Here is a 144,179-nt window from a genome sequence, read left to right on the forward strand (position 1 = left end):
CCAACACAGGCTTTCTGTCCCTAATATATCCAATCCAGGCTCTCTCCTGCTCCCACTTGCTGCAAACAGATCAATGCACTTTGAGCTATATTTTTTTAAATTACTCATTCAAGAGTGAGTGGCAACACACTGTTCACAAATGGTAGATGAATACTTGAAACCACCAATCAAAAACTAAATCTGATAAATGAAATTGCAGTCATCTGAAATGCTATCTGCCAACCATCCTATTTAAGAGGGATAAACAATTTTTATGTCATTATTATCTGTTTTTATGTCTATGCTATGCTGTTTCAAACTTTTGTATATAATGTGCAGCTGCCTGGTACTAGGTGATGTATCAGAGTAAATAGCCAATGTGGCCAGACAAGGGGCTGTTAGCAATGTGTGCTGGTGTTCCCAAAGTGAACTACAGAATAGCTTGAAAGTATCATTGGAAAAATCATCAACAAGTGATAAATAGTGAAGGGAGCTGGAGAAGAGCTTATTGGCCACTGTGGGAGGTAGGAAAGTTAGTAAATCAATCCCACTGGCCAAGCAAATTTGATGGATGAGTCACCTGCATGTGTGGGAGGTCGGAATCAATGTCCATGCAGGCCAGAGGCAGAATAGATTGATAGAAAAAGGGTGCTCAAGGGAATAGGACTGGGGAGAGGCGTGTGAGCGGGAAGTTGAGACCAGAGGAAAGTTAACTAGAAGGAAAGGTGGGGTCATGACTTTTCCTACGTAATCTTTACTTGTAACTCAGGGGAGCTTTTTCTGCCTGCCTAGTGAGGTTTGTGGTAGTCTTTGACTTTGGTATGAAGTGTTGTGATTTATTTCCATTGATCCTATTTCTCTTTTCCATGAAAGTAAACTTTGGTTTATTTAAGCTAGAATGGTGTTATTGGCTGTATGCAGTAATTGCTGAGAGCCACCCTGAGAGGAGGCTTTGACCTCTGAAGACAGGCAAAATGAGTGTGGAGGTCTGAGGTGGGAGTTCGCAGCCTAGGGCTCAGACCAGCAGATCTTGTATCATAAGGTGATGATGGTGCTCTGGCTGATGTCAGACCAAAACATGAGAAAGGACCAAAGACAAAGTGGGAGATTGTAGAGCTTAGGGGCATAGGTGACTGATGTGTTTAATGACTAAGCTCTGCATAACAAATAATGACTCATGATTGACTCATGATCTTTGACTGCCACCCAAAAGTGTGCATGGTTGGTGCTGCACCATGGTCCTTTCCCCACTTTCTTACTGCCTACTTATCTGGGTCCAGCACGGTGGGGAGGGAGACTGTGTGCTGCAGTTATTGCCGCTGCTTGGTGTACTCCCCAGCAGCTCTGGAGGTAGCTGAAGCACATAGGTTCTCTGCTGACGGAATGTCTCCAGTTGTTGTCTTTGGTGCAGTACCTCTCGGCCTCCCCCAAGCTTGGCAGTGGTTTCTACAGGCACAATATGATTGCAACTCATTTGCTGACTTTTAGTTTCTATGTTCACTGCTTCAGTACCTTGAAAAGCAAGGCGTTAAAAGAGGACCTCACCTTCTTTCCCCAATTACTCCTGTTACCCTGGAAAGAGCACATTGTGCTAGGAGCGTTCTGTGCTGCAGTTCTTGGACAGGTAGAGGAGCTCTGAATGGAGTGAAAGCATAATCCTTCGTTTCCTTTTGTTTCTGTGGGGTTTAAAAATCACTTTATTTATTTTTAACAATCTTTGTGTGAATTTACTGCTTGTGGGAGGCACCAGGCTAGTATCCCTAGAGGTGGCAGCTCTGTACTTATCTACAGATCAGAGGCAACAGTGCAAACTGCCCCACTTTCTCCACTAGGCCTCAATTTTGCTCTGCTCTGACCATTTCTAGGGTTGAAAGGGTCAGTCTCTCTTTTCTAAAGGATGCTAATAAATACAATGCCAGTTGTGGTGGTGTGTGTGCTATGCGCACCTGTCCACTAATAAATGGATCCTAACAACTTACTTCATATGGGCCACATAAGGGTGATAGTAAATTCTGGTCTCTACTCCAGATGCTAGATTTGAACCTGAGACCTGAGACGACAAGCTTTATATACTTTCATCTGGGCTGACAGTATTTTTCCATGTCAACTTTTAGCCTGCAGCAGAATTGTTCGCAAGCTAGTTAGTGGGACTACTCATGACGGTCAGCACTACATCCATTATTATTTTTATTTATTATTTGTGTCACTGTAGGAGCTAGGAGCCCCAGTCAAGGACCAGGGCCCCATATGACGGGGTGTTTACCTCACACCAGCCCGGAAGGGATTAAGGTAGTCTAGACAGGCCAATTAACGAGATAGGCTCAGTAACTCTTAATTAAGGATGATGCTAACCTGGACAGGAACAGGCAGGGTTTCTATAAAGCTAAGAGGCTGATACCAGAAGTGGGCTGCAAGGGGAAGTAGTCTGCACTCAGTCCCTGACAGGAGGGAGGTGTGTTGGAGATTACTGGGTCTGGCGAGAAGCCATAGGGGGAAGTAGCCCTGGGAAGTGGAGATAGCTTGGACAGCTGGTAAACCCAGAGGAGTCAGAGGATAGAAGGAGGGAATAGAACAGAGCCCAGAGAAGTAGCAAACAGGTCTGGGAGTAAGTAGCCCATAGTTGCGGCACATGGGGTCCTTGCGCTGGAACCCCGGAGTAGAGGCTGGGCCTGGGTTCTCCTACCAGCCACTGGGGAAGTGGCACAGCCTTGGACATACAATGGAGGACTTCCTGGAACAGCAGAGGGGCATCTTGTCCAGAGAGACTTTGACAGACTCCAAAAGGGGAGGACTATAGTGACTGTCCAGAGGGCCAAGTCATGAAGAGAGATCAGCCAAGTCACAAAGATTACTCAGAGTTCTGGAAGGTGAGATTGAGATGACGGGTTGAATGGCCACAGGAAGAGGGATCCAACCAGTGATGAGCTAATCCTCAAATAAGCCACAAGGAGGTGCACCGGCGGTAAAATCTGTTATACCTCATTGTGCTAGGTGCTGTGCAAATATAAAACAAAAAGACATCTCTGTCCCCAGGAAGCTTACAAATTTAATTAGAAGTGTTTACAGATATGTCCTAGTTGATGTAGAGATACCAATGGACAGTGCTGTTATTTAATACAACTATGTTTATACATGCAGTTGGAAGAAAAAAAACCCAAACAGATTCAAAAGGTTAACTTTATTATAATACCCCTGGAAAAATTATCCAACATGCAAGCCACATTATCTTGTGCAATTTATTTAATATGTAATTTACATGCATATTTTGAGGACTTTACCATTTTAAAACAATGTTATCATTCATCCCACTGATGATTAGTCAGTATAAGCTTCAAACACTGTTTACACTGTGGTATCTCTATTTTTGTAAGTGAGAAGTGGACCAACGTGACTACATTTTGATGTAACAATCAACCAGGAAAGACAAGGTGTTCTAGGATTTTTTTTTAAATCTTACATTATTTACAAAAATGTATACCATTTCTTACAGAAATCATGCAGTGTTCTTATAATTATTCACCCATTCACAATCAATCATTGTTGAAAGCATCACTTAGAACCATGGTTTTAAAAATACATTCACCTCAGTTATTTGTTACACAGATAAGGAAACTACAGGCAAAATGCTCTGATTTTTGAACCAGAGCATGAGTCAGTATAGTGGTACAAAAATACCAAAAAAGCAAGATGCACTTCTAAAACATATCCATTTCTCAGTTCTCTTGGAGATGACCAACTTGATGTAAATCTATTACAGAATTTCCCTTTCACAGATCGAACACATTTTGAAGTGCTTTATCATAAGATAAAGAATGGGGAGTACTTGTGGCACCTTAGAGACTAACACATTTATTTGGGCATAAGCTTGGGTTTTAGCCCAAGAAAGCTTATGCCCAAATACATTTATTATCTCTAAGGTGCCACAAGTACTCCTCGTTCTTTTTGCTGATGCAGACTAATACGGCTACCCCTCTGAAACCTGTTATCATAGGATGTTTGCACTAAACCCCCATGAGATTCTCATACATTCTGAAAATGTACTTTGCGATATTTGCAAAAACTCAGAATTTTTGAATATGGACACTTACTTTTCTAACTGTTACCCACAAACACACATGCAGTAGTGGGGCAATGTTGATCTCATTTACTGATCTAAATGTGGAATAACTCAATTGAATAGTTATTCCTGATTTACACCAGTGTAACAGAAATCAGAATCTGGCCCTGTGCCTTTATGCTCTTTGTTTTCTCTGTAAGAGAATATTGAAATCTTTTTATTATAGGATTTAAATCTCCAGAATGTCAAGGGATTAGTGTGTGTTTTATATATCCTGTTGGTTTTCAAACAAAACTTTGTAATTTAGTCATTTGGTTATCTTTTATACTGATAATTCTCTCACTTTTTAAAAAAAATGTGCTCCAGTGAATTCATTGAGCCTGGCCCATTAAAGAGCAACGGGGAACTTTGAACAATAGATGCTTGTTTCACAGCCACTGCAAATGCTTAAAAAGCCCTAAATTGCCTTTTATACTCAACAGCCTGATAACGAAGGCTGATTTTCTTCCCACCCCCCCCCCCCCAATTGATTTGATGGTTCACTTGAGTTTTAAAAACACATTACATAAATCTTTACAGCTATTACAGAAGTCTTTTGTCAAGTTTAATTTGATTTTTTTTCATGCTGTAATCATTTATCCTTAAATTAACCATACCAAACCAATCCAAAATGTGCTTTACTCTGGGTTTGTGTGCTCATTAATTTTTAGAGGTTTATTTTATATGGGAAGGACCCTAATCTTTCCACAGGAGTTCATTCTGACAATGTGCTGAGCCCCTCCTTTGAGGTAAAGATGACTGCCCTCTACTCCCATCAGCATCATGAGGAGTTAAGGGTACTTAGGGTCCTTGCAGGACCAAACCCTAAATGTCTCTTTTCTAGATATGGTGGGTTTTTTACAATGAAAACATTTAAAAAATAAAATTATGTAAAGATGTGTAACTAACATTTTGAAATGCATGTAGCTCCCCCATATTTAACATCAAGCAGTACAGCAGCAAAATATTTTAACAACTAAGCGAAATTAATCTTCTGAAATAAATAAAGTAGCTATTGGTTTAGGGCCAGATTCTACCATTTTATGTTGACTAGAACCTAACTCTAACTATAGTGTCAAAGTAAAATTGGCACAATCAGCTTCTTAGTTGGGATTTGCTACTTCTGCCTCCCTGTTTTTGTTCAGGTTTACCTTAATATCTTGGGACTTTAACCTCCGAGATGAATTGCCTTCAAGTGTATGTCTGCACTGGAGCTGAAGGTATAATTTCCAGCTGGGGTTAACATATCCTGCTGGCTCTGATCAACCTAGAGCACTAAAACTAGTAGCATCCTGTGGCTACAGGGGCAGCAGGATGGGCTATCTGTTCTGAATTCAATCCTATCTGAGACCCTAAGTATGCACTCAGCTAGCCCATTCCACTGCCCATTTAGCCATGACTATTTTGGCATGCTAGATCGATCAGTCATATCTACCCAAACTGGAATTTACGCCTTTCAGCTCCAGTGTAGACATGACACCGCAAGAGTCTATCCCTATCTAACTTTACCAATACAACTTAAGACTGGGTTTGAGGTCCCTGTGATGAAATATTCATTTTGTATAATTTTTGGTGGTCCTCCTGTCATCCTTGTTGTGTGAGAGATGGCTTTGAATGTCAAACCTGGATATCTCCTATGAGCTCCTCCTCTCACTACTATAGCACTGGCTACAGGATAAAAAGTCTTTTGAAAGTCCACCAGTATAAACCTGTCTCCCTGCTGCAGAAAGCACCTTCTGAAGGGAAAAGAGCCATATGTATTGCATGATCCATTGCTTGAATGGGAATCACTTAAAACCATGCTCTTCCCTGATGCTGCTGGTAGAAAAGCAATAGATGCTGAAAACTTTCAAGAGTTCAGCTGATGTACCGGACCAGTGAGAACTTGTGGTGTTGTTTTGCTACTTCTTCCGGAAAGAGACACAAACCAGTTGTGTTCCAAACTGTTTTATTATACTTGTCACTGGCATATTTTGATTTATGGCTAAGGCCTTCTGCAGCATGGTTACATCTCATTTCTTCACTTGTGCACTTCGAATTTATTGTGTTTCTATTTTTCTCTTCCACCTTCTTTGTTGAGTGCATGTGATTGAGAAGTACAAATGCTATTCCATAGAGTTAGAAGGGCCAGGCCTTCCTGTTAGTTATACAGGTATTCAGATACCCCACTGATGGGTGCAGAATAAGATTCTAGCCATTCTGACAGTGACACGTCATCAGAGCTAATTGCCATTAAATAATTTCAGATTTTGAGTGTCTCCGCATGGGAGGGATGGACTAGCTGACCTCTTGAGGTCCCTTCCAGCCTTACATTTCTATGATAGACAGAAACCTGGTAGAATTTTGGCAAACGGAAATGAGTTTTCACCTTGAAAATCTATAGTCAAGACTCAGTAAGCTGGGCCTCAATTAGAAAGGCCCTGTATTCTGCAGCAGACTGGAAATTCAGTGGCCATTTCATTTAGATGTAACTGGGAGGTTTTTAATGAATTAAGTAGAAAATGAAGATTGCAATTAGCACAATAGTCCCCGTGTTGTTTATTCTGATATGGAATGCAATTTATTTTCTGCCATCCTTCTGCTTTCAGTTGTCAACATCATGGAGGTTTTTGCATTGACAGTGCATGCCAGCATCACAAAACTTGTTTGGGGCTTTTGCCACAGTGGGGCTTTTTGGGGCTAAAACATATTTGGCTGGATTTTTCTGCTAAAATGATCAGCAGTGAAACAGTTAATATTTAAATTGTCATCTTTTGGTTTCAGAGTTGCTGTCCTATTTAGAAGAACAGAACAGTTCATATCTCCCAAAGCTACTGAATCAGTAGACACTCGAGTCACATTTTCAAGGTTTTTTCTCAAGCTTAAGGGCTAAAAATATTCTGTTTTTTTTTTCTTAATGAATCTTAGGTTCCGAGGTAAAAATATGGGTAGCAAATTTGGTGGCCTTAGAATTGTGAAATAAATGGCGCCCTCTGTATAGGCAGGTGGTACGTTAAATTTAAAAATCACCAATGGGCTCTTCTAATAAACTGCCACATAGATGACCTGAGTTCAGGTTTGGCCTCATTGTGGAACTCTCACTCTCTGCTTGCTCTCAAACTCATTCAAATCCATGGTAAAACTCTTCTGACTTGAATGGGTGCAGGAATGGCCTCTGTCTTGGACGGTTGAGAAACAACAAATCCTGCATCTTGGCAGAGGATTAGACTAGATGATCCTTGTGGTCCCTTCTAACCCTAGGTTTCTATGGTTCTATGAGCTGAGGGGAGTGATGTTCTTAAGGGAGAAGGAGAGACAAAGTGTGGGGAAAGAAGGATGTTATGGTTCTTGAATGCTCCCATGCCTACTTTTTCTTAGGGTTGTGCTTATTGTAGCAGAGTGGAGAGAGGCTGTTTATTCCTGTTTAAAGGAATGGGGCAGTGTACACCATGCATGTAACTGCTTCGTGAGGAGAGGGCAGGGCTGTAGCAGAGATAAAGAAATAATCCAGAATAAAACAATCAGTAAAATTACAAAGGCCTATATCCAGTCTTGAGCCCCTAACCATGCAGAGGTGAAAGCATCTCCTTAGTTAGATATGGTAGTATAAGGGGAATTCATTCTCTATCTCCTGGAGTAACTTTCTCACTCACGTTCACAATGGGCTACATTCTGCTCTCATTGACACTGCTGTATATACTCACAACAGTGTAAATGAAAGCAATATTTGGTTTTGTATTTGTTATAACCACTGTGATTTATCCCTTGTGTAACTTGAGGGATGAATTTGTGTGAATAGGTGCAATTTACCCAGACAGTATTCTGTTACTGAAGCCATTATTCAAATAAAGAATTCTAAAATAAAAAAAAAAATCAAGTTACTGGTCACACTGACCAATATTGTTTTGGGGCCAGAGTAACGAGATCTTTATGCAAACAATAAAAGTAGAATTAATGCAAGCACACAGCTGCTCCACTGGAATAACTGTGCCAAACTGGCATTATTTTTTAACATACACTCCACTCTGGACCAGGATCCATTGTTTGATAGTGGCTGTATTCCTGCAATATTGCACATGATGTTGTAAACATCGACCGATCTGATTGGAGGCGCCCTGAAGTTAGATTTGAAATCTGAAACAAAGAAATGCAAAGAGATGTTTTAGTCTCTGAATGGCAGGCAGGATTTAACGTTGGATAATTTCTTTTGCTTGAGGTTTTGAATTGCAGGAGCATCCAATAAACAAGGAATTAGGTGGGATGGGGACCTAATGTCTTTCCAGAGACTAATAGAAAGTCTTGTGAGTAGGACACAAAATTATCTGTTAAAATTAATTGGGCAAATAAGAAAAGAGAATGGAACTATTAAACATAGGAGCTATTTAAATGTTTACATGTTTGTGCATTTAAACATCGCTCTGCTGCCTTTTCAGCAGACAGTTTTGCTTTGCAATGATTGTGTGAAAGATTCTGAATCTATTTTTTCCCCTCATCTGTGAAGAGCATGCACTAGTCGATATTTAAAGGGTCTGACAAACTGGGACTCAGAAATTCTCTATGTAATGATGCAGCAGGTGTATGATATAAGTAATAACCACATGGTTATCAAAGGAGCTACTCTGTCTTGATGAGCCCTTTGCCAAGACTAAAAAAGAATACCTATATTTCATGTAGATTTAAAAGAGCTCAAGCCTAGCTGAGAACAGCAAGGTTCAATGGATTGGAAACTGTTTTGGGAATTAGGAGACTTCCTGTTTAGCCCTGGGCAAATCACTTGATGTCTCTGTGCTTAGTTTCCCCATCTGTAAAATGGGGATAATGGTACACACCTACAGAGTGTGTTCAGATCTGATGATGAAATCCTGTGCACCCTGTATATTAGTAGTAGTATAGAAATAGCATAATATACACAGAGATCAGGATCTGAGACTCCACGTCATCCCAGATAATTACTGGTTGATTGGGAAATCTACGATAGTGTGCATGTCATGGAAGTGTACATAGCAATACATCGAGAGTTGCCAGGGCCTGGAATAGAAGTGCCAATGTGCCAAAGATCACTGAAGGATTTAAACAATTGAGGATCTCAAACAATACAGGACCTATTGATGGACCCATGTGCGAGCCTTGGAGTACATTAACAGGAAGGGATACTCAATGCTGATCCGAGGCTTGGGTGATCATAGTGGTAGGTTCCTGCACACTTACCATCAGGTGGCCATACAAAGTGCATGATGTCTGAAGGGCAAAGCAAATGTAATCATTGGTTTCTCCCCTAGTTTCACATAAGATATAGAGGCTAAAAGGAGAACAACCTTGCTCTACTTTCGTATGGGCTGTGATGGAAAGGCTCCATGTCCAGAATTAACTTCTACATCAACGCTCCACCCAAAACACTGCAGCACTGTGGATCTGCCTTTTCTCTGAAGCTATTGTAGAGGCGAGGCGGGGTGGGGTGGGGAGTTTGTGATTATCTGATCATTCATTTGGCCTACCTGGCCCATATGCGAGGAAGAATCCCCTCATGTTCATGAGCTCATTGTCATATCCATGCCACCCATTCTGCCAGGCCTCCTTTTTCCCTGTGCCATTCTCCCAAAATGGAAGTTTCTCTTTACTCTGGGGGAAGAGAAACAAAACACAGGTTAACATATAAATGCCATAAGAGGGAGCCTTTAAATAATGAAGGAACTGGGTAATTAATAATGTATCGTAACCTTTATTTTGTAATGGAGTTTATGTTCTGTCTCCATAGTCATAGGATCGTAGTAGTCAGAGATGGAAAAGACTTATTAGATCATCAAGTCCAACCCCCTGAAAGGGCAGGATATAGTCACCAATAGGGGACATAGCAAGTATATTGAAACGGCACTTGATTCATTACAATAGAATTCAAACGTAAAAGGAAGGCACATGAGAATGTCCTTATATTGTTATTACCTTCAATGGTATACAATGCCACATCTTCAGGCCCTGAGCCTGAGGGCAGCTAACGGGGAAGATAACCTTTTCAATTTGTATTCCCCTCTTCTCTGAATGTTTCTGGTCGGTGAATATAGATACAGAGCTAGTCCATATCAATGAGTTCTTCTATGGCTGCTTCCTAGCAATGCCACTTTCTGACCAATTTCTGTTGTTCAATTCAGTGGAATAATTTACATGTAATTTTGTCCTTTGCCCTCATTACCAATGTCATAAAAGCCAGAAAAGGAAAAGACCTGTTAAAAAAGTTGGTCCATTTCATCCAGTCAATCCAATCAGCACAGGACTCTTCCCTACAACAAATTCTCAAATGTTTTGTCCTGTTTGCTTGCTTTATTATTGAAGCAATGAGGCTTCCTTTAGGAAGCTATTCCTAAATCAGGTCTGTGGAAGTTTTTGCTGAGGACATTCACCCTATGTTTTCTTTTGCTTAGTTTCATACCATTGCTCCTAATTATACCCATGTAGACCACTCCAACAATTCTTTTCCTTCCTTAGTGTCTGCATTCTTCAGATACTTGTACACAGTCATTGTATCTCCAGTTTGTTTTCACTTAACCATGTTACACAGAAATAGTACTTTTAAACATTTCTCCGGAATCAGTCTCTCCAGCTCCATAGTAACAACTACTTAACAAAAATTCATTAGTACTTTTCATCCAGGAGGCTCCTAGAGGTCTTAACAACTGACATACAAGCAATAATGGAGAGTTATTTCCTCCATCACTGGATTGCATCCTCCCTGGAATGAAATGTTTCAGCTGTTGAACAGCACACAATGCCACACAAATATTTTAGGGCATGAAGTAAAGAAGACAACGTAGTTATTTGAAACTGCAGAGGGAATTTATGAAGACCATAATGTAATTATCAAAGTTAGAATTTTGCCAGAACCCTGGAGTTAACACACCTACTGTTTTTAAAAGGGCCATGAGTCCTGAATGAACACAAGTGGTCAGGAATCAGGATCTCACTTTTACATCTCATCCAAAAAATGGCATGTTTAGCAGTGCCTACTAACCAGGGAGAAATAATTGTAATCTCTTCAGTGACTTCTAAATAATATTTCACTTCATCAATTAATGATATGTTAAAATTCTCCTGACTGATGAGTAACAGTGGCACTGAGTGGCCAGGCCCAAGACTAGAGAGATAGTGTGTGCACCTTGTTTCCATAGCTCCAGTAAACTCGAACCAGTGATGAGACAGACTGATTTAAGATTCATTTCCATTTTATTTATGTTTATTATCTGATTTTATTCTCTCTTCTTCCCCCTCCCAAACAATTGACCATGGATAGAAACTGTGGGATCTATATAAAAAAAAAAGTATTGTAAAGTGTAGATCTTTAGGCTGCTAACTGCAGGAACCCCTTGAGTATCCATGCATTTCTTTGTATATAACAGTCAGCAGATGTACAAGATAATTGAACAGTTCTAGTTGACAAATTAAATCTGTTGCCTTGTCTCCATTGATTTCACTGACAGCACTCAGAGCAAGCTGAAGAGAAAATGGACTCAGTCTGCTTTTTTGTATAATCTTCTACTATAGTGCCTGCCTACACCACTATTCTGCTTAATGGAGTTCCAGGAAACTAATTGGCTGCTCACTATAGGACAAGTTGTATAGCATTTGTTGGCATCCACTCAAGTCATGCCAAGTCTTATCTAAGTTGCAAAGTTTCTTTGGAGATATCATGACATGGCTGAAATTAAACCTTTTAAAAGCACTGTCAGATGTTATGGACTCAGCTGTTTCCCTAGGAATGCCAAACTCAGGAAATAGAATGCCTTTCGATCACCAGCCCAAGAGTACAAGGAGAATAGTACCTTACTGTAGCTGTGAAATGCAGTCAGAAACATAGCAACTTTTTGCTGGTATTTGGGTGAGAAAACATGTTACTTTCTTTTACATTGGCAAATGGTTGCATAGGGTCATTAATAGCACTGGCTTCAGGCAAACATAGTATGGGCAGGTGCTATGCCACGTTCCCAACATAGTGTTCCCAGGACACCACACTCCGTCCTAACTTGCAATAACTCCCCTTGCTAACCCAGTCCTGCTTCTGTTGAGAAGAGAGTACCAGTAGCTCAGAACTGTGCCAGCATGTGCAGTGATTTTGTGATTTGCACAAATGGGAGCTAGGATGAGATTTGACAAACCTATTTCTCCTATCTAACTTAAACCAAGACTGAACGTTGATCTCTAACAGTGAAATGCTAATGTACAAGGCCACGCAATTCCCTAACCCTCCCGACATTCTAAGGTTCTCCTACATACTTATGTTTGTTTGTAAGTACAAATTCAGCTTGTTTCAACTGCAGAAAGTACAGCAGTAGAGGTACGTAACATAGACAGGCCAGCAAGCAAAGCATTAAGTATTGAGATACTGAAACACAAATACATTATATTGAAAATTATATTGGAGTAAAGAATGAGTAATGGTTCAGGAGGAACAAAATAGTATCAACACTGAAACCAACAGAACTTATAAAAAAAAAAAAAAGGGCCAGCAGGGAGTATTGAGCTTTGGATAGTGAAATACAAAAGTGAAGTCTGGAACGTATGGAGAGGGTAGAATTCCAGAGACATTCCCCCTTTCTGCTCAATAATAATGTGAGTAGTGCTCAGAGAGTACTAATAACAATGGAAAGTTTTAAAAAAATTTAAAAGGTGAACACAATAGGAAAGAGCTTGACAAACTCTTTTCAGTGGTTTGGGCAGAAAAATAATTGAAATCTCAATTATTACTTTAAAAATATGACACACAACTTCTTTTTCAAATCTGAGTCTCAGATAATGAAAATACACCCAGAGTGAGGAAGAATTGACTGAATGAATGAGAGGGCATTCTTGAAAATCAGAAACAATAGGGAGGAATGGGCAGAAAGACAGAAATAATTTTGTAGTAAGCAATGTTTGCTCTACTGTTGTTAAGGGTTTGTCAAATTTCCATTATTTAAATTTTTTTCAGTATTCATAAGTGTTCTGAATGTTAAGCTGGTACTGAACAAAAGGTTTTAAAAATGTTTTTTAAAAATCAATTAAAGAAAATGGTTTCAGATACTTTTTTTATATATTCTTGAAACTCATCAGTGGTATTTAGATTTTTAAACTAAAAATGTGCAGCTCACAATCCATATTCACAAATGATTTTTTTAAAGGAGGCATTTAGGTAAGTTTGTGAAACTCAGCATCACAAACTAGAGGTGTTATGTTGAAAATGTGGCAGTCAGATAACTATATGACAGGCATAAAAGGAGCTGTTCTGTTTAGCTATGTTAATTTGTGAGGCAAATGTGGTATAGTTATTAGAGAGAGAGACTGGGAGCCAGTATTCCTAGGTTCTATTTCCAACTCTGTTACTGACTTATGTCACCACTAAGTGACTTTGGACAAATTACTTAACATAGTGGTGCCTTCATTTACCTGTCTATAAAATGTGTATAACCATAGTTACCTAACTTCAAGATTGTGAGGCTTAAGTAACATTTGTTGTTAAAGCTGCTCGAGAATTTTTTGAGGAAATGTTTTTCACCAAAAAGTTATTTGTCAGATCAGAAATTATTTGTGGGAAAGAGTTTTGATGAATTTCCCAACTTAAAAAAAAAGTTGGAAAAGAAGTTTTGAAATGGTTGAAATGTCACCTTTTGACATTTTTGAAACAAAAAAGTTATGGGCTTTTGGTTCAAAACTCTTTTAGTTTCCTTTTTTTTTTTTCAAGATTTTGATTTTTTTTTTTTTGGTCCCAATTTGAGATGGAAAAACTATTTCCTGCTCAACCCTAAATGCAATGCACTTTGAAAGACTTGCATGAAATATCAAATACTAAATAATAGTAGTAATATTTTATAATAATGAAGAACTGTTATGAAAGTCTCTATATATACAAGAGTAACAAATTCCACTTTAAAAAAACAAGTGCTTAGATATTAAACTCTGTATACGGGGTTCTGTAATATTTAATTACAGTTTGCCTACTAAAATTCATCCTTGCAGTTTCAATTAGATAAGGTATTCTTCATTTCCTGTCTTCGGACTGTGGTTGCTACTGTATGCACTGCAAGAGGGTCTGATCCTGCAAGATGAGTGCCTCCCGGGAGCATTTAGCACCTTTCTGGAAGGCACTCTGAAATAGCCATTGTATTTCACCCCAGAAGTGATTGCATTTCAGTGGTAGTTAAACTGAGTCCTATGCATAGAAATCAGTGCTCTCTCGATTATGTATTCCTTCCAAAACCTGAGTTAAATAGGAGTTTTGGATATATAAGGAATGGAAGATTGTGAAATACTTTGTGAAGTGCTTTACATCTGTGAAGTGCTTTGGTTTCCTTTTGGATAAAACAGCCTACACGTGTATGTCAATTACATTTTTGATTTAAAAAAATTTTTTTTTTCCAAAATAATTACACATAACTACCTGTGTGTGTGTGTGTGTGTGTGTGTACGTACACACACACACACACACACACACACACACACACACACACACACACACACACTTCATTAACATAGTTGTGCTTATGGCAGATAACAAAATGCCCATCTTCAGCCACTTGTAAGCATTCACTTACATACACCTAAAACAGTTACTTTCTTGCGTAAATGCTGATTTTTTTATCACCTTTGGGCATGGATTCCTTATAAATAAGTTTTTATCTATAACAAAAAAAATCCATCCCCTTTGAATTACATAGAGGGTGGGGAAATTACCAGAAGCAAAGGAATTATTGAAAATTGTAGTAATGTAGAGCTTAGTGGTAGGGAGATGGTAGCAAATAATTGGAAATGGGGGGAAGTCAAGAGAGTAGATAGTATTTTTAAGGGACAGTGTGATGTCAGAAGAGTACCTGGGGAACCAAGTCAAGGGTACTCTGGTGGAGGAAATATTGTCATACATTAGGATAATCTTAGGTAGCAAAAGAAAGTAATCCCTGAACCTAACCAGAGGAAGGTTGAAAGGAAAAGGTAAACTGGATGAAGAGGAAAAATAATTATATGCAAAAGGGAATAAGTTTCAGCTCTTATTATACCACGACTGGACAAAGGACCAATCTTAACTTAGATTTGATGTAGTTATCACACTGTTTGTTTCATTTAAAATACATTTCTAGTATTTAAATGTGGGGCAGTAGTATTTATCCCAGCTAAACTCCGAGTCAGTAGTATAACTCACCATTAATCTTATAATTTTACATCTTTTTTATTAATCATTTTATATATTATATTTTTTAACCAGACTGGTAAATCAATAATTTGTTCATACACATTACCTCTGCTATGAACCATCCTTCCTCAGCCACAAGAGTTAAAGGAGACACAAATTTCCCTTTTTTGTAATAGAATCTATCTGGAATTTCCTCTATGCTATAAACATTCATGTGTTGCACAGCTTTCAGTTTATTATGCACCTGTAAAGGAAACAAAAGTTATAAAACCATCTGCCTGTAAAAATTGCACATGTATCTGTTGGTGAGGGAAAACTTCTGCATTTTTAAACCAGATAGCTTATCTTCATAAGTGTCCAGTTCTGTGCACCAATACTCATTAATGCATACAAAAATGAGACTTTGCAGGTGCAAATGGGTGTTTATGCAAATTTGGTAGATGTGTTTTAGGAGGCTCCTTTGAAAATTTGCCCCCTACACACACCCAATTTGTGTGTATACATGTGCACACATGCACATGCACACTGAGCTACAGCACTGGAAACAATTATGGAGATACTGAGGGTATGTCTACACTACCCGCCGGATCAGCGGGCAGCGATCGATCCAGCGGGGATTGATTTATCGTGTCTAGTCTAGACGCGATAAATTGACCCCCAAGTGCTCTCCCATCAACTGCTGTAATCCAGCGCCGTGAGAGGTGCAGGCAGAGTCGATGGGGGTGTGGCAGCAGTCGACTCACCGCGGTGGAGACACCACGATAAGTCGATCTAAGTATGTTAACTTCAGCTACGTTATTCACATAGCTGACGTTCCGTAACATAGATTGATTCCCCCCCCCCTCCCCGCTCCAGTGTAGACCAGGGCTGAGTTAAACAGTGAAAACAAGTGTGCTCTAGTAGGCAGGACCACCTGGGGCTGGGGTGGGGAGGGAGAGGATTTGAAGGGCAGTTGCCCTGGGCCCCTGTTTGAGATAATAGCTCTCATCTATCTCATAAGGATGCCGTGAGATTAATTCATCAATGTTTTATTGGAGCTCTGAAGACGCTTAGCCCTATGTCTAGAATGTCAGCATACAAATTTAACCCAAATTATTCAGCAGAAATACTCAGAGAACATATGGTGGAGATGTGTCATTATTTAACTTGAGGGTATAAATCTCTCTCCTCCACACTTTTCATTGTTATAACCTACATGGAAGGATAGATGCATTAATTGTGAGGTAAAGTTCACAGCCTTTAAGTAAAGTTAGGCCAATGGCCTGAATATTTAAGTGATGGTTTCAGATGAGTGCAGGGTGGATTTGCTTTGTTTCACTTCCCCTGCCAAATATACACCTCACATGGAAACTCTCCACAATTACAGCCACCATCAAGAAACAATGCACCAGTGTCTAATAACTGGACTCACTGGGTCAAATCCTGCCATTCTTATGTTGAGCTGAACCTTAATTCGTGAATAGTCCTATTGTTTTAAAATTGAATTGAACTGCTTAAAAGTATTGTACTGGTAGTACTTGACATGAGTTAAGAATGGGAGAGTCTGGCTTGCAAGAAAAAAGGCTGTACTTACTGAACTTATTACAGTCTGTCCACTAGCTTTGAGATGGTTACTTCTGGTGCTGTTAAAGTAACTGACTCCTAGGCTATGTCTACACTTAAAACGCTACAGCGGCACAGCTACAGTACTGCAGGTGCACCTCTGTAGAGCTTCAGTGTGGATACTCACTACAGAGACAGGAGGAGGAGTTCTCCCATCACTCTAGGTAATCCTACAGATAGTAGCTAGGTTGATGGAAGAATTCCACTGAATTCTACACTGGGGGTTAGGTCAGTTTAACTACGTCTCTCGGGGGGATGGGGGGATTTCCACACCCCCTGAGAAACATAGCTTTTCTAATGTAACTTTTCAATATAGGCTAGCCCAGGGATTCTCAAACTGGGGGTCAGGACCCTCAGGGGGATCACAAGGTTATTACATGGGAGGTCGCAAGCTGTCAACCTCCACCCCAAACCCCACTTTGCCTCCAGCAGTTATAATGGTGTTAAATGTATTAAAAAGTGTTTTGAATTTATAAGGGGGGGTCGCACTCAGAGGCTTGCTATGTGAAAGGGGTCACCAGTAAAAAAGTTTGAGAGCCACTGGGCTAGCCCTAAATGATCAGCTGCAAACTCAAATGCACTCTGTAGATAATGGGAAAGTTAGGGAGGATGGCCCACTCTGGGCAGTAGCATTCCTAGGAAAAGATGATAAATTTAATTTCCTTTAAAAAACAAAAACAAAAACCAAAACTCCCATTAGGGAAATGGAAGGTACTCTTGATTACTCTGTGCTCTGGAGTCGTGAAGAAAACTCCTTCAGAAAAAAATCCCCATGCAGCAACACCCTGCATTCCGTCACTACCCCGGGACATAGAGCCATTTAATGGAACTTAAGCAGGTGCTTTGTTGAACTGAGCATGAGCTCTGTCAATGTGATAGCAAGCATTACGGTGGCTGGTTTGCAGATCCAGCCAAAAAATATAAAGGCCTCTGACATGAGACTGAGGCAGGTCAGCCTCCAGAGAGAGGGCATTATGAGTATTTTAATAACCTGTGTGAGCCCTACATGAAAGCTCTGGCACTCCTTTGAGACCACTTTAAACCCTGGCACTAGCTTCAGATGGTCAGACCATCAAGTCAGTACAATACCAGCTCTATTTCCTGAAGTGGCTGTTTTTGTGCAGAAATCTACAACCTTTGCCCTCTCTTATAATCATTTAATCTACAGTGTACAAGTGAGTTATGAAACTGCATCCACTAGAAGATGAATTGTAGGAAACAATCTTGCACCGGTCGGTACCTGGACTAGATCACTTAATATGTCTACTTTCTCTGATTCTATGGAAAACAGTAATAGTTTTTCAAGAGTATGTTTTTTACTTAACTATCAATGGGACATTCTTATTTGTTAGCCATATTGCGCTTTCAGAAAGTTAGTCTAGAACTTCACTTGGTTTCCATAATTTTATTTTCAACAGTCTCAAGAACAGCAGTTTGGGGCTTTTGTCATTTAGAGATTGTCATTGTTGTAAAAAAAAAAAAAAAAAAGCCAGAATTTTCAAATGAGCCTAATTAAGTTAGATGCCCAAATGCCATGGAAATTCAGTGGAATTAGGGCACTTAACTCCCTTAAACTCCTTTGAAAATCCCAGCCTGGATGCTGAAAGTTAGGGTTCTATATAGGTGCCTAAAAATGGACATAGAACTGACTTGATTTTGAGACATGCTGCACTCCTCTTGAGCTCAATGAAAGCTGAGGGTGCTTAGGTCCCCTTGAACATTTATTTATGGATTAATGTTAGTCTAATTAAGTCTAGTGTCAGGCACCAGGTTAGAAAATGTTGGCAGTGTTTTATAGTATTAAACTAAAAAATTAGAAAACAAGTCTACCTCTCTGCCTAAAGCAAATAGATGTTGCTAATATTCGATGGGTGTTTGTGTGTGTGTATTTGCATAAAGAATATAATTCAGAGAAAGATTATAGTTTTTGATTTGCATGATGTGAATTTTACTCAAAAATGGTTTGCACTTTATCATCCATCATTAGGTGAAACCTGAATCACAGGTCCAAATTCTGCCTTCTGATATGCAACTCCAATTGACTTCGGTAGGACCCGTACATGCATATCTGAGGGCAGAACTGGACTCCCAAGATTTAAACTAAAGCTGAGAAATGATTGATATAAAACAGAAGAAATAACGAAATGCTTCTTTTGCTTGCCTCAGTCTGCTTCTCCTTAGTTGGCCACAGGCTCACAACAGGGCCTCGGTCCTTTACTTGGATAATATCATTCATATTGATATAGTTCTTCAACTCAATCACTTTGTCCACCCAGGAAATGTCAGTCATCCCATGATCCGAGAACAAAATGACATTCAGGTCATTCTGAAGGCCCTTGTCCTGTCAAATTAGTGAAGATAGCAATTACAGTTTGAAAAGAATACAGTGTGTTCCTAAGTCAAAGTTTTGTGATAGGTGGCTGAATTCATTCTTGCCTAAATTCCACTGCAATCAGTGGAGTTACAGTGGGGATGGGTTTTGCCTGGGATACTTTACAGTAAATTACAACAACAACAACAACAGAAAGTCTAGTCTTGGTCTGTTCAGACAGATCTCATGAGATTTTCTATCATTTTGGCCTGAGATTTTTCAAATGCTGATCAAAAGAATTTGGCACTATCTCAGTTGAATCCAAATCTTACTATTGGTTCAAATTTAAACCTGACCATCAAACCCTATCTTGATTCTAATCCCCATCTGGATAACTGCCATCAAACTTCCTGGCACTATCTCTAGTTAAAGGTAGTATTTCATTCCTATGCATTTGTTGTTAATGAACATTTCATACAAACTGCTATGCACCAATCCCAATCTCATCAAAGTGAATGGGAGTTCACTGGGACCAGGATCTGACCTAATCTCTTTTTCTCTTTAGTCCAAACAGACTGAGAAAAACTTTCCCATGTCCATCTGCGTGGGTAGGTCATTTCCCTCAAATATAAAACTTTAATTCTGTTCTGGTGCTCTTATAGTTTATTGAGATTGAAATAGTTTTCACCCCTTTCCTCATATTACTTATTGCTGAGGAAATTAATACCTCAAGGTTTATTTGCCATTATGGACAGGTATCCATAGCACTTCATGCTTCCTGGTGGCAGAGACATTCACAGAACTGGCTTTTACCCAGCAGCCTGATGTGCTCATTCCCCACTATAAAATCAGCTGGATAATTTTTAAAGCGAAGTTGCAAGATATAGAGTTATGAATAACACCATAAATCTGCCATAAAAGGTAATTGTCTGATTCTACAGCCCTTATAAAAATGCGTAATCTTTACTCATCTCCCTAGTGTAAATTCCAGTTAACAACTATGTTTCTGAAAAGAGCAATGTCCCTGCTGGTTTACAGCTTCCTGGGGCTAGTGATATTATCATGCAAACCACTAGAGACCAATACAGAGCGTCTATTGAAATTAAATTAAGGGCAGCAGTATCATGCCTTAAGTTCCCAGCAAAATCAATAACCTCTGTTATTGCAGAAATTCAACCTTAACTGCCGTTACATGGGTATGAACAGAACTTGAATTCTCAAAAAGAGTAATTCCCAGAGCCCTTCTGGGAGGCACTGGGGTTTGGGGCATCAGCCCTGTGGATTTAAAAATATTTACCAGAGCTCCGCTCTGTACAGCTCCGGCTGACTTTAACCCCTGAGTATGAATATGCATAACATTCTCCATAATGTCCTGCAGAGCCATTTTTTAACCTCTTCAAACAACATTGTTTTATAGTCTCAGTTAAATACTGTTTCAGAAATACCTCTTTAGCAACACTTGTTGCAACAGTAGAATTATTTTAAGGTAGAAGGGGTAATTCATTATAACATTGAACTGACTCATTCAGCTAAGTACTATGTTCAAGAAAGAAGGCAAATCACAACTATAAACACCATGTATAACAAGGAACCTTTCACTACCAAGCAGTTGTCTAATACAGGAAAGAAAATTTACAAAGGGAAAGGTACTAAGAGCTTGGCACCTTTGAAATGCCACATGCTTATTAACCAGCGAATTATTGCAAAGGAGCTATAATGGTAATAAGGATCAAAGTAGACAGAAAAATGAAGCATACCAAAGCACATATTCTCTTGTCACATCACTGACCTTGATTAGTTTGGTCATGTTGTTCAATACTTTGTCCACTGCCTTCAAAGCGTTCTTCCTCTGAACAGATGAAGGACCGAAATGGTGACCTTCCACATCGATGCGTTCGTAGTACACTGCTGCCATTTCTGCACTGCCATTTCTGGGGTTGCAACATAGCAAAAGAGTCAGATGCCAACATGTACATTGTTTTACTTTTTCAGGGGCCAATACCACTCATTCTTATTCAGGTGAACATTGAATTAACCTTAACTTGCCTACTATATATCAAGGATATGTTATCAACAGTATATACCATCATTTGCATTAGGATCACTGCAACAAGATTTTGTGAGTGTTTCTTAGACCTGGTTTCCTTTATTAAAATAGTATTCTACAGTAATGGTCCAAAGCACAGCAGTTTACATTAATGCTAATACAATGTTTTGAGCCATTAATGTTGAATACTGTATTTATTTTAATTAGTTTTCCTTTTTACTCATTGGCTTCAGCAACTTTTGGAGAGAGATCCCAAGATAATCTGAAATTCACGTCTTCTGTTGGGCACACTAGTCAAAAAAAAAAAGGGGGTGGGACGGAGGAAATCATGGAAGTTAGAGATTGGAAGAGTGTGTTAGGTCAGGGATTCTCAACCTGTGAGTTGTGAACAGGTGTTGGGGTTGCGACCACCTAGTCCTTCCAATATTGTTAAATGGGAGAGATGGTCTTAGCTGGATGAGAGGGAGATCCCAGTACAGAAAATGAGGTCCTGGCATGGAAAAGGTTGAGAACCATTGTGTTAGGCAATCTAGCCTATCTCTGGTACTTATTCAGTACAAAACATTTTCTCATTCTTTGTCTACTCTAATTTAAAATATTTGAAGTGAAGGTGCCTTTATTTCGTTCCTCTGGAGACTATCCACGGTTTAACAGATCTCATTGACAACAATATTTCCCCACTATTCAGTCTAAATTAATTTTTCTTAAATTCAACTGATTACTTCTACTATATATATACCTTTTGAACCTCTCTCTGAATAGTTCTCTTCCTCTTCGATGTTTACAGCCTTCAAATACTTTTATCTGAGGTGTGTTTTCCCTCCTCACCCATTCCCAAATCATCATTTAGTTCTATATAAAAGCCGTATAAGATCTAAGTATTACTTATTCTTGATTGTATGAGATGAATGGACTTATTTAGACTGAGATGTGAAATTTCTTAGTAAGGGCTCAGTCCTGTCGGATAAATGCTTAACTTCAAGCATGTGACTTTTATGGGACAAATAACATGCCTAAAATTAAGCACATGCATAAGAGGTTTGCAGGATCCAAGCAGGAGTGGCCGGAATCTTACAAGACTGAGCTCTTATTAGCTATCATTTTTACCATAAAGAATGCTGAAGAGAGCAGGGTGTATGGTATAACCAAGAAATGCTTTACCTTTTCAAAGCACTGCACAAACATTACCTTATCTTCATGACACCATTTTACAGCTGGGGAAAATGAGACAGAGATTTTGGTCTAACTTTTCAAATGTGTATATGTAAAATTTGGCTTCTAAATATGGACATGGGAGCTTAACTTTGGGCATGTAGTTTTAAAAATGTTGGCTAAAGTGACTTTCTCAAGGGGCTTGATTCAAAGAAATGGGAAATCTCCTGAAACAATCTTTCCTTTGACATCAACAGGAGTTGGACTGGGCCCATAGCCAGTAGACACTCCAGATGAGAAATCTTGTCTCCACTGAAGTCAGTGACAAAACTCCCTTCAATGGAGCCAGGATTTCACTACAAGATTAGACTCAGGCGTTCCTGTTTCCAGACCCAAGACTTATCCCTACACCATGCCAGAACTCATAAAAGGCCCTATCCTGCTTTCACTGAAGTTAGTTCAGATTTTGCTGTTGACTTTAGTGAGAGCAGGAGCAGACCCAATTCATTAACTTCTAATGACTGCCTCATAGCTAAAATGCACATTTGGGGGATTTTAATTTGAGGCTTTTCTAACTGCAGCTTCAAATATTAACCAACTGACTGACAACCTGGTGTGTAACACTTGGCATTCTTGTCTTTATGTGGGAGAAAGACCTTGCCACGGACCATTTTCCCACATGTAGTTCGTTTCAGCCATAGGTTAGTTGGTTTAAAACGTATTTGTGTGTGGAAAGGAGGCATTTTACAATTGGGAATGGATCTATTTATCTGCCTTTTACAGTGCCAAGAATCAGAAGCTCTACCGGCCATGTGTAATAATAATGGAAATGACTAATGGAAGTGTCTTTTCTACTGAGATTGAGGGCACAAATTTACACCTCTAAAATAACTATATTTCCAGAGTACTCCTTCCAGCCTTATGTCTAGCACAACAGTACAGTAAAACAGTCCATTCTTTCTTAAAGTAGTGAAAATGGATGATGGGGATAGAAAAAAAGAAATGAGAGAGAAAATGAGGAATAAGAGGAAGATAGTTTATAAATCTTAATCCCCTCTTCTCTCCTTGCTTTCTTCTTCCTTCCCTATTCCCCCTTTCTGTAAGTAGCTATCATATTAATACTTAAGACTGATTTTATTTTCAATCACTCTCACTCTCCATCATTCTTCCCTTGCTGCGTCTATGCAAATAGGTAGCAGCTACATGGATGCGGGTTTAAAGAAATGGAACTCAGTCCCTCCGGCTGAAGTTCAAGAGGGAGTCAGAGAGGAACTTCTTGAAATGAAAATAGGAAATTAGAGGTGGTTGTAGCTCTCCAGGTCCAGCTGTACCTGCAGTGTTTTGGCTCCTCACATGGCTGCAGGTGGTGTTTACTGTAGATATTACAGTACCACCAATTTGCTCTGTTAATTGAAAATGCCAGCTCTCTCCCCTTGTGAGCTGTGAAACTGACTCTCTCATGTTCTTGTCCAATTTTTTTTTTTAACTGAAGGCAGCAGCTAGCAGCCTGGTGTGTCTGAGGGAATTAGCAATGGAAATCTTTTCAATGGGCTTCAGCTTTCCAAAAGAACAGCTTGAGGGACTAGATCTTTCACAGCTCAGCCATTACTTCATCAAACTTCAATAAAGTTCAAAATCTGCCAAGTCCAAGACTAGACTCTCTCCAAACCCTCTTACGCCCTTTGCCTCACAGAAACCAACCAGGAAGCAACAAACATGCCCACTCCCAGCCCGATACACTATCCCTACAATGAGGATTTCAATTACCATTTTCAGTTCTTTCTCATCACTCAATAAAGTGAATGCTGATGATTAAGGAATTCTTAACAAATGAAGTCTAGCAGGCGAATTGCTTCACATCTGTCCATCCATCTATCCATCCCTCCATCCACCCAAAAATCATACAAACAGGGAAACCATTTAATATCAGGTTTCCAGTCACCTCATAAACAGCATGAGTAAGAAGAAGCCCTGCACTAAATTATTGGATTGATTCCTCAGCTGTGTGGCAGCAGTGCTCAGGACCCCTGAAAGCCACAAAGGTGATGTTCAGCTGCTTGACTTATCTGAATGTGAAAGACATCTTTCATACCAGGCAAGACATTTTTCAGATATTTTATTTGCATATGTATCACTCAAAGTAGGTTAAGTTTAAAACTTTGAATGTGGACTCAAGATTGACTTTCAGTGAAAAATAGGATCCTATATCACTTAAGCACTTTTGAAAATTTAACCCAGTCCTACAACATTTTATTTAAGCAAATAATGTTTACACATGCAAATTATCCCATTGATTTCAAAGGGACTGTTTAGGTGAGTAAGCACTATTAATGGTTTGCATGACTGCATTTTCAGTCCTCACTGAAGACTTGTACCTTTGACAAGTTTAAAGGAATTTGGTTTAGATACAACAAAGTTATATATCTTAAAAATTGCAATTGCATAATGGGATAAATTTGTTTTCCTTAACTTTCTAAATGCATTCTGAAGTATGAGACTCCAGATTGTCTGTCTAAAAGGTAATTTTCATGATATACTTATGCAAGACTAAGGGGTGGTTTGAACCTGAGGTTCCTTTAGTTTTATATACAATAGCAAGTTTATACACACTCTTAAGAATTGGGAAGTTATATTCAGGTTGAACGCTGTTCAACGCCCATTTTCTGCCACGATAATCTTCCTAGACTTATACAGCAGTCTACAACATTTGAAAGGTAATGATACAACAAATTCAAATGATGTAATAGATTAAGAGTTTAATAGAGTAAGTGTATCCTGGAAATGACTACATTATAGTTATAACAGAAAGTTGCTAATGAAGAGGTCCATGTGGCCTCGAGAATGGGGCTGCGTTGGTCTTGAATACCCCAGATCTTACCTGATTTTAAAAGCTAAGCAGGACTCTCCCTGATTAACATTTGGTTGAGAAATGGCTGAACCAAAAGCCTGGATCCGAACAAGCTTCCTCTTGAGGTTGCTCAAATCGAGATCTGAAGTGTATGGGTTGGACCCATCTGTGTATGGAAAGTTTGTATATGGAATCTAGCATTAAGCTTCTAAATAGGTGGCCTAATTTAAATCTCAGAAGAGCTGAACACTCATAACTCCAGTTGTCTTTAAATGATTAAAATCTTTTTGTGGCTAAATGAGTTGATTCTGTCAGTCTGATATATAAATGGATTGAGCCTCATTTCTCTATTAATAGCCAGTATATGGAAAATAATTAATGATTATGGCACATGCATATGCCATATCATAAGCAAGAAGAAAGCCATTGAAAATACATATTTTTCTGTGTCCATGTTATAACAGCAAAACCAACCTTGGCTTCATCAGGTCCTTCAAGATGGTCACTAATCCCCAAGAAAGTGCCTTAAGACAAAGCTATTGCTGCTTAAATACTAATGTTTGAGAAAAGAAATATTGTGATAAAGAATTGTGGTGACTTACCTCAATGACTCCAGAGCATCATTGACAGCGTCAGAGAAATTGGAGTCTGTTGGGACACTGAAATATGGTCGACAAAAACTAGGTCTGACACCAAGGATTTCAACCTCACAGCCTAAAAAGACAAATATTGTACGTTTTGGTTTTGATTATAAGCGACGAGCACTGGGGACCATGGGAAGGTGAATTTTTCTTGTATTTCTGGCCATATCAGCTGGAGATTTTGAAGACTGTCAGAGCCAAAATGACATTTGTCATTCATTTCACATTCTTAATTCATGAAAGATGGCACAGCATTTGTCTGTATGGAGAGTATTTGATGAAGGTCTTCTGGAATCCATTAATTTTATCCTTTTTCCCCTTTTAAAAGTGACATGTTGGTATGACCGTCCCTTTGATAAACTCTGATTCCTGTGTGGCAGGTCTTTGCCATTTAGACTACCAAGTTGGCTCCTTTTGTAATAGTTTTCAATAATACAATCACATTCCTTCATTCCCAAATATCCAATGTAACAGAGGTCTAGATTATTATTCCTAAAGTAGACTTTCCAATTAAACACAACACCTACCATAAAAATACCCTCCATAAAATATATTTTTACTATGTGAGACTGGAATGGAACAGTTAGATCTCATTCTTAGAGGTTCTTATCAAAACAGTTTAAGTCAATTAACTCTCTTAGTAACCTGCAGCCTTTCCTAGTAAAATACAATGTGTTTTGTGGCATACAACTTGTGGCAACATATCCTATAGGAGAACATGGGCTCTTAACACAGGAGAGCAAGTTTTTTTATGTCTGGTTACTGCACTAGTGGGTGACATTAATATTTATAAGTATACGGCTCAGTGACACAAAATTCATGCAATTTAGCTTTAAACACCCGGGAGCCACAGCAATATATACTTCTTGGGATATTCCCAGAATACAGAGAGAGAGAGAGGTCTTTTGCAAAATGGCTTCATGGCGTAGAATCATAGGACTGGAAGGGACCTTTAGAGGTCATCTAGTCCAGTCCCCTGCACTCAGGCAGGACTAAGTATTATCTAGACCATCCCTGATAGGTGTTGTGTAACCTGCTCTTAAAAATCTCCAATGATGGAGATTCCACAACCTCCCTAGGCAATTTATTCCAGCGCTTAACCACCCTAACAGTTTTTCCTAATGTCCAACCTAAACCTCCCTTGCTGCAATTTAAGCCCATTGCTTCTTGTCCTACCTCAGAGGTTAAGAACAATTCTTTTCTCTCCTCCTTATAACAACCTTTTATGTACTTGAAAATGGTTATCATGTCCCCTGTCTTCTCTTTTCCAGACTAATATGTAGTAAAATATTTTGAGATGTTGCTAGGTCAACAAGAGAGATTATTTTTCTACCCTAAAGTGGTGTTAGCAGCACTCTGAAACTGCCACAATTTGGGCCACTTTGCTAAACCTTTGGGATTAAAGAACTATGCTTTAAGGAATGCTGGGAGCTGGATTCTGTTGTAGGAGGAAATAAGGTTACACAACACCATTGGCGCTGAGTTTTTAATCTGCTGGTGGGTACTTCACCCAGGCCCCACCCCCACTCCACTCTTTCCCCCAAGGCCGCACCCCTCCCTGCTTTTTTTCCACTCTGGCTCCGCCCCTACCCTGCCTCTTCCCTTCCCCACCCTTTCCACACCCAGTTCCGCCCCCTCCCCCGAGCCCACTGTGCCCTCACTCCTCTCCCCTCCTCTCCAGCGCCTCTTGACGCTGGGAGGGAGGAGGAGGCACTGATTGGTGGGGCCCACCGGTGGGCAGGAGGTGCTGGGCAGAGGGGGAGGTTCTGGTAGGGTGGCTGCCGGTAGGTGCTCAGCACCCACCATTTTTTCCCCAGGGGTGCTCCTGCCCCAGAGAGCCCATGGAGTCAGTGCCTATGCACAGCACTGTTTGTTGCTGTGATGCTGAGCCAGTGAGGGTTAAGTAACCAGCAGCCTACGTGACCTGAAAACAACCCTTAAGGACATATTAGAAGAGTATTGAAATGGTGAACAGGGCCATTCCTTATAGATAGTTAGTAAAGCCATATTAAATAGACTAGAGTCCTTGAAATGTAGGCGTGTATTGTTAGAGAATTAAGAATAGATACTAATTGTATTTGTCTGTGTTTATCTGAATCTTCTAGGTAAACTTATAGCTGCTAATTATCTTATAAGTGCTAAACTTCTGTTCCTCTCTATACTATTTCATACTGTATTCTATTGATTCAAAGATCAAAAGAGGATATTATCATTTATATTGGACTTGAGGTGTAATAATATTATTGTCTTCGTTCCTCTTTGAAATTTGTAGTAGACTACCTATGAACTGTTTGGATAATTGCCTAATGAATACAACTAGTTACCAGTGTATGCCTAGGAAATAGGGATTAGCTTCAAAGCAACAATATACATTACCTATTCTTCAGCCAAGGAAGCCCTGCTGTGACCACAGCTTGTTTCAGCTATAAAGGAAGTCGGGCCTGATCCTGTTTTATCTCAGATCCGCTTAAAATTTATCAGGGAAAGTCTAAGTCACAAGACTGAGGTCTCCAGATCTACTCTGGATTACCCCTGCAGATTGATGAAATCTAATTATGGAATAAACCACCAGTTTGGGGATCGTCTGCCCTATTCTTTTCCATTTGCCCTGGTTGAGCAATCTCAGTGTGGACTCTCCAGCAACCACAGTCACAGTTGCTTAATAGGACTCTCAAAAAAAGCCATTTGTCAGTTTTCTGCATCTCAGCCTGGTTGAGCTCATATTACCAACTCACAATGCTGGGTTGCAAGGAAAAATACAAAATACCCAAATAAAGCAGGCTATACTGACACATTGATGCTTCTCCATAGCTGCAGATATGAATCCTTTGGCATTGTGGACCACATATAAGTACATAAAAGGCAGTTACAAGGAGGAAGGAGAAAAATTGTTCTCCTTGATCTCTGAGGATAGGACAAGAAGCAATGGCCTTAAGTTGCAGCAAGGGCAGTTTAGGTTGGACATTAGGAAAAACTTCCTTACTGTCAGAGTGGTTAAGCACTGGAATAAATTGCCTAGGGAGATTGTGGAATCTCCATCATTGGGGATTTTTAAGAGCAGGTTAGACAAACACCTGTCACGGATGGTCTAGATAATACTTAGTCCTACCATGAGTGCAGGGGACAAGACTAGATCACCTCTTGAGGGCCCTTTCAGTCCTATAATTCTATGATATTACTTCAAGATCAGTATACTGAATTTAATATTTTGACATATTGTGATCTATCTACTCAGGCCAAGATTTCCAAAAGTGTGTGCCTAAAGTTAGGCTCCTAAATCCTTATTTAAGTGCCTATGTAAAGAAGTTGAAGAGTGCTGAGCCCCTAGTAGCTCCCATTGAACTCAACTGATATTGGTTAGTGCTCAAATTTTGAAAATCAGGCAACTTATTTACATGCTTCAATATGAATTTAGAAGCCTAGTTTTAAACAACCACTTTTGAAAAATTTGGCCTTAATCTATGGCATTTCTGATGCACTCCTCACTATAGTGTATTTATCACATGGAATTACAAACACTTCACTGACCCATATGAGTTGAATATATGGCCATCAACCAGGTACATGTGTGGTGTGGCCATATGCCTCATGGTACACTTATTTAGAATTGATGAATGGCATAATCCATATGATAGGCTATAGATTCAATCTCTGTTTTAAATAGTCTTCTACAACAGTAGCACAGAGATGTACTATAGGAAGTCTGGGTAGTCAATAAAGCTGGACAAAAATTTTTGACTGAAGCATTTTTTCAGCAAAAAAAAAAAAAATGCAGATCAGTGACACCAAAATCTTTTACAAGTTCATGTTAGTTTTGCCAAATTAATCCTCTTGAACCTCCCCTACTCCCTACTCCCCCCAAAAACACTGAAACATTTTAGGTTTCAGAGTAGCAGCCGTGTTAGTCTGTATCCGCAAAAAGAACAGGAGTACTTGTGGCACCTTAGAGACTAACAAATTTATTAGAGCATAAGCTTTCGTGGACTACAGCATCCGAAGAAGTGGGCTGTAGTCCACGAAAGCTTATGCTCTAATAAATTTGTTAGTCTCTAAGGTGCCACAAGTACTCCTGTTCTTTTTGTGAAACATTTTAGTTAGACATTTTGTAAATGAAACACTTTGATTTTTTTCCGTTCAAAACTACTTTTTTAGTTCACTATTTCCTACAATTTAATGTGAATGATTCAAAATTGCTAAAAATGCTCAAAATCTAAGCAGAACTTTGTTCTTTCCCAGTTCTTTGAAATTGCCAATAAACCAAAAAAATTAGTATTTGCCCGGCTGTTGTAGTAAGTCCCTGCTGATGTTTGGTCCTGTCTACTTAGATGGTGGTGGTTTTAAGGCTGCTGGCCTATATTAAATAGAGTAATTAAAAATTTGGCTTAGCAGTCTATACACTTCCAAGACAAGGGCTGAATCCACTTAGCTTTATTAGCAAGGGCTTTTTCTCCATTTTTGTCTCTTTTACCTGTAACTGGATTTAATTTATACATAAATATTGGGCCCATAATACAGCCACTAAGTATATTTACATAGCAATTAAAACATTGAATGCTACATGTAACTGAGAGCAACAGTGAACAACCCCCATTATTATCCATGCCAGACACTCAATACCTATCTAACCCAGCCTCAAGCAAATGCTTGAGCAAACAAGGGAGCCTCATCTCATGAATTGAAGGCTGACTAACTTGAACTCTGGTTCACCAAGGGACAGAATGAATTCTAGAGCTAGCAGTGCTTCACTGAAAGCTTCTTTCCTCCAGTAGTTACTGGCAGAAGAGCACTGGGCTGCAGCTGATCTCAAATATCATGACGGAGCATAGCATCTCCCTATGTTTGGGCATGTATTATTAGTGTTATACAGAGACAGGCCTGAACTGGAACTTCTGATCCAACTTCTCCTCTGTCCCTTGCATTTAGGAGAAGTCTGGATCCAAATCCAGACCAGAATTTTGTGGTTTGGCCCTATCTCTGTAATGGGCCTGATCTAGAATTACAGATTCAAACAGGCTCAACTTTGAGTCAGAGTGTTTCAGGTAGGGTGACTAACATGCATAACAAATATATTCAATTTGATTAATTTAACCTCTTTTTCTGTGAACATATTGTCTTCAAACAGGTTGCAGTTTCCTCAAATGTAGTTTTTCAGAGTTATTTTCTAAATTTTTGTTTACAGTATTAACCTCCTTGGGCTGTGTGTAACTTAGTTGCTCAGATATCTTTCTTAGCTGTTTCTAGACTGCCAAGTGATCAGCATGATAGGGTAGTTACAGACAGAAATAATTTCTGCTACTACTTCTTGGTCTGTATGTGAGCAGTTCATTGAGATCATTAAATATTTGAAATTCAGGCTGCTTAGATGAGACACCAAAGTCACATGATATGTTTTTATTCCCTCTTTCTCTAACATAATTTAAAATCAGGCTTCTTCTTACAAAATCATAATTTTCTTGCTATGAACACTCAGTAATTACTTAAAATTCACTGTGTCCATGATCATAACTGCTGGTAAACTTGTTCACTGTATCATCAATGGAAAGCAAACATAAGAAATGTGCAAAACCAGGTAAAGTGAATGTGTTTTAAAATTCAACTGATTGTGAAAAAGAAATTTTGCTTTGTATGCACAGCTCTAATTTCAGATATTTTTGTTGCACCATTTTGCACAGCACTGACCTACTGTTTTAAAATACTAAACTTCTGGGATTGGGGCAGGAATGAGGACCCCTTTCACAATGATGTAGATGCTAGTCTGCATCTTTCTTTATTTGACACAGAGACTTGAACCTCTGCCATTTCTAAGGGTACGTCTATACTTACCTCCGGGTCCGGCGGTAAGCAATCGATCTTCTGGGATCGATTTATCGCATCTTGTCTAGATGCAATAAATCGATCCCGGATCGATCCCAGAAGTGCTCGCCGTCGACGCCGGTACTCCTGCTCCGCGAGAGGAGTACGCGGAGTCGACAGGGGAGCCTGCCTGCCGCGTGTGGACCCGCGGTAGGTTCGAACTAAGATACTTCGACTTCAGCTATGTTATTCACGTAGCTGAAGTTGCGTATCTTAGTTCGAAGTGGGGGGTTAGTGTGGACCAGCCCTAACTTGCATTTCTAAATATTGATTTAACAGTTGGACGTTAAGTGTCATAACAGAAAGTTCTGAAAACTTTCCAGACTTGCACAAAGGTCTGGAAAATATCTTGTTTAAATGGAAAATGGTGGGGTTTTTTTTTCTTTATCGCATTTAAAATAGAGGCCTCTATACTTCACTTAAAACAAACTTGGCTATATAGTTGAAAAATTGGGCAGCTACAGGGTTATTGGTTAAAATCCACCTCATAACTCACTGAGAAAAGAAGAAAGAGAACTTTAATCCTTTTACTGCCATGTTTCTGCTACAGCTAAAATACAGTAGCAATCCTCTGAAGTGCCATGGTCCACTGAATTAGTGGGTACATAGGGCCATACATTTCATTTCAGATACAATACAATTTGCTGTACATTACTTAGCAGCAAATCATTTAAAGGATAAATGATATTTCGCCCATAGATAAAGACTGGGAGAACGGAAACTGCTTAATAAATTGTGTTTGCTCATCCCTGAAACAGGCCTCTTTGTGTAGTGATTAGGAAGGAGCAAGTGTTCCATAAAACCAAATGCTTAGAACACTGATGTTTTATCACGGACAGCAATTAGGAGCCCTATTGGTGGGGATTCTTTTGCTTTTATGTTTCCACTCAGATAAACTCCGCCTGCATTTTAGCTTTCTTATTTTTTGCATCCTCACAGATAAAGTGATAGATGATTATTCACAACAGAGGACTTTCCTGCTTTCTATGGTCTTAATTACTAACTTTTTAGATTAGCTTCTCTTGAACACTGAGCTTCATACATAACTTCAGCATCCTCCCTTTCATATTTCCATGTTTTAGACCCAAAATTCATGTCTCATAATGGTCTGATTCTTATGAGGAAAGTGTAGTCCTGCTTGTTAGCTAGATGGCACTTGTTTTGTATATGAATGTCTGTTTGGATTAATTTTTATTATTGATCAGAAGGCAAATTATATCTCCCAGTACCAAGCACAATGAATCTGGCCTACCTCTCTGTGACCGTTAGAGCATCCCAAATTTTTCCTGATCAGAACCTGCAACAAATTTCCAAGATCCACTATCCACTGCTAAGCAAAGTTGCCCCATACTATACCCTAACAAAAATCAAATGTTGGGAGGTCACATAATTCTGAGTGTGAAAACTGTATGGAACATGCACCCTTAGTAGTTTTAAACCATCACTTCTGCTTTGCCGCCTTTCTGTATCTGTCTGTCCCAGCCCTTCTTTCTTCCCCTATTTCTGGATAATTCACCTTATGGAAAAATCTTGTAGAAATTAATAGAAAATTATACCTTTTTAATAGGGCTGTCGATTAATTGCTGATAACTCATGCAATTAACTCAACAAAATTAATCGTGCTGTTAAGCAATAGAATATCAATTGAAATTTATTAAATAGTTTTGGATGTTTTTCTACATTTTCAAATATATTGATTTCATTTACAAGACAAAATACAAAGTGTACAGTGCTAATATTATTATTTTTATTACAAATATTTGTACTGTAAACATGATAAACAAAAGAAATAGTATTTTTCAATTCACCTCATTCAAGTACTGTAGTGCAATCTCTTTATTGTGAAAATGCAACTTACAAATGTAGATTTTTGTTGTTGTTACATAACTGCGCTCCAAAACAAAACAATGGAAAACTTTAGAGCCTACAAGTCCACTCAGCCCACTTCTTGTTCAGCCAATCACTAAGACAAACAAGTTTGTTTACATTTACGGGAGATACTGCTGCCTGTTTCTTATTTACAATGTCACCTTAAAGTGTGAACAGGAGTTCACATGGCACCAGCGTTGCAAGGTATTTATATGCCAGATATGCTAAACATTTGTATGCCCCTTCCATGCTTCAGCCACCATTCCAGAGGACATGCTTTCATGCTGATGATGCTCGTTAAAAAAGTATTTTTTTAATTAAATTTCTGACTGAACTCCTGGGGCAAGAATTGTATGTCTCCTGTTCTGTTTTACCTGCATTCTGCTACATATTTCATATTATAGCAGTCTTGGATTATGACCTGTTCGTTTTAAGAACACTTTCACAGCAGATTTGACAAAATGCAAAGAAGGTACAAATGTGAGAGTTCTAAAAATAGCTACAGCACTCGACCCAAGATTTAAGAATCTGAAGTGCCTTCCAAAATCTGAGAGGGACAAGATGTGGAGAACGCTTTCAGAAATCTTAGAAGAGCAACACTCCAATGCGGAAACTACAGAACCTGAACCACCAAAAAAGAAAACCAACTGTCTGTGGGTGGCATCTGACTCAGATGATCAGGGGTGCAAGTAGGGCAGTACCCTCCAATATACAGTACCGGCAAGAGATTTTTAGCAGGTACGGGGTAGTGGAAATACTTGGGACTAGCCTCCCTCCCCCCGGAGGGTGGGACCAGCACTCTGCTCCTTAAAGGAGCAGAACACGGCTAGGGAGAACATTCATTCTTTATATGGCTTTAATAGCACAAAACATATGCTAACAAACTTAAACAAAGGCTTTGTTTAAGTTTGTTAGCATATGTATTGTGCTGTTACATTGGTCAGGAGTCCTCAAAAAGGGAGAGGTGGGGGGACGAAATGTGTTTAAACAGTGTTTTTTCTTCTGTTTCTCCCCATTGAGCTGAACTATCCATGGCATCCATGTTGCATCACATCAAGTCCAAATCATTAGACGAATGCCTCTGCTTGCACTGACCAGACGATGTTTGGATTCTGTCAGCCCAGTTCTGCAGCCTGATGGGAATCAGGTGTTGTCCCCAGTGTACATAGAATTCTTCTTTGCAGCCAAACTAGTGTAACATGCATTTTGTTAACTGGAACTGGAGCAGCAAAACAAAGAAAACAAATGCCTCATTTTCCAGCTTTGTGGATGAGAGAACTATAAGTGAAGATTATAATTGCGGACACTGACAACCTTAAACCACCCAGCTGCCTCAGGCATCTGCCAAGAACTTTGCTGAAAATATGTTCCTCATCTTAACAACGGAGCTAAGACTTATCACACATCTGCCCACCTTTATTCAAAAGAAGCTCCTTCTGATCTGACAGCTCAAGCATTGTCAGTTTTATTCAGAACAATTTACAAACTTGGAACCTAATCCTGTAAACCCTTAATCATTTGATCAATCCCATTGAAGACAATGGGACTATTTGCATGACTATGGACCACTTTTGTGGGCTGGTAAGAGTTTCAGGAGTCTGTTCCTATAAAGGAAGTTGAATCCCCTATTGAAATGCAATGTTTGGGTACAATATCATAAAGCAGTTTAGGATACACTTCTACTTAAAATTTGTCTTTTAATAATTCATACATACGCTGAAATGGCTCCTCACCATATTCCATATAAACAGACTGAATACTACATATTTGGGGAGGAAAATGAGTAGTTAAGCATGATGATGTGTGTGTGTGTATATATATATAAAGGGGAGTATCAGAGGTGACAGGGAGAGTGTGGGGGCCCTGGGCTGGGGATGGGGTGGGGAGGAGTCACATGGAGGATAACGTGGGGAAGTCACGTGCCCCCCACCTTGTGTCCCTCCCATGAGTGCAGTACCGGCAAGAAATTATTTCTACTTGCACCACTGCAGATAATGAAAATGAACATACGTTGGTCCGCACTGCTTTGGATCATTATCGAGCAGAAACTGTCGTAGGCATGGACGCATGTTTTCTGGAATGGTGGTTGAAGCATGAAGAGACATATGAATCTTTAGCGCATCTTGCACATAAATATCTTGTGACTCCAGCTACAACAGTGCCATGCGAATGCCTGTTCTCACTTTCAGGTGACGTAAAAAAGAAGCAGGCAGCATTATCTCCTGCAAATTGTGACCAAACTTGTTTGTCTGAGCAATTGGCTAAAGTAGGACTCAGTGGACTTGTAGGCTCTAAAGTCTGACATTATTTTATTTTTGAGTGCAGTTATTTTTTTGTACATAATTCTACATTTGTAAGTTCAACTTTCATGATAAAGAGATTGCACTACAGTACCTGTATTAGGTGAATTGAAAAATACTATTTCTTTTTTTTTTTACAGTGCAAAATTTGTAATAAAAAATAACAATATTAAGTGTGCACTGTACACTTTGTATTCTGTGTTGTAATTGAAATCAATTTATTTGAAAATGTAGAAAACATCCAAAAATATTTAAAGAAATGGTTTAACAACGCAATTTTATTTTTTTAATCGCAGATAAATCACGATTAATTTTTTTAATCGCTTGACAGCCCTACTTTTGAATGTTAACAGCTCCATAGAATTTAAAAGAGCATTCTATACCTTGCTAGGGAATTCTATAAAATGGTTAAAAAAATCTCATTCTTTATTATATTCTATTGTATTTAGAGTGAATTCTATAGAACCCTATTACTTTTCCATAGAATCCTATTAGCTTAAGGGTCACCTTGGCCCCGCCGTTAAAGTAGATGTTTTCATTGGGATTATTCATATGCTTACAATTAAGCATCTGCTTAAGTGCTTTGCCATAATAACTCTACCTAAGATGCGTGCTGTAAGGGCTATAGATAATTGAAATATTATAGCAATCCTAATCTGTGAGTGAAATCCTGGCACTACTGAAGTCAATGGCAAAACGCCCCATGATTTCACTAGGGACAGGATTTCACTCATGGTGCCTAGCAGCAGGTGCCACAGGTAAAACACGTTCATAGATGCACTACTAACTCTCCAGGATATACAGCACGATCAATGGAAAAAAGTAGGTACATTCCAAAATCCGTTAGTTTTCTGCTGGGCATAGTATATATGTCCCATGCCCATCTCTTCCTCAGAGAACATTGCTCAAAAACAACACACTCAGCATAGAGTGAAAGAGATGGTAGAGGTCTCCCTTAGGGAAAAGTCCTGTGGCATGCAATAGAAAATGATAAGATTTCCATAGGTTTTTTTAAGCTTCCTATAGAATTTAAGAGAATTAAATCCAAGCTATAAAATTCTGTAGGATGTTTAAAAAAATAAAAGCCTTTACAAATTATTAAATTCTATAGAGCAATTTCTATAGATGACTATTACATTTCTACAGAAGCATATTGGTTTCATACGTGTTAAATTCCACAGTGCATTTCCATAAAAATAGGCTTTGGTTTTGAGTGCTCAGAAAGTAGGCACTGCTGCTGGTAGCAAATATTTGTGTAATTGGGCCCACAGAACAATGTTTCAATACAAAGTTTCCTTCTTTGCTCAGTAACATAGCAGTGATTTGGCTAATTTCTCTGACTGTCAGCATGTGGAACATAAACTATCTTGTGTTGCCATTTTGGTCTGTTCCTGTGAAGTATTGTCCTTTCTCTTGAATGTTGTTATGCAGCATTGTGCTAGGAGGACGTGACTGTAGTGTGAGGGGATGAGATAAAGTGGCAGTGAGCCCGAACAAGTGGGTCAGTTTCTCCTGCTGTGCCCACTGATACTGGAGATTTCCAACTCTGTGATTCTGATGTGTGATCCTCTAGTAAATCATATGTATATAAAAGTATGTTAATGCAATGCTTGGACTACAGTGTTAAAATGATAAAAAGTCACGAAGTGAAAAGTTAAGTGCCTTGCATATGTGTATTTGTAACTTGCCCATGGGGCATATATGTAACATTTCCATCTGATAGCGATGATGTTTGCGGTGGTGTTGTAGCTATGTTGGTCCCAGGATATGAGACACACAAGGTGGGGGAGGTAATAACTTTTATTGGACCAACTTCTGTTGGGGAAGGGATAAGCTTTTGAGCTTCACAGAGCTCTTCTTCAGGTCTGGAAAAGGTAACCAGAGTGTCAATGCTGGGAGGCAACGAAAAGTGCTTGTTCTTACTCTATACACCATATGTGTTTCCTAGGCAGACTGAGTGTTTCCTATTAAAAGTAAAGGTTTAGTTATTTCCTGTTGTTTTTGTAAGCTAAAGCATTAATAGTTACTTTAATATAATCTTTAGCATGTGCATATTTTAATCAAAAATGCTAAAAAATTAAATAGAATTGACATGTGTGAGTGTTAAAAAACCTACTTGCAATTGTTGTTTCCATTTCATACCTGCAAGGTATTCCAGAATCATCCTACAGTGCTGTCCATAATTTTTAAAGATGCAACATTAGATGGTGGTTTTGAGGAACTGCATTGAGAGATACTAACCAGGCCAGTAATACATATTAACTTTCTTCTTTGCTTTCGTCATGGTGACCCACAAAGGCTCCGATCCATTCCACCAAAGAGGTAACAGGCTCTCTTTATTCACACCAATGTCAAAAGATGTATTTGTACTTGGCTCCCACATGTAGTTTCCAGTCATCTGATGGACTTCACAGTGGCGACCTAAAAAGGAAAAGAGTGTGTTTAGATTCTCATTCTTAGCACTTATCTGCCACTTTCTATTTCCAAAGTACTGGAAAAACAATAGCTAATGAATCCTCACAATGCCTTGGTGAATTAGGCAAGATAATAGTTATTCTTCCCATTTTACAGATGTTAAACTCTTGAAAATAGTGGCTTCTAATTCCAGGTGCCTCCGTTTTTGGGTCCCTAATATTTATACACATAGGGCCTGGGCTTTCAGAGATAATGTGAACCGGCAGCTCCCTTTGACCTTATTTGGAGCTGTGGATAGTCAACCTTTCTGAAAATCTAGTCCTAGTGATCAGAGACACCGAGGCCCCTTTACCTCGAGGGCCCTTTACATTTACCCATTTTAAGGTTTCCTTACATTGCCAGAGTGGTGTAAAGGGGCCTAAGTATAAATGAGAATGAGGTTCTACAGTAGGGCACATAAGTGGCATACACAATTAGAAGCCAGTTTAAAAATCTCTGGGCCCATGACTTACCTAAGGCAACATGGTGAGTCAGCAGCAGAGCCAGGATTAAAACTCAAGAGCTTTCTTCCAGTTGGGTTTGACTCAGCCATGGTAACCCACTCCTATAGATCCTCTCTGGCCTCATGTGTATAATGTACACCCTGCATTACTTAGCCCAGATAGCTGCTTTCAACTACCTGAAAGGGGGTTCCAAAGAAGATGGATCTAGACTGTTCTCAGTGGTAACAGATGACAGAACAAGGAGTAATGGTATCAAGTTGCAGTGGGGGAGGTTTAGGAAAAACTTTTTGACTAGGAGGTTGGTGAAGCACTGGAATGGGTTACCTAGGGAGGTGATGGAATCTCCTTCCTTAGAGGTTTTTAAGGTCAGGCTTGACAAAGCCCTGGCTGGGATGATTTAGTTGGGAATTGGTCCTGCTTTGAGCAGGGGGTTGGACTAGATGACCTCCTGAGGTCCCTTCCAACCCTGATATTCTATGATTCTATGATTCTAAGTGTTGCTTGATTGATGGTGCCAAAGCAAAGAAAAAATAATGGGAGGTAGCTTAGTCACAGAGATGTTCAAATCAGCATTGCTTCACTTGAAATCTTTGTGACACAATTTGACTAGCATCCATTGGAGATGAGTTTACGGTATTTTGCCAAACAAGCTCAGTATAGTTTTTGATAGAAGTTTGTTGTAAATTTATAATACAACAAAAGAAACTAGGTTCACATATTTCTTGATGGGTGTCTGTAATTTCCATGCATTACCAGAAGATAGAATACTGTATTTTAAAAGTTAATCACTAGCTTGGCTTTTTTAAAAGGCAATGTTCAAGATTAAGTTGCACTGAAAGTTCATGATTTATGCATCTTAAAAAAACAACAACTGATGTATGTGTGAGACACTTTCATCATTAGCCTGTGAGTCAGAGATATTGCAAGGACCAAGATAACAGGTTTTGATTATTGTGAGAACAAGTGTAGCAGTTTCAACTAAAATAACCTCAACATTATTTTTAAAATGAGATCTTTTGAGTGGAGGATTTCATATCCTTTGAGTACATATGGTTTTGAGAAGAGTTTTTAAATCACTTTCTCTACTATGTGTTATATATTGAATTAATGACACAAGCTATTTCTCCCCCAACCCGACCCCTGCACTTCTTCCCCCCCCCCCCCCCCCCCCGAAAGTGGGAAAGTAGCATGCGGTTTATTTTTAATTTTAAGAATTTTATAACTTCAAAAAATTCCTCTTTTGAAAAAAATACCTGCTGGACCTCCCAAACAGTTGCACACCCAGCGTGATACATAATAGTTGCACTTCAGTGTCTTGTCTCTGGAAAGAGTTATTCTGGGAATAGCAATACAGGCATAGCCATGGAATGGGCCCAGTCCTGTGAGCTGCTGCGTGAAGTGGCAATATTTCAGTAGCATTTCAAAGTGTCATAGCTGTGACATGAGGCACCCCTTGATGAATGATTTGTTCCACATACATCCAGTAGCGTGCAACTGGTTAAATGTTTTATGGTATCCTTCAAGTCTATTCCCTTGTAATGCACCTTCTGCCCACCCTCTGATCTCTCCTGCTCTGCATAGAGCCAAAATACTGTTGCCTTTTTTGGCCTGAGTGGTCAGCCCATCTTCAGAGCTTGATGGGTTGTTTCCGTTAGGAACTGAAATTGATTATAGTAGTTTCTTGGGTGTAATCCTATTTATTTATAAAGAATGTACACAAAGTCCTGTTTCCTGAATGTGGTAGGAACAGACAGGAGCTATTTTCCTTGTTCCTAATTCCCATTCGGCCCAAAAGAAGCTCTTTCTCTTGGCTTCCTCCTCAGGGCTCACCAGCGCTTCTATTGTGGTCTCCTGGCTGCTTTTCTGTTTTTGGCTTTCTCCTTCTGACACACACAGAGACATGAGCTGCAATCCAATCTGTTCCCAGTCTCTGCATTTGCTCTCAGTTCTAGCCATTGGCCTTAAGGCTCCGCTTCTACTGCAACCATACCATGCTGTTCTGTGACTTGGGCAGTGGATTTTATTGTTTCAGCTATCACTAAACCAGGCGGCATTTAATTGCTCCATTTAGGCTGAATGAAAGGCAGCTAACATGCTCATCAGTTTCACTGAGGTCTGTGATTGCCCATAGGTCATAGACATACTTATTGCTATCTACAAACTCCCTCCATTATAACAGTAGAAACAGCCTTTGTATGGGGAAACTATGCAGAGGGTTGGGGGAAGAAATCCACCCCCTTCCCTGGTCTGTCTCCAACTCGCTTGTGAGACTGTGCAGAGTCTGCATGAAGTCCATCCCCGGTGCATACAGGGTCTCCATCTCCATAACCAACCTCACTCGTTGTAGTAGAATAGAGTGGCAGTTCTGATTCCTGAAGTTTGTGCCACTGGGTGCTCATCCCGCTAAGTAAATTTTGAGCTTGTGAATGGTGTGAGCCTGAAAGCTCTAGAGAGTTAACACTTCTGTTTATCCACAGAACAGTCACAATACCAACAGCAATAGCACATGCTTCCTGATATCATCCACCCCTGTATTACCCTGCATAGGAGCAACCACTCCCGCAACTAGGAAGAGTAGTTCAGTCTCCAGATCCATTCAGGCCTGGCCTGTATTGGAAGCTGGTAGCCAGATTGCCTATTTGTGCCATTTGCAATCACTTTCTGTGTAATATGATCTCTTCACTGGGAACAGGACTAAGGCTACCAAAGAGCCTTCATATAACAATGATCTTCAGCCTCCATGGATTTGGGTTGGATTTGAACCCATGATTTAGGAGTTTAAGGGTCAATATACTATTGCTGTCAGTTTATCCACCTATCTGGTAGGTAGAATAATACTTTCCTAACAGGGTTGCTGTGAGGTTTAATTAATTGTTTGTTAAACAGAGAGCAGAGAATTATTCAGATCAGTGAGAAGTTCACATTGCTATGGATTCAAATTTTTTTTTTTAACTGCAAGCTCAACAAGGCCATGGGACATCAGTTTTCATTCTCAAAGCTCTCATCACATTTTGTAAAGGAAAAGCAGCTCTAACCTGCTCTTTGTATTCTGCAAAAATCTACAGAATGAGCTGGACTCTGCAGAGTTCCCACATAAAATCATAGGACCGGAAGAGACCTCGAGAGGTCATCTAGTCCAGTCCCCTGCACTCATGACAGGACTAAATATTGTCTAGACCAGGACTAAGTATTGTCTAGAACTTTTTGGCCCGAAGGCCACATCGGGGTTGCGCAACTGTATGGAGGGCCAGGTAGGGAAGATTGTGCCTTCCCAAACAGCCTGGCCCCCACCCCCATCCTCCCCCTCCCACTTCCTGCCCCCTGACTGCCCTCCTCAGAAACCCCAACCCATCCAACCCCCTCCCCCCCACTCCTTGTCCCCTGACCGCCCCCACCCGGGACCCCCACCCCCTATACAATCCCCTGCTCTCTGTCCCCTGACTGCCCCGCCCCCTATCCACATCCCCGCCCCCTGACAGCCCCCCGGGGACTCCCACCCCCTATCCAACCGCCCTCTGCTCCTCATCCCCTGACCACCCCCTCCAGGACCCCCCGCCCCAACTGCCCCCCGGGATCCCACCCCCTTATCCAACCCCCCCACTCCCTGTCCCCTGACTGCCCTCCTGACCCCTATCCACATCCCCACCCCCCAACAGGCCCCCTGGGACTCCCACTCCCAACCCTCCCTTTTCCCCATCCCCTGACCGCCCCCCCCCGAAACTCCACCCCATCCAACCGCCCCCTCCTCCCTGACTGCCCCGCAGAACCCCCTGCTCCCTTAGCCAACAACCCCGCTCTCCGCCCCCTTACCAGCAGCAGGAGCTCGCAGCCACGACACCCGGCCAGAACCAGCTGCGCTGTCCACGCTGTCCTGCAGGAGCGGCGGGCCAGAGTGCAGCCCACGCAGTGGCGTGGCTGCCGGAGGAGGGGGCACAGTGGGGGAGGGGCCGGGGACTAGGCTCCCCAGATGGGAGCTCAGGGGCCGGGCAGGATGGAAGTTTGCCGTAGTTTGCCCACATCTGGTCTAGACCATCCCTGACAGGTGTTTGTCTAACCTGCTCTTAAAAGTCTCCTATGATGGAAATTCCACAACCTCCCTAGGCAAGTTTTTCCTAATGTCCAACCTAAACCTCTGTTGCTGCAATTTAAAAATATGCAGATGTTCATGCTCCTACAATAAACTATTACAATACACCCATAATGGGTGATGGTGGGGAAACTGAAGTTTCAAACTTGCAATAGATTTTATTATAAGGAGTAAGCACAAAAGATCATTTAAAATATTTTTCAGATTCATAGATTTTTAAGGCCAAAAGTGACCCTTAGATCACCTAGTCTTCCCTCCTGCTTAATACAAGCCATAAGTAGAGCCCTGCAAATCTGCAGTTATCCGCTTTATATCATGGATATCCACAGACCATGGTTGTGGATCACAGATCAGATGTGGATACAAATTTTGTATCTGTGCAGGGCTTTAGCCTTAAGATTTCACCTGTTGCCCTGAATAGAGCTCAATAACTTGTTTGACTAATATATTTTTTCCACAAAGGCATCCAGTCGTGAGCTAAAGACATCAAGAGATGGAGAATCCATCATCTCCCTTGGTAGTTTGTGCCACCGTTAGAACTGTAAAAATGTATGCCTTATTTCTAATTTGATTTTTGTGTGGCTTTAACCTCCAGTCATTGATTCTTGTTATGTCTTTCTCACTAGATTAAAGAGCCCTTTAGTTCCTGGTATTTTCTCCCTGTGAAGGTACATGGTAATCAAGTCACCTCTTATATTTCATTTTGATAAGCTAAACAGATTAAGTTCTTTAAATCTTCTACCGCAAGGCATTTTCTCAAGCCAAAGAAAATGAATTGTGGTGATCTTTTTAACGACTGGCACCTGGCAAAATTACATCACTGCTTTTAGATGGCTATGAAAACAACATGCTGTATTGTTACTATCACTGCTGTTGCATCCCTATATAATTAAACATTAACTGGACAATCTCAAGAGGAGCAATGGGGCAAAAGGCAGATGCCGTATGCAGATGTCAGTAAAATAAAGTGACTGTAATGGCAGTACAAAAACATCCCTTTGCCAAGCAACAGAAAAAAATGAAGAGGAGATAATTCCCAAGAATATAGTGGCTACCATACACTTTGGGAAGGTTGTCAGCAAAAGCATTTGCACGTTTACATGCTACAACTAATTTAGGATGCTACATTTATTTTCTGTATTTAGCTCTCTTCCAAGCACCTTTCCCCCACTGGCTCTAGGCACTTTTGCCAACAGCAAAATATACTGACCCCAAGGATGAAATTTAAAAAATCCGCAATCAACTGCCCCAAACAGCACCCACTCCAAAATCACTACCCTTGCTCATTCAGTAGCGACCTGGATTCATGAGCTATACCCCAGATCATTACATAGTTCAAGTTGCTCCAAGAATGAGGCTACTGACACAGACCTGATCTGGCCTACATTAAAATCTATTTCCATTGACTTCAATGCATGTTGCGTCAGATCATTACTAAGTAGCACTTCACATAGAAAACACTGGCTTCCAGTTTGTTTCTGGGTGGAGTTTAAGATGTTGGCTTTGACCTGTAAAGCCCTAAACTACTTCAGAAAATGCATCTCTCCTGTATGATGCCACTGTCATTGCAGTTGAAGGAGGGACGTGAGCTAACAGCCTCTCATTTCTTTTAGGGGGCTTTGACTGTGTAAGTCACTGCCCCCACTTGTCTAACAAAGTGCTGATTAGTTTATGTTTAAGATATGCTTCAAGCCTCGTTTAATTTCTCAGGATTCTCTTGAGGGGTGTTGTGTGGTTAGATGGGGGAAGGAAGGTCATGAGTTTGAGTTTCACCTCTTGTGACGGTCCTCGCTCAGTGGTTAGTTGGTAGGGTAGCATTGCCTAATGGTCAGGGCTTAGGCCCATGACTTCCACCGGGGTGGTTGTTGCTAGGGGCTCTGACTCAGAGCCCTTTGAAGGCTATCAGTGCTCTGACAGCCAGGGTATGCATAAGGCTACCCTCCCTGGGCCACTTTCCATCACCCCCGGTGATTGTCCCAAAGTCGCCATCTGGGTTAAGGTGGCGTGAAGGATGGCTGCACACCCCAAGGCAGCCTCTGGCAGCTGTGTGTAGTGTGGTAGCTCTCTTGGGCGGCAACTGCCTCTTCCTGCGGTATGGCCCACCCTCCTAGGCCACATCAGTCCTAGGGCTTTCCCCTGCTGGTAGTCCAAACAAAATAAAGGTGATTAACAAAGTCTGGAGTTTGTATGAGAGAGGGGAATGCTTCCCTCTCAGGCTGTCTCTGTAGGAGGTCCTCCCTTCCCTCAGAGAGGGCAGTTGTCTAAGGGAGAGATTCTGCCTTTCCCTCAGCTCTTCTCTGCTGGAGCTGATGGTTGCAGGTCTGCTCTCTTCCCTGGTCTACCCCCAAATGAGCTGCTCCCCTTCCTTTTAATGCCTCTGGTTGGTGCACTTCCTACACGTGTGGAGGAGTGGGACTGGCTGAGCCCAGAGTAGTTCCTGAATCCCTGGTTAACCAGTGCGGGATTTGTATACCCGTCACACTTCTATTTGATGAGAAAAGTAACATTTCTCCATCTGAAAGGAATGATACATTTCTCACCAAGCCCAGATGAAAGTTAGGGCTGGGCTACCTTAGAAAATTAGATCGATTCACCTATGTTGCTCAGGGTTATGAAAAATCCCCCGCCCCCCTGAATGATGTACTTAACTGACCTAAGTACTCATGTAGACAGTATGAAATTCTTGCTTCAGCCTAGCTACTCCCTTTTGGGGAGGTGGATTTACTACAGCGATGGGAGAACCATGCTGCAGCTGTGCCACGGTAGAGTTTTAAGTGTAGACAGACCCAAACTGTTTTTGCCAGAGGTGATAATAAATACCTGTTTGCAGTGTTGTAGCCATGTCAGTCCCAGGATATTAGCGGGACAAGGTGGGTGAGATAATATCTTTATTGGACCAACTTCTGTTGGTGAAATAGACATGCTTTTGAGCTTATACAGAGCTCTTCTTCAGGTCAGATACCTAAGCAGCAATGGATCTATGAACACTCCCAAATTGCTAACCTAAGAGACAAATCAGTGGTGCACCCTGTCATTAAGGGATGCTGATATAATCTCTGCCATCTCTTCCTGTTGCGTTTCCCAAACTACCAGTATCTCCTTGGTCTTGTGTAGACTGAGCCTCAGCCAGCTGGTCCGCATCCAATACCCAGTTTCAGTCAGGCACTGGGTAAGCCACCCCACTCCATCAGGCAGGTTAGATGAAATGGAGCCAGAGCTGGATATAGTAGTCACCATATTGAAGACACCATAGTATATCGATTCAGTGTCCTTCTAAACAAACACACACACACATATATAAAAGACAGGAGAAACCTAGGGTTCCTCACATGAAAGGGCAGAAAAGCAGTTGCCCAAAGCTAGCCTCTAGATCTCTCTCAAAGAAAGGAACAAGTCACTCAAGCAATCCTTTGTGGCTTTCTTTTAGATTTGCATAAAGGTTTCCCTGCAGCTGGGGTGAAGTCGGTACAGTATATGCTTTCTTCTGAGTCCCTTACCATGCAGATAGAATAAAAGGAAACACCAGGGAATAATACAGTCACAGTGTAATGGAGGGCATAGATCCCATCCTGGGTGGGGCAGGGAAAGAGTTAAAGCTCTCTGTCTGAACAGCTGCTACCCCTTAATGCAGGGTTTTCCAGGGAACTAAGCCAGGAGGGACATGTGGTGGGGCTCAACCTAAGGAAGTTTCTAAATTCCAAAGTGGCCTATCAGAGGACTGGGGTGTATGGCAGTCTGACCTAGACCACAGGGGTGAAATCCTGGCCCCACTGAAGTAATTGGCAAAACTCCTGTCTTCAGTGGTCACAGGATTTCACTCCAGACCTTCCCCATATGAAGGAGAGAACAGGCTAAAGTAAGGCTCATTTTTTAGAAAGGGTTTGCACTTTGGCTGCACATGGCTGATTTTTTATTTAGAAAAACCGGGCTGACAGAAGGCCTGTCACCACTATTTATTTGCTTCTTTTGTTTTGTGCTTTGGTCTCTCTGACCTGCAAAAGTTAAGCCTAACCCAACAGGGCTGTCTCTTCTACAGTAGCAAAAGATACATGTCCCCTGTTTAGCAATAGGCGTGGGTAGAGTGGTTCAGATGAAACTTGGGCTGGTGCTTAGTCCTCAGTCTGAAATGAACTTGATTTTTTGACAATTTAATTATAAAAACTTCAGTAAAAGTATGTATAAAACAAGCCCTGCATGTGCCTCCGCACTTTTTAGTTTCCAGTGGTATTTCTGTTTCCGACAAACATAGCTGACACTGAGACCCACTGGAATTTCTTTATTATTACTTATCACTTGTATTACAATAGTGCCTAGAGTCTCCCCCTCCCCCCAAGTAAAACTGGGGGAGGTTGTGCTAGGCATTGTGCACATGCATAGTGAGACATATCTCCTGTCCTATTACAGCCTAAATAGGCAAAACTAACAAAGCCTGGGAGGGGAAACAAAGAGAATCCACTTGCCAAGTTCACACACCAGTCTGGGAATTGAAAGCAGTTCTTGACTCCAGTCCAATACCCTAACCACTAGAGCACACTGCCTCTTCAGTTCTTGCTAGAGAACCTTTTCTCCCAAGAAGTGGGTTGTAGCCCACGAAAGCTTATGCTCTAATAAATTTGTTAGTCTCTAAGGTGCCACAAGTACTCCTGTTCTTTTTGAGGATACAGACTAACACGGCTGCTACCCTGAAACTTTTCTCCCACTGTTTCTAGGCCCTGGGGAACTTGATCAGCAGTACTGGAATTCCTAAATATTTAGGAAACAAACCTAAAAACTTGAGATGGACCCAGAATTAGGCCTTGCCATCTCCAATTTATGGGAAGTTCAGATCTGGATACAAATGGTGCTGGTCTGATTTTGACATGCATTCCCAATAGGCAAGTGCAAATCAGGGATTTACTTATGTGCGTCTAAATGTGCAAAGTGAGCAGACACTTGTGTTGCCTACAATGTTACAAAAATGAGTACTGTGCCTCAGGTCTCTCTAACAGAACAAACCAATCTGGAATATTGATTCTGAAAACCTCCTCACCTCTCCCAGTCTGGGGATGTTTGGAATCAGAGCTCTATTACACAGGCCAGTCCCTATGCTGTACCCTGTAGAGGTTTGCCTAGAACCAGTTGGACTAGCAAGTACCTATTTTTATAAACTGCACTTGACATATCTCCCAATATCCCATTTATGGGGCCCCAGGCAAAAATGACACCTGCACAATGTGAACAGACAATGTGTGGCCCCAGAAGAGCTTGTTAATGAAGATTTTACAATACTGTTATGATCCCCCAAAATCAAGCTGAGCTACAGGAGACATTTCACTGGCCTAGAATATACACAAATGTGCAGCACTGGTGGAAATCTTATGTCAAATGGATGAGAAAGAAAGCTCAGTAACATGCTTTCCATTTCTAAGGAGGATCCATTTGACCATGTGGCAGGGGATGTCATGAACCCTTACATTGGTGTATTAATGATTATAGTGGCTGTTGGTCTAAGGTCTATATTTTAAGAGGATCTAATGGATGCCTCTACTAAATGGTGTGTAAACTAGAAAGTATATGAACTTTTTACAGTTTTCCAGTGGTTGAATGGTTATTATACTTTTAGCTCTGAATATATAAATACCTAGAGATATTAGTGTCCAGCTACTGCTACTATTAGTTGGTAACCGGCACATTCTTAGAAGTACCATAAATAGACAGATGTGCAATACAAGGTTTTAGGTACTGGATGAGTAAAAGGTTCCATGCTACAATTTGTGGCATATGAACTTATCTCTAGAGTTGTACACGTTTTCTGTTTTCCATTCTGGGGATGTTTTTCCAGTAAAAACAAACCCAAAATGTTCACAACATTTTTGAGAGCCAAAGGGAAATATTTGGCACTCAGAACCATACCCTGTCTCAGACTGATGGATGAACAACATGAGGCGTATACTTTATAGAATGCCTAGGTCAACAAAATTAAGAACCTCCCAAGACTTGGGAAGCCTTCGCAACTCCCATGGATAGCATTCCACTACCTCCTCAGGCCCTGCCTTGATAATGTTGTAAGACTATGGCTATGTTGACACTACAATCAGGAAGAGTGAGTGAAGCTGGTTTAGACACACTTGGGCCGTGTAGTCTCAGCAGCATGGGAAGCACCACAGGTTAGCTGCTTGCATATGTACCTAGGGTTCTGGGCTGGGGTGTATTTGGGCTGGGGAGAGAGGTAGCTTGTGCCACTGCCTTATTGCCACTAGATCAAAACTAGCTGACTGCAGTGTAGTTATATCCATAGATTCTCCTGTGGGGTAACCAGCCCATATGTTGTGGTGCTGCAAAGCCAGCTACAGTATGTGATTCACAGTATGTCATTTGAAATGTAACAGTACATCACTCAAGAAGGGGGGGACACTGTCAACTTAAAAATCATATGTCATAAAGAAACACGTTAACGCTGTTGCTAATAATACCTTTGATTGTCAAAAGAGAAGGAAAACTTTAACATTCAAACTATTTGTCACTATGCTCTTTGTTCACTTTTTGCATGGCTCTCAGCATGGACAAAGTAAATTAGTGAAGTGAGTTTCAGTTTGGTTTATAACTGATTTCACTCAGCTTCTAAGTGCTCCAATGTTTGTGTTTGAGACACTGCATGGGTAACATTTACATATTTAAAAACATGTTTTCTTTGATATTTCATTTGAGTCTTTAAAATATGAAACATTCTCTTGGCCCTGGTCTACACTACGAGTTTAGCAGCATTAAATCGATTTAACCCTGCACCCATCCACACGACGAAGCCATTTTTGTCGACTTAAAGGGCTCTTAAAATTAATTTCTGTACTCCTCCCCAACGAGGGGATTAGCGCTGAAATTGACCCTGCTGGGTCGAATTTGGGGTAGTATGGACGCAATTTGACAGCATTGGCCTCCGGGAGCAATCCCAGAGTGCTCCATTGTGACCGCTCTGGACAGCACTCTCAACTCAGATGCACTGGCCAGGTAGACAGGAAAAGCCCTGCAAACTTTTGAATGAACTGAATGGGAGGTTCTGCATCTGATTGCTGTATGGGGAGACGAATCCATGCTATCCAAACTCTGTTCCAAAAGAGAAAATGCTGGAATATTTCAAAAAATCTCCAAGGGCATGAAAGACAGAGGTTATAACAGGGACCCGCAGCAGTGCCGCGTGAAACTTAAGGAGCTCAGGAGCCTACCAAAGAACCAGAGAGGCAAACAGCCGCTCCGGGTCAGAGCCCCAGACATGCCGCTTCTATGATGAGCTGCATGCCATTCTAGGGGGTGCCCCTACAACTACCCCACCCCTGTGCTTCCCTCCTCCCCCACCCCTCCCAGGCTACCTTGGCAGTTATCCCCGCATTTGTGTGATGAATTAATAAAGAATGCATGAATTTGAAACAACAGTGACTTTATTGCCTCTGCAAGCGGAGATCAAAGTCAGGAGGGGAGGGCGGTTGGCTTACAGGGAAGTAGAGTGAACCAAGGGGGCGAGTTTTTATCAAGGAGAAACAAACAGAACCTTCACACCATAGCCTGGCCAGTCATGAAACTGGTTTTCAAAGCTTCTCTGATGCACCGTGTGCCCTGCTGTGCTCTTCTAACTGCCCTGGTGTCTGGCTGTGCGTAATCAGCAGCCAGGTGATCTGCCTCAACCTCCCACCCCGCCATAAACGTCTCCCCCGTACTCTCACAGATATTGTGGAGCACACAGCAAGCAGTAATAACGATGGGAATATCGGTTTCGCTGAGGTCTAACCGAGTCAGTAAACTGTGCCAGTGAACTTTTTAACATCCAAAGGACATTCTACCACCATTATGCACTTGCTCAGCCTATAGTTGAACTGCTCCTTACTACTGTCCAGGCTTCATGAGCCATGGGAGCAGGGGGTAGGCTGGGGTAGGTGCAACCGCGCGGTGCTGCCGACTGGGAGAGCAGCCTGAGGCAGAAGCCTCCAGCTGGCATGATATTCTAGGCAGGACTGAATCTCCATTAGACGAAACATAAAGAAGAGAATGACCTGGAGTCATTCCCATTTTTATCCAGGCGTCCCCGACCGACCTCACCGAGGCCAGCCAGGAGCACCCACAGGACGACGACGACGGTTAGCAGTCGTATTGCACCTTCTGCCATCCGCAAGGCAAGACAAGTGGATGCTGATGTGTAGCACTGCAGGACCATGTCTGCCAGCAGCATCCAGGATACATATGGTGACAGTGAGCTGAGTGGGCTCCATGCTTGCCATGGTATGTCGTCTGCATGAGTAACCCAGGAAAAAAAAGGCGAGAAACAATTTTTTGCTGTTGCTTTCATGGAGGGAGGGTGGGAGGGAGAGGGGCCTAAGGACATGTACGCAGAACCACCTGCAACAATGTTTTTGCCCCATCAGGCATTGGGAGCTCAACCCAGAATTCCAATGGGCGGTGGAAACTGCGGGAACTGTGGGATAGCTACCACAGTGCAACGCTCTGAAAGTCGACGCTAGCCTCGGTACTGTGGACGCACACCGCCGACTTAATGTGTTTAGTGGGGACACACACAATCGACTGTATCAAATCGATTTCTAAAAAATCGACTTCTATTAAATTGACCTAATTTCGTAGTGTAGACATACCCTTAGTCTTGTCTCTTACAGAAGCTTACTTTGGAACTAAATTTAATCTCTTCTTTGACTAAGTTGTAGCCCAGATAATGTTAGTTATATAGCAAAAACCAGGCACATGCTTCTATCATATGAGAAAAATGATAGTCGGTGTCCTCCAAGCATTCATTATCCTGCGGTACCAGGAGGTTAATAATAATGTTGTTAGTAGGGCATTGAACCATGCAATTATGAGCTTGAGTTAATACTTGCCTCTTCATCAGATTTAGTGATAACTACTGCCCACAGCATCTAGGAACTGGGTTGGTTAACCCAATAAGCAAGTGCTCATATCATAAAAAGCACCACTACATTTGGCACAAATTGCCAACTTTATTGTCATTAGAGAGGTCTGGTGATTGAGCTACAATTTTGCCCTTGGAAATGAGCAAAATGATATAAGAAAATATGTGCTGCAGCTGCTAGGCCTGGACCTGGATAAATATTATTAGAATCCCCAATGACATCTATATGCCACTTTTCCATAGCCCTACCATTCATTTCCATGTTATAAATACATTCATGCACTATACTTGCAAAGATCTATCCTTCTCAGCTGTACTTCTACACCTGGTGTAGTTATTTACACCAGTGCAGCATGTGTGTGAAATGCTGCTGTTCTGATTGGGTAGTGTTTTCTAGCCTCTTTACACTGGTGTTAATGGTTTCACAAGGTGCAGGACAGTGGAGAATTGGGCCCTTGCCTCTACTTGGTGCAGAACTGTAGATAGCTTCCTAGAGAGTTTACCATACCTGTTATAGAAGAGTTCCAGACTCTTGGTGAATGATGACATCATGTCCTGACTAGACCTGAACAAATTTTTTCAGTTCAATAATACATTTGCCAAAAAATGACCTGAAATGAAATTTCTTTCTGTTCAAAATCAGCAGATCTCCCCTCCCCCCACAGGTTTTTGGTTTGGCCATCAAACCAAAACTTAAATTATTTGCTCAGCTCTAGTCCTGATTTGGTTGGGGAGGAGATAGTAGCTGAAGATGAATCCTCATCTTTACTCTCAGAACAATGAAGTTAAAACAATAAGTGTCAAGTGCTGTTTGGGGTTTGGATTTTGCCGTTATTCACTACACTCTATGCTAATACTTTTTTTTTTAATGCTGCTCTAATAACTAGCTGCCAAGAATTGTATCCCCACCCTGCCTTCATGTGCATTAATCTCCATCCCCCATTCTTTTAGTGTTGTTTGTATTTAATATGCTAATATAGAACATATTTTGCATTATTGTAATAACTGTGATATCTGTTGAAGCCATAACTCAGGAAAGTGCAGTTTTTAGAACTAATAGCAAGGCTCAGAGGTTGAATCACAGCTTTTGTGTTCCAGCTCAGACCATGTTTTGTCCTTTGTGATTCACGAAGGAGGAGGCTATATCTGTTAACCATTGGCTGTTTAAATACTAAGAATCTGTCCTATCAAGCAGGAGAACTTTTAGAGCAAGTGACAAATATGTAAGAGCATCTGGGTATGCAATGTGTCTGATGCAAATCAAGAAAGGACTGCAAGGGTAGGAGAGCAGAGGGCATGTTTTACTGGAAGGCAGACGCAGAAGTACTATTAATAAATATTAAATAATTGGCTTGAATATGCCCTATTTCATCATTCAAGAGGAAAGGTGCAGTATAAGGGTAAGATTCTGTAAACAAGGACTGTGTACACATCAGGCCACCAGGCTGAGCCTTTTGGCCTTCTCTTTGTAGATGACACCAGACTCTGTCATTACTGTGTTATGGAACCATGATATAGCCATGTAAAGATCAAGGAACTGATCCTGTTTCCATACTGAGAGCCATGAAGTAGGAAAGTCAGGAGCAGGTATCACAGTTGGGATCCTTCTCCTATGAAGGGGTATGCAGGAAAAGCACTGACTTAATTAGATGCTTTATAGAGTGATTTGAGAGGCCTAACAAATGAAAAGTTCTACATTAAAGCATTTTATATTTCAGTGTATCCATAATAACTTGGGTTTCTTGGGACATTGCAGCTTTCTACCTACCATTTCAGATCAAAATCTTTCAACTGTCTATAAACTCCACTATGTTACCACCTCCTAATCCAGCAATTTTTCACCAGCTGCATAAGTAGGAATGCCCCTCTCCTTTTCATGGAAGCCAAAAGAAATATATTTTTTGGAAAGTAATGTTTTAGAGCAAATTGGTTTGCTGACTTGTTCTAAAAATGATGTGCCAAAAAAAGACTATTTTTGTTGACAAAGTCTTGGAAAAATCCCCTTCTTAATTTCCAGCTGAGATATGACACTGTCCATGAATTATTTTTGCTGGCTGTGGCCTCAGTTATAAAGGGCCTTTTGAGGTGCTGCATTCATTCAGCTGTTACTGATTTTGGGGGATGCTCATTATGGAGCGAGTGTCTCTTTATAGCCATCTTATTGTACACTCAGCACCTTGCAAAGAGTCTTTTAGCACCTCTGGACCCCGAAAGTTACTAGCTTGGGCAGCTTGTTCCAGGGAATGCTGCACTAACCACTATGAAGTAAGAACCGGTAGCTGTAAGGGGTAATGGAGAGGTAACTCAGACATTCCATTTATTTTGGACAGAAAAGTTTATGCAGCAACAGGCCAAATCAGAGCGAGCAATATTAAGCCTTATGATCTGTGTGAAGATTCTCAAAAGAATAAACATCCAAGATGACTGTGATTTAACTCAAACAAAAACACATGGTACAATTGAATTAACCCTTAGAACACCTGAGTGCCCCAATTTTCTCCCCACTCCTCAGCTGCCAAGCCCATCTACAACCCACCAAAGCCCCCTCCACAAGTTTCCAAACTCACCTTCCAGAAGGTGCCCATCTCATCTTTATACACCTTGCCCCACTTCAGGATTAAAGTTCTCCTGCTACTCCCAGAAAAGTGTCCTAAACACATCTCCCTGGTGCTGACATTTCCCTGATGCACCTTACTCCTTTGGGGATGTACCAGACTTGATTCACCTCCCAGCTGCCAGACAGTCCCCATTGCTCATCTGGGATCAAAATCTTCTGTAATGGTAACATAATTTTCAAAGCAACCAATTGTAACCTCATAAACCGATGATTAAGGCATCAGCTGGGCCCAACTGCAGCAGCTCAACTTTTTAAAAAAAATCCTGCTTTGATGCAATTCTCCTTAGTAGGAGAAAATGAGGGGGGGAGGGAAATACAGGAAATGTTTTGTGGTAGGTTGATTTTCAAAGAGTTGAATTTTATGTCAGTGGGTTGTTAAGGGTAACATGAGGTGTCACAAGATTTCTATATCAAACTAGTTTCTTAGCCTACACATCAGATAGATCCCACTGGCTGAAGCAATGATCATTGTCGAGTGGTGTTCTCTTTAAACTAAATATCATCTGTAGCACAGGCTTTTCTCAAAGACAGAACACTACCCTGCATTCCTGTTGTGTTCTGACTGCCAAAAAAGTCGTTCACACACCTTCTGTATATTGCTCGCAACTGTATTATCCATTGTCCTTGAACTTCCTGCTGTTGCACTAGACTGCAGTGTACTGAAGAAGTGCAACGTGGCATTTAATAAGTGAACCATATGTGAGGTGTAACATGGCAGTTAATAACTGGACCACCCCTGTGATACCACACCTGGTATCATCCATTAGTAACTGGATGATACCAGGGGTGCGACATGGCATTTTGCCTATGATTAGCTCTGTGTTACTAGATTTTTTTTCCTGATCTCTGAATGACCTGGTATTTATGGGAGTAAGCCAGACAATGAATATTATTATTATTATTATTACTATTATTTATTATTACATTTTTCTGTGGTTTGATTTCCTGTCTCGTAATTACAGTATGTATATAAAGAAAGGGAAAAGGCCTCTGCCCAGCTCCCAGCCCTGGATTTTGAAATTTGCTGTGTCATTTAATTAGGTGCTCTTTGATATTTTGTTTCAGGTAAACTCGGAAGGCAAGGTTTAATAGGAAACAATACTTAATACTTATTACTAAGAGTATTAATACTGAATGTTATTGTCTCTGAATGTCTAAAATCTGAGGATGAGAGATGCATTTTATCATTCCCATTTTTGTCCTGTTATATGCTATAGATTCCTCTAACCCCTTTTTATTCCCAGCTGACAAAATAGGCAGAGGAATGCCTAGTTTGAGATCTCAGGCATGAACTAGATGCTGAGCAGTTCGGCAGTGGCAGGACTTAGGTGCCTGCATGCATGCATGCTCACCGGCAGAAACTTATGGGCCTAGGGGACTTTAAATACCTACAGCACTAGGCCGCAGCTGAGTGGTGGTTTTGTGAATGCTGGGTGGCACGTCAATGTTGTTCTTAAAAGGTCAGTTGAAGCCTAAGTCCCACCCATGACTATAGCCCTTTGGGGCTTAGTTCACACATCTTTAAAATCAGTAATATTAAAAACTTCTTTGGTAGAAGACAGTGTCATCCCATAACTAGAAAACTGGACTGGGATTTAGGAATTGCTGTGTGAACTTGGGCAAGTCACTTAACCTCTCTGTTTACACTTCCCAACTTTTGCCTGTCTTACGATTGTAAGTTCTTCAGAGTTCGGATGGTCTCTCACTTTGGCTGTACAGTGCATAACACAATGGGCCCCAAACTTGATTGAGGTATCTAGGAGTTTATGCAGTCACAGAGTTTAAGGCCAGAAGGGACCACCAGATCATCCAGTCTGATCTCCTGTATATCACAGGCCACCAACACCACCCAGCTCCTGCACACTAAACCCAACAATCAAAATGAGATTGAAGTGTTACAGCCCACAGGAGACTAGACTATTATGTGCCACAGGCAGAGAATAGGAGGGACTGAGGTGCACTAGTGCTCAAGGCCCCTGCAATGGCAGGGAAATTATTAAGTGAGCTATACCCAGGTAATCCTGGCATGTGACCCGCCCCCACACACTGCAGAGGAAGGCAAACCCCCCACCTCAGGTCACTGCCAATCTGACCTGGGGGAAAATTCCTTCCTGATCCCACATATGGGGATCAGTTAGACCCTGGGCATGTGAGCAAGAACCAGCCAGTCAAACATCTGAGAGAGAGAGACTGCTCAGTGCCACCTCAGAGCCCTGGCCCTCCCTATCCAATGGCTCATCTCCAGCTGTGGCCATCTCTGATGTTTCAGAGGAAAGAGATTAAAGAACCCCTCCGAGAATACTCTGGGTGGAAAATGCCTTCCTAACCCCTGGAGGTGGCCAGTTGAAACCCTGCAGCATGAGCTTTTAGGAACATACAACAACCTAATAATAATATTATAATAATTAATAATACCAGGAATCTCAGACATTCCAGAGTTATTAGGCTTAATGTTCATGAAGTGCTTTGAGATTCACAGATGTAAGGCATTAAAAAACAATTCATTATTATAGCACAGACCTTTTAGTGATTCTCCTTACTGTTGTTGTTGTATGTCGCATATCAGCTGTGTTATATTTTTAACAAACTCAATAAAATACATCTTGGAGAATAAAAGGTCATATGCGTGGGTGAGGTAATATCTTTTACTAGACCAACATATTCTAAGGGACCCTTCCAGACCTGGTGCTAATATGTGCTAACTACTTCTGCTAAACTATTTGTTCCACCTTGTATTTAGCTGCGACATTCTGAGTAAATTTCCCAGCTGAGGAAGAGTTATGTGTAAGCTCAAAACTTGTCTCTCTCAAGGTTGGTCCAAATAAAGCTATTACCTCACCCACCTTGTCTCTAATTTCCTGGGACTGACATGGCTATAACAACACTATATGTAAATATTAGGCTGTTGTGCAGTGTGTAGTTGATGTAGTCCTTCTGCTCTAGAGATAGCTACATTTTAGTAGTGAGTGTGGGTGTAGTTTGTGAAGTATTTGGATCCCTTTGCAATGAGAGGTGCTAGATACATAAGCCAGCAGTATGGGGGTTCATACTACTGTTGGAGATGGTCCAAAAACAGAACTTTGGATCCCAATCCTAGAGAGAGGTAGCAGGGGTGGTCAGATTTGAATCTCTGGATACAAATCTATCATTATGGTTTGCTGAAGATTGGCTTCCAGTCCAGCACAGAGTATTGTCCTAGTCAGATGTGACTGACATTTCATGAGAACTTTCCCTCGGCAACAACCACCTTCTAACAGAGAGACTAAGTTAACAGATGGTGCTAGGAGAAAGAAGACAGGAAAGAAAAAAACTTGACATGCATGAGTAAAGTCAGGAGAGAACTAAACATCAACTGACTCCTTGCTGACTGGAATTTTGTTAATTTCACACTATGACAGGGTTAAGTGCTATATAAATTTCTAAACAAACACACACATGCACTGAAATGCAGCTGCCTCTGAGATTAGAACATGGGAGCTCTTTGGCAGTCCACAATATAACAGTTTAGAACAAGCTGTGAAGAATACCTTGTTGAAATGATAAGAACATTGAGTTCTAGAAAGAAATTGTGATAAAATTCAAGTCTATGCTTGAATAGTAGCTTATGCCTAATAGGGTTGGGAGAATACTTTGGACAGAAATGCAAGCATGCCCCAGCTTGTGGTATCAGAGTCTGTTAAATGTGAATTGGAAATTAAAATGCAAAGCTCCCACCTTCGATGCTGTAGTGACAGATGCATAACTACACTGAGGTGTAGCATTACAAAATCATAACATGGAGTTGCAGCATTTTGACACACATGTCATCCTTCCACGCTACACCCTTTTCAGTAGTTGACCCAGAAGTTGCTCTTGAAACGTATTCCTGGAGTATGGAGGGACAGTTGGAGGGATAGATGAAGGCTGAGTTTGGGTTTTCCACGCTCGTGGTCATTAGCAGAAAATGAACTTCCTTGGATTTTCCCAGCTCCTGAGTCCTGTTCTTGGCTTTTCTACTGACTCACTTAATTCCTGTCTTACCAGAGTTTTATGAAGCTTAATTAATACTTAAAATTATTTTGTAATTGTAATGCGTTGAGATCCTTGGATGACATGTGACATTTAAATGTAATTACAATGTTATTCTGACAAGAATTTTGCTTTGCAAATTGTGTTGTAGCTTCGAGCCAGGGTGTGAGAACTGCGGTAATGTAAAAGAACTAATATTCCTGTTTCATCATCTAAAGCCATAGTCTTCCTTTATAAATGCTATGGAACCTCAAGAGCACATGCGAGATTTCTGTATGCAGGATCTTTGAAGTAGGACATATTCCAAGCTTTTGTTGCCTGACCCCTTTAACAGTTAATAATCATTGTATCGATGGCTAGTTGATCAAAAGGTCGTAAGGTTCTTGTCCCAAGTCAGGCTACACAGAATTAAAATCAGTATCTTGTTGGAAGCCTCAGGGTGGATGGCAAGGAGGCTCACACTGAGGGCAAAGTAAAGCCTTAGAGATGGTTATTAAAATTAATAAAGCCAGAAGAGCTCCAAGCCCCATGAAAAAAGATAAGAATAATATAGTATTGGGGATATCTGTGGTATTGATCTTTGCATAAGCTCTTAGATTTTCATACCCTCCTCCCCTTCCTTGAGTACCTAATGGTGAGAGACAAAGGACCAGCCCTGTCTCTGGCACGGCAATGATTCCGATGTGGGGGGAGTGAGTTTTGTGCTGTTTAAAGTTTATACACGTGTTAAAGGGGACCTTGCTGAATTTGTACTATTGAGATAAATTTGTAACTATTGAGGTGTATGGAGAATATGTTGCAAACACAATTACTGCTGTGTTGCAATTTCTAGAAGTGGGAAAGGTCCCACACTTCATCAAAGATGAACAATTGTTAAACTGGTTTTGCCTGAAATGTTTTCAAGGGCATGTGAAGGAGCAATCCACACGTTTGGACTCGTGCCAACACTTATCATTAGGAGCAATGCGACGGATGGGATCTGTAACACCACACATGTTTTGCTAAAGATTAAGCAATGGCATGGTCCTTGTACATATCGTTCACAATCTTCTGGCATGAGTCCAAACGCTTACTTCCCCCTTAGATTTTGAGGAACTAAGGATAGCTTGCTCAATGGCAGAAGCTGGAACTAGGGTTACCATACGTCCGGATTTTCCCAGACATGTCCGGCTTTTTGGGCCTCAAATCCCTGTCCGGGAGGAAATCCCAAAAAGCCGGACATGTCCGGGAAAATAGGGAGGGAGGGAGGGCCTGGTGGTGCTGGGCCGGGGCCAGGGCCGCTGGGGCCGGGGCCGGCAGTGCGGGGCCGGGGGCCGGGGCTGGGGGTGCTTGGCTGGGGCCGGCGGTGCGGGAGCCGGGGGCCGGCCAGGGGCCGGCGGTGCTCGGCCGGGGGCCAGGGGTGCCCCTTTTGTCTCCACTAGGAGGCTCTGCCTGTATAAACCTAATGGTTGTGATGGTCAAGCTTGACAGTGAGAGAAAGCAATCACTTCTGCACTTTTTGTTCTTGGGCCAATTTCAGGCACAGCCTTTTTACAAATATGAAGTGCTGACATGATTTGTTTATATAGCAAGAAAATGATCCATGGTGTAGTCTCACCTTTATTCTTTATAAGGATGTTTACCTTGCCAAAAAGGGTTTTTCATGGGCTTCCCCTGGACCGCGATGAAAAGATGTGGCCATTTGTGCATTTTCTAAGAAATGAGCATTGAAAAGGGGCATTTTCTTCCAAGCTGGGGAAGGAAGAGTTAAGTAATTTTGAAACAAACCAGGCAAAACTGATGTCAGCTTTTTGATTTGCAGTGGCATCTATTTGTTTCTAAACAAGCAGTACATGAACTGCTAGCCATTGTATTGTTCTGTGGACAGACAAAGCCACTACATGGCTAGAAACGAACTGATTTTTTTCTAGTTAGTCTGAAGGTCTTGTTTATTGAATAACTGGGGAGACATTCAAGTTTGAGAAAGTCTATTCCCTGCTTACAATAATTCTTCATTTCTGATTGTTTAGCTGACATTTATTCTCCAAAGAAACTTTCCTAATGTACTTAGCTAGTCTGCTACTGCATAACTGTCTAGCATCATGCTGAGTTAAAAAGAAACCAATTTTAAAATATACTATGAAAACAGATTGAATGGGCATTTGTAATATCTTGATCACATTGCCTGCATTGTAAGAATGCTTCCTTGGCATTCAGAAAATGGCAAGATGTAATGGGAATGAGCAAAAGCAAGAATCTTTACACTCTTTCATTTCAAATTGGATGCTTCGTAGTCTTTTACAAACACTGGGTCTTAGGGGAGAGTTAAAACAGAATTCAATAAATCCCCATAATCTAATGGCCAAAGCAGAATGTCAGTTTTATTTAAAGATCAGTTTAATGCAGAACTGTCTAGAGCAGCTCTGCTTTCTGAAAACAAGACATACTTTGGTCATCCTCAGTTTATATTAGTCCTTGTTAGATGCATAAATTGAGTCTCCGGACATACTTTGTATGTTTACATTCCAAATGTTTCCCAGCCATTTCTACTTTCTAACTCAGAAAGAAAAAGACACTTAGTCATACAGTGTTCAAGAATTATAGATATTCTAGACAAGCATAAAAATGGCATTTTACTCAGATCTGAGGAATTTTGTGTGTACCGTATCTCAGAGAAAATGAAATGCAACAGGAGAAGCAACTAGAGATCATCTATGCTTACAGGTTATAGGTACGGCAATTACAAAAATTTTTAAGAAACTTTATTATGAAAACTAAATAGCTGGTGAGCTAGTGAAAAAGCAAACTTCTAAAAACAAATCCTAACTGCTCTGCAAGATTATATTCACACAGCATGTGTCCAATTTTACTTTAGATTGGAGAGAACTGATAGATTTATTTATCTTGGTGTCCTCATTGTAATTCAGAGTGAGTACTGTAATACTTTTTAGACCTCACTAAGGGTAACAGTACAGCTGAAAGCCTAACCTAGCGTATATTCATCCCTCTGTGTAGCAAAATCCGATGACCTTAACTTTATCTAAGAAGCTAGCTGACAACTCTTAAGAGCATCACAACACATAAAAGAAAGTACTCACCAGTCATCAGCGTGTAATAATTTGGATAGGAAAGGCTGGGAAAGTCTGGGGTCATGTAATCCACTTTCACTCCCCTGTCCACAATCTCTTTAAAGCCAGGCAAGGACTCCAGTTCATTGTCATTGATGTAATCATAACGAAAGCCATCAATCAGAAACAGTAAAAGCTTTCGACGGGCAAAGGATGAGCTTGCCATAGTGAGAACCAGGAGGAAAGAAAGGGTCATGTGCTTTGCCATGTTGACAGAACTCTCGCCAGAGCACTGTCAGTGCTGCCTGTCCCTTTGCAATGACTCTGGGTGAGGTGTCTGAAGCTGCTTTCAGGGGCTGGACCTTACACTGCTCTCCTCACTTGGCTGGTTTAACTTGCAGGGTTTAAAGGTACAGCACCATTTATTAAAACTGCTTAGCTTGCAAGGTTACAGGTTAATTGCTAAAGTATGATTAACTTTGCTTCCAAGTGTATAGTGTGTGTGGAAGAGAGAGCGTGTTACTTTTGTGTTCAAGAAATGTACTAAGCAATGGAAAAACACAGTGTACAAGAAATTGGAGACTAGGGTGAAATTCCAGGGATCCGTCAGTGTGGGCTTATTAACATTGCCTTCTGGCCTAACAAAAGAAAACAGTAGGAATAATGTAGCATTTGGTTTCCAGTTTCTACGTGTCTATTTCAGCATAAAACTCCATGTTCCACTTGGTTAGCTGTGTCTGTAAAAACCACTGAAATAATGCAAACAACTTAAAAAAAAGTAGCCACGTTTTTAAGTAGAAGAACTCTAATGGAGGTTAATAACCTCTTTTTTGAGTGTTTTAAAATGATCTCCAGGGACACAGAGGTGTAATTTATTTTCTTGCTATGGCTTTTGGTAGAAAACTGGACTAAGATTATCATAAAAAAACCCATCTTGTTATTTATTTGTATTACCATAGAACCGAGGCGCCCCAGTCATGGCCCAGGACCCCATTGTGCTAGGTGCTGTCCAAGCAGAAAAAAACGACAATCCATGCTCCAAGTCTAAGTCCCTAAATCCCTGCTTACAGTCTAAGTACCCACTTGTGCTGTGGTGTTGTAATATTAGACAATCTATTATTAATGCAGCCCTTTTGTAAACGAGCAAGTTTTCTGTGTTCTATAACATTGTAAAATATCAATGAATGATTCACAAATTCACACATGAAAAAAAGTGTTAAAATTTTACCCATAAACAACAACCCAGCTTCCTCCTGCCCACCCATTGCCTGAAAATCTATAATCTTCCACAAGAGGATCGATCTCCTTTGAACCTCTGGTGCTACGCCTCTCCAGTTCTCACCTTTTGTGCAGTCCCCTGGTTTGCCTAGCGCGTACCTGCCTGACCAGAGATCCACACCCATTTCTGTGGCATCTGAGTGCAGCACAAATTTAAATACAGCAAAGAGCCAGATTGTGGAACTTTGTTATCCTAAATTCTCTACCTTTTCCCCTTTTAACCCCATGAGTGTGTGCTCTCTGAGCTCTGGTCAAGTGAAAAATTCTCTAAGTTATATCTGTTCTTATCAGTTTAATTTCTTTTGATGGACAATTGTGAACACACGTCCAGAAGATGGAATCTCCTGTAGCCATTTTTGAAAAAATTGATGCTGCTTTGAAGATATACTCCTCTCCTCCTATTTTGGAAGAAAACTCTTTTTCAGCTTTAGCTACACTGTCATCGGCTGCTGCTGTTCCTGCTTTCCAGAAAGCTCAGCAAAAACCTATCCTGAAGACCACCCTGGGTGCCTCACAGAAGACCCGGACCACCTGCAAGAACAAAAACATTAGGAGCTGGCTGAAGAAAACCCCCGTGGATACCTCTGCAGGGAGACCTGGCTCCAGAAGGATGGCTCTTCGGGACTTCACATCCAGAAGCAAGAATATCTCAACAGCTCTTCAGGAGGGGGACCCCCGGAGAACCCTGCCCGCTTCCCAGGACCAGGATGCTGAGCGCCGCCCCACTGGGAAGGACGCCACCACGGGAGCCCCCCCAACGACCCAGGACCAGAATGCTGAGCGCCGCCCTGCCGGGAAGGATGCCACCGGAGGAGCCCCCACGACGACCCCAGACCAGAATGCTGATTGCTGCCCCGCTGCTCCAGAGAGGGATGGTCCGGAAGGAACCACCTCCTCAACCCCAGACCCCAAAACTACTTACCACCCGGCTGTCCGGAGGAGGGCTGCTCGAAGGGGAATGCACTTCAGAACCCAAGATCTCGATGCCACACGCTGCCCTTCCAGGCAAAGACAACGTGGCCAGTGAGTCCAGTGCCCCGCCAAGCTTCTCTACCAGACCCAGAGGAATCACCTGGCAAGTCTGCAGGCACAACAAAGATCTGCCCCACGGAGGGTGAGGCAGGGGAAGAAGACCGCATCTACCTCCAGTACCCGCTCCCTACAGGTCTCCTCCTCTGCCCCTTCTGTCTCTCCGTCCATGGAGTCCAGACCCTCGCAGCCCTCAGCAAACACGTTTGTAAGACCTACAACAAACGGATTGCTTTCCGGTGTAGCCGCTGCAATCTCCCCTTCGAGACCCAAAAGAAATGTAAGTTTCATCAAGCCACGTGCAGGGGACCCCCCACGACCGCGAAAGTGAATCCCACTGACATCCTCCGGGTTCCAACCCTGACCGCCACTGATGATCTGGCTTCAGCACCCCAGCCAGCGTCCCCAGAGTCACAGCAGATAAGGGGGGACCAACCGCCAACTGAGGGAAGCGTAACCCCCGCCTCGAGGACTGACAATGCCACCAAAAGGACCAGTCCTGTCTCCAGAATCCCCACACTGGACCCTGCTGTGAGGGGGACCACCGCCACCTCTCAGGTCAACAACCTCACCAGACACCTCAGCGACCTCATAAAAAACATCCGGCACAACACGGACACGAGACGCTGCAGCGCTCCCCCACAGGTAACCTCATGCCACCCTGCCGTAGGAGCAACTAGCATCATCCCCCAGGCTGCACGGCGAGATCCAGCCAACAGAGGAGCCTCCTGTAGCCCCCAGATCCCACAGCTAGATCCCGCCTCCGGGAGACCCAACACCTCCTCCAAGGTTACCCAAAGAGCCTCTGACCGCCAAAAACCCCATGCCCCACCGAGGACCCACCAGCTAGATGCCGCCCGCAGAAGAACCAGAACCATCCCCAGCGCTTCCAAACACGACCGCGCCCCAACAAAGTCCAGCACCGGTGCTTCCAGAACCCCACTCCCTCCCAGAAGATCCAGTGCTGCCTCGGAGACACCGAGAGCTGTCCTACCCACCACACCAGGATCCCCGCCTCAAGTCCCACCTGAACACCGCTCCACGGTCTGAGGGACAACAAGGCCGCAAACCGTCCACGTAGCACCTGAACCTGCAGAGACAACGCAGCAGGAGGAGCGATGGCCACGAGCGAGGGTCGCCACGCCGTGGCAATCCGCCTGGATGGAGGAGCTGGCAAAGGCTGAGGACTTTGAGAACTTTGACACCCTGATGGACAGACTGACTGCAGAACTGTCTGAGGAAATTACGGCCAGAAGGAGGGAACCCCAGGAAGCCGCACGGGCCACTCGCAGATTCCCTGCGCTGAGCCGTAACAACACCGCCAGAGAAGGCAGGAGAGGGGACGTCGGCCACCACTACGATCCGGCGGCTGCATCCCGTATTCAGAAACTATACAGGATGAACCGGACGAAAGCCATGAGGGAGTTCCTCGACGGGACCTCCTCCTACTGTGCTATCCAGCCTGAGAGGCTCTACTCCTACTTCAAGGATGTGTTTGATCACGAGGCCCAGACCAACTTGCGATGCCCAGAGTGCCTTTCCCCGCTACCCCGGATCGACCTCACGGAGGACTTGGAGCGAGATTTTTCCCCGCAGGAGGTGCAGGCGAGGCTGTTGAGGACCAAAAACACTTCTCCTGGAAAAGATGGCATCCGCTACCCTCTGCTGAAGAAGCGAGACCCCGTCTGCTTGTGCTCGCTGCCATCTTCAACAAATGCAAGCAGTTCCATCGCGTTCCCCGCTCCTGGAAAAAGTCCATGACCGTGCTCACCAACAAAAAAGGCGACCGAGACGACCCCGGAAACTGGAGGCCCATCTCCCTCTGCTCCACCATCTACAAGCTGTATGCCAGCTGCCTCGCGGCAAGGATCACAGACCGGTCAGTGTGCGGGGGCGCCGTCAGCTCAGTGCAGAAGGGTTTCATGTCCTGCGGGGGATGCTACGAGCACAACTTCCTCCTTCAGATGGCCATCCAGGAGGCCAGGAGGTCCAAGAGGCAGTGCGCAGTAGCATGGCTTGACCTGACCAATGCCTTTGGGTCCATACCCCACCATCACATCTTTGCCACTCTGGGAGAGTTCGGGATGCCAGAAACCTTCATCCAGATCCTCCGGGATCTCTACAAGGACTGCACCACCACCATCCGCGCCACGGACGGAGAGACGGACGCCATCCCCATCCGCCGCGGCATGAAACAAGGATGCCCCCTTAGCCCCATCATCTTCAACTTGGCCATGGAACCACTCATCCGAGCCATCTTCAGCGGCCCGACCAGCTTCGACCTGCATGGCAAGAAACTCAGCATTCTGGCCTACGCGGACGATCTGGTCCTGACCGCGGACGACCCAGAGAGCCTCCAAGGTATGCTAGATGCCACCAGCCGAGCTACTAACTGGATGGGGCTCCGCTTCAATGCGAAGAAGTGCGCAACTCTGCACATTGACGGCAGCAAAAGGGACTCGGTGCAGACAACGGGGTTCCAAATCCAGGGTGAGTCCGTCATCCCCCTGGCAGAGGGGCAGGCACACCAGCACCTGGGCATGCCAACAGGGTTCCATGTCCGGCAGACACCCGAGGACACCATCCAGGAGATCTTGCAGGTCGCCGCCAAGATTGATGCCTCCCTGCTGGCACCGTGGCAGAAGATAAATGCCCTGAACACCTTCCTGATCCCACGCATCTCGTTCACCCTAAGGGGATCCGCCGTGGCAAAGGTGCCCCTCAACAAGGCAGACAAGATCATCCGGAAGCTGGTGAAGAAGTGGCTGTTCCTTCCCCAGAGAGTCAGCAACGAGCTGGTCTACGTCGCCCGCAGGCACGGCGGCGCCAATGTCCCCCACATGGGTGACCTGTGCGACGTCGCGGTGATCACCCACACCTTCCGCCTGCTGACATGTCCCATGCCACGGTGAGGAACATTGCGGCGAATGCCCTGCGTGATTGTCAGGACTGAGATCCCCACTTTGAACTTTAGGGTACAAATGTAGGGGCCTGCGTGAAAAACTTCTAAGCTTAACTACCAGCTTAGCTCTGGTTCGGCTGCCACCATCAATGGATTCCCTCCCTGGGAAGCCTTGAAAAACCCTCACCAAATCCCTGGTGAAAACAAATCCAAAACCCCTTGGATCTTAAAACAAGGAGAAATTAACCATTCCCCTCCTTCCTCCCACCAACTCCTGGTGAATCAGTTCCAACCCCCCCCTGGGATCTACAACAGGGAGAAATTAACCATCCCCCCTCCTTCCTCCCACCAACTCCTGGTGAATCAAGATCCAAAACCCCTTTGGATCTAAACCAAGGAAAAATCAATCAGGTTCTTAAAAAGAAGGTTTTTAATTAAAGAAAAAGGTAAAAATCATCTCTGTAAAATCAGTATGGAAATTAACCTTACAGGGTAATCAAACTTAAAGAGCTCAGAGGACTCCCCTCTAGTCTCAGGTTCAAAGTACAGCAAACAAAGATAAACACTCTAGTAAAAGGTACATTTACAAGTTGAGAAAAACAAAGGAAAACTAACACGCCTTGCCTGGCTATTTACTTACAAGTTTGAAATAGGAGAGGCTTGTTTAGAAAGATGTGGAGAACCTGGATTGATGTCTGGTCCCTCTCATTCCCCGAGAACGAACACCGTCCCAAAACAAAGAACACAAACAAAAGCCTTCCCCCCCCCAAGATTTGAAAGTATCTTGTCCCCTTATTGGTCCTTTAGGTCAGATGCCAGCCAGGTTACCTGAGCTTCTTAACCCTTTACAGGGAAAAGGATTTTGGAGTCTCTGGCCAGGAGGGATTTATAGTACTGTACACAGGACAGCTATTACCCTTCCCTTTATAGTTATGACACGCCCCCCAAATCACAGATAGTGTTGGATGTTCGGTTCCACACTGGCTGTGATTTCTTCCTGGAGTTCTAGGAGAAAACAGAGTTAATAAGACACATGTACCTTTAGACATACTACTGATTATATAAAAACTAACAATATGTTTCATTCCAAGAACAATTGTTAACCAGTTAACTCTGGGAACTTTCCCGGGAGAGTGCATCAGCCACTTTGTTAGAAGCTCCCGAAATGTGTTGTATTTCAAAATCAAAATCTTGGAGAGCTAAACTCCACCGAAGAAGTTTTTTGTTATTTCCCTTGGCGGTATGAAGCCACTGTAGCGCAGCATGGTCTGTTTGTAGTTGGAAACGCCGTCCCCAAACATATGGGCGTAGCTTTTCCAGCGCGTACACAATGGCATAGCATTCCTTTTCGCTGATTGACCAATGGCTTTCCCTCTCAGACAGTTTCTTACTGAGAAATACGACAGGATGGAATTCTTGATTCGGTCCTTCCTGCATTAAAACTGCTCCCACGCCTCGCTCGGACGCATCTGTGGTTACTTGGAACGGTTTGTCAAAGTCTGGGGCCCTTAGCACAGGGTCAGACATGAGTGTTGCCTTAAGCTGGTTAAAGGCCTTTTGACACTCATTAGTCCACTGAACTGCATTTGGCTGTTTCTTTTTGGTTAGGTCTGTCAGCGGGGCGGCGATTTGGCTGTAGTGGGGTACAAATCGCCTATAATATCCAGCCAAGCCTAAGAAGGATTGGACCTGTTTCTTAGACTTTGGAACCGGCCACTTTTGGATAGCATCCACTTTGGCCTGTATGGGATTTATAGTTCCTTGACCCACCTGGTGCCCCAGGTAAGTTACTCTGTTTTGGCCTATTTGACACTTTTTAGCCTTAACAGTTAGTCCTGCCTGCTGGATGCGCTCGAAAACTTTTTCCAGGTGCTCCATGTGCTCTGCCCATGAATCAGAAAAAATGGCCACATCATCGAGGTAGGCAACTGCAGATTCTCCCAATCCCGCTAGGAGACCATCTACAAGTCTTTGGAAGGTGGCGGGTGCATTTCGCAACCCGAAAGGGAGTACATTGAATTCATACACCCCTGCCTGGGTGACGAAGGCTGACCTTTCCTTAGCGGGTTCATCTAGTGGTACTTGCCAGTACCCCTTGGTTAAGTCTAAAGTAGAGATGAATTGGGCATGTCCCAATTTCTCCAATAGCTCATCTGTGCGTGGCATTGGATAGTTGTCAGGACGAGTTACAGCATTTAGCTTACGGTAGTCCACGCAAAAGCGTATTTCCCCATCTGGTTTGGGAACTAGAACCACTGGAGATGCCCATGCACTCTTAGAGGGGCGGATTATACCCATCTGTAGCATGTCCTGGATCTCCCTTTGTATAGCAGTTTTGGCATGAGGTGACTCCCGGTAGGGTGGGGTTCTAATAGGGTGAGCATTACCTGTGTCAATGGAGTGGTATGCCCGTTCGGTCCATCCTGGAGTGGCTGAGAAAATTGGTGCAAAGCTTGTGCACAGCTCCTTGATCTGCTGTCGCTGCAGACGTCCAAGGGTCATGGAGAGGTTCACCTCTTCCACGCCACCATCCTTTTTTCCTTCGTAGTAGACACCTTCAGGCCACTCCGCGTCATCTGTTTCCTGGGCTGTAAACTGGCAAACGTTTAATTCTCTGGACTAAAAGGGCTTAAGAGAATTAACATGGTATACCTTAGGCTTTATGTTGGAGGTGGGGGAGGCTATGAGATAGTTAACAGCTCCTAGGCGCTCCTGGACCGTGAATGGTCCTTCCCACGACGCTTCCATTTTATGGGCCTGGATTGCCTTTAAGACCATGACTTGGTCTCCTACTTTGAAGGACCGTTCTCTGGAATGTTTATCATACCAGGCCTTTTGCTCTTCCTGAGCATCCTTTAGGTTTTCTTTAGCAAGGGCCAAAGAATGTCGGAGGGTGTTTTGTAGGTTGCTTACAAAGTCTAGAATGTTTGTTCCTGGAGAAGGCGTAAACCCCTCCCATTGCTGCTTCACCAACTGTAATGGCCCCTTAACCTCACGGCCATACACAAGTTCAAATGGTGAAAACCCTAAACTGGGATGTGGTACAGCCCTGTAGGCAAAAAGCAACTGCTGCAACACGAGGTCCCAATCATTGGAGTGTTCATTTACAAATTTACGTATCATGGCCCCCAAAGTTCCATTAAACCTCTCCACCAGGCCATTGGTTTCATGGTGGTAAGGGGTGGCAACCAAGTGATTCACCCCATGAGCTTCCCACAGGCTTTCCATGGTTCCTGCCAGGAAGTTAGTTCCCGAATCTGTAAGGATGTCGGAGGGCCAACCTACCCTGGCAAAAATGTCTGTTAATGCCTGGCACACACTTTTAGCCCTGGTGTTGCTTAAGGGTACTGCTTCCGGCCATCGGGTAGCAAAATCCATGAAAGTCAGTACGTACTGCTTTCCTCTGGGTGTCTTCTTTGGGAAAGGACCCAGAATATCCACAGCTACGCGCTGAAATGGGACCTCAATTATGGGTAGTGGCTGGAGAGGGGCTTTCACCTGGTCTTGGGGTTTTCCCACTCGTTGGCACACCTCACAAGACCGGACATAATTAGCAACGTCCTTGCCCATTCCCTCCCAGTGGAAGGACTTCCCCAACCGGTCTTTGGTTCTGTTCACCCCAGAATGGCCACTGGGATGATCATGGGCTAAGCTCAAGAGCTTTACCCGATACTTAGTGGGAACTACCAACTGCCTTTGAGGATGCCAGTCTTCCTGGTGCCCACCAGAAAGAGTCTCCTTGTATAAAAGTCCTTGCTCTACAACAAACCGGGATCGGTTAGAAGAGCTGAGAGGCGGTGGGGTGCTCCGCGCCGCCGCCCAAGCTTTTTGAAGGCTGTCATCTGCTTCCTGCTCGGCCTGGAACTGTTCCCTTGATGCTGGAGACATCAGTTCCTCCTTGGACTGTGGACTGGGGCTTAGTCCCTCTGGAAGTGATGCAGGTGCTGGGGCTGTTTCCATTGACTGTGAACTGCTGTCCGCTGGTGCACTATGTGGTAACTCAGGCTCTGGCTGAGCCTCTTGGGTAGGGTTATCTGCTGCTTCTGCCAGTTCAGGCTCGCTGGTGCCCTCTGGCATTGGAGTTGTAGACGGGTTTGCAAGCGCTGGACTCAGGGCTGGCAATGGTTCTGGTGCTGGTTGCGTTGCCAGTTCCGGTTCTGGGACTGGCTTTGGCTGGATCTCTGGGATTGGATCCACTACGGCTGTTGCAGTCGTTGGCAGAGGATCCAGTTCCACCACCTTTGTCTGGGTCTCCGGTAACACAGACGGGGCCCTGGTGGACGGCTCAGGAACAGGGATGGGGGTGAAAGCTTGCTTAGCCTGGCTGCGGGTGACTATTCCCACCCTCTTGGCTACCTTCACATGGTTGGCCAAATCTTCCCCCAGCAGCATGGGAATGGGATAATTGTCATAGACTGCAAAAGTCCACATTCCTGACCAGCCCTTGTACTGGACATGCAACGTGGCTGTAGGCAAGGTTACAGATTGTGACACGAAGGGTTGAATTGTCACTGTAGCCTCTGGGTTGATGAGTTTGGGGTCCACTAGGGATTGGTGGATAGTTGACACTTGAGCCCCAGTGTCCCTCCAAGCGGTAACCTTCCTTCCGCCCACTCTCAAGGTTTCCCTTCGCTCCGAGGGTATGAGAGAGGCATCTGGGTTTGGGGATCTTTGGTGTGATTGGGGTGTAATGAACTGTAATCGGTTGGGGTTCTTGGGGCAGTGAGCCTTTATATGTCCCAGTCCATTACATTTAAAACATCGCCCTGCTAAGGTATCACCGGGACGAGGTTGGTTGGTGGAGACTGGTGTTGTGGGGTGAGAAGGCGTCTGGGGTTTCCCTTGGGATGTGGGTGGGGCCTTGGGTTGTCCCCGGTGGTAAGGTTTTGTTTCGGCTTGCCCCTTCTGATATTCGCTCCAACTGCTACTAGTTTTTTTCTCTTCTGCCACCTCCACCCATTGGGCTCCAATCTCCCCCGCCTCAGTTACAGTTTTGGGCTTCCTATCTAGGATGTACCTTTCTATTTCCTCAGGAACACCCTCTAAAAACTGCTCCATTTTTACTAGGGAAAGCAGATCTTCCAGAGATTTAACATTTGCTCCTGATACCCAGGCATCACAATTTTTGTCAATGTGGTAGGCATGACGGGTAAATGACACATCCGGTTTCCACTTTAGGGCTCTGAACCGCCGACGGGCATGCTCGGGTGTTAGCCCCATTCTGAGTCTGGCCTTGTTTTTAAAAAGTTCATAACTGTTCATGTGTTCCTTAGGCATTTCAGCCGCCACCTCTGCTAAGGGTCCACTGAGCTGCGGCCTCAGCTCTACCATGTACTGGTCTGCAGTGATGCTGTATCCAAGGCAGGCCCTTTCAAAATTTTCTAAGAAGGCCTCAGTATCATCGCCTGCCTTGTAGATGGGGAATTTTCTGGGATGGGAAGTGGTACCTGGAGGGGGGTTGTTAGCATTGGCTGGTGCATCCTGCTTAGCCTTTGCTACTTCCAGTTCATGCTTCCTTTCTTTTTCTCTCTCCTCCATCTCTTTTTCTTTCAGCTCCATCTCTTTTTCTTTCATCTTCATCTCTTTTTCTTTCAGCTCCATCTCTCTCTTGTGGGCCTCCTCTTTGGCTTTTTCTTCTCTTTCTCTCTGCTCTGTCTCGAGTTTTGTTAATTGAAGCAGTCTCTGATGTTTTCTTTCATTTTCTTCTGCTTCTAGTTTGGCCAGTTCTATTTTGTTAGCTACTTCTTTGGTAGTCATTTTCCTCTTTTCTTGTGCTGGGTAACCCCCTTTGCAGTTGACAAACTGGGAAGCTCTCAGCTCTGGCTGCTGCAGAGTTAACAGTAACTTTCTAACTAGCTACTCCCGAGGATGTAAAAAGAAAAAAAAACAATTCAGCTTGTAAATACCTTTTACCAGTCATTTGCTAATTGAACCCTTCTCTTAACAAAGGACCTGTAAAAAAAACTTAACACCTCTGCCTTCAGGCAAGGAGAGATAAGATATGCATTTTCTACTTCCAGCTCGGCTTTCCAAGCAGCTAGAAGGAAAAAAAAATCTCACTGGCTTTTGGGTTTAAAATGATCCCACCGCTATTCACCATGTCAGGACTGAGATCCCCACTTTGAACTTTAGGGTACAAATGTAGGGGCCTGCGTGAAAAACTTCTAAGCTTAACTACCAGCTTAGCTCTGGTTCGGCTGCCACCATCAATGGATTCCCTCCCTGGGAAGCCTTGAAAAACCCTCACCAAATCCCTGGTGAAAACAAATCCAAAACCCCTTGGATCTTAAAACAAGGAGAAATTAACCATTCCCCTCCTTCCTCCCACCAACTCCTGGTGAATCAGTTCCAACCCCCCCCCCTGGGATCTACAACAGGGAGAAATTAACCATCCCCCCTCCTTCCTCCCACCAACTCCTGGTGAATCAAGATCCAAAACCCCTTTGGATCTAAACCAAGGAAAAATCAATCAGGTTCTTAAAAAGAAGGTTTTTAATTAAAGAAAAAGGTAAAAATCATCTCTGTAAAATCAGTATGGAAATTAACCTTACAGGGTAATCAAACTTAAAGAGCTCAGAGGACTCCCCTCTAGTCTCAGGTTCAAAGTACAGCAAACAAAGATAAACACTCTAGTAAAAGGTACATTTACAAGTTGAGAAAAACAAAGGAAAACTAACACGCCTTGCCTGGCTATTTACTTACAAGTTTGAAATAGGAGAGGCTTGTTTAGAAAGATGTGGAGAACCTGGATTGATGTCTGGTCCCTCTCATTCCCCGAGAACGAACACCGTCCCAAAACAAAGAACACAAACAAAAGCCTTCCCCCCCCCAAGATCTGAAAGTATCTTGTCCCCTTATTGGTCCTTTAGGTCAGATGCCAGCCAGGTTACCTGAGCTTCTTAACCCTTTACAGGGAAAAGGATTTTGGAGTCTCTGGCCAGGAGGGATTTATAGTACTGTACACAGGACAGCTATTACCCTTCCCTTTATAGTTATGACAGTGATGCGACAGAGAAGTGGATCGGCAGAGCCCTCTCGAACCAAGACATCGCCACCTTCCTGAGCGGCTCCCTGGATGGGGAATTCGGACAGGACGGGCGCGACATTGCTTCACTGTGGTCCTGCACTCGCAACGCCACGCGTCGCCTGGGGAAGCGCATCAGCTGCTGCTGGGAGTGGTGCGAGGAGCGCCAGGAGCTGGGAATCTGGGTGCCACAGATCAGGTCCGACGACAACACCGTCGTTACCCCGACGGCCAGGGGCTTGCTGGAGTGGACTCTGAAGGCCGCCATCCGCTCGCTGTACATGGAAACCCTGACGTGTAAACTGGACCAGGGTAAAGCCTTTGAGTTGACCAGCAAGTGGGATGCCAGCAACCACTTCCTCGCCGGGGGCGGCTTCACCCGTTTCGCCGACTGGCGGTTCATCCACCGTGCCCGGCTCAACTGCGTCCCACTCAACGGGGCCGTCCGCCACGGGAACCGAGACAAGCGTTGCAGGAAGTGCGGCTACCCCAACAAGACCCTGCCCCAAGTCCTGTGCAGCTGCAAACCCCACTCCAGAGCCTGGCAGCTGAGCCACAATGCCATCCAGAACTGCCTGGTGAAAGCCATCGCGCCTCGCCTGGGGGAGATCTCCGTGAACTGCACCATCGCCGGTACTGACAGCCAGCTACGACCTGACGTGGTTGTCACCAACGAGGCCCAGAAAAAGATCATCCTCGTCGACATCACGGTCTCCTTTGAGAACAGGACCCCGGCATTTCGCAAAGCCCGAGCCCGTAAGCTGGAAAAGTACGCCCCCCTGGCTGACACCCTGAGAGCGAAGGGCTCTGAGGTGCAGATGGACGCCCTGATTGTTGGAGCCCTGGGCGCCTGGGACCCCTGCAATGAGCATGTGCTGCGGACCTGCGGGATTGGTCGACGCTACGCACGTCTCATGCGGCGCCTCATGGTCTCAGATGCCATGGTCCAGGAACATCTACATCGAGCACATCTCCGGCCACCAGCAGTACCAGGGGGGCGTGAGCCAGAATGACATCGTTCTCCCACTACGAGAAAGGGACCAAGTGACCTTCTCCGTTGGATCATATGAACTGGAACCATAAACTCCCTGAACATTAAATCTCACCAAATGAGGGTCAATCCATCCTCATCATCATATCCACTCATTATAATCCACACCCGAACATAGCCACTTTATGAACTTCATACCCTCATATCTCAATGTCTGTACTTTGACCCATCAACCTTTTACCCCCAATCGGCGATATTGCAGATTATGTATTCTTCATGCCACTTTATCTTAAACCAAACTTTGCACCCTGTATAATCTGTATGTTATTCCCTGATAACCAGAAACTTCTATGCTCAAACTCTGTTCACTATTTTTTTTTTTAACATCATCTTAATAAAATTAGGGGGAGCAGAGAGGAACTAGCAGAAAGAGCTGAATCCTACCTATAATTGTGTTAGGCCCAGAGCTCAAAGGCTTAGGCCTGGTCTACACTACAAAGTTAGTTTGACGCAAGGCAACTTTTGTCAACCTAGTTGTGCATGTGTCTACACTTAAATTTGTCTCCCACTGAGGTAAGTGCCCCGTTACACTGATATAGTAACACCACCTCCCTGAGAGGCATAGAGTCATGGTCAATATACTTAGGTTGAGCGTATAGACACTGCGATAGTTATGCTGACCCTAATTGTCCTTCAGCAGCTGTCCCATGATGCCCCACACTAATGACTCTGGTCACCATTATGAACTCCACTGCCCAGGGGTCACAGAGACTGGAAGCTCCCCTCCCCTTTAAAGCCCTGCAAATTTTTGAAATTCCTTTTCCTGATTTCCTGGCTTAGCAAGCACACCTACCAACTCTCCATTGTTGAATGTGACTGACCAGCTGATCATAATGGCTACACACTCCAGATGCGCTCCTGCCTATGCCTGGAGTAGACAGGAGATATTGGATCTCCCGAGTCCTGGGCCTGCAGGGAGAAAAGGCTGTGCAGGCACAGCTCCAAACCAGCCATAGAAACATCAATGTCTATGAGCAGATAGCTCGGAGGATACAGGAGAAGGGCTACGACAGGAACCAGTAGTAATGTCATGTGAAAGCCAAACAGCTGTGGCAGGCATACCAGAAGGCCAGAGAGGCCAACAATTGATCCAGTGCTCAGTCTCAGACCTGCCGCTTTTACAAAGGGCTGTATGCCATACTGGGCAGAGATCCTACCACCACTCACCACAGCACCATGGATACATCCAAGGAGCTTGAGTCACAAGTTCCTGCTGTGAACAGCCAGGAAGAGGAGTAGTATGGGGGACAAGTGACCAGGGGAATCCAGCTGCACAGTGAGCCAGGACCTGTTTTTGACTCCACCGCAGTCCAGCAAGGATGAGCCCAATGCAGGTGAAGGAACCTCAGGTAAGTGTGTACATACATATTCAATTATAGGGAAGGCCTCCCCCCCTCCGGAGTAGGTGTCTAGGGAGGGCTGCCTTATTTCTTCCTCCACAGTAGGACACTTTCCCATGCCAACTTCAGCAGGCACCATTGCAATACACAGGTGAGCAGCATACACGTCTTTGTTACACTCAGGAGTGAGATATCAGCTAAAATCATCACCATCTGTGGAAAATAGTGCCAGTATTCAGTGCCATTGCACTATACTACTAGAATTGTGCAACCCCAACCCCCAGCAGGCCATACTCACCGTGGCTAGTGCTGTGACTGGTGCCCTGTACAAGCAATCCCAAGCAGAAGTGATGTAGTGCTTAAAATTTTAGGGGAGCAAGGGACATGAGTTCAGCATCTTAGGTTTCACCTTACGTAGTGAATATGCTGACAATGGTACTACCACTGTGTGTTTTATCTTCAGCTGCTGCATTGCGGCCTTGAGGGTCTCCCTCTCCATGCCTGCAGAATGCCTGAGCCAGATAAGGAGGAGAAAGAAGAAGACTCAAGATAACACGTTCAATGAGATCCTGTGAGCCAGTGCTGCATCAGACTGAGAGCACAGAGCCAGGAGAATGAACATTGCGAACAGCCTGGAGAGCGAAACAGCGGAGAGGAGAAAGGCCCAGGAGTCCCAGCAGGAAAAGAAGAGGGAGATGCACCAGGACATAATGAGGCTTCTCAGGTAGCAAACACAGATGCTGCAGACTCTGGTAGACCTTTAGGTTCAACAATCCAGGGCTCAGCCTATTCAGAACTCAGTATCAGGATCTCCCTATACTCCCCACTCTCAACAGTCTACATGGCCTCAGGGGTTGCTGCACTACCCTGACCATTCTATCCTGAGGGACATTAAAGACAATCCCAGCTTCACTTACACTATCCTGTGAAAGCCACTGGTAGCAATCTGGTGTCGCAAGTTTCCACAGTATGATTGCTATTCACTTCTCCACTGTCAGCACAGCTCTCATTTTGGTGTCCCTACACTGGAGGGCTGGGGCAAGCTCAGCGCATACATCCAGGAATGTTGCCTTGTGCATCCAAAAGTTCTGCAGCCATTGCTTGTCATCCCAAACCCACATCACGATGCAATCCCCTGAGGTCAGTGCTTGTTTCTCAGGCACAGAAGTGGTGCTCCACCATGTGCAGCTGCTCCGTGAATGCTACCAACAACCTTGAATTAATTCTCATTATGTCCCACAGCAATCTGTCCTCCAAGGAATTGTTATGTTCCCCATTCATTAGGTGGTTCTTGTGGCTCTGCAAATACTCCAGAATTGTGCGCCCTGTGCTTGCAACACTCAGGACAATAGTGCAGAGGTATGCAGGTTCCATTCTTCTGTCCAAGATGGTGGACAGTGAGGAGGGCCAGGTGAGTATGTATGTGGGATTTTGGGGGAAGAAAGGCATGAAAATTATGGGATACAGATAACATTATGGGATTGAGACAGCTGCAAACTGGGAAGTTGATCCCATGCTCCCAGTCACTCCTGAGCATCTTGTTTCAACCCTATTGTGGATTGCCAAACCTTCCCAAAAGACTGTGCGCTGCATGGAGATGAGTTGCACACTGGGATACCTACCCATAGTGCACTGCACTTGGCATCAATACAAGCACTCCTGGTGAGTACGCGTACCACCAACACAAGGAGCTAAGTATGCATTCACACAAGTGATGTGCTAACTGCGGCAGCTGTTTGCCAACATAACTTAAGTCGACATAAGTTTGTAGTGTAGACATGGCCTGAGAAGGATGGAACTCTACTACCTCTATAGGAGACGTTGGGAAGGCAGGCAAGGGTCTTTTTCCCTCTGTGGAGGGCTGGAAATCACTTGAGGGATGGGTGGACCGTCTTGCATCATTGTGAGCCTGACTCCAACAGGGGCCAAAATCATATTACTCATGGTGAAATCATAAGAATTGGCAATGCTGTGAGCTGGACTGGTGGCAATGGTGGTGCAGATCTGATTTCACACCAGCTGTGACAAGAGCTGATGTCATAGAACTAGACATAGGTAGTTGCACAGCAGAGCAGAGCCTGGTACTTCAGACTTCTCAGAACTGGAGCAGACTGGAGGAGAAGAGACACACCTCTGATTACCCCAAAGTCTAAGTGGCCCCCTGCGACAGAGTGCAATTAGGAAGCTGATTGAGGTAATCAGATAACCGGGCTGGGTGGGATAAAATACTAATTAGCCCATCAGCCCAAATCAGATAATGAGGCACAGGAAGGAAGCTCCAAGGAGGGTAGGGGGAGTGAGCGGGGAACAGGGCTAACTGAGTCCAGTCACACAGAGACCCAGAAGATATTGTAACTAGACTGTTGCACGGGGGCTACAGTGGTATTGGGGGAGGGAACTCAAAGTAAATGGCACTTGAATGCACAACTAGTGGAGTCTGCGCAGTTTTTGTGGAGCAATAAGACAGGAGTGAAGGTGCACCCTGGTACACATGAGGGCTTGTCCTGGAGCATGATTTCCCCCATCTGTGGTGACAGAGGACCAGACAGGAGAAGCTGGAGTGAGGATTCGGTATTTAGGCAATGGAACAGACTCTACAATGGTTGGTGGAACAACAAAAAGAGATGCAGAAGACCATGCGTTCGTTCCAGGAATCCCATCAGATGGAATGACAGTCCCTCCTTGCATGGCAGGCCAAGCATCAGAAGAGCCTGCAAAAGTTCATAAGAGAACAGGCACAGATGCAGCAGCAACTGATACAGGGTCTGGTAAATCCTGCAACAGGGAATAGCAGTAGGACACAGAGGCTGAGTCTGTGTCAGATGGGCTCAGCAGATGACCCCGATGTATTTTTACTAACTTTTGCGAGGGTAGCAATGGGAGTCAGATGGGATAAGGTATCATGGACCCTCCGAATGGCACCCTATGTCTCAGGGGAAGCCTACATGGCCTGAGTGAAGAACAGGCCAAGGACTACTATGGGATAAAGGTGGCCATTTGGACAGGATTGACTTTTCAGTCGAAAAATACAGACAGAAGTTTTGGGCTACTAGATGAACGGGGGTGTGCAACCTAGGGCGTTTGCGCAAAACTTAACAGACTGGGCAACTCGCTGGCTAAGGATAGACACCCGAAGTGCAGGGGAAATAATAGATATGATAATACTGGAGCAATTTTTCCAGAGCCCCCCTGAAAGTGCACGTGTTTGGGTCCTGAGGCACCAAGCAACGACCCTAAAGGAAGCTATAGAGGTTGCAGAAGAGTTTGTGGATGCAGACTTTCCCAGGAAAGAATTCCAGCTGCTTCAGGGACCAGACTTTGGGAATAAGGGAGGCAATTTTGACACACCCATGACAAATGAAAAAAATAAAGGATACGAGGGGAACTCCTTCAGGGAACCAGGGAGTAATTTGCTATTGGTATGGGCGGCCAGGGCATATAAAGCCAGACTGCCCTATAAGGGAAGGTGGTCTCACAGAATTTTGTGGATAGACTAAAACTATCAGAGACAGGCAGGAAAAGAAAACACCTCTATCCCTGTAAATGTGGGGAGGAGGCATCAGAAGGAACTGGTGAGCACTGGTTCAAAATGCACACTGGTCTGGAGGTATTTGCTGCGCAGCCCCATTGGATGCTTCAGGTGGGATCTGTAAACTAGAATGTATTCATGGCGAGAAGAGACTTCCCAATGGCAGAAATACTCCTAGAGCAGTAGTTCTCAACCTGCAGCTCACGGGCCACTTGCAGCCCAATCAGCACAGAGCTGCGGCCCATATGTCATCCTCAGGGCCATAAAGGTAGTATTGGATGGAGCCCACATAACTCATTGGGCCGCAAATGTGGCCCACAATGGTAAATAGGTTGAGACCCACTGTCCTAGCGGTTAAAGGGAGGTTTAAGTGGAAGTGGGTAGGGGTAGGGCATAGACTGCCTTATCCTGTTATAGGGACAGTCTGGAGCCCCTTCTCTTATAAAAGAAAATTGTGGGTACAGAGTCCCCCATGGCATGAAGCAAAATTAACAAGAAATGGAGCAAATGGACTTGCCATTGAAAAACCAGAGAATGTGATACACAAGGACACAAGCCAGGAGGAAAATGGGACCTCCCTAGGAAAGGGAAGGGAGGAAAAAGACAGCTTAGAATGAGAGGTAGAGGTAAATGGTACCTCTAGCTTGCTGTTGGAAATCAGACAGTTCCAGGGAACCTCACCACCAGAACAGTGGGAGGAGGAATCCCAGCACCAGTCCATGGGGTTGGGGGAGCTTGAGCCCCTAGTGGATGAGGAAAAGGAGGCACAGCAACAAGCCCTACCCCACGCTGAAGAAGGAGAGGGTAAAAAAAGTGAGGAATAGGCTGCCCGTGGTGTGCGGGCCTATGGGCAGAAACAGAGTTATGGGTGGCAACCCCCACCCATGAAGTGTGACTTCTGAGGGTGGAAGATGGAAAACCAGCCTGGGGGCAAACATACACCGAAGGAGTCCAGCACCTCCTCTGAAGAGGGCTAAGGGGCTGTTTAATTGCAGTGTAGATGCTCAGGCTGGAGCCTGGGGTCTAGGACCCTGCAAGGTGGGAGGGTCCCCAAGCATGGGCTGCAGCCTGAGCTGGAATGTCTACACCGCTATTAAACATCCCCTTAGCCTAAGCCCTGCAAGCCCAAGTCAGCTGCCACAGGCCAGCTGCGGGTGTCTAATTACAGTACTGACATACGCACAGAGGCCTCAGGGAACAGCGGCCTCTGCTCCCCCTCAGGTCCTGAGGAGAGGGACAAAAATACAGAAGATATTGTAAATAGACTGTTTCACTGGGGCTGTAGTGGTACTGGGGGAGGGAACTCAAAATAAATGGCACTGTGAATGCACAATTAGTGGAGTCTGCGCAGTTTCTGTAGAGCAAGAAGACAGGCATGAAGGAGCACCCTGTTATATCCCCTGAGTGGGTTTTAGGTGGGTGAGGGATTGCTTTGTGACTATGAGTTCTGGGCCTCCAGAAGCTGGACAGTTAATACTTGGAACTGGGGAGTTGACTGCACTCCTGCCACATGGATGGCTCATTTTGCAGGTATTAAGATCCAGGTATTTGATCCCCATTGCTGACCACCCATACCGGACTGTTAGCATTTCAAGCGGTGGCCGTACAGGGAAGCCCATGAAGCTCCAGATGCACTTCCCTGAGGGGGAAGAATGCAAGCCATGCCTTGATGACTGCTCAGCGTGGCACTCTGTCCCCCTCTAGTGGCCAACTAGAAATGGAGGACTTGCTGCAGTCTTGGCTAAGCGACCTGGGTGTTTTAGCTCAGACAGTAGATGTTCAGGTATTGAGCCCCATGGCTGACAACCTACCCAGAGGTGTCAGTATGACATGTATGATTCTATGTGAATGTGCAGTTAAGCGTAAACAAAATCCAGAATGCGATACAATCAGATATATAGGACATGCAGTGGGAAGTTTCTGAAATACTGAAGAAGTGCAAATCACTAGATCAGAATGACCATCTGTGCATTTTACATCCCTCAGGACTTGATTCTCCACTTTTTTGCTCTGGTTAGTCATTTACATCTGTGCAAAGTGAGGGTAAAATGCTTGCTTTCTGATTTGCATTTTACACCTCTTTGCACTCACTTTTCAATGCTGTAATGACTACATAAGGTGTAAGTAAGTAATAGCAGCAGCACAGACTTATCAATAACTCAGTCCTAAGAGTAGGGTGACCAGATGTCCCGATTTTATAGGGACAGTCCCGATTTTGGGGTCTTTTTCCTATATAGGTTCCTATTACCCCCACCCCCTGCCCCAATTTTTCACACTTGCTGTCTGGCCACTCTACCTAAGAGGCAGAAAGGCGGTTCTTGCTAGTGGGAAGAAACCTCCAAGTGTTCTTCCATAATTCTGCATTGAAGAGTTATCTGGGAGCTCAGTGAGATTGGGATTTCTATTGGGCAGATGGGGGGGAAAAGGAGAGGAAATGTGAGGCATGAGTTCAGACTAGATGGAAGAGAGAGAGGGGGGAGGCGAGGAACCACAGAAAGGTTTGAGGCAATTATGGGGAAACTGAGTGGGCTCACGCATGCAGTAAAGCACATCTGCTAAGCTGCGAGTTCAGAAAGAAGGAGGTTTTATACAAATGATTCAATGCCCTGATTTGTGTACTCAACAAATATGCATTGTCTCATTTACACATATTCCCCTCAGTCAAATCCTTCAATCCCTGGCACTTCCTCCCTGTCAAACCATTATGTTCTCCTTGGCAAACCTATCATTTCTGCACCAGAATCTCCCTTCCAAACTCCCCCATCCTTGGCTTCCCCCTCAAGTTCCTCACATGTGCCACTCCTTCTGTCTCTGGTTCCCCAACCTCTTCAAATACACTCCCCTTGCCTCACTTCCTCTTTCTGACTTTCCCATGCCCTATATTGTCCCCCACTCTACCTTGCTCCCCCTCTTGAATTACTCCCATAGCCCTGGTTTAGTTTCCTCTATACCAACCCCCATCTCTAGTTCCTATGCTGACTGCTGACCCTCCCAGTTAAATCATCTCCCCACCCCGACCTTAGAGCATGGTACTCAAGACACCCAAAGACACAGAGACCTGGCGACAGCAATATCGATCTGCCCAGTGTTGCTCCCACTGTGCCAGGTTGGGGTCTATGCTCTAGGTGGGGTCTCTATGGTTACAGTCCTCCCATGGCAGGATCTCTCTAGTTCCACTCTCTATCTGGAGGAGAGCCAGAATGAAGACACTCCCTACAGCGCTTCTCCCCCAGCTCTGCAGCTCTCAGGAGAATGAAGCAGTGCTGGGGAACCCATCAAAGTGTGCCCAAAACAGGGAGAGACTTCACTGGTCTGCGGTAAAGGGGGATGCCAGTGAAAGGGGTATTGCCAACCTCAAATGTTCAAAAATCATGAGATTTTTCAAAAAAAGATGTTGGTTTTAAGTTGCCTTCTGGTTTTTGAGCCTCTAGGGTGCACATGCTTCACATTTTCAAGTTTTTTTTCTTTGCAACCCTGAGGGCTAGAAACTTCTTCTTTTCTTTTTTTTTAAGTGAAAACTGAGATTCTTATAAAATACCACAATTTCAGCAGCTGGGGCTTTAAGAAAGACACTAACAATCATGAGGCATGTGAAAAAATCCCAAGAGTTGGCAACACTGGAAACTGGCAGTGCCTTGTTGAGGGTTCCCACAGGTGCAAAGCTGCTGTTGGGGTTTCCAGGGAAAGGGAATGCAGCAGTGTAATCAAGCTGACAGACAGCATGGTGGACTGTAGGGTATTGGATTCCCTTTACCCCACTGGGTGGCTGAAACCCAGCTGTCAACCACATCTGTGGAGCTCCTTATTGTTTTCAGAACCCATTGGGGACTCTCTGCTCACATGTCTATATGACTCTTTATCCACCTAATAAAACAATTGCATCTCACTCCTGACCTGCCAGGTTTTCACTACCAAAAATCTAAATTAGCAGCCACCTGTAGCTAACTCTATCACTGTTGGGTCAGATAAGCTGATAGCTCTATGGAACTAGTGCCCACAGAGAGCATTTTAGTGGGTGTATTAATCATTTTACAATATGTAACAGATGGTATGTGACTGATTTGAAGTTGCCTGCAATAATTTATGAATACTGCATCTTGACCAGGTTATTCTGATGTTTACTGTATGTGTATATTGAGGTCATTCAATAGGATTGTCAGGACAGCACCCAGGAAGGGAGAAGTGGATCCAAATATATACGTCTCAGAAACCACTTGAGAGACAATCCAAGAGCCATTCACTTTGATGGCCTGCCTTGGCCCCCCTGCTGGGTGGGAGGACATCAAAGGGAACTGTAGCAAGATTTAAACCAGTGGTCCCCAAACTTTTCATGGTCACACATACCCTTACCCCTGTCTCTGCCCCACCCCAGGAAGCCGGGGCCAGGAACAGGGCCATGGCTCTGGTAGGTGGGACGCAGACGGGTAAAGGGACCAAGGCTGGGCTGCAGCTGGGGGTGGTCTGGGGCCGGGAGAGGAGCCGCAGCTGGGGGCTGAGGGCAGGGCTGGGAGCAGAACCTTCAGCCAGGCTGCGGTCGGGGGCCAAGGCTGGGGGCAAGACTGGGACTGGGGCCAGGAGTAGAGCCGTGACTGGGAGCCAGGACAGGGCCGGAGCAGTGTTGGGGGTGGAGCAGGGCTGGGTAGCGCTCCTGCCCCATCCTCCGTGAGGGCTGCCCTGGTCCCTACCACACCCCTCCGAATGTTCCTGTGTGCCCCCCTAGGGGACGCCCCCCACAGTTTGGGGACATCTGATTTAAAGTCTCTCTCTCTCTTTCTCTCTCGTGAGGGACGGGTTTTTGTGCTAAGGAGATGCTAGAGCATGTTGTGTGGGGATCTGGGGAGAAGCTAGCTCTATTTAGGTCCCCATCAGGAGGATGATTAAACTTTAGATAAGATATATATATATCTTTTGGTGTTTTGGGATTGTTTTCTCTGAAAATGATTTGTTCCTATGGTTAAATAAATAATACTTTGGTTTAAGAAGGCTGTCATGGGTCACTGTAATCCACTGATCACAGACTCCCAAAGAGAAGAACCACAAGGTACCAAACCCAGTTGGACCTGCTGGGTAAGCACACTTGATACACAGGGTACTGTAGCCCAGGCACCTGTCTAAAGAATGGGAGAATCATGAGATTCCACTGCAGTAGAGAAGTCAACGGTACAGCTGGCCCTGTAAGTGTGACACTATACAATATTAAATTGTATTTCTGCAGACAATTCCTCTGAAGAGTGGGATTGGTGCCAAGCAGTCTAGCTTGGCAGAGACAGAATTTGGCACTAGATTTCATCCCTGCCAAGCAATGCTGAGTTGTTTGGGTCACATTCATTTGTAAACACACTGTCTGCGTGAAGCCCCCAGATGGCATGGGAAACTCTAGCATACAATAGTATGATACAAACTCTATTATTGCTACCAGAGCCTTGAGTTGGAATCTGTTGTCAGTAATTCTTTCAGTCTGGAAGTGAGTTTTTTTTTTTAAGAAACCACAGGAAGGGGTAGAAAATAATCATGAAATATCTCACCTCAATATTCTACACCATATGGTACCCCACAGACCACAGAAGCCCTAAAATTTATCTTGGATCTGACTTCCATGATTTAGAGTGCCCCAAGAAATCATAGTATCGTAGGACTGGAAAGGACCTCAAGAGGTCATCTAGTCCAGTCCCCTGCACTCATGGCAGGACTAAGTATTATCTAGACCATCCCTGACAGGTATTTGTTTAACTTGCTCTTAAAAATTTCCAATGATGGAGATTCCACAACCTCCCTAGGCGAGTGCAGTGCTTAACCACTCTGACAGTTAGGAAGTTTTTCCTAATGTCCAACCTAAACTGCCTTTGCTGCAACTTAAGCACATTGCTTCTTGTTCTATCCTCAGAGGTTAAGGAGAACAATTTTTCTCCCTCCTCCTTGTAACAACCTTTATGTACTTGAAAACTGTTTTCATGTCCCCCCTCAGCCTTCTCTTCTCCAAGCCAGGGCTGCCGAGAGCGGGTTTGGGCCCCGGTGAAAAAAAAATTGTGGGCCCCCCAGCAAGGGCGGACTGGCTAAACAGGGCCGACGAGAGGTGGGGGAAGCCGGGCCCGCAATTTTTTTGGGCCCCCCAGCAAGGGCGGACCAGCTAAAAAGGGCTGACGGGGGGAGGGGAGAAGCCAGGGAAGCCAGGCCCCATGCCCCGGACCCCCTTCCGGACCGCCGGGCCCTGGTAATTTGTACCGGCTTCCCCCCCATCTCGTCGGCCCTGCTCCAGGCTAACCAAACCCAATTTTTTCAATCTTCCCTCATAGGTCATGTTTTATAGATCTTTAATCATTTTTGTTGCTCTTCTCTGGACTTTCTCCAATTTGTCCACATCGGTCCTGAAATGCGGCATCCAAAACTGGACATAAAACTCCAATTGAGGTCTAATCAGAGCAAAGTAGAGTAGAAGAATTACTTCTCATGTCTTGCTAACAGCACTCCTGCTAATACATTTCAGAATGATGTGTGGGTTGTTGTTTTTTTAGCAACAGTGCTACACCGTTGACTCTCATTTAGCCTTTTCAGCAAAAACTGTTCCCAAAAGAAACTTTGTCTCATGGTTGTCTCCCAGAGCCATGCTCACCACAGCTTCTATTGCTGTCTGCTGGCTTTCTGGGCACTTTCTGCCTCTCTCAGACTCAGAGACACACAGCTGCAGCCAATCAATGCTCCAACCCAAGTGACTGATTGCAAGCCCCAGGGAAAACCCTTTGCCCACATGGCTTAGCATCTGTTCAGGCCTTGCCATGCTGGCCAGTGCCTTGGGTGGTAGCTTTTCATTGTTTCAGCTCTCACTACATTAAGAGTCATTTAATTGCTTCTTCAACTTATCCTGAATGAAGGGCGCATAGTACATCCACTGACTTTAACATAACCCTAACTGATCTATAGATCAAGGCATGCTTAATTAACACTTTCCAGCATAGCAATATTTTCAGTTTGAAATATTAGTTAAATGCTGTTGTGTGTGACTACCTGACTGTGTAACTAACTTCATTTAATGCTGCTGTGGAGGTGAAGTATGGATTTTAGGAGGGGGAATGGATCATTTGAAAATGGAAGCATAATTAGAATGCTCACCTTAACCTTTTGAAAAGTAAATATTTAAAGAAAATGCTTCAGATTGCTACAGACGATTGAATATCTATAGGGCAATTTTTAGATCTAAAAGACAGTAAGTGAACTGACATTAGAGCTGAAGGCCTGGAGGAGATATTCATGCACTGCAAATGCTTAATGCCCTTCTAGGATCTGATCTAAAACCCACTGAAGTCAATGGGAATCTTTCCATTGACTTTGATGGATCTTGGATCAGGTCTGTAACCAGCAAGTTACCACACCATCCTACTCCAAAAGAGGCAAGGATAGAAGAGCATAGCAACAGTTCTATACTTGCACCACTGAATACCCAGATCAGCTAACAGGGTACTGTATGGTAATTGTAGGTCTCTCTTGTAAGCATAGTCTTAATTTTAAAATCATTCTAATTAGGCTTTGAGCAGTCATGTGTTTAAGAATGTGGGCATACTGCTCTTAACCAAGCAGGATGGTTCACTCTATAACATTCTTTGAGCTTGGCCCATCCCGCCCATCTTTGCCTGTGAAGGGATGTGCATAATTGCCTTGATTAAATTAGTAGTTTTCTTCAGTACTGAGGATTTTGTCCTTATTAGCCTGATACTCATAGACTTTAAGGTCAGAAGGGACCATCATGATAATCTAGTCTGACCTCCTGCACAACGCAGGCCACAGAACCTCACCCACCCACTCCTGTAATAGACCCCTAACCTCTGGCTGAGTTACTGAAGTCCTCAAATAATGATTTAAAGACTGAAACTTACAGAGAATCCACCGTTTACACTAGTTTAAACCTGCAAGTGACCCGTGTGCCCAGTGCTGCAGAGGGAAGCGAAAAATCCCCACGGTCTCTGCCAATCTGACCCGGGGGAAAATTCCTTCCCAATCCCAAATATGGTGATAAGTTAGACACTGAGCATGTGGGCAAGACCCACCAGCCAGCCACTTGGGAAAGAATTATCTGTAGTAACTCAGAGCCCTCCCCACCCAGTGACCCATCACCAGCCAGGAGATATTTGCTGCTAGCATTCGCAGATTGGCTATGTTCCATTGTAGGCTATCCCATCATACCATCTCCTCCATAAACTTATCAAGCTGAGTCTTTTTCCAAAATATGAATTAATTAGCGGGGGAAAAGCTAACAAATAAATTTGACTGTGGCCACTTCAAAATATTTATTTATTTCATTTACTGTGCATTTGTGCCTATCCTAAACTTTATGGGTATTAGTTGTTAAAAAATATTTTTCTTCTTCTTTCAAAATTGAAAACTGGAGAACAGCAACAATGACAATGCAAAATCATAAACCACATAGTATTAACAACAGACTTACACTAAAAACATACTGTTCTCCCTACCCCCACCCCACCCCATTCCTTGTCATGCAACTGAAAGTGAGGACAGCAAAGATCAGGCCCTTGAATAATTAAAATCCCAGCTAAGACTTTCATATTTTCCTAAACAATAATTTTTAACACTAAAACAATCAAACCTAAAAAGCAAACCTCGAGGATAATCTGCTTGAACCTGAAACACATTCAATTCCATTCACCTTCACCAGACCCCAAAAAACTGTTCCCCAGGAAAGACCTGGTAAAACGATGGTTATTCTGCAATTATTATTCTGCAATCTTTGCTATCTGAATGATCAAAAATGTAACAGAACACCAGCCCAACTGTGAACCAAGCACTACCCTTTAGCACTTCTTCTACTCTCTGATCCAAAGATTTATAGCCCAGGGCCTTTACTGTGCAGAAAGGTTCATGCGTTGCTGAATTTATTCTCACCCTGTTTCTAGGGAAACATGGGCTACATATGTGAATTTTTTATATTGCTGCTACCCTCACTGACTACATAACTTCAGAAAGTTAATTTTCACCTACCTTGGGTTCTCACAGTTGACTCCAAGTTGTGGAAGAATGAGTATGTTGTAAAAGAAACGCCTCACCTCCAGATCCTGAATGTACATAGATTAACAAAATGAGTTGTGAATATTCGTAGGAAATATTAAGCTTTTAAGAATTCTGCCACATTTAACCTATCCCCTCTCAATTTTTTGAAGATGCTTCTCTACTACCCAAGATCTGAGCTCTAGACTTCTTGTGGTTATTATTTATTTGTATTATTGTAGTGCCTAGTGTGACGGGTTGGATCACAGAAACCCCCTTGGGAGCTGCCACCCGATGTGCAAAGACTACCCCTGCTTCTGTTTTCCCTGCCAGCTCAGGACTCCAGCACCCTGTCTTGCTGAGCCAGACACTCCTGTTTGGCTCCAGACACAGATCCAGGGTCTGAATCACTTGTCCCAAAGCTGCAAGTTTACCTGAAAACAGCTCACAGTAGAGTGCTTGTCTTTAGCACTCAGATGCCCAACTCCCAGTGGGGTCTAAACCCAGATAAATCCGTTTTACCCTGCATAAAGCTTATGCAGGGCAAACTCATAAATTGTTCGCCCTCTATAACACTGATAGAGAGATATGCACAGCTGTTTGCTCCCCCAGGTATTAATACATACTCTGAGTGAATTACTAAATAGAAAGTGATTTTATTAAATACAGACATTAGGATTTAAGTGGTTCAAAATAGTAACAGACAGAACAAAGTAAGTCACCAAGCAAAATAAAATAAAATGCGCAAATCTATGCCTAATCAAACTGAATACAGATAATCTCACCCTCAGAGATGCTTCAGTAAGTTTTTTCTCAGACTGGACACCTTTCAGGCCTGGGCACAATTCTTTCCCCTGGTGCAGCTCTTGTTGCAGCTCAGGTGGTAGCTAGGGGATTCTTCATGATGGCTCCTCCCCCTCTCTGTTCTCTTCCCCCCTTTATATATCTTTTGCATAAGGCGGGAACTCTTTGTCTCTCTGGGTTTCCACCTCCACCTCACTGGAAAAGCACCAGGTTAAAGATGGATTCCAGTTCAGGTGACATGATCACATGTCACTGCAAGACTTCATTACTCACTTGCCAGCACACACATATACAGGAAGACTCACAGGTAAATACAGCCATCTGCAGACAATGGGAGTCATCAAGATTCCAAACCATCATTAATGGTCCACACTTTACACAATTACAATAGGCCCTCAGAGTTACATTTTATATTTCTAGTTTTAGATACAAGAGTGGTACATTTATACAAATCAGATGATCATACTCAGTAGATTATAAGCTTTGTAATGATACCTTACAAGAGACCTTTTGCATGAAGCATATCCCAGTTACGTTACATTCACTTATTACCGTATTTTCTCTAAAACCATCTCAGTTACATTATATTGACTTATTATCAAGTTTTTATAAAACCATATAGACTGCACAACGTCACACCTAGGCGCCCCAGTCCTGGACCTGAACCCCATTGTGCATTGCATACAAATACAACAAAAAGCGGGTCCCTGCCCCAAAGAGCTTGCAGTCTAAACATAACACAAGAGACAACAGATGGAGACGGACAGATGGGGGAGCACAAGCATGTGGTGCTAATGTAAAGGGTAGTTGGCCAGTGGGAACTGGTCTGAGGCCACTAGCTATTTTGGAGGTTGCTAATTAGCCTTCACGTGGGAACAACTGTTTGTCGGTCACGTCCGATCCCAGCTGGACATGAATCTGTGTCTGAAAAGTCAAAAGCATGGGACGTTATCCCATTTCCAGTTTCCTGAGCCATTCAGACGCCTATGAAGTTGTCTGTTTAAACTATTTAATTGTAATAACAAGCTATTCTGAATATTTTGTCACTTTCCCTGCTAATACAACTCATCTGCTGATCCTTTCCTCAGCAGGAAAGGAGTCTTCTTGTCTCACTGAGTCGTCAGTTGACAGAAATGGACACGCTGCCAAAACCTCCAGGACCAATGGCCTCCTGCCCTGTTGTTAGTAAGAAACCACTTTTCTTGGATTTTCTGGCATGTCGAATGCCCTGTTCTGATATTTTTTAAATGGAGTTGGGATTCTTCTCTCTTTTCAGAAAATTTTACTTTTTCATGCCACCTTGTGATTCAAAGAAAACTCATACCATGTGGAGCTCTGGGTGGTGGCTGCCCTGCTGTCAGCCAAAATGGCAGTAAAGCATTTGCTGTGTAGTTTATCACAGCCATCACCCCCACAAAGAAGCTATTTCTTCTACATCCTGACTCTGTGGCTATGTATTTAGCAGGTGACAAAAGAAAAAATTGAAAATTGGGCTCTTTTTCTGGGAAATATGGTTAATCAGGGGAGCCTGATTTCTCTGGTTTTATTTCCCTAATATGCTAGTGACCACCAGGGCCGGCTCCAGGCACCAACAAAGGAAGCAGGTGCCTAGGGCGGCCAAGAGAAAGGGGCGGCAGTCCGTCCATTGCTGGGGCGGCATGTCCGGGTCTTCTATGGCAATTCAGCGGTGGGTCCTTCAGTCCCTCTGTTCCTCTTCAGCGGCATGTCGGCAGCAGCTCAATCGGGTTTGTCTTTTTCTTCTTTTCTTTTTTCTTCTTCGCCGCTTGGGGCGGCAAAAAAGCTGGAGCCAGCCCTGGTGACCACTGCACTCAACTCAGAGAATCGGGAACTAAGGACAAACAAGACCATTTAATCCACTGTATGTGTGGCGGGAGGGGGAGGGGGGGGCGGGGAAGGGGCAGAGGTAGGTGGAACATGCAACTCAGGTGCCTGAGCTTGCATTCCTTACTCAAGCAAGAGGAGTTTTTAATGAGAAAGGAATGCAGAAATTGGCCCCAGCTAGGTCATCCTTGGTAAAAAAATAAACACTATTGTTTTCTTCAGTAGTGACCCAGAGTATTGTAGTTTATAACAACGCTATTACAAGGTTTTGGACCATTAATAAGGGCGCAGCATGGTCTTCAAGGGGATAAGATAATGGTCTGGAGACCTGGGTTTATTTAATCGGTTGTGTGGCTTCACCACCCTATACCTCTGTTTCCCCGCTCGCCCTGTGCCTGTCTTGTCTATTTAGATTGTAAGCTCTTTGGGGCAGGAAGCATGTCTTACTTTATGTTTTTACAGTGCCTATCACGAAGGGGCCATGAGCTGGGTTGGAGCCCACAGGTGCTAATGTAAATGATAGATGATAATAGTCTATATTCTTCAGTACAAGGAAATAGAGCACTGAGGTTATTTACACACAATTCTAGGTCTTCTGAGAACTTCTACCTGACTCCAAACCAGCTGAACCTACATCTGGCTTTGTATTCTGTAATTGCTCTCTTTAACTCTTAAAACCTCTTCCAGTCTTGTTCACAATTTAAACATGGGAGGAAAATATATGACGAGAGGGATTGACTGGCCTTAGCTTATACTCGTCATTTTTGTTCTTCTTTACCTGAAAAAGCAGTTCATTTATTACCAGAACTGTGAGTGCTTTTCTGTCAGTTTGCACAATATATCAGACAAGCTTTCAGCAGTGTGCGGGTGTAACATGATAGCATTTCAAATACAGTATGTAACAAGAAGGAAAATGCCCACTAGATGGTGCTATATTGTTAAAGTACTGGCATAGCAAGCTGTTTTCCAAGCTCCTGCGGAAGACTCTTGTAGTTAAAAGCTTTTCTCTTTTTTTTTTAAGCTGAAGAAATCAAAGTACATAATGTGCTATCTCGTCTTCTTGAAACAGTTTCTGTTAGTTTCATAGTCTTCAAACTACAGTTGCCATTGCAAGCATTAGGCCTGCAGCTACTACAGCCAGCCTAAAATCAGCCTTGAGATTGTAAACCTCATGGAAGTTCTTTTCTAATTCCATCACAATCGTAGTCATTGTCAGGACAATGAATTAACCTTTTCTGTCCACTTCGCCCTGTCCAGCCATCACTGAGCATGATTATGTGCAGTATTTTCAAGGCTTCATATTTGATGTTTCTTATTATTCTACCAGTGCCCACAAGTCAGTGGCTATTGGAGAGGAATGGGAAGGTGATCCAACTGAGCTAAAAAATATTAATAATCTCACAGAACTATATAGCATAGGAACTTTGTTTCTCATAGTGTGGTGGTGTTAACTGATGGTTCATCTTGTCTGGTATCCTGTCTCTGACCCTGACCAATACCAGATACTTTGGAAGATGATATAAACTCCCATAATGCTCTTAATTATGTAACTCTATATAAGAGAAGTTGGATGGGGATTCCTTCTTGATCCCAACTGGTGTTTAGGTTATGCTCTGAAATACAAAAATGAATAGCCTGCAGTAGACATCACCCCACAAACTCCCCACTTCCTTTGGTTACTCCCCTCCACCACTCACATGGGAACAAAAACTTCTAAAGATTGCACAGGCCCTTCCCTCTTCTTCTAGAAGCAGCAAGGATTTCAAAGGAAAGTGCATGGTCCTTTCCCACATGACAACATGTATATATAGGTCTTGGATCATGCGAGTGGTAGAGAGAGGTTTGCCCCATTGGCAGGGGTAGGGCTGTCATCCAGTCATATGTTCCATATGTTTTGTGGCTGAGCAAAACCAGGAGTTGTCTCAGTTTAGCCAACCTCACTGGGAGCCCCAAACCAGGCCACAAAACGGAGTGAATTGCCAAACACTAGGAGCTATGGTCACTTTAGAAATTGCCTTTCCTTCCCCAAGAGAGCTGCTGCAATGCATGGTTCATGCCCCTCAGGAGCCCAAAGGAGCCATCTCATCCCACTCCTTCTAGCAGAATGAAGCAGCATCTTGTCAGGATGATGCGAGTTCAGACCCAAAGGAGTCCCTTTTTAGTTTAGGAAATGAAAGAAGGACAGTAGCATCCAATTATCAGTGAAGGGGAGGGGTTGCCTGAGGGAAACTAGTGATCTGGTCTGTTGAAGTGGCTGAACTGACTCCTTAAGCCCTTCTGCTGTGTGGGTACTTTTGTTTCTTTACCGTTTTGAACTGTGAGTAAGCAGCTCAGAAGCACTGGGAGCCCTCAGTGCCAGAACTTGGGTTTGTTTTGTTGACTTGAACAAATAAACAAGGTCTTTTTGTGACAACGGGTTTTTATTTTCCTTTTGCATCAAAAGAACCTCTGTTTTTTTGTGCTGAGGAGGCTGGAACAGGGGCCTGGCTACAGCCATTAAATTCATAGGACAGGGAGGGGGATCTCACAAGCTTGAAACCTTCCCAGAATCACGCTGTGCACTCTGTATTGCAATACTGGGTAAAACTCTGGTGCACCCTGCACACCTCATCTTATAAGGCAGGATGGAAAGGAAAGGGAAAGATCTTAGGTAACTCCAAAATATGGAGTGAATGTGGCTGGGTGAGTGTTGAGATTTTTTTCATTTTGCCAGAACCAATCTGTATATTCCTGACAGCTGACAAGGATTGTGTGCCAACACTGGGCAACATAGGGTTACAGACTGATGTGGGCACAGGTGGCCCTGCCCTACCACACTTATAAGAGATGTCAGACCCAGAAGGAGGAGCTTAAAGCGAGAAGCCTAGCGTATTTGGTCATAGAGAAAGTCTTCAGCTTTCTGGGAGAGATATTTGGCTGAAGGCAGGAACTCCTCCCTGAAGCAAGGGAGGGCCCAGAGCTATTCCGCTACATTTGTCTGACCTTAGGTGGGAGCACAACTCAACAAGGGCTTTCTGGAGGAAGAGAGCTTTACCAGAGTGGTAGGATAATTCAGTTGTGTTAATTTCCCCTTTTCTGTTCACTGACAACCCTGGGAGGGGTGGACTATCTGGGGCTCAGCTGGAGGGCTGAGCCTCTTATGAGTGGCATGGGAAACCACCTGAATATCCCAGAGCAGAGACCTGTGAGTATTGGGGCCTAGCCTAGGGGTTGCCCTGGGACCGGAACCCCAGAAACAGATAGAAAAACTATTTGTGACTTTTCAAAACCTACCAAGTATTTAGTTTCTTATGCCCCTCTTAAAGCTTGATCCAAAGCCCATTGTAATTAATGGAAAGACTCCCAATGGCTTCAGTCTCTTTAAGGATCAGGTCCAGAGCCTGGTTAGTGGGGTTTCTCAGAACAAGCAACTTAGTTAGCTCAGGACAAGGAATTTTCACTTTTGATGTGCAGGTCACCTTTAACATGATGGAAGAAATGAACCATCAGGCTTTTTTGCATCATCCAGATTGAGGTTCCAGACACTAGATGTCAGCATTGTTCAAACAGGCCTTCAGTTGCTTCGCACAAACCCCATTAACAGCTTTATGCAAATCCATTAACAAATTGATTGGGCACCTTTTCAACTATGCTTGCAGTCCTGACCCCAAAAGGAAGGTGAGTTGTTATGCAAATCTTTAATGTTGCTGAACTAGTTTTCCTGGATTTTGCACAAGTATTTGATGTTCTAGTCTTTGAAATACAAACACTTAAAAAAAAAAAAAAAAAAAAAAGCAAACTCCCTTCTTTTAGTTGTTGCAACTAAATGGCGGTTCTGCAGTCTGCATTGTAATGACAAAGTGCTGGTTATTACAGAATGGAGGTTAAGAGCTCATATTTTTACATAAAGTCATTATGCGGTTTTATGGATTTTGCATAAGGCAAAAGAAATGGAATTTCATACACTTACCTTCTGAAGTTCCATTCTTGTGATATTAGCTGTAGCTGGAAGGTGACGAGCCCCGCACAGAGGTGAATTTCAACAGTCCTTTTCCTTCCTGAATATCACTGTCAAGGCTGGGTAAGACCATGCCACCAAGCCTGAGGCTGCAGGCGGCTCAACCTCACCAGGGACAGACTAGTACTTGTTCCTGTTAATTGTGATGTGGAGTCTGAGCTGCCTTATATTGGTCAAGAGCTCTGTGGGGATAAAAGGAACTACCTGGGGAATTAGAATTTTTCCTATTACTTTTGACCCTAGGGCCTAATGTATTTTCCTCTCTTCTTGTTTAGGAGAAAATTCCCATCCACTGTCCCTGCCAACTCTCCATAAACTCTCACCAGTTCTCTATGCAATACATATGTCCCATGCCCCCACCTAATTTGGTTGGCATGACAAAGAAATTTAGGGTGGGGAAGACAAGATTATAGAATCAGAGGACTGGAAGGGACCTTGAGAGGTCTTTTAGTCCAGTTCCCTGCACGCATGGCAGAAGTAAGTATTATCTAGACCATCCCTGACAGATGTTTGTCGAACCTGCTCTTAAAAATCTCCAATGGTGGAGATTCCACAACCTCCCTAAGCAATTTGTTCCAGTGCTTAACCACCCTGACAGTTAGAAGTTTTTCCTAATGTCCAACCTAAATCTCCCTTGCTGCAATTTAAGCCCCTTTGCTTCTTGTCCGATCCTCAGAGGTTAGTGAGAACAATTTTTCTTCCTCCTCCTTTTAACATCCTTTTATGTACTTGAAAACTGTTATCCTGTCCCCCTTCAGTCTTCTCCAGACTAAACAAATCCATTTTTTTCAATCTTCCCTCACAGAGTCATGTTTTCTGACCTTTAATCATTTGTGTTGCTCTTCTCTGGACTTTCTCCAATTTGTCCACATCTTTCCTGAAATGTGGAGGGCAGAACTGGACACAGTACTCCAGTTGAGGCCTAATGAGTGTGGACCAGAGCGGAAGAATTACTTCTCGTGTGTTGCTTACAGCTCTCCTGCTAATACATCCCAGAATGATGCTTACTTTTTTATTTTTATTTTTTTTCTGCAGCTTTACACAGTTGACTCATATTTAGTCAAATATTTATGATCCACTATCCCCAGAATCTTTTCCGCAGTACTGCTTCCTAGGCAGTCATTTCCCATTTACTATGTGTGCAACTGATTGTGTATTCAGTTTTGGGCACTGAAGCCAGGGACTTAGGGAGTCCCAAATTTGCTTGAACCAGCTCTGATCACACTCCACCCTCTTTCCTGCATTCCAAACTTTTGATATCTTTTTTTTTTTTTTTTTTACTTCTCTCAATTTTTTATTCAAGTTTCCCGGACCCAATCCTACAAAAGCTGCCATTGAAGGCAGTGGCAGTTCCACACACAGAGCACTTTTAGGATCAGACCCTTCAGATTTCCCTTTCAAAGAGCTACGCATGCAGAAGACAGGTAGAAGTTTGATGTTTGATCACCTGGATGTTGGTCACTTTAAAATTATGGGCCAAATTCTGCTCTCATTTATACCTGTGTAACTGAGTGGAAGTTTACCCTAAATTTTAGGCCAATGCAATCAAGTACAGAATTACTTCTGTTGTTTGTCATATTAAGATCTAAGTAGCATTGGTGGTTTCAGAACATTTCCACATTTGTGGCTTAGGCAGTTTTAAAAATATCTCCCATTCACAGCAGAGGATTTTTCTGTGTTTTAATGAGACCTTTCAAAATGTTGTTTGCTTTAAATAAGTATAGACTCATAGACCTGTTCTGTTGTGTTGGCATAGTTGTTTAGTTATCCTTACCTCATTGTTTGGATAACTTCCATATAAACCGGTTGGGTGAATTATTGATACTATTTTTTGCTCTTGCATATCATTAAAAAAATTATTTAAAAGAACAGCACAAACAATACACACTCTATGGTTAGTGAGATTCTAAAGGGCAATGAGTGACCCTTTAATTATGTGGGGGAGGGTGCAGGGTTACTATTGGGGTATGGTCATCAGAGTCAGGATGTGACAGAAGATTTCTATTCTAGGAACTAACATGAAGTAGCTCAGTATTTAAAAAGTGTGGGGGGGGGGAGCTTGCATTTTGATGATATGACATCATAGCTTTTGGGGGGAGGGTCTTGCTGCTGGCTGGGATCCTAGCAACAGTTCATTACCCAACAACTGTTGTCATGGCTGCAAAGAGTGAGCACAAACAAACCTCAGGGAAGTGGTTAGTGAAGAAAGCACTGCAGTGAAGGCTCACTCTTGACCTTGCAGGAAGCCCATCTTGCCGGCAAGCAGCTCTTCTGCTTTTACATCCAGGACAGGAATGTCACAGGAAATGCAGCATCTAGTAGGGAACCACATGCAGACTCCCAGCCATACAAAAGGCTCTGTTAAGAAAGTTGTAAATATTTGAAATCCTTCGGATGTGTTTAAATCTTCAATGTGATGACCTTTTTCAACAAGGCTAATTAGCCTTAGACACAGAGACTAATGTTAGAAACTGAGAAATTACAGATGCAAAAGGCCTATTAGATAATCTAGTCCCCTCATGGAGGAAGCCAGCAGGATTACAAAATACGGGCAGTTCTTTAGTGCATTGTCCAGTTTTAAATTATTCAGAACAGAGGGTTTCCACTGCTTACCTTGGGGGGTATTCTACAGTGGAATAAAGCTTGCAGTTAGGAGAAGAGCTAGGTTAACAGTGCAAAAAATTATTTGCAAACATTGATCTGAATTTCTTTGATATTTGTGAGCTCGCTTTTTGCAAGCATTTGTGTGAGTAAAATTTGTTGGCTGAAAAGGAAAGAGTCAGAAACATATATTCATATTAGGGCTGCCGATTAATTGCAGTTAAGTCACGCAATTAACTCAAAAAAATTAATCCCGATTAAAAAATTAATTGTGATTAATCGCAGTTTTAATCGCACTGTTAAAAATAGAATACCAAATAAAATGTATTAAATATTTTTTGATGTTTTTCTACATTTTCAAATATATTGATTTAAATTACAACACAGAATACAAAGTGTAGAGTGCTCAATTTATTTTATTATTTTTATTACAAATATTTGAACTGTAAAAATGATAAACAAAAGAAATAGTATTTTTCAGTTCACCTCATACAAGACAGTAGTGCAATCTCTTTATCATGAAAGTGTAACTTGCAAATGTAGATTTTTGTTTGTTTGTTACATAACTGCACTCCAAAACAAAACAATTGGAAACTTTAGAGCCTACAAGTCCACTCAGTCCTACTTCTTGTTCAGCAATCACTCAGACAAACAAGTTTGTTTACATTTATAGGAGATAATGCTGCCTTCTTCTTATTTACAATGTCATCAGAAAGTGAGAACAGGCGTTCACACAGCAATTTTGTAGCCGGCATTGCAAGGTATTTATGTGCCAGATATGCTAAACATTTGTATACCCCTTCATGCTTCAGCCACCATTCCAAAGGACATGCTTCCATGCTGATGACGCTCATTAAAAAAATAACGTGTTAATTAAATTTGTGACTGAACTCCTTGGGGAAGAATTTTATGTCTCCTCTTCTGTTTTACTCGCATTCTGCCATATATTTCATGTTATAGTAGTCTCAGATGATGACCCAGCATGTTCATTTTAAGAACACCTTCACCGCAGATTTGACAAAACGCAAAGAAGATACCAATGTGAGATTTTTAAAGATAGCTACAGCACTCAACCCAAGGTTTAAGAATCTAAAGTGCCTTCCAAAATCTGAGAGGGATCAGGCATGGATCATGTTTTCAAAAGTCTTAAAAGAGCAACATTCTGATGCAGAAACTACAGAACCCGAACCACCAAAAAAGAAAATCAACCTTCTGCTGGTGGCATCTGACTCAGATGATAAAAATGAACATGCGTTGGTCCACAGTGCTTTGGTTTGTTATCGAGGAAAACCTATCATCAGCATGAGCGCGTGTCCTCTGGAATGGTGGTTGAAGCATAAAGGGACATATGAATCTTTAATGCATCTGGCACGTAAATATCTTGCGATGCCAGCTACAACAGTACCATGAGAACACCTGTTCTCACTTTCAGGTAACATTGTAAACAAGAAGCAGGCAGCATTATCTCCTTGTAGCGCGGTGGTCACCCGCTCCAGCCCTGGAAGGGTTAAAGCCATCCCTGGGAGAGGGCTGAGGCTGTGAAGGAAAGCCTGGGCTGATTGGGGAAGGCAGTAACAGCTGGAGCCATGCCCCAATCAGGCCCAGCTGGTCCCTATAAGAGGCTGCGAGCCAGAAGGCCAAACAGTCTTTCTCTGCTTGTAGAGAGAGAAGAGCCTGGCTGCTAGGGAGCCGAGCAGGGTACTGGGAGTGGAGCAGGGCTGGGGGAAGGCTAGAGGAGCTGGGGAGCTCCAGCCTGGAAAACCCCCAGGCTGTGGGCCGAGCTGAGGGCCTCAGACAAGTACTGGGGTTGCAAAGGGGCAGCCCAGCAATAGGTAGAGGCAGCAGGTCCAGACCCAACCTTGCCTATGATGAGTGGCTGACACTGCAGTCTGCCCCAGGGCGCAGGGTTGAGTTGGTGACTGGCAGTAGCCTATGACTGAGGCGAGGTGGGGTTAGGAGGTGGGGGTTCCCCAGGGAGGGGAGACCCCGAGACTGAGGGGTGTACTGCCAGGGGGCAGCCCCCAGATAAAGGGGTACCAGAGTCCAGGGAAGGACACGGGGGCCAAGTGGGTGCGGGATACCAATCTGCTCCAAGGCTGGCAGAGCTAATTCCCGGAAGGATGCCAGCAGGAGGCGCCACAGGGGTGAGTCCACATGGTTACACTCCTGCAAATGTAAACAAACTTATTTGTCTCAGTGATTGGTGAACAAGAAGTAGGAATGAGTGGGCTTGCAGGCTCTAAAATTTTATATTGTTTTATTTTTGAATGCAGTTACTTTTGTACATAATTCTACACTTTGTTCCTGGTATATCAGTGAGGCCTTAGATGGTTTTCCATTTTTTACTAGGGTCCAGAGAGTAGCTCTGACAGAAATCCTAGCCTACCTGAGCTAGGTATCTTACAGACATTAAACCAAACCTGAAACTTGTAAATTCACTTTAGCTGACCTATGATAATCACCTTTCATGCTATTCCTGAGCTTTGTGGCATGACCATTTATTTTGCACGTTGTTGTGGTGTACTGTAATTCCCTAATGCATTGAAATCAATAGTCATGGACTTTTATGTCTGTTGGATCCAACACTAAGACTAGGTGAATAGTTCAGGTACAGATCCAAGTCATTCAAAATTACCCTGTTCACATGTGCTGAGCCAAGTCCCACCCACCCTCTTCAACAGACTCTTATGTTGTAAAGGAATCATGTTTGCATCACATCACCAGCCTATGACTCCAATTCCTTCTTCATTAACGACTTAGATATTGGCATAGAAAGTACGCTTATTAAGTTTGCGGATGATACCAAACTGGGAGGGATTGCAACTGCTTTGGAGGACAGGGTCATAATTCAAAATGATCTGGACAAATTGGAGAAATGGTCTGAGTTAAACAGGATGAAGTTTAACAAAGACAAATGCAAATTGCTCCACTTAGGAAGAAAAAATCAGTTTCACACATACAGAATGGGAAGAGACTGTCTAGGAAGGAGTACGGCAGAAAGGGATCTAGGCATTATAGTGGACCACAAGCTAAATATGAGTCAACAGTGTGATACTGTTGCAAAAAAAGCAAACATGATTCTGGGATGTATTAACAGGTGTGTTGTGAGCAAGACACGAGAAGTCATTCTTCCGCTCTACTCTGCTCTGGTTAGTCCTCAGCTGGAGTATTGTATCCAGTTCTGGGCACCACATTTCAAAAAAGATGTGGAGAAATTGGAGAGGGTCCAGAGAAGAGTAACAAGAATGATTAAAGGTCTTGAGAACATGACCTATGAAGGAAGGCTGAAGGAATTGGGTTTGTTTAGTTTGGAAAAGAGAAGACTGAGAGGGGACTTGATAGCAGTTTTCAGGTATCTAAAAGGGTGTCATAAGGAGGAGGGAGAAAACTTGTTCATCTTAGCCTCTAAGGATAGAACAAGAAGCAATGGGTTTAAACTGCAGCAAGGGAGGTCTAGGTTGGACATTAGGAAAAAGTTCCTAACTGTCAGGGTGGTTAAACACTGGAATAAATTGCCTAGGGAGGTTGTGGAATCTCCATTTCTGGAGATATTGAAGAGTAGGTTAGATAAATGTCTATCAGGGATGGTCTAGACAGTATTTGGTCCTGCCATGTGGGCAGGGGACTGGACTCGATGACCTCTCAAGGTCCCTTCCAGTCCTTGAATCTATGGGTGGTAGTAGAGGCTCAATGACATGAGGAAGAAGCAGGTGCCCTAAACTATCTCTGTATTCCAGGCCACTATCCCAAGCCTGGGAGACAAAGATTTGCCACTTTCCCTTGTGACCACTCCTCTACTCCCACCCACACTGCACACTTTCCTGGCTTGGCAACACACAAGCCTTCACACCTTGCTGCAATTCAGATTGGAGTTTGCTAGATATTGTGCCCAGTTCCTTCTTGTTTGTAAACTCCTACCCTGGACCCTTCAGAATCTCAAATCATGACACTGGCCTTTGTCCCATCTTAAGGAAACAGAGGACAAAACTAGTAAAGGAGATCTTGAAATGGTCCCTTCCTTCTATCTATCTATCTATCTATCTATCTATCTATCTATCTATCTATCTATCTATCTATCTATCTATCTATCTAAGATTTACTTTAACCTGAATTTCAAACTTTGGCATGTCTGATGTTGGTGGGTCTACAACTAAAGAAGGATGTCAGGCTGTCATGTTGCTCCCTTCATCAGTACTAAAATCACATGAAAAAGAACAGAAGTATTATTATTAAAAGAATATAAAAAAGGTAAAATGCATGTTAGAGCAGTCAGGAATTATACTGTAACTTCAAGTGAACTTTTGCACTTGCATCATTAATAACTTGAACCTGTGCCCAAGCCTTGTAATCTATTTTTGTTACCTCCTGTTTTTAGCTCTGTAAATGAAAGTGACATTGAGGTTAAGTGTAAACATCAAACTTTCTCTTTTGTGCCAGTTATAACTTAGCACATGTATGGTGGGAGGAAGGGGGTATGACAGGGTTGGTTCTTCTTTGGTTTCTATAAACGATCTTTGCACTGGACCATAATGTTCTGTAAGCCCTCTGCAAAGTCTCCTGTGTTGGTGAATCACAGAGATAAATGGGATAGCCGTGTGCTGGGGATGTGCTCATCGAACATTCTGGGAGCTGATGTTCAATTCAAATTGCAATCTCTCAGCTGAAAATTGCTTTTGAAATGCATTAATAAGCCATTGGGTAGGTCAAGATCAAACTTAATGATCTCATGACAATTAGTGTTTGAAATGTATTCATTTTTCTTAATAATATTCATTGAAATAGTGACTTTAATTTAGATAAAGAAATGTTATCAGTTTTGCAGAGAAATCCTTTGATAAAATAAAGGCTAAGGAAGTCTGGTCACTCTAGGACAGGGTTCACAAACTCATTGCACTGCAACCCCCTTCTGACAATAAAAATTACTACCCCACGGGTGGGGGCGAAGCCTGAGCCCCTGGTGGGGGGGAGGCCAAAGCCCCACCGCCTGGGCGGGAGGGCCAAAGCCCGAGCCTTGCCACCCAGGCTGAAGCCCTTAGGCTTTGGCTTCAGCTCCAGGCAGTGGGTCTCAGGCTTCGGTCGTGGGCCCCAGCAAGTTTAACGCTAGCCCTGGTGATCCCATCTGGACCCACAGTTTGAGAACCGTTGCTCTAGAAGATGCCAAACATAAGAGAGCCTCCTGAATTGTTTGGTTTTTCTGTAAAAGTGGCTAATCACACCCACTCTAACTCCATTTCACGTGTGTAAACTGCTCCTCCATTCTCACCAGTGTACTCCAATGTACTAGAACTAACTGCTTGGCACCGTCTTTAAGCACTAAGACTGTGATTGATATTATACAGACTAGAGGAGAAGTGGGCCCTCTACTCAGGAAATACATTCTAAGCAGAGCAAACAACAGACAGACATTGGACCAAGTAATGACTGGTTAGAAGCATCACAGGAAATGAATTTTTTTTTTCTTGCTGTGGATTAGGGTTGATGTTACCAATTGTGTAACCCAATGCATTACACTTGCATAACCCAGCTCATTGCTTGCTAGTTATCTGGGAAGATTTGGGTTTGCCCTGAAGCATTAGGAAGGATGAATAGGTTTGGCTTGGAGAAAGGTGAATTGTCAGGCTGGAGGGAGGTTACTACTGAAGTTCCTCAGGGATCGATTTTGGGACCAATCTTATTTAATCTTTTTATTACTGACCTTGGCACAAAAAGTGGGAATGTGCTAATAAAGTTTGCGGATGACACAAAGCTGGGAGGTATTGCCAATATAGAGAAGGACCGGGCTATCATACAGGAAGATCTAGATGACCTTGTAAACTGGAGTAATAGTAATAGGATGAAATTTAATAGTGAAAGGTGCAAGGTCATGCATTTAGGGATTAATAACAAGAACTATTGTTATAAGCTGGGGAGGCATCAGTTGGAAGTAACAGAGGAGGAGAAGGACCTCGGAGTATTGGTTGATCACAGGATGACTAGGAGCCGCCAATGTGATATGGCCATGAAAAAAGCTAATGTGATCTTGGGATGCATCAGGCGAGGTATTTCCAGTAGCGATAGGGAGGTGTTAGTACCGTTATACAAGGCACTGGTGAGACCTCATCTGGAATACTGTGTGCAGTTCTGGTCACCCATGTTTAAGAAGGATGAATTCAAACTGGAACAGGTTCGGAGAAGGGCTACTAGGATGATTTGAGGAATGGAAAACCTGTCCTATGAAAGGAGACTCAAAGAGCTTGGCTTGTTTAGCCTAACCAAAAGAAGACTGAGGGGAGATATGATTGCTCTCTATAAATATATCAGAGGAATAAATACCAGGGAGGGAGAGGAATTATTTAAGCTCAGTACCAATGTGGACACCAGAACAAATGGATATAAACTGGACATTAGGAAGTTTAGACTTGAAATTAGACGAAGGTTTCTAACCATCAGAGGAGTGAAGTTCTGGAACAGCCTTCCAAGGGGAGTAGTGGGGGCAAAAGATATATCTGGCTTCAAGACTAAGCTTGCTAAGTTTATGGAGGGGATGGTATAATGGGATAGCCTAATTTTGGCAATTCATTTTTCTTTGACTACTAGCGGTAAATATGCCCAATGGCTTGTGATAGGATGTTAGATGGGGTGGGATCTGAGTTACTACAAAGAATTCTTTCCTGGGTGTCTGGCTGGTGAGTCTTGCCCACATGCTCAGGGTTTATCTGATTGCCATATTTGGCAGAAGCCCTGGGGGTTTCGCCTTCCTCTGCAATGTGGGTCATGGGTCACTTGCTGGAAGATTCTCTGCACCTTGAAGTCTTTAAACCATGATTTGAGGACTTCAATGGCTCAGACACAGGTTTGATACATGAGTGGGTGGGTGAGATTCTGTGGCCTGCATTGTGCAGGAGGTCAGGGTAGATGATCATAATGATCCTTTCTGACCTTAAAGTCTGTGATTCTAAGAAAACACAAAGCCCAACAACATGGCTACATCTGTTTCCCTTTTTGCAGTCCTTCTCACACCTCACTATGGACATAAGTCATTTGAAGAACTTGTGGAATCCATCAACTTTGACAGTGCTGTGCTTGTCAACAGCTGGTAAATTCACTTATATGGGGCAGCCTTTAACCTTTAAAACTCAGTTCTTGTCTGTATCATTAGACCGATTTTTCTGATACTGCAATACGCCTGCAGCCCTGACAGTGAAAAGACCCTTAGTCCAGACCCTCTTTGATAGAGTTTGGAGCAGGGTAGGCTCCCCTATTTCTTTCCCACCTCTTCTCGGAGGCTAAAGTTTATTTCATCTCTCTGAGACACTCTGTGTGAAATTCCCCAACAGCAGACTAAAGCCACATGGAAGTAAAGTAGTAAGTAAAACTAATAAATACATGCTGAAAATCAGTAGAGAGCGCCAGTTTAAAACACAGTCCCGTATGCATAATGTATCTAGTCAAACGCTTCAAAATTCATAGGGGCTGGAACTAGGGGTGTTGGGGGTGCTGCCACACCCCCTGGCTTGAAGTGGTTTCCATCATATACAGGGTTTATAGCTTGGTTCAATGGCTCTCAGCACCCCCACTGTACAAATTGCTCCAGCACTCTTGTCAAAATCCAAGCTAGGTGACACAGTTCATGGCACTGCAGTGAGGAAGCAAAATCTTGCATTTCTAGAGAATTCAATCTCTTTTCAGCTATACCTCAGCAAAGGTTTAATAGCAGCTGCTGTGCAGAGTCATATTACTAAGACTATTATTTTTACTGAATATATGGGAGTACACTTAGTTACTGGTATCTTGTGAACTGTCTGTCATCACTAATTAAAACCAATATCCAATTCACATCTTGTCAGGCAAATATCCTTGTTTTTTAGTCTTTGTTTGCTTTGCTGATTCACAAAATCCAGTCACTCGCAGTGGGTCTTCCAGTCATTAGTGCCAATTAGCAGGGCTCTGCTGTTTCTGAATATGGGTTTTAAATAATTTAATATGTGCTATTCAGGGTTTGATTCTGAGTTAGCTGACACAAGTGTAAATCAAGAGTTAATCCATTTAAGTTAATAGTGGTGTTATCCTGGCACCAAGCCAGCGAAGATGAGATCAGAGTTGGTCTCTGAATCAGTTTCCTCCAATACTTGGGTGTTGTCTGACCCTGAGCATTTTATTTAGGATCATACAAACAGCTTGGTGGAGCCTCTGCCTACTGTTCCCCTCGTCCCCCCCCCCCCGGGAGTATGAGTACTTTGTACTCCAATGAGGAAAGCTATTTTTAAACTTGCAGTGTTGCCTAATGTAATATGTGACTAAGTTGCATCATGGTTCCTGTTTGCTTGCACTGAAAGTTCATGCAGTCTAATGGGGACCAGCCAAGGACAGTAACGGAAGAAAGGTCAGACCAATACCAGCCCCGGCATTGAGAGGAGAATGCTACAGTCTCTATGTTTAGTACAGGGTTGGCCTTTTGGATTTAGGACTGCACCTGATTCTATATTATGTGTAGTTCAGTCCTGGATGTCAAACAACCAAACTGAAGTTTTCCAGGTCACTATCTAGAATCAGCTCTTCACTGTCTAATACATGCAGTGACTTTGCAGAATGTTTTACGGCACTGATTTATACTTTCTAAGAAGTGAGCTGAAACCAAACGCCCCATTTAACCAGTGAGTGACATTATTACCTGCCCTGGGGATACATGTTGCTAGTTATATACACAGAAGGACTGATCTCTATAGACTGCAAGGAGAGATGTGAGAACCCCATCAGACCAATGGGGAGAAAAAAACACATTTTTGCCAAGAACTGTTCGATAGAATCACTTTTAGATGGATTGGAAAGGGATTTTTGCTGCTAGAATTACTTTTCTGCCTGGTCTAAAAACGACATGAGACCCTAGCCTAGAAGGGTTTGTTTACAGGCCTGGATCTGAAGAAATTTTCTGGAGAGAGAAGGAATACCACATAGGTTATGGAGGCTAACTGTCTTCACTAAACTGAAGGGGCTTTTGGAAATTTTGAATGGACTCCTGGATGTAGGATTCCACAGCACATCCCAGTAGACCACATGGGATAGGGAGGGCAAAATAGGATGTGGGCAAGTGGTTTCTATGCATGTACCTCAGCCCTGATCCTTGCATGGGTTTTGGTTGGGGTAAAGGGACAGGTTGTCAGTGAAAAATCTGTGGCTAGAAATTGGCAAATTTGCAAAGATATCTATTTGGACACATACCCTTACTAAGTTTATTTCTGAGGTAGTGCAGTTAGGTTTGAGGGCACCCTGCTCCTACCTGCACCCCCACATCCTCCTTACACTTGAAACATGGTTGCAACATTTTATTTCAGCTGTAAAATTACTGAAAAAGTCTGAAGAGTTCTGTCTGGAGAAGGAGGTGACTTATTCCTCTTGCATCTGATTTAGATGCTTTCTTAAACAAGAGGAGGCTGGCCAGGGTTAAAGGAGAAAAAGCACTTGTCTTGATTTAAATACACTGTAGAATGGAATAAAAAGAAATGCAAGCCAGTGTTCTAGCCCAGCTGCCAACAGCTCTGGTTAATACTGAAGTTCATTCCCCTTTCATACACTACAGCTGTGTGACTGACTGAAGGTTTCAGCTGGAAAGTTCCGCTTTGACATTTCACCCTCTGCTGCCGCCACTGTCACGGACATACACACGCATTGTTGCATACAAGTCCCAGATGTACCACAAGATATAAACTAATCTCTGCTTCCCCCATACCCAACTAAACATGAAACCCCACAAAGGTTCTCAAACTGCAGGATAAGTTGTTGTTAACTCCTGTATTATAGTGTTTAATTTCTTTAATTATTTTCTTTGTAAACTGCTCTAGGAGATAGGCTCATATAATACCTCATGTCCTGTTGGTAGCACCTGTGACTCAATGCACAGCATCGCTTGCTGCAAGAAGATAAGAGTCAGAGTTTCCAGGAACCAGTCACAGTAACGTCTCCAGGCAGATGGAAAAGTCTCTGAACCTGTGTGCAGCATGATGCCAAATAAAGTGCCAGGCTCTACCACAGGCAGAGCAGGTTTTTGATCCGGATAAATGCTCAGTTTGATACATTTAGGTCCAAGCCCATTACCTCCACAAAGGTGGTGGGTGTCCTCATAAACCATTAACTTTTGTAGGAATTGAGAGTGCTCAACGCATTACAGGATCGGGACCTTACTTCCAGGACTAGCTGTTCAAGCCTTACTAGTAGTCTATTCCCAGTTCATCAGTTTTAAGGGTCGTAAGCCCTCACGTAGTTATCAACAATAAAATCTGTATACCATTAGATGAATGATCCCCTATGAAATTTAAAGCTGTAATTCAGTCAAGAAGGTCTACTGACCTAGTAGGAGAACCAGTGTAATTCAGTGCAGAGCAGCCTAGTGTTTATCCTGTACCAATTGTCTTTCTTTCCTGAAACGTTCAGGGCCCTATCCTGATGTGGTTCGTGCAACACTTAGGTGAGATTATTGGACAATTTTATTGAGAGTTGTTTATAGAATCATAGAAATGGAGGGCTGGAAGGGACACTAAGAGGTCATCTAGTCTGCCCCCGCCCCGTGCTGAGGCAGAATTAAGTATACGTAGACCATTCCTGACAGGTGTTTGTCCAACCTGTTCTTAAAAACCTCTAGTGATGGGGATTCCAAAACCTATGTTACACAGATGCACAGATACCTTCTCATTTTTTAAAAATAATCTCTGTTCTAGCTCTCTAAGGAGATTGGGTGAGATAAGGAGGGTGTGACGGTGCCCCCCCATAAGGCTTTATAGAAACATGCTTGTGAATGTATAGATGACATAACTAGAATATGTTTTATACTACATATGCCATGTAACATATCTCTGTAAGGGTTATGATCTACTGAATCTATTAATCCTATTTGTATGCATGTATCATTTTTGTATTTGAAGTTATGAATATTGGCTGTGTACTGGCTTGACTTTCAAGTAGCCTTTGTAAAGCATTTGGTCAGCTTCTTGAGAAAGGAATGTGCAAATTAAGTGCCCAATCAAGAAGCACTATAGGGACAATGGATCTTCGGAGGCTCCAATCCACATAAGAAGTCTACATGAGGATGTTCAAAGTAGCAGGTAAGCAATGGCTGCTGCCTGTAAAAACTGAGTTATGTGTGGACATGTGACTTACCCATTTGACTCCAAAACTCCATCTTGGAGCTAGACTTTGCATAGGAGAGCGGAGGGGCGCCTCCACCCACAAGAGAAAGTCTATTTAAGCCCTGTGGGAGACCCCTCCATTTGGTCTTCAGCTGGCTAAAGAGAGAGCCTCTCCACCCTCAAGGATACCTGAAAGAAACTGGAACAAAGGACAGTAACTACAGGGGGTGTGAGTGATTGCTGGACCCAGACTAGAAGGAGACTAGTCTGTAAAAGGAAGCTTACTGGAATTCCTCTAAGGGTGAGGTTTCATCTGTATTCAGTTTTCGTAGACATAGACTTGCATGTTCTATTTTATTTTGCTTGGTAATTCACTTTATTCTGTCTGCTATTACTTGGAACCACTTAAATCCTGCTTTCTGTACTTAATAAAATCACTTTTTACTTATTAATTAACTCAGAGATTGTATTAATACCTGGGGGGGGCAAACAGCTGTGCATATCTCTCGATCAGTGTTATAGAGGACAAACAATAAGCTTTATACAGGGTAAAACGGATTTATTTGGGGTTTGGATACCACTGGGAGTTGGGCATCTGAGTGTCATAGACAGGAACACTTCTTAAATTGCTTTCAGTTAAGTCTGCAGCTTTGGGGCATGTGGTTCAGACCCTGGGTCTGTGTTGGAGCAGACAGGCATGTCTGGCTCAGCAAGACAGGGTGCTGGAGTCCCAAGCTGGCAGGGAAAGCAGGGGCAGAAGTAGTCTTGGCACATTAGTTCCCAAGATGGTTTCTGTGATCCAACCTGTCACAGAGGGAATCTAGAAGAAATGGGAAAATATCCCTGTTTGGAAAAAAGAAAATAGGTGATTAAAAATAGTTCTAGTTTAGCAGCCTAAACAAATTCTTATTCCTCTGTCTCAGCTTGTCACTTTTATGGCTCTGACAAGATGCATTATTTATTTGTTAATCTCTCTAGTGTCTGTCACTGTGGCAGCCCAGCACTGCAGTGGCAGAGATTAAAACACAAACAAATATGCACTTCAGAAACTTCTGAGCTCCGAACCAAATAAAAAGCCCTTTGAACAACTCACTGCACCCAGAACCACTCCTAAAGAACACAGGGCTCTGACACACTGCCCAGAGGAACCAGTTCCAAAGACAAGGGCATGTTAGCTACAGGAGAAGTTCTCCAATCATATGCCTCTGACATCCAGGTCTGTTTCTTTCAGCCTAACAAACAGCCATATTAATTGCTGTCTCACCAGACCACACACACAGCCCAACATATGTATTGTTTAAACCAACTATTGTCAAGGAAAGTAATTTTCTTGAGGGACAAGTAAAATATCATTACCTTTCCCTCACCAGCAATTATTGTAGCAAAGGGCCAGTGAGTAGGGATTTGTGCCTGGACTGATAAATTCTAGACAGCTGTGCAAAGCTGTGCTTAAACATGTCCAAGGGGCTTAGACTCATTCTGCCAACACAGACCTTGTCACAGTCCCAGTGATAGAAAGTCTGCTTGGAGCCTGGAGAAGCACAAGGCCTAGCTATGGCACGGCTAGGCCTTGTGTGGTACAGGGAATTGTGTCTTTAAGGGTTGAACTTCCCCAACAGAGTGTCTGGGCAGAAGCGCTCGTTCTTATGCACAGCCAGTTAGAATTGGACTTGGAATAAAGCAGTGTTCTTGCACTGAGTGATCACTGAACACCACACTGTCCACACCGTGTCCTCCTGCCAGAGAGGCCTGCACCCAACCAGTGCAGCCCTAAAAATTACTGGAGGCCAGAGACAGCCGCAAATGCACGGATTCAGCACATCACCATTTCAGCTCCTAGTACAGCGGGGTTGGCCACAGAAAAAGGGTTTATTTTTGTAGCAGTGATCCCCAGCTTGTAAATTCTGAAGCTGCTCTGATTTATGTCTAGAGCCGTTCTGGGCCCTAATCAACCCCTGGAATGCATAAAGTTGGCTTAAGGTACAGCTCAGTTAAACCAGGACATGTATAGCAGGTCCACAAAAGAGAACACCACAGAGACGGGTCAAAAAAGAAAGATCTATTTTTAACTAACATTTATCAAAAGGAATTGGCCTCTAAAGGAAAACACCAAAATATATCAAAACTTTATAAAACGTTGTAAGATGCTATTGGTCTTGATATTCAGAAAGCTAAATGTACCAGGCATATTAGCATCTGAAGCTATTTCTTCACCTTCAGCAAATGGACTCTTTTTCATTTTTCTTAATCTGAGACAATAGGAAGGACTTAGAATCTGACCCTTTCTCTTAATTGAAAAGCACGGTGTTGTGTTTTGAAATGCAACCCAGTGTGGTATTTTCCCATGTACAACTTAAAGAAATAATGATTATGGGGAGAATGGATCTCAGCACCCCACCCCCCAAACCGTGTTTGCACTTATTAAAAAAAAAAAATACAGCAGTATTCTACACTATAGCCCCACATACTACATTATTGGTATTGTGAGATACTGTAGTTTGGGCCATTCCTCTACAAGGACCTGCCCCTCTAAGCCTTCATTAGCAGGTGTTACTTTACTCACCCGAGTCCCATTGAAACAAACTGGACTACTCACATTTGTAAAGTTACTCCCATGCATAAATGTTTGAAGGACAGGCATTTAATACACTAGTGCACTAATACATATACAGATGTATTGGCTATGAAGCAAGCTGCTATTTTTTTAGCTAGCTATTTTTTGGGACTGAGGCCCAAGAAAGTACACTTGAGACATCTACTCTAATTCCCCTGTATGACTGTACAAAATGCTGCCAAGAGACAGACAGTCTTGCATGACAGATATATATTCATATGAAAGTCAGGTGTGTTTTCAGAGAGGGACCCTCAAAGGGGGTTGATCTACCATACTCTAAGTTTCAACTGGGTGAATTAGGCCTCCTAAATCTGAATTTTCCTGCATTGTATTATACTGCAATTTTTAATATTTAGGTTTGATTTACTACATACTGTGTGTGTGATATGTTTCATGTATATCTGATTTATTAGTTTAATGTTTCAGATGTATTCCAGTATATAATTAGTACATAGTGCAGTATGTATTTCTGTTTCAAGTATATGGTTATTGTTAACTGGTGACCATGTGCATGACATTCTTAAATATATGATGAAAAATTCCCACTAGAAATTGAACTTATAACCACCTTACACAAAGCTATACTGAGCCAGATTCTGATCTCAGTTACAAGCATATAAATCCAGAGTTACTCTTGATTTCAGTGGAGTCACACCAGATTAACACCAGTATAACTGAGATCAGCATCTGATCTAGTTTCTTTAATAGATCTGTTCCTACAAGCAAAGGACTTTAAGCTCATGCTTAACTTGAGTAGTCGTATTAAGTAAAGAACATGCTGGAGTGATTTGCGGGCTGGGGCCATAGTTTGGTGTGTGGCACAGTGCATTAATTGAACAGTTCCATTTCTTTCACAGGCAGGTTGTCAGTTGTGTGTTATATTTTGGTGTATCTTGCATTTGGTGAAGCTCTAAAAGAGTTCTTGACATTGTGTCACTTAAGTGGACAGAAGATGTGTGTCTTTTAAACCTGTCTTTGTTTCTTTAACAAGTTGTTACAGTTGACCTCACTTAATACAGAACCAGTGATAATTAGAGGATTTGTGCAGAAATAATGTTGTGCCTATGTAATAGCTTCCTTGATTAAGAGAATTATGGGACCATTTTTTTAGCCTTTCTGGTCAATGAATGGAGATGACAGTAGATCAGTGTAGAGCTGAGACAATAATGGATTTTCTGATTTGCTGGCAATTCCAAAAAATTAGAAAAAAATTGGTTTTGGGTTGACTGCCCTTCATAGCAGAAGTCAATTAATGGCCCTGCACACTTGGAGCACAGCAGCTCCCACAGTTGATTTACCTACTCCAAATTGATTCCCCACTGACTGGTAACTGTCTGGCATTGCAAGCTTCCAAATAGCGATCGCCACTTGCTACTCCACTGTCAGAGCAGCTCTCGTTTTTGTGTTGCTGAACTGCAGGGAAGGGGAAAGCTCTGCACAAAGTTCCTGGAAGGTGGCCTTCCACATTCGAAAGTTCTGCAGTCACTGCTCATCATCCCATACCTTCAAAACAATGCGGTCCCACCAGTCAGTGCTATATTCATGGAACCAGAAATGGCGCTCAACAGAGTGCAGCTGCTCTGTGACTGCCAGCAGCAACTGTGAATTTTTTTTTTCAATGGCTTTCAGCAGGGCTGCTTGCAGGACATTGCTATGTTCCACGCGGCTGACCCTACTTCGGCTCTGGAAATACTGCAGGAGAAGGCACGAGGTGTTTGAGATGCTCACAGCAAGAGTGCACAACTGAGCAGGCTCCATGCTTCTGGGGTTATGGCATACACGCAGCAGTTTTAAGGCATGAAAACCACTGGGTTGTTTGCCGTTGATATGAGGGAGGGAGCACAGTGCATCATGGGATGCCTATGCAATGTTCTCATTCTTCCCTGCGACAATGTTTTGGTCCCATGAGGCATTGCACAAACTTCCCAAAACACACTGCGGCAAGTTACACTTTGGGATAGCTACCCATGATGCACTGCTTTGTGCATCAATGCAGGCACTGCTAGTGAGGACGCACACCATCGAGACAATGAGAATGGTGTGGCCATGCACAATCGACTTAATTAATTCAGAGGGTCAAGGTTGAATTAGATAAAGTCGACTTAATTTTGTAGTGTAGACAAGCCCTAAGAGGCAGTGAAGCAGAAGACTGTCTGAGACTGCTGGAGAGTAGGAACCTTGTTGTGATACACTCCCCCCTGGAAGGGGAAACCATGATAGTTACCTAACCAGGGGGCTGAGTCACAAAGCCAACACTACACCTCCTGAGGAAAAGAGAGGGGCCGCAAAGGAGAAACTGACGGAAGGGGTATTGGCCTAATTCTCCAGATGGAGCCACAAGGAGGTGCCATCCAGAGGTGAGTAGAGCAACCTATTGCACCCTACCATGAAATATTCAGATTTCAGGTTAAACTTAAAAGAATTCTAATATTCCTGTGTTGTATAGTGCTTCGGTTTTTAGATAATTACAACATCCCTGTAATGTCTTTTACTCCTGGGTTACTTACATGTATTGTTAACCTTAACTCCACCTTAACATAGTTTTGGTCAAGGAATATAATACTGCCTACTTCTGAGGGCAATAGATGCAAAATATTACCCAAAGGATGAGAAGGTTACCAAGCCTGTGATATAAGGATCTGCATTACATCTGCCAGTCTATCAAGAGATGATGTATATTCATTGCATTTCTGTGGGGAGACATGTTACTCTCTAATATTATGGGGACAGATTAAGATTCTCTCTTATGGAAGTTGTGGGGTATATTATGGCTTTCATCTAATTTCCTAAGTAACTTTAAATATATAGTTCAAGTTTTCACAATAGATTCACTCAAGAAAGAGATCTTGGCATCATTGTGGATAGTTCTCTGAAAACATCTACTCAATGTGCAGCGGCAGTCAAAAAAGCTAACAGAATGTTAGGAACCAGTAGGAAAGAGAATAAGATAAAAAATATCATAACACCACTATAAAAATGCAGGGTACGCTCACACCTTGAATACTGCATGCAGTTCTGGTCACCCCATCTCAAAAAAGATATATTAGAATTGGAAAAGGTACAGAGAAGGGCAACAAAACTGATTAGGGGTATGGAACAGCTTCCATAGGGGGAGAGATTAAAAAGACTGGAATTTGTTCAGCTTTGAAAAGACACAACTAAGGGGGGACATAATAGAGATCTATAAAAGCATGAATGGTGTGGAGAAAGTTAATAGGGAAGTGTTTGTTTACCTGTTCACATAACACAAAGATCAGGGATCACCCACTGAAATTAATAGGCATCAGGTTTAAAACAAATAAAAGGAAGTACTTTTTCACACAATGCACAGTCAACTTGTGGAACTCATTGCCAGGGGATGTTGTGAAGGCCAAAAATATAATTGGGTTAAAAAAATTAGATAAATTCATGGAGCATAGGTCCATTAACCATGATGGTCATGGATGCAATTGCATGCTTTTGGTGTCCCTAAACCTCTGATTGCCAGAAGCTGGGACTGGAGAATGTGATATTTCACTCAGTAATTGTTCTGTTCATTCCCTCTGATGCATCTGGCACCGTCCACTGTTGGAAGACAGGACACTTGGCTATGTGGACCATTGATCTGACCCAGTATGGCTGTTCTGATTACCAAGCTGTCCTGCATTGGCTAAAGAGCATAAGTACCAACCTCAGGGCAGACTGTTAAAAAGCAGGGCACAAACCCCAAACTGGCTGTGAATTCTATACTTATCTTTCCCCCACCAAGTATCAAGTGAATTCTCCTCAAGCAGTATAACAGCCTAACCATGAAGTCACAGACAATCCCCTGGAGTACTCCAATCTATCTTATCACCCAGCTAAGCCTGCCTTTGTGATAAATGGTCCCTTATACCAAAAATCAACAACAATATTCAGGTTATTCCCAGTCCCAAAGGACCAGTCACTTACTGCAAGTCAATTGCACCTTGCATCTCACACCAAAGACAATGCTTGTAGCCAATCCTATAATAAACTATCTAAAGATTTATTAACTAGGAAAAGGAAATAACTCTTATTTACAAGGTTAAAGCAGGGGTGTGGGTGTGTGTGTATATATGTGTGTGTGCGTGTGTATATATACACATATACATATATACATACACATACACACACAAACAAATTACGGTCGTAAGTTTCAAAAGGCAATAGAAGTTTCTATAACGAGCAAGCTCTAGATGTCCTTTAGGGCTAACCCAGGCTAAGCACTGGGGATTTTTTGCTTATCTTTTGCTTTTGTTAATAATCCTTTCCCCTCAGAGTCCAAGCAGCATAAAAGATACAGTTCCTTGTTGTTAGGGCTTTTGATTCCTTTTCCCCTTCTGCTTCTACTTGTAAATTCAGCTGTTGGGAAGAATTCAGGTGCACATCTCCTCTTCGTGGAGTAGGGGAGAGGGAGCAATCCACAAAGCCTTTTCTCTTCTGATGTTCCACAATGGTTCGTCTTCTGTGAATGGACCTTCTTTTGTTAGGCAAAAGATAACACTTCCTATTGGAAATTAATATTTCACACTTGTTAATGCTTCCCTCCTGTCTGGTGATTTACAGTTACAGAGCAAACACTGAAATACTACCCCATAACATGGGATACATGTATTATAAGTGAGATTTACTGCATGCATCAATTTATAAGCATTTAATAAAGTCTAGATATAAAACTCTAATACCTGTAACTCTAATACCTATTTGAACAATGCTAACACACAGGTTCCAGCTATGTATCTATCAATGTTCAGCTGAGAGCAAGGGGCCTTGGCATGATCTTCCAGCATCACACTTACATTCTTATGTTATGTTCTTATTTACCTTTTGTAAATCTGGCCCACTGTTACTATGGCAGCACATGTGTTTTAGAGAAATTTCAATGCACAATTTTAATACATAATAGTGAATTTTGCCATTATTGATTTTTATCTGTGTATTTCTCTCCTGCTGCCTTTACAAATATGCTTGTTTCTGCTTCTGAACTCTCAGGTACACAGAGTAATAGTCCAGGTGTTATTTTATTCCATGCTGAGACAAGTATCTGACTTATTATGTTAATAATAGCAGGCATTCTAAGGTTGCAGCTGCATTCATGCAATGTTTTACTAGTAGCAAGAGTCAGAGCACTCAGGCTCTAGCATTCTCAAACCTTTTCCTAGTGTGGACTACATTTTAATCAAGACATTCCCTCATTGACTCCTACCCTCTGTATGAAAAAGTAACAGAGAAATATTTAATGTGATTTTTAGCTAATGTTCAATGCAGTTTAGCAGCTGGAAACAAGGAGTTGAAACCAGCACAATCAATCCAGCCAGCTCTCCATTGACCACAGTTTGGGAACTGCTAAGCTACAAGAGCAGCATGTTTACAAACTTTCCTAAAAGCAGCCATTTTGACCTTAATTTCACTTCTTCTCTCAGTTCTGTGGTGATTTTGTTTCACAAAGAAGTTCCTGTTTCTTTTCCTATTTTCCCCTCTCTGGTGGGCCCCAATCTCTTGAGTGAGGTATCCGAAGACAGGTTTTTTTCTTTGTCATGTCCAAAGAGGCACTGCAATGAGAACTATCAGAAACTTCTGCAGAAGGAATGCACATGCCTGCTCCAAACAAATAATGCAATGAAATGGCAGCATCAAAGAGCAAGGACTCCATGAATTATGCCTTTAAAAGTAGTGTAGAATCCCTGTGCAGTCTGATCTCTTCCTATGAAATGTATAGATATTTCTATACAGCCTTGCAGAGAAGAAGAATGTATGATCTTAAGCAAGCTAAAGTTGTCTTGTTCTACACACAGTACAAGCATGGTGCAATGGACTTGGGATGTAAACAAGTGGTCAGCCAGGGCTTCAGGATGTTTAGTGACTGCTCAATCACCTCAATGCATGTTGCCTAAGGAGACTGCAAGCTCTGTGAGGTGGAAATTGTTACCTGTTTTTCAAGCAACAAAAACTAACAGAGCTGGCACTGCTTATTTCATCATAGATATATGGGCCAGACATCAATTTCCACAGAGGTGGTTGCAGATCATTAGGCAATATTCTAGTCTACTAAACGCTGCCCTATCCAGCTCCACCAAGCAGTGTCACCAGGAGACCTGCAGCTACCATATTGGTTACATGTCATGCTCTGACATATTTGAAAGTTATTTCACTGCAGTCAAGCCGCTGCAAGAGTTGTAACATCAATTTAAACCTCAGCCTATCCTCAAATTGATGAGCTCTAATGAAACAGTATATCCCCAGCCAAGAACATCAGGGTGTGGTAAAGAAACTGGCAAAATAATGAGATAATGTAAATCTCCAGAAAAATCCTATCACCTGCACACCCATATTGAAAAGGCTGGGAACAAGTAAGAAAATTATCAGGACAAATTTCTGTATTTTTCAAACGTGGTGAATCCCTATGCATATCTGTGCCAGAGGCTACTTGAAATAGGGGAAAACTTTTCAGTACCACTCAGCATGGCTATTTAGAACCTCCCAGCTCTTTCTTCTACTAGAATGAAATGGAGCCTGGACATTAAAGCCCAAATTTTCAAAAAGGATCACTGTTCTTGGATGCCTTCATTTTTGAGCGCCCAATCTGAGACATCTTCAATATCCAAAAAATGAGGCAGCCAGAATTCGTGACCACTTCTCAAACATTGTGTCTGAGTACCATAGCTAATGTTTGCAAGAACATTGGAGGGGGAAAGTGCTATATATGGGCCCTGAGTGTTACTTGTTTTCAGATCAGCTGGGTTGTCACTTCCTGCTTTTTATCTTTGCTGTTCATTTAATAGAAAATATAAAAGAGGGTGTTATTCTTCAGCATACCATTCCTGAGTTAAATGTCAACAATAAATTGTGAGAATACACAGCATACATATAGTCACTTCACTGGATAGCTTTTATGTCTGTGTGATCTTCTAATCACCTCCTAGGAAATGTAACATTACTTGTAGGCACCTTGCCATCTGAGGCCAAATTTTCAATAGGGCTTAGTACACAACAGCCGCTGTTGAGTGTGGCATTCTGAAGTAACAAAATATAGACCTACAGATATAACACAAGACATCCTACTTCACCATTCCCCTACCCATATGGCATTTCACTTGATCATCAAACTGTATTCAACCCTTTGTGTAAATTTTCATATAACTTGTTTCTTCCCTAAAACAGGGAATGTAGTTAATTTAAAGGAAAACCAAACAATGGTTTGAAATCAGAGCTTTTTAAAAACACAAAAAAATAGGTCTGGTTGTTACATAAAGCATGTTCTTCTACAGAGTAGAACATACGAATGTATGAGACATTTGTACTCATTGTTCCTTTAAAAATTGTTCTGTAAATCAGAGGTCACACAGGTACTAGGAGATAATGACAGTTACTATGGCAAGGCAGCCAAGTAAGTAGTTACTATAGCAACTCGGGAACAGTGTGACTAGCAAAGCAAGTTGTATAAAGCATACAAATGTCAATCACTTATTGACATCTAAGATTCAATTTTGTAGGCAGGCACCCTTGCACTTGAAATTTTTCTTTTATCGTGTTTTGTACAAGCCCGTGTGCATCTAATGCGTCATATTTTGGCTGGCTTCTATTTTTAATCACTCAATACCATTACCACACAGAACTAGTAGTGCAAATATGGTACAAGCATCTGTCTCCATTTAGTAACCCAGTGACCCGTTAGCCCAAATTTTCAAAGGGCCTCAACCTCGCCTCTAAAATTGTGAGAGTGATTTCTTTTGTGTGTGTGTGTAATTATTCACATGCGAGGCTAATGCAGTTCTTAAGATTTGGCATGCAATTGTTGTTCATGCAAATTATATGTGCACATTTCTGAAAATATGAACATATATTTCTAATGCCAATAATTTGCACTTATAGTGCTTTTACAGCCAGGGATCTCAAAGCATGCATTTTTATAGATGGGGAAACTGCGGCATAGAAAGATGAAGTGACTTATGTACAGAGCCAAGGCTCCTGACTCCCAATCCTGTACTGTTACTGTCAGACCAGTGGTCCCACAACTGTGGGGCTTGCCCCACGAAGGGGGGACACACAATGAGGCCCAGGCCAGCCCCCATGAGGGCAGAGAGGGGGTGTCCCCCCAGTGGGAGTAGCAGAAGCTCCCTAAAAATGGGAGGGCCACAGGCACCCGAACCAGGGCCCCGCCCCGCATGTTGCCACTTCCCCGCAGGTCTCGCCCTTCTGCTCAATCCTCTCCACTCCCACTCCCCTGTTGTTTGCCCTTACAGCCGGTAAAAAGTGGGAGGCATAGCCCTCTCACTTTTAAAAGTGATGAGGCCATGGGCCCATCGCCCCTCCCCCATTCCGGCGCCCCTGCCGCCCAGGCCTGTTCCAGCCCCAGCCATAGCCCTGGCCGCAACTCCACGCCTGCTTCCATTCCTGGTCCCCAGCTGTGGCTCCATTCCCATGCCAGCCCCCTGTTGTGGCTCTGGCCCCATCTCCCAACCGCCTCTCCCAGGGAGTGTGGACAGATTCTATTACAGATAAGCGGGGGCATGACATAAAAAGTTTGGGGACCACTGCATTAGACCATGCTGCCTCCCTAGCAGAGTCTGTCTATCTTCAGTAGTTCTGTGCCCCCAACATTACCATAGTATCTGATTGCCTCACTGTCTTTAAGGCAGTTATTCTCACAACACTCCGGTGAGGGAAGCAAGTGCTATTATCCCCATTTTACAAATATAGAACTGAGACACAGAGACCCTAAATGATTAATTTATATAAGGTCACACAGGAAGTCTGGTAGAACAGGAAATTAAACCACTGTATCCCAAGTGCTGGGCTAGTGGCCTAACCACTGGGCTATGCTTCCTCTTTCTAGTAATTAGACCTTTCAAAGGAAATACTGTAGCATAAAGAATATATCCCTGGTTCTTCCTATGGCATGCAGAGAAAACAATTTTTTGATCAAGCATTTGAGCATCTCATACAATATGGAAAATCTGATATATACAGATCGTGAGTGACTGGTGGATTAGTTCCCCACTAGTCTAACTTCAGTGGCATCAGTGATGTTACACTAAGGATGAATTTGGTCCAGTAAATTCAGAAAATCTATATAACATCACCCAGAGAGTAGAATGTGAGACTGTCCAACTCGTTTAATTTACTAGACAATAACTTGCCATTATGCAATCTTAGTAACTGATTCAAAGCTCTCTGAATTGACCTTTAAGGAGCATTTAGCCACAAGGTCAACACCTTCCACTCTAAGCAATTCTAAAATTTCTGAGTGTGAGCAAGGAAAAGGCATATTATGCACATCCAACTCTTTTTCTTCAGAGATTCTTTAAAAAATACACTGGAATTAAGCCTAGAGAAGTTTTCTTCTAGATGGCTGTGGGCCTCACTAATGATTCTAGAGTTAATGGAAAAGTACAGTGGGCTAATTGTGTTTAATCCAATACAGTATTTCAAATGAGCTTTAGTGGATTCCATGGTTAAGTGGTACACGGTGGTAATTTGAGTTCAAAGTCTACTGAATGTTTTGCCGTACACAGCCCTATCTTATCCTTAGTGACCAGTAATCATCAATTTAATGTGTGATACATGTAAGATAGCTTGTGTGGGTAAGTATCAGGGGGTAGCCGTGTTAGTCTGTATCTACAAAAACAACAAGGAGTCTGGTGGCACCTTAAAGACTAACAGATATATTTGGGCATAAGCTTTCATGAGTAAAAACCTCACTTCTTCGGATGCATAGAGTGAAAGTTACAGATGCAGGCATTATATACTGACACATGGAGAGCAGGGAGTTACTTCACAAGTGGAGAACCAGTGTTGACAGGGCCAATTCAATCAGGGTGGATGTAGTCCACTCCCAATAATAGATGAGGAGGTGTCAATTCCAGGAGAGGAAAAGCTGCTTCTGTAGTGAGCCAGCCACTCCCAGTCCCTATTCAAGCCCAGATTAATGGTGTTGAATTTGCAAATGAATTTTAGTTCTGCTGTTTCTCTTTGAAGTCTGTTTCTGAAGTTTTTTTGTTCAATGATAGTGACTTTTAAATCTGTAATAGAATGACCAGGGAGACTGAAGTGTTCACTTACTGGCTTATGTATGGTACCATTCCTGATGTCCGATTTGTGTCCATTTATTCTTTTGCGGAGGGACTGTCCGGTTTGGCCAATGTACATGGCAGAGGGGCATTGCTGGCACATGATGGCATATATGACATTAGTGGATGTGCAGGTGAATGAGCCCCTGATGGTGTGGCTGATGTGGTTGGGTCCTCTGATGCTGTTGCCAGAGTAGATATGGGGACAGAGTAGGCAACGAGGTTTGCTACAGGGATAGGTTCCTGGGTTGGTGTTTCTGTGGTGTGGTGTGTAGTTGCTGGTGAGTATTTGCTTCAGGTTGGGGGTTTGTCTGTAAGCGAGGACTGGCCTGCCTCCCAAGGTCTGTGAGAGTGAGGGATCATTTTCCAGGATAGGTTGTAGATCGTGGATAATGCGCTGGAGAGGTTTTAGCTGGGGGCTGTATGTGATGGCCAGTGGTGTTCTGTTATTGTCCTTGTTGGGCCTGTCCTGCAGTAGGTGATTTCTGGGTACCCGTCTTGCTCTGTCAATCTGTTTCCTCACTTCCCCAGGTGGGTATTGTAGTTTTACGAATGCTTGATAAAGATCTTGTAGGTGTTTGTCTCTGTCTGAGGGGTTGGAGCAAATTCGGTTGTATCTTAGGGCTTGGCTGTAGACAATGGATTGTGTGATGTGTCTTGGATGGAAGCTGGAGGCATGTAGGTACGTATAGCGGTCAGTAGGTTTCCGGTATAGGGTGGTGTTTATGTGACCATCAATTATTTGTACTGTAGTGTCCAGGAAGTGGATCTCTTGTGTGGACTGGTCCAGGCTGAGGTTGATGGTGGGGTGGAAATTGTTGAAGTCCAGGTGGAATTCTTCAAGAGCCTCCTTTCCGTGGGTCCATATGATGAAGATGTCATCAATATAGCGCAAGTAAAGGAGGGGCATTAGGGGACGAGAGCTGAGGAAGCGTTGTTCTAAGTCAGCCACATGTGGGTAAGTGAAATTAATGTAAGTACTCCCAGGTACAGAAGAATTTTAAGCCTGAGTATTCTGATTTGTTTTTTACACCAGATGGAAACACACCAGTCACCACTGTGCATGGCCTACTGAAGGTCCACAAATGTACAGTCGGGATCTGGGCACTTCGACTGGCCATTTTTTATAAATGAGTGGAAGCACTGTGGAGGCAGCATACTCAGCCTCTGCAAGCAGGGATAGTGAATAGCATGCTACCACAGTGCAGTAGCCCTGTTGCTATATTGGGCTAGCCTACTTCTGATTCTTAGTTCATTAATGCTGTTTGAGGACTCATTCCTTCTCCCACTGAAGTCAATGGATGATGATTATGGCTACTACCTATTTGGCTTTGTGCTCTTCTGATCTAAAGGTCTCATTGAGCTCCTTCAGCCGCTTCCCAGAAATGCCACTGACTTGCTATGTAGCCTTGGGCAAGTCACTTCACCTCTCTGCCTCAGTTTCTACATGTGTATGGATTTTGTTAAAGCTAAAATGGGGATACTATTACTTTACCTATCTCCCAGGCAGTGGTGCAAGTAGATTTTAACTCTTAGTGGTATGATACCAATCCCTCAATCCCACCGCACCCCTCACAAAAAATGTTCCGTGACTAGAGCCCTGCGCAAATACAAATTTATACCTATGGATGTGGATTTCCACAGAAATAAATCAGTATCTGCGAAACCACAGGGCTCTCCTGGGAACTGCAAAAGGAGCAGAACGTGGGGCCTCCATTCCCAGGTGCCCCGCCCTGAGCCTCGCCCCCAGTCCTGTCCTCCGGTGAGGCTGTACAGATCCCAGACAGAAGACGCAGCTGCGTGGAGGTTTTGGGGGAGATACAGCCATGCTGGAGGAGCTGCCAGCATGGGGTGCTGGCTCCTGGGAATGACGGCCCCACATTCTGCTCCTTTCGCTGCTCCAGTTTCCGGAGAGCCCTGCGGTTCAGCGGATACCGATTTCTATCCACAGATATACTCATCTGTAGGGTGACCAGACAGCAAGTGTGAAAAATCGGGACAGGTGGTGTGTGTGTGTGGGGGGGGGGGGTAATAGAAACCTATATAAGAAAAAGACCCAAAAATCGGGACTGTCCCTATAAAATCGGGACATCTGGTCACCCTACTCATCTGTAAATATAAATTTGTATCTGTGCAAGGCTCTACAATTAATTCTTGAAAACGTGTCTTTCCGGTATGGCGTACCAGCAAGAAATGTCTTAATGGTATGGTGTACCTGACCGTACCAGCTTATTTGCACCACTGCTCCCAGGGATGGTTTGGGAATGACTCAGTCATTGTCTTTGACCTGCAAAGCACCACATAGATGCAAAGCATTATTGTGTTGAACCCAAAAGATTCCAACATCCCTGAACGTTGGCAAAGTTCCATCACAGACCAATCTTTGCAACTTCAGCCCATCTCTACTCATGACACTTGTATACGTTTCATCAGAACATTGCTTCATTCTGGGTGCAGCCCTGCAGATGCTGAGCCTACACAACTCCCTTTGATGCCAGTGGGAGGTGAAAGCATTCAGCGCTTATGTCAATAGTCTATTATGACTGTACCCAAAAAAGGCATTAAAATGATCTTTGAAAACACTCTATTTAATTCTGTTAATTTTCCCAGAGATCTTTAGTTTGTATTACACTGGTCTACAATTTTTGAGAAGTCGTCCGCTTCAGAGATAAAATGTGCTATTTATTATGTATTTTGATGTGCTGAATTCAAATATGACAATTAAAACAACTGATTGGCTACTGTTTCTAAGATATTTAAGTTTTTACATTTTATGTCTATGTATATTGTGAAGATAGTAGAGTTTTAATCATAAATTGTAAACCTAGGTCTTTTCATGTGTTTATGGTTGCTTTACATGATAATATTTCACCTGTCCTGTTTATGTAACACTTTAAAAATCAGCAAAAGGGTTATATAAATAAAATTTATTATGAAACAAAAGGCAAAAAACTATTATGTACATAGTTTAGTCCTATTCAGTGTCTACTCGGCGCTTCTTGGCTTGTCTCTTGTATTCATTAAATAGAGCATCTCTTGTCACTGTCCAGCAATAGTCTGCAAGCATTGATGGGCTCCATTTGCCCTGATAGCGTTTTTCCATTGTTGCAATGTCCTGGTGAAATCGCTCGCCGTGTTCGTCGCTCACTGCTCCGCAGTTCGGTGGAAAAAAATCTAGCTGAGAGTGCAAAAAATGTATCTTTAGTGACATGTTGCAACCAAGGCTTTTGTATGCCTTGAGGAGGTTTTCCACCAACAACCTGTAGTTGTCTGCCTTGTTGTTTCTGAGAAAATGTATTGCCACTAACTGGAAGGATTTCCATGCCGTCTTTTCCTTGCCACACAGTGCATGGTCAAATGCATCATCTCGAAGAAGTTCACGAATCTGAGGACCAACAAAGACACCTTCCTTTATCTTAGCTTCACTTAACCTTGGAATTTTCCATGGAGGTACTTGAAAACTGCTTGTGTTTTGTCAATGGCCTTGGCAAAGTTCTTCATCAGACCCAGCTTGATGTATAAGGGTGGTAACAAAATCTTCCTTGATTCAACAAGTGGTGGATGCTGAACACTTTTCCTTCCAGGCTCCAATGACTATCGGAGTGGCCAATCTTTCTTGATGTAGTGGGAATCTCTTGCACAACTATCCCATTCACCGAGAAAACAGCAGTACTTTGTGTATCCAGTCTGCAGACCAAGCAAGAGAGTAACAACCTTCAAATCGCCACAAAGCTGCCACTGATGTTGGTCATAGTTTATGCACCTCAAAAGTTGTTTCATGTTGTCATAGATTTCCTTCATATGGACTGCATGACCAACTGGAATTGATGGCAAAACATTGCCATTCTGCAGTAAAACAGCTTTAAGACTCGTCTTTGATGAATCAATGAACAGTCTCCACTCATCTGGATCGTGAATGAGGGCTGCCATCACACCATCGATGTTGTTGCAGGCTACAAGATCACCTTCCATGAAGAAGAATGGGACAAGATCCTTTTGACAGTCACGGAACATGGAAACCCTAACATCACCTGCCAGGAGATTCCACTGCTGTAGTCTGGAGCCCAACAGCTCTGCCTTACTCTTGGGTAGTTCCAAATCCCTGACAAGGTCATTCAGTTCACCTTGTGTTATGAGGTGTGGTTCAGAGGAGGAGGATGGAAGAAAATGTGGGTCCTGTGACATTGATGGTTCAGGACCAGAAGTTTCATCCTCTTCCTCTTCCTCGTCTGACTCAAGTGAGAATGATTCTGGTGCATCAGGAACCGGCAGTCCTTCTCCGTGGGGTACTGGGCGTATAGCTGATGGACTGTTTGGATAATGCACAGTCCACTTTTTCTTCTTTGACACACCTTTCCCAACTGGAGGCACCATGCAGAAGTAACAATTGCTGGTATGATCTGTTGGCTCTCTCCAAATCATTGGCACTGCAAAAGGCATAGATTTCCTTTCCCTGTTCAACCACTGGCGAAGATTTGTTGCACAAGTGTTGCAGCATATGTGTGGGGCCCACCTCTTGTCCTGATCTCCAATTTTGCAGCCAAAATAAAGGGGATAGCCTTTCTTAACCATAGTGGTTATACTGCGCTTTTGTGATGCAAAAGTCACTTCACCACAAACATAGCAGAAGTTATCTTCACTGTTCACACAAGTACGAGGCATCTCTGCTCACTTTGGCTAAACAGAAATGTGTCCCTTTGCAAAATCAAACACTGACAAATAAGAGAGCACGACACTGTATGATTTCTAGAGCTGATATAGGGCAATTTGTTCAGCAGAGTGATGTAAGCTTCGTTATGATTGCATCATCCATGACTTCTAGGAATAACATGATGCAATTCATATCATGTATGACGCACTACCAGCTTCAGATTGCATCATTCATTGTTTTGCCTAAAAAGCAAGTACTGTCCAAACCCAGTCATAGATTTAGTCATAGATCCAGTCAAAGATGTATTTTAGTCATTTCTGGTTTAAATTGAGATCCCTTCCCTTTATAACTCACTTATCCTCCGCCATTCCCAAGTCAAGGGTCGTATATACTGACCCAATAGCATATCTTGAAAACTAGAGCCAATCAACAATTTTAAGCATCATTTTCATTCTCAGCGACCCAGAATTAGTAAAGTTTGACTATATTTATTTCAGAAGCATTTTGGCTGTAGAGCAGTGTTATGTATCATATTAATTTTGTATTTATTTAAACCTTGTTGACCTTCTGGGCATGGTGTTGAAATATACTGAGGATCCTGCAGAAGGTGAGAGGAAGCTGTTGAAGGCGCTCAGGAGTGGGAATAGGGAGGCCAGCAGGAGAGAACCAACTGTGACTTATTAAACTTTGGTAACACTTTTGGTTAAAATAAGTGTCAGAATTAGGTGGCTCAGGCTCAGGTTACTCTTCAGTTGGTTTCTGTGTGAGCAGTGTTGTGCCCCATTCAACCTGGCCTGCACAACTGAACTCCCAGTTCAGGAAGGTGCTTTAAATACATGTGTAACTTTAAATACATGAATAGTCCCATTTTATACTTTAAGTTCTTTCCTTAATTGGGGCCTGTGCTTATGGAAACTCTGTTTTAAATCCTCATTTAAAATTGGTTTCCTAATACAAAGGAATAGAGAGGAATGAGTTCATTTTGGAACGAGGGGTAAATTTTTATTTTTTGGCTCAGGCTTATGAATATCATGGTATTTCTTAGAGTTAATGTAAACAAGGGAAAAAAACAAATAGCAAGTTGTAGTCAAGAAAGCCTATGGTTTCCTTTGCAAGTCCTTCTAACAGTGGAGGAAGCCCATCAAAAGGTCAGACACTTGCATTCAGTCATGTGACATGTCACCTTGTGCTGTGCTGGAGCATAAAAACTGTTCTGCTTACATCTTGCAATGGCTAACACACAATGTGCGTCTGGCAGTCGATGCAGTTTCCTGGTGAATGGCTAACGTTGTTTTTGTTATTGCTCAGGGAAGGGAAATCAATGCATATCTGGTAGTTTTTACCTGAAGTGACCCCAGCCTGAATTTTTTTTTTTAAACTGAGCTGACTTCCAGCTCATGATTTACATGTATTGGCAGAGAAAAGAATAGGAGTCTCAAGAGTACTAATAATTATAAAGCAGCCCTTTGATGGGGGATGGAGGAGGATTAAAATGAAAATCTACAAATAATAAGGGCTTGTCTACACCCAGAAATTAACTAAATGGGTTTCTAAAATCATCAGTGCAATTCCCTTGTGGGGGTACTCCTTAAATCGGTTTAAGGCCTTGTCTACACTGGCGGCTGTATGTAGGGTATGTGTAGCTACACGCTTCAGTGAAAAGCAGGCTGCATCTACACTGTGATGTGTAGCTACAAGCAGCAGTGAAAGGCTCTGAAAGGGGGCGGGAGCAGGGAAAGGCTATGTCAGCATGGAGGAAGCAGGACATTACAATGCTAAAAATAGCAGTGTAAATGGGGGATGCACTGCTTGGGCATGGCAAAAGACAAGTAGGATACATACCCTAAGTTTCTGGCATGTCTGTATGCGGCTAAGCAATGCCTCACCATCTACACTGCTATTTATACCCCTGCTGGGGGGGGGGGGAGGCGTGCAGTGCATGTACTCTACACGTCACCATAAGAGAGTGTGCAGTGTAGACATACCCTCAGAGTGCCTTACATTGAATTACCTTCACTTGATAGTAACCATGCTTAAACCAATGTAATGAGTGTCCACACAAGGGACTGCACTGATTCAGCAAAATTGATTTAGATATCCATTTAGTTAAATCAGTGTGATTCCTGTGTGTGCCCCAGCCTGGGTTTAAGTGTAGTTCTATGCTGTCAGTAACATCCTTTTTCTGTCCCTGTCAATGTGAGGTCTGAAATTACATAAATCTGTATAACTGATAGCCCACTGGGATTATAGCAATTAAATCCATTCAGGACTGACTCATTGGCCACATGAGGCAGAGTTGGTGATATATTACAATAATACCTTGTATGTGCACAGTGTGTCATCCAAGGATCTCAGAGTTCTATACCTTTGGTGAATTAATCATCACAAAAACCCTGTGAATTTGGTAACTTCCTTATCTTAAATTTCCAAACTAGTGGTGGAAGTATGGAGTGTCTTGCACCACCCCTGTTGTGCTTTACATCACCAGCCTTCAGGATGAGGATGTCTGGGCAATCTGTTCAGAGTTCTTCCAGTGCCATTCCTTAACTGACCAGAGGAGGTGCTCTTGAGTAATGTGACACACACCTTCCCCTGGGGCAGAGCATGCTCCCTATGAACTACTCCCAGTCCCTACCAGCATAAATGAGGGAGAGTGGGGCTGGGACTCAAACCTGGGTCTCTAGTGTTCTGCACTGCTGCACTAATCCCTAAAGGATTGGCCAGGTCATAATTTACTGGGTTTTCTAAACTGTTTTTTTCAATCTGTACTCAAAGAATGCAGGAATATTTTAATTTTCCTGGAAGTTAAGCTTACCAAATGTGAAAGGAAGCTGTGAAAACTGTGTGCCTCTACAAAGTTCAAGATGTCTCAAACTGTATGAGTTGGAGCAGTGGGGACCTTGCAGGAAAACAGAGTTAAAGGGTGAGACATCTTAAAAATTGGTTAATTCTCCCCCTTGCAAAGATTTACATTAGGAATAGAATATGCTATGTTGTGCATATCTGGTCATGTATATATGTGAGTGTTAAACAGAGATTAAGGAGCCTGTTCTGCATGGTCTCCTTGGAGATCTGAGCATCCTTGACTTCCACTGACTTCTTTGAGCATGGAGGCTGCTCAGGATTTGGCTCCAAATCTAGTTCAGAGTCTTGAGGCCAGGTTCTTCCTTCTGGCTGAACTGGAGTCAGATTGTGCAGGCCCTCTCCGTTGGCACAGAGTAGGGGAGTCTCAGGTATGCTAACTTATATTGGATGCTCTTTGCCCCCAAGCGGCCATTCTGACAGCTGGGCATGCCCCTTACATTGGGGGCCAGCCAGGGTCTAGTGTAGAAGGCTCTACAGCAGTGGCTCTCAAACTTTTTTTTCCCGCAGGCCACTTGAAAATTGCTGAGGGTCTCAGCAGACCACTAAATGATCTTTCCAAATGTTGTTTGTACCGTTAGCTGACTATTGTAAAGCGCTTTGGATAAAAGCGCTATATATATAAAAAACTTAATAATAATTAAGGTTTTTGTTTTACAAATAAAAGCACACAACTCATATTTTAATATCAGTAGTCTTACCTTTCTAATGCAATGGATGTGCCCTCTGTCCCAGGCCATGCCAGCCCCCGAGCTGGGGCTGGGAAGGAGAGGGGGTCTCTCCCCCGCCACAGCAGCGACAGAGCTGAGGCTGGGAAGGAGGCCATCTCTCTCCGGCAGCCGCAGCCCTGGAGCTGGGGAAAGTTGCCTCTTTCTCTGGCCGCCGCAACCCTGCACATCCCAAATTCCCCCCACCCCCTCTCCCCTCCCACCTACCCCTATTCCCCTCAAGGCCACCACCTCACCTTATGTGTGCATCTTCTCCAAGGTCCAGGCCTGCATGGCTCCATTAATTAGGTGAGTGGCCCTTCATTCTCTCATGTGCAACCAACCAGGCACGCACCTTAGAGGGAACTATCCGTGGACCACCTGAATGGAGCTCGCGGACCACTGGTGGTCCACAGACCACAGTTTGAGAACCTCTGCTCTATAGCACTACTGAATTCCTTAGTGCAGGGGGATTCCTCAGGATGCTGGTTAAGCTGGCTGTAGGGCTATTTTGTGTTGCTGAAGTAGCACAAACCAGTAGCTAAGTAATGTAAATATTACTACACTATATTAGTTCCAAGTTCCCTCTCTCCATGTCTCTCCAAAGAATACCAATGTTTTGCATATTATTCCTGGTTATTTATGAGAAGACTAGAATGCTGGACCACAGAATTCTGACAGTTAACAACTGAAGAAAATACAAAGCTTTCTCGGAAATTTCCTATCAGGGAACGGCATGACTGTAAAACTTCCGTTCACACACAGCTGGTGGCTTCCTAGTTGTGCTTTGGCAACAGCCAGTTGGTAAATTATCAACTCCTACTTTTCTGTATGACAAGTAATCTTCATGTGCAAAAGGTTTGGCTTGAGTAGTACATTCCTTGAATACTACATGTTCTAATGCCAGCAATTTGTATACAAGGAACCACCTGAAAACTGAAACCAATGGGGCAGAGAATGTTTTGGTAAATGAAAAGTGTAAATTTCAGATACAGAAAGGACAGTTGAAATTTTCATAGGCAATAGCCCAAGTAAGGCCCATTCTTCTTCACCTTGAAGATCTGCAGTATAGAACAAATGGCATTAGAATCATATATCTGATTTGTGGATTATATTCTGTGTACTGTGTGGACACTGGACTGTGTCTTGGGGGGCAAAGGGGCTACCCTAGTTTGTATCAATGATTTAGGCTCCCTACTCCTCACTTACAACATTGTTGGATTAATTTATTTTCCTTGTACCCTCAAATAATCTACTTTTTCTACAGGTCATAGATCCTTTTAGGCCTCAACTCCCCACATAAATTCTCCCCCTCGCATACTCCTCCTGAACACACCAAACTGAGGCAAAAACACTCACTCATTTTACCTCATTGCAAAATGTTGGGCCATCTCAGCTTTCACAATTTACTCAGGTGTCTAAGTTGTTCCTGCCTTCCTGGTTAGGCCACTGCATTACTACAGGATTTGCCCACATCGAGATGTTAAACTACAGGATGTTAATCTAAAAGGTAAGGACTGAATCTTGTACATCATGCAGCAAATGAGGCCTTGATGCTGACTGAGGCCTCTGCGTATCACTGTAATACAAATGCTACATTGGAATTCTGGACGTGCCAGTGGGCCCAGTTCTTCCGTTGGATGAATGGGTACAAATTGCTGCAGCTTCAGCAGGAGATGCAGACTTGTCGCTGAACACAGAATTGGACCCTTGATTTATGCAGTGGTCTTAAGGCAGCATTAGTGTGACAGTGTGAAAGGTAGAACTGGTTTTAAAAAAAAAACACTTGTCAAAGAGGGTTAGTCAACAAGGAGGAAGCAAAACGTGATGGAAACCAAAAATGAATGTGGAAAAGATTCCTATCTGTGCTAATGATCTAGCAACATATGGATCCCTCCGTTCTCAAATCATACCATACATTAGCTGCTTTCTGGTGCAAAGCAAATAAACCAAGGTACAAATGTCTCCTGGATGGCTATTTGTTATATGCATACTTCAGGGGCTTGTAATTAAGACGTCTGAGGATGTTGGGGAGGTAATTTACCAGCAGTGCTACTTCCTGTGACTGAAAAAAATTAGTGTATTAGTTGTAAGGTTACACAAAAGTCAGTGGAGTTACACCACGGATGAATTTGGTCCAGTACATCCTATGGAAATAGGCTGGCTCCAGCACAGACACGGAAGTAAATATGTTTTAATGCCATTGAATGGTGTGGTTTGCACCAAGAATGAATTTGGCCCAATATTTATCAGTTCAAAAAGGATCTAACATTTTCCTGCCATGATAGAGAATCATATTTCCTGAATGGGAAAGTATTCAAATTGCTGCAGCTGTGTCAGAGCCGTTCGTGTTGTTTCTGTTGCAGATACGTGACAAGAGCAAAATAATTTATTTTAAAAGTAACTGTAGGATTTTTTTTTTAAGTTTTAAAAGAACAGTGGGGCATGTGAGCAAAACTACTACTGAAAACTGAAACTAGAAAAACTGACTAAAGGAGATAACATCTTTAAATTGAAGTACACGTAAAAGCAGCAAGTGCTGGAGCAACTGTTCTTAGCACCTAACCAGTTTCCTGCTGCTGTGTTAAGTTTCACCTGCAAATGCTTATATGGAGTTAATAAAGTTGCTGTTGGATAATCCTGGCAAATTCCACCCAGCAAGCAATAAGACAGCTACTGTAAAATTAACCATACCCAAAGAACAGTTTCTCTGGAGAAAAATGTGTGTGTGTATGTAAATGATCTAACTCATTGTATAACATAGACGATGACAAATATAAAGCATACATCAGATAAACAATGGAAATTAATGTAACATAGTGAGAAATCCTTAGAATGTCTAAAACCATCAATGGGGCGGGAATAACTGTAATATTAAAAAAAAAAAGCAGCAATGTCCTTAAACCGAGACTGTTCTGTATAGAAGAACAAAGGACATTTAAAAAAGGCAGATAAAGGGCCAACCTCCACTGTCAATAGAGTTCCACCACTTCCCACCAGGACAGAATTTGAACCATAGTCAAATTAGTTAGTGAGCTAAATACTGCGCTAACAGCATTTAACTCTATGGTACTTAAACTACAGCTGAATTATTTAGTTTAACCGAGAGTGGAATTGGCCCAAAGGGCCTAAGTAACAAACTACTCAACAGATTCAACCTGAAAGAAATTGCCTCAGACATGACTGATTTATTTAAAGCTGCAGCATATCAGAATGACTGGGATGATTATCAGTTACATCTGCTTGTCAAGCTGGGTGAAACTCAAATGGTGCACTACTGTGAGCAGCTTAATCTACAGACAACAAGCAAGTTCCTGGACAAAATGCTTTCGGTGCTAGAACTAGCTGTTGGCCCCTGCAATTTCCTTCCTCTCAATAACTATTTTCAGCATTGTTGACTGAAAAAAAATCTTGCACATGTTAATATTACTACAGAGAAGGCAACCACCTTTACACATTTGCTCAAATGGTCATTGTTGTTTTTTTTCTCCTGCAAGCAGTACAAAAAACAGCCTACAAGCCCCACATAGTAGTTCTCCAGGGAAACTCCAGCGGGAACATGGAAATGCTTCAGGGGGCAGCACTTTATCATGCAGCCTAATAATCCAAAAGCCACAATGAAAATAATTAGGATATAACAGCTGGAAAGCATAATTATTTATTACCTGAGTTATGGACTGGACTATGAAAAGTCTTATCAGGTGCTTTACTGATTAATGAAACATTTTTTAAAACCACCTACGTAACTTTGGCACAGACCCTCAATTGTATTTTGGTGTGTAACTCGCGTTGAAGTCAATCACCTACATATCTTTGAGGAGCTGGGCTTAAGGCTCATTTTCAAAACTGGCATGCAAAGTCCCACTGCCCATCAGTGAGACTGAAGCCACATCCACACTGTAGCCTTCTGCCAGACAGCCGGGGTGTGATCTCTGATGATCCTAGCTGAGCTAACACATGCTCCTTGTGTAGCAGCAGCTATACAGCACACCCTGCACTGCATGTTTACCAGTATAGTTTGTTTCACTTGCAGGGTGGGGGTGGTTTTACTAAACGGCTACAAAGCACATCTTTGCCCGTATAAACAGCATCCACAAGGAGTGCCTTGCTGGGACTCGTACACGGGGGAAACACTTCTATTGCAGCCATTACCTTGGAGTCCTACGTGGAATGAAAATGGGGCGTAAGTGCCTAACGTGATTTGACGATGTTACCCAGATTTTTGGGAATGCAATACCTGAAACCCCCCCCCCCAAAAAACCCAAACAAACAACCTGTGTACTTTGGTGTAGTGGTGGCCAGTGCTGGTCCCCACCCAGGGCTGGAGGAGCCCAGTACCAGTGGTAGAGGGCAAAGTGGAGCTGCTGAGTGGTGGGCGGAGAGTGAGGAGATGTGGCTGGCCCCGAGACACAGCAGCTGGAGGAGGCTGGAGGGTTTGTGGCCATAAGTAGAGCCACCAAGTGCCTCTCAGCCAGGCCACCTGCCTTGCTGTGGGGCCCCAGAACTTGGCCGGAAGAAATGACAAGGCCAGGTCCCAGCTCCCCACCCTGGGTAGGGGGTGATCCTTGTAGGGAGGCTCTGACTAATGGGCTGGTGCTGCGTCCTGGGAATGTGCTAGCTACCCTGCTACCATGACAGGGAGCGACATTGCCCACCCCCTTGAGAATGAGGCCCAAATGCTTCCTCCAGCACCCCCCAAATACCGCCTCCCAAGGGGGACACACCCTCCAGCACCCCCCATATCTAGTTGCCCCACCCTTTGCCTCCAGCAGTGTCCTCTATTTCGGAACTTGAAGTATGGTAACTCTCCAGCCAGTCCTGCACTGAGCTGCCATGCCCTAGGGCAGGGGTGGGCAAACTACGGCCCACGGGCTATTTTAAGCCAGTCCTCGAGCTTCCCCTGGGGTGTGGGATCTGGGGCTTGCCCCTCACCAGTGCGCCAGCCAGGGAACAGAATTGGGGGCCACTCCATGCGGTTCCCAGAAGCAGCCACATGGCCCCCGCTCCAGCGCTGCAGCCAGGGAGCAGGGTCGGGGGGGGTGAGAGGGGGCGGGCACTTCACACAGCTTCCAGAAGCCGCGACTCCAGCTCCTATGCACTGCAATGGCCCCTCCCGTGCTCCAATGGGAGCTGCGGGGGCAGTGCCTGCGGACAGGGCAGCGTGTAGAGCCGCCTGGCTGTGCCTCTGCATAGGAGCTCGAGACGGGACATGCCGCTGCTTCCGGGAGCCATTTGAGGTAAGTGCTGCCCAGAGCCTATATCCTTGAACCTCTCCTCATGCCCCAACCCCCTGAGCTCCTGCCGAACCCCTTGATCCCAGCCCAGACCACCGTCCTACACCCCAACCCCCTCATCCCCAGCCCCACCCCAGAGCCCACACCCCCAGCCAGAACCCTCACCACCGACCCCAGCCCAGAGCCCCCTCCCATACCCTGAACATCTCATTTCTGACCCCGCCCCAGAGCCTGCACCCCAACCTCAATTTTGTGAGCATTCACAGCCTGCCATACAATTTCTATTCCAAGATGTGGCCCTTGGGCCAAAAAGTTTGCCCACCGCTGTCCTAGGGACCAGGTCTCGGTGGTTTTGCTGTTTCTGCCTGTAGTAAGGGCAGTGCATGAAGGGGAAGCTAGCCCCCATACCTTCTGCCCAAGGCACTGCCCCCTCCTGCTACTGCCAGAGCCCTGAGCCGCAGCCACTGGCCCCCTCACCCCATCCCCAGGCCCCTCCGGACGGCACGAGCACCCTCATCCCCAGGCCCCTCCGGACGGCACGAGCACCCTCATCCCCAGGCCCCTCCGGCCGGCACGAGCACTAGGTGGCCCCAGCACCAGGCAGCCCAAGCACTGGCTCCAGCCGCCCAAAGTCCCGGGTCATAGGCTGGCCCACCCTAGCCCCAGCCCCAGCCTGCTTCTGGGAAGAGGAGCAGCCTGGGCTGGGGCCACAGGGGAACGAGCGGGAAGCAGGAGGGGGCCTCGGGGCAGAGCATGGGTGGGGGTCACACGTGGCTTTTTGGGGAGGCTTAGCTTCTCCTGGCCTGCGATACCCACCGCTCATGGCCTGGAGTCTACAACGCTGTGATTGGGACCATCAAGGTAACGGTCAGGCCCAGCCAGAGTGCCTAGCTCTGCCCAGCACTGGTGGCCCTCAAGCCCTTCCCTCATTCTCAGGCAGGTGGGTGCCTGTGAGACGTGCCAGGGTGGTGGGTGGGTGACTAGGGCAGGGCTGCCAGGTGCAAGGCACTCAGTGGGTTGCTGAGGTGGAGGATGTCAGCAGGGGCTGGCTGTGGCACCTGCCTGGCCCCTTCGCCCGCTTGCTGGCTCTGACCCCTGCTGAGGCGATGAGCTGCGCATGCCCCATGGGACCCCTCTCCCTGACAGATGTGTGTTAATAGTGGGCCATGGTGCCTATTGCAGCTGCACAGGTGGGCCTGAGAGAAAAAAGTTTGGGACCCTCTAGGCTAGTGCTTAGTGCAAAGGCCTGGGACTCAGCAGCATCTGGAATCTGACCTGAATGACCAATACACACCTGGACATATTCAGCTCTGTGCAACTTGTTCCATCAGTTGTGTTATGCCAGGGCTGAATCTAGCACACCATATGATCACAGGTAAGTCACTTCAACAGCTCAAAACAAACCCTTTTGCCTTCTTTAACCCAGCTGTAAAACTAAGTGACAATCAGGTGGCACTGATTTTAGCTGCCCTGGATGAAGGCCTGAAGGTGCCATACAAAACCCTGTTTATTACTCTATCTGTGGACAGTTAGCTTCCTCTCCCTCAGCTGGTTACACTGTGCATTAGGTTTCCATACATGTTCTGCTTATTAGGAAATGTAATTTAATTTGAGAAATAATTTTGCTGGCTAAAGTCAAGATATTGCCATCATTTTTCCCCTCCCCTCGTGCTCTGTGTTTGCAACCAGAGCAGCAGGGAAGTAGAATTACTCTACAAAATCTGGTTAATTGTCCCTTTTCCCACTTGCTAAAGAAACTTGGGTTTGGTGAGAGGGGGAACTTGCCTCTGATTCAGGGTGGGGTGGTTTTTTTGGTTATGCTTAATCTTTTCCAAAAATCAAAGAAACACAATCTCAGCTGCTTCACTTCAATGGGAATTTCCCCTGAGAAGTGACTGACTTAGGCCCAGAACCACAAAGGCAGTTGGGCATTTTTCTGTGCTGCTGAAATCACGCAAGGGGAGGTCCTACAAAGCTATCTCAGAAAAGCCTTGAGCTGCATTATCTTTTCTATAACCCTCCTCCAACTCCTCATCTGGGTTTACTGAGGCAAAATAAGTTCTTTACCAAGATCACTCATTAGAGCATCAGCTGTGTTGTTCCATGGATTTGTAAGCAGCACTGAAAGTGGTGCTAAGAACTGAGGGTGTGACGTGGCATTGAGTTACTGATATAGCAGAATCCTACAGATCAGAACCCCCACTATCCAAACCTCCTTTTCCTAATGACCTGGATCAGAAGTCAGCATGGCGGTTACATGGCTGCCAATCCTGTGTTCAGTCCACTAATAATAATAACTATTATTATTACTCAGAGGACTTAAAAATAATATCACTACCCCCTTTTTATAGACAGGGAAACAGAGGCAGAGAGACAACAGGTCAGTAGCAGAGTTGGGAACAGAGCCCTGGTCTCCTGATTACCAATCTGGTGCCCTGACCATTGGACCATATTGCCTTTAAGTCTGAGTTCCTCTTTCTATCTGTGTTGTGCTGCAGTTGTCTCACAGTACTTCCCATTCCATTTACAATGTACAAGGTAGTTCTCGATTCTAAAGCAAAGGCTAATCCCAGTTTTCCATGATGAGAGGTGACCCCCTTCACCTTCATACCAAAAGCCTAAACTGTGTGGATAAGATTAAAAAATGACAAACAAGAGGATTATTAAAAATTTAACTCTATATCATATTTATTATCAATCCACAGGATAATTTGATTGCTACATGAGCTCATAAAAGCTATTTCACCTTTACAAAATTAAAAAAATGTGCCACAAGGATGTAATAACTGCTGATAACCCACCAAGAACTGAATCTTAAAATTATAAATTTGCTGTAGAAAAGATTAAAAAAACAATTATATTCACTTTAGAATTTTACTTTGAATAAAATATTCCCCTGTATAAAAAATAAAAAAGCTTGCTCTGGTTAGAATTAGAGTACTTTTTTTCTTCTTGAAATCTGGGAATTTGCATAATATCTCTGTAATATTTTTCTTCCTATTGTACCACGCGGCATTCAAGCATAGCAGATTAGAAACAAACACGAGAAAAGCAATCTTACAATGTGTGAAATCCATATAGGAAGGTTTACCTTCCTTTTCTTTCCCTACTTCTCAAGACTTGTTAGCAAGAATAGCCTTGGAAAAGAATAAAGATGGGAGGGGGCTTTGAATGTGCCATTAATTAGAGCAAGGTAATAAAAGGCCTTTTTGTAAGTGCTTTTTAATAAGGTGCAGAAGCAGACTGCAACGTTGCTAGTACTGCACTATGTACATATTCACAATAGATTTTTTTATTTAAAAAAAAAATTCCAGCTAGTTCACATTTTCTCTTCCATTCTGAGGCTTTCAGTTCCATCACAGCTGTGACTGCAAGAAGTGCAGCAACACCACTTCCCCTGTGGTTGTTGGTCCTCTTATGAAGTACTGGAGCTTATATAAGTGGGCCAAAGTTCTGTTTTTCCTATGCAGTAACCTTGGAAATCCATCTGGTTTCAGGTATACATACTGATGGCTGGAGTCCTGAGTTAAAAAGCTCCAGTACTGGAGTCGGACACAGCAATGTTCTATATTGTCAAGGCTTTCCCTTAGATTTGTCTAATGTGCGTCAGAGTTGCACCTCTTCTAGAGAAACATAAAATACAAATACAAACCAAAACTAAAGAGACACAGTCAGAGGCTTAGCAGCTCTTGACTCTCGACTGGGTGATGTCTGATGTTTTCTTGATGACACTAGCCCGTGTCTCATGGTCTGGCCTGCTGCTGCTGGCAGAAGCTGAAGACACTACTTGTGGGAGAGGGACAGCTGGGAAGGGGGGCCAGGAGCTGTTGTAAGGCAGTGGGGAGCTTTCTTCTTTGATGGTGACCTGGAGGTCAGGCTTGTTGGAAGTCACAAAGGTAGCCATACTGGGAAGAATATGAGAAGTGTTCCTCATACCAAGATTGCTCAGATACTGTTTGCCTTCAATGTTTTTCTTTTGCCACTGAAGCCGACCCTGAAAAGAAAAAGACCGTCAGTGAATGTGATTTTGTAAACTACTCCTGCTAATATAACTGATAGAAGAGAGCAGCCTCTGTCTCTTTCAGTCATGCCCTAAATTGCATTATAGTGTTGTAGCCAAATAAAGGATCACGTACTAAGGAATGGCCACTAAAACCTGTGCTTCTAGCCTTTTATGTGTGATCTTGTGATTTCTTCTCCCTCCAGAATCCCACTCTCTTAAGTCTAGATGTTCCTCTGCATAACTTACCCTGCTGATGGAAAACAAAGGCCATATTCTCAGTTATTCTGGAAAAATGGGCACGGGGACAAGGAACTCTGAGCATCAAAGTGCAAAATTTCCCCCATTTGGTCGATCAGGGGGTTCCCCCCTCCTTGGAATGGGCAAGGGTTTCAGCACCTGAATCCAGAGGAAGTGTGGTCACCCACAGAAGTCAAGTGCCTAAACATAGATATCATTCCTTAGCCAGCACAGAACAGAATCCAGCAGCTGTCAAAGCTGCTAGCATTATTCTTTCATGGGCTATCCACTCTGATATCTATGTGGCCTATAGGCAATCATGCCACAGAGAGCATCTGCTCCATTCCCCAATGCATGCAGAACATCAGTGCACACCCAGGAAGGGAATTCTATGAGACCGGGGAGCAGGGTAATCTTACTATAGAACTAGTGATAAGCCCCGCACTGGGAAGCTAGTAGAGGCATTTCTCATTCCCAGGTTGTTCAGACTATCCTAGGGGAGTCTGCTGAGTTTTGTTCTCCTCTGCCTGCAGCAGCAGGATGGAAAATATGGCCCACAGGATCAGCAATGTTTTAGGGTCAAACCCTACTAAAGCCAACCCTCCTTCTGGCAGCAAGTAGCAGCTCAGCCGTACTCCAGCACACTACCCTGCAAGGTGCTATTTTTACATCCTTAGAGAATTTTCACTTCTTTTTATGGTATTAAATGTCATTAGCTGGGTAAGTTCTTCCCCCAAGCTCCCCTCCCTCTTCAGGAGGATGAGAGATGAACAGCTTATTTAACGTTAAAGTATGTACACTGAGAGCAGAGTTAATGTTGCTGCTCATTTTTTACTTCATAACAGAATTGTCCCGCCAAAGGGATTCCAACTTTTTTTTTTTTTTGTTATTAAACTGAGCAAGAAAAGGGCCTTGCAGGGAAGTTTTTCATGAATATGAAGCTGGAATCCTGAAGCCAAATTAGCCTTGCCTCTAATATACATATGTATTTTTATGTCCAATTACATGATCTACATATATAAAGCTGAGATTTACATGCACAAATAGATGTGCATGCATCTATTCAGCAGGTGCAAAATTAGAGGCTGGAAATGAAAAATTGTTCCATGGGTTCTGTTAGGTCACAAGCAATAGCTCCACACAACATCTGGTGGTTATATATTATTTCCTTTTATTTCTTTTCATTCAAAGCATGAGAACAGACTCGTCAGGAAAGCTCACATGCACCACATTTGCAAGAGTCTCTCCATCATTAAGATCGCCATTTCCTGCTATTGTGTGAGCCCAGACAACATACAAGAAAATCCAAACAAGGCTGCTCGTAACCAAGATAAAATACTAAGCTACCCAGAAAGCACTGAGCCATAACACACATGCATGCACAAAGCCCCTCCATTGCTTTATTCTGTATAAATAAATTTGTTTGTTTGTTTCCACAGTTGACATCTCTCCAAAGCACATATTTGATTTTCCTATACAAATTAGTTTACTTCTAATTTTGAGAGATCATGAAGTTGTTTTTTGTTTTGTTTTTAAAACAGGCATCAACTTCATTCTACAAGCATCTGAGCATTCATCTCCATACAAAATTAATATTGTCCGAGTAGAAATGTATTTTGATGGGGACAATGGGAAAGAACCTCCACAATATGTATCACTTTAGTACTTGAAGAATTTCTCCTGAACACTATAAAACCAAGTGCTTACCTCTGCATTTTCTTCATCACTGGGAATGCTGTCTGTCGTTTCACTTTCTGTTGGACAAAATGGAAGTAAAAATGAAAGTGGGCATCATTCTACCTGAAGTATCAAAATCCATCTAAAAAGACAATATCCACTGCTAAGAAACAGGTCACTATAACCTCTTCTAGAGCTACCAAAGATTAAAAGATACACATAAATAAATAAATTAAATAAACAGTACAAGAGCCTTCATTCCCTGTCATGCATGAATTGACTCCAGACTTGTAACATGAGGCCTATATAAAAAGCAGCTTGCTGAACCTGTGAGCACCTGAACAGAGAAAAACAAAAAGATGAACATGATAAACAAACCTGTGCACTTAAAACAAGGAAATAGACTACACTAGGTGTAGGAAATGTTAAAGAGAAGCAGATTCACAAGGAGCTTAACCTTATGGGCAAAAGGAGAGACTTTATTTTTCCTTCGCCATCGTGTTTGCTACCTAGCATACCATTTTATGGCGTGGCTAAAATGTTGCAGTCAAAGCCCTTTCCTTTGCTTTATCAAAGCAACACTATTCACAACCGCACCCAAAGAGAGATAAAAATGCTTTCATTTGATAATTTCTATCTAAACTTTCAGCCTCAAGGACTAGTCTTCTGTAATATGTTTTGTTACTGCTACTATAGAATTTGTTCTCATTTACTTTTATTTCATCCTTCTCTTGCCCTTAATATCCCACCCCGAGCCCCTCCATCACTGAATCTCCACACACATCCCTTTTGATTCCCACAACCACTGTATCTTCCTTGCCCCCACCTATGATCATCCTCTTGATCACTGCACCTCCACATACACACACCCACCATCAGCTCCTCCAAGCACTGCACCTCTATACACAAGCATGCACACACACCCTCTCCTCGCCCCGTAATCATTGCACCTCCATATACACACACCCCTCTCCTCGCCCCCCCACCCACTGCACCTCCACACACACACCCCTGCTATAATCCCACCAACCACTGCACCTTCACACACATATATCCCTCCCATACTTCCCCTGAGCACTGTACCCTAACATGCCTCTTATCTCCCCACACATACACAGTGCCTCCACCTCCACACTTCTCATCACATCTGTATTCCTGTCTCCTAACCCAAATGCACACACTTAACCGAACGGAGGTGAGTGGGCCATAGACCCTCCTCTGTGTCACATACAGTGCTAAGCAAATAGATGGGATCATTGCATTCTGGAAATGTCACTTTATTGCAGCATAACCTATCCACATGTGGGAGTTATATAAAAACAGCTGAATAGTTATTCTGATAAAGATTAGGACTTTGCACAGCTTCACATGTGCTGACCTGGATAAACGGAGTTGCCGCAAGGTGTTTTTTCCAATTACGCCAAACTACAAGCAATCTGTATAGAAGACGAGGGGCACAATTTGAGAACTACATGGATAGAAGGAATTCACATGCAGACATGAAACAGATACTCCGATGTACAGAAATGTGTGGTAATAAAGAATTTTGTAATGCAAACAAGAAGGAATCAGTCCTCAATGTTCATATATTATCAAAGTCTGAGCAAGAGATGGTTTCAGCACTGGCAAAGGCAGAAGGTAACTGGGATGCACAAAATTCTAAAGGAAAGAGAGGCTGCAAGACTATTTGAATTATTGTCAACAAGATGAGGTAAGCAAAGAATGAGGCTAGCAAGTGAGGGCAATAATAGGTGTTAACTTGAACAGCTTCAAAAAGGAGGTAGATGGGTTTTTGCAAGAAAACATTTTTGGGTACTTCAGACCACTTTTTGGTAGCAATGATAAAATAATTGTTATCATGGTAAGTCACTGCATAATGAGGTGGCCTTCTCACACCATGCAATATTGCACATGGGATGTGCCTGATGCATCCTTTGTGCATTACTCTGCCACACCATGCTATTGCAAGGTCCAAAACAAACCTGGGACTCTTGAATGGTTGTACCATTTGGATTTGCACAGTGCAAAGTGTGAAGTGAGATTATCCTATGAATTTCAGGACTGGTGGCAGTGCTTACATAAAACCTACAGGATTCCTATCCTGTGAATCATTTGTATGCTTAAAAAAAGTCCTGGACCAGATCCTTGTCTGCTGCCACGACACGCACTCATGAAATAGAAAGGTGGCATTCTTTACGTTACCTTTGTGCTTAGCCAAGCCTGAACTACCTGTGAACCAGGCTGATCCCCGAGCATGGAGTTAGAGCATCCTGAAGACACCCACAATGCCAGTACAACAGTGGAGAATCAGCAATGCATAGGGACACCACAACTGTGCCTCATTTTCCCCATGCATGCCCCGAATACTGTGCTAGGGAGGGTAGCATAAAAGCCATTACATGAACACTGGAGGATATGCCTCACGTGCGGGATCCTCCCATGGTCAGCTATGTTGGCTATAGGGCTGCTTCATGACAACGGAGTGGTGCAAAGCAGATGCCACACATCCCAAGATCTAGTTCCATATATTTTCTATGTACTCAAATTATTTATTCAGATTCTTTGGCTGAGGTTAAGAGAAGCATTTTTGTCATGTTCAGTTATACTGGGAGAGTTGTGCAAGAACTTGACAGACAAATGTTTCTAAGGCTCGATCTTCCATTAGTAATACATTTTATAACATCCTCTTCCCAAAGCCCCTCTGAAGCTCTGACCATTACAGACTAACCACAGTGGCCATGATGATCATATATATGATCCAATGCTGGAGGTGATTCCAAGAGAACATGATGCTATTCACCCTGACATTAAGATAAAAATATTTTCTATAAAAATGTGTCTGGAACTAATTTGCCTAATGGTTGAAAGATAAAGCCACAGAGAGAGTAATGAGTCACACCCAGACCAATGTAATATTAATGACTGTTTAAAAGGACAAACATTTCTGTTTCTACTCGTGCCCTCCGAAGGCTTGTAAGCTAGTTGACAACAGTGCAAAAATGAAGGACATGTTGTGTCTCAGACTGTTGCCACCTTTCAAGTATGTTTAGATCAATAATTGTCCAGCTTTGCCATTCTGCAGACCTCTGCAACAGAGACAGCCTCCCCTCTGAAACTCCCAATTCCACACTTGCACAGTGACATTATCATCAGCTGAAGTGCATAGAGGCACCAGCTCCTTTGTGCTAGATACTGTGCAAACATATAGCAAAGAGACAGTCCCCACCCCAAAGAGTTTAGGCCC

At 43.2% G+C, this 144,179-nt stretch overlaps 2 protein-coding genes across 12 annotated transcripts in view; both read right to left on the minus strand.

The window, feature by feature from the left end:
• Positions 1–4,549: 4,549 nt before the first annotated feature.
• Positions 4,550–61,750, minus strand: ENPP6 (ectonucleotide pyrophosphatase/phosphodiesterase 6). Its single transcript, XM_005281960.5, has 8 exons — positions 61,421–61,750; positions 38,068–38,247; positions 25,766–25,877; positions 20,906–21,047; positions 18,967–19,146; positions 15,310–15,447; positions 9,550–9,673; positions 4,550–8,188 (listed from the first exon to the last, which is right to left on the minus strand). The coding sequence occupies exons 1-8, from the start codon at positions 61,656–61,658 to the stop codon at positions 7,983–7,985; spliced, it is 1,320 nt and encodes a 439-aa protein (XP_005282017.2). The 5' UTR covers positions 61,659–61,750; the 3' UTR covers positions 4,550–7,982.
• Positions 61,751–137,681: 75,931 nt separating this feature from the next.
• IRF2 (interferon regulatory factor 2) overlaps positions 137,682–144,179 on the minus strand; it is a 61,790-nt gene continuing 55,292 nt past the window's right edge. For all 11 annotated transcript variants that reach the window (XM_005281964.5, XM_024105317.3, XM_065596777.1 and 8 more), the window contains 2 exons: positions 140,966–141,012; positions 137,682–139,012 (listed from right to left, as the gene is read on the minus strand). In XM_005281964.5, coding sequence (XP_005282021.1) covers positions 138,698–139,012; positions 140,966–141,012 — 362 coding nt within the window. In that variant the 3' untranslated portion in view covers positions 137,682–138,697. The remainder of the gene's footprint in view (positions 139,013–140,965; positions 141,013–144,179) is intronic.

Source organism: Chrysemys picta, chromosome 5 (genome assembly GCF_011386835.1).
Source record: "Chrysemys picta bellii isolate R12L10 chromosome 5, ASM1138683v2, whole genome shotgun sequence".
Classification (NCBI taxonomy): domain Eukaryota; kingdom Metazoa; phylum Chordata; order Testudines; family Emydidae; genus Chrysemys; species Chrysemys picta.

Excerpts from the sequence above, each read along its gene's own strand:
- ENPP6 (XM_005281960.5), bottom strand. The coding sequence starts at position 61,658 with ATGGCAAAGCACATGACCCTTTCTTTCCTCCTGGTTCTCACTATGGCA. Across the intron at positions 21,048-25,765 it reads GATGCTCTGGAGTCATTGAG|AAATGGCAGTGCAGAAATGG; the intron begins GTAAGTCACCAC and ends TTGCAACCCCAG. Across the intron at positions 15,448-18,966 it reads CTAAGGAGAAGCAGACTGAG|GTGCATAATAAACTGAAAGC; the intron begins GCAAGCAAAAGA and ends TTTCCTTTACAG.